Source organism: Cibotium barometz, chromosome 7, assembly GCF_041138505.1.
Source record: "Cibotium barometz isolate CiBa-2024 chromosome 7, ASM4113850v1, whole genome shotgun sequence".
Classification (NCBI taxonomy): domain Eukaryota; kingdom Viridiplantae; phylum Streptophyta; class Polypodiopsida; order Cyatheales; family Cibotiaceae; genus Cibotium; species Cibotium barometz.
The window spans coordinates 46,100,706-46,244,884 of NC_141052.1; the positions used below are offsets into that span (position 1 = coordinate 46,100,706).

At 43.0% G+C, this 144,179-nt stretch overlaps 2 protein-coding genes and 1 pseudogene across 3 annotated transcripts; all 3 read left to right on the forward strand.

Moving 5' to 3' along the window:
• The first annotated feature begins 27,575 nt into the window (after positions 1-27,575).
• LOC147637083 (uncharacterized) lies at positions 27,576-31,756 on the forward strand. 2 transcript variants are annotated; one of them, XR_015266323.1, is made up of 3 exons: positions 27,576-29,313; positions 30,097-30,297; positions 31,252-31,756. XR_015266323.1 is itself a non-coding variant. In XM_086800699.1 (2 exons), the coding sequence occupies exon 1, from the start codon at positions 28,370-28,372 to the stop codon at positions 29,309-29,311; it is 942 nt and encodes a 313-aa protein (XP_086656825.1). In that variant the 5' UTR covers positions 27,599-28,369; the 3' UTR covers positions 29,312-29,313; positions 31,252-31,756. The 2 variants fall into 2 exon arrangements, 1 of the variants encoding a protein (XP_086656825.1); XM_086800699.1 differs by lacking the exon at positions 30,097-30,297 and having other exon boundaries at positions 27,599-29,313.
• Positions 31,757-54,345: 22,589 nt separating this feature from the next.
• Positions 54,346-112,235, forward strand: NAR1 (ferredoxin hydrogenase). The gene is made up of 12 exons (XM_086800704.1): positions 54,346-54,582; positions 55,667-55,758; positions 91,315-91,471; positions 91,578-91,764; positions 91,971-92,097; positions 92,694-92,874; positions 93,030-93,079; positions 110,360-110,531; positions 110,614-110,740; positions 110,864-110,955; positions 111,032-111,301; positions 111,909-112,235. The coding sequence occupies exons 1-11, from the start codon at positions 54,469-54,471 to the stop codon at positions 111,182-111,184; spliced, it is 1,452 nt and encodes a 483-aa protein (XP_086656830.1). The 5' UTR covers positions 54,346-54,468; the 3' UTR covers positions 111,185-111,301; positions 111,909-112,235.
• A 17,422-nt stretch (positions 112,236-129,657) lies between these two features.
• On the forward strand, positions 129,658-131,682 carry LOC147637085 (uncharacterized; annotated as a pseudogene).
• Positions 131,683-144,179: the final 12,497 nt, after the last annotated feature.

A 144,179-nucleotide genomic window follows, 5' to 3' on the forward strand; every position in this document is an offset into this window, starting at 1 on the left:
ACAATTTTGTGATGAAAATAGTAGAGACATAATTTCAGCCCCATGACGGTGATGCCAATGCTTCCAAAATGAGAAACCAATTTTGCCAAGGAAGGAGGAATCAAAAATGGAAAAAAAAGTCTTCCAAAGAGCTGAAAATGGTACCAATCAAGGGCTTAAGTGCAAGTTTTACACTAAGCAGCTCTCAGATAGCGAAGACGATGAAGGAGAAATGTCACCGGAAGACCAAAGACCAAGCCCTTCTCAGAGAATTCTTTGAAAAGAGAGAAGCTCTACTCAAAAGAGCTAAGAAACCAGAAAAGATTAGAGCCAGAGACCCGCTAAGCCTCAAGAGGGAAGAACAATACTTATAATATGTGGAAGCCTTAAAGGTAACGGAGGAGTTCTGCTCTAGCTGGAAGGATCTAATGAAAAGACCTAGTGTAAATACCATGAAAATAGATCTTGAAATAGTTGAAGTGCTAGCCCATGACTACCCCTATGATACAGTTTTCGTGGACTCCAAAAAGACTTCCAAGTGTAGACGGAGAAGACAAAATAAGGCCATAAAGGAAGGGAGAGTTAAGAAGGAGGCTGAGCCTTCAGCCCAATAACCAGTGACTCTAAATAAGTCCCTTCTTGATTCAAGAATTACAAAGTAGAAAATTAAAAGGTGTGTGCCCCCCACCTTTAAAAAGGGAGAAACCCAAGGAACTAGGAGTGTCCTATGACTAGAAGATGCAAAATAAGTGGATTTAGCATTACCTGGGGAGGAGCCCAAATTCGTGTGGATCATCACAGTTTATGCAATTACAAAGTTTCACCATTATCTTTTGGCAAATAAATTTATATTTTTGGTGGACCACCATCAGGCTTTACTTTACCTTGTGAACAAACCATGCACATCACATGTTGAATTACTCGGTGATTACTACTTCTTCTTGAGTTTAATTTTTTGGTGTCAGTTTGTAAAGGAACTTCTCATTTCAGAGTTGATCATGTGTTTAGAATTTTCAATAGGGAGGGACCAACATCGATTGAGGATAATCTTCTAGATGCATCCCTATTTCAAATAAGATTAGTGCTAAGGTGGAGTTATGAGATTGCAAAATATTTGAGCAATGGACTTCCCTTAGATGAGACCATATCCCTAAGAAGGAAATGCCAGTTAGTGAAGGTGGCAGCCCCGTATACTCTCATATTTGGACAACTCTATAGAAGAGAGAAAGATGATGTCTTAAGAATATATGTATACAAGGATGAGTATGTTAATATTCTAGAATAAGCTGATGCAGGAGTTTCTAGAGGGTACGAGACATCAAGGATGATGTCATAAGACTCTATGTATACAAGGATGAGTATGTTGATATTCTAGAATAAGCCAATGCATAAGTTGCTAGAGGGTACTTCTAGAATAAGCTCATGAGTATGTTGATATTCTAGAATAGCTGATGCAGGATTTGCTAGAGGGTACTTCGGCGGATGAGACATCAAAGCAAGAAAATTCTTGTATATAGGACTATGGTGTGCCCAACACTCTTCGATGATGCAACAAAATATGTTAAACATTGTGAGTGTGCTAGCATTCCCCAAGAAAAAGATAAAATGCCTTTATAGCACAATACATCATCGTGGCTATTGACTATGTGACCAAGTGGGCCGAGGCTAATACCATAGTAAAAGAAAATACAGGAATGACCAAGTGGGCTAAGGCTAATGCCATAGTAAAAGCAAATGCAAGAACGACTGCCATTGGGCATTGACTTTGTAGGACCCATTAGCCCTACGCTAGAAGCACACCAACATGATACATCATCGTGGCTATATTGACTATGTGACCAAGTGGGTTGAGGCTAGGGCCATAATAAAAGTAGATGCAGGAATGACTGCTTCCAAGTTCATTTATGAGAACATCATCAATAGAGTCGGATGTCTTCTAGAGCTAATTAGTAACCAAGGGACCAACAAATGAATAGGCTGAGAGCAGTAACAAGATCCTATACACTATGCTTACAAAGATAGTCAAAGCATCAAGGATAGATTGGGAGCAGAAGGTCTCATCCACATTATGGGCTTATAGAACCTCATATACAAATTCAACTGGGATTACTCTTAATAACCTAGTCCTTGAAATGGATGCTCTACCCCTAGTACAATTCATGATCCCAACTTTGAGGGTAGCAAAGCCAATGGAATGGATGGGCAGTAAAACAAGTTGTCTGAACGACTTATAGAGCTTGAGAAACTTGATGAAGTGAGGTTAAACACATCAGTGGTGGGCATGTATGCCAAAAAGAGAGAGACGAAAAGGTGGTTCGATGCTAGCATTAAAACCAAGAGGTTCAAGGAAGGGACTTGGTCCTACTTTATAACCTTTAAAAAAAAAAATGAAGTTGAGAGGGGCATGTTCTTTCAGGATCTACGAACTCACAATAGGAGGGGCAACATGCCTAGAGACCCTTCAAATGGAACAATTCCTTAATGGGAGTAAACTTAGAAAGTACTATGGGCCGCTATCCTATGAACAACTTTGAGCCATTCAAGAGGCTGAAGAAAGAAGGAAACATGAGGCCGAGATGAAGAGATGAGCCCAACAGGAAGCTAAAGCATGTGCAAAAAAAGAAAAGAAAAGTAGCGGTATTATACATGTCCACATGGCTAAAATGCATAATGATCACAAGAAGGAAGAGGTAAAACCTACAAGGCTTTGCCTAGACATCCCCATTAACACACAAACAATAGCCAAACTTGTTTTATTGGATATAGGAGTAGGAAGAAACTAAATGTCATGTGAGACTTGGGTCTCTTTAGAAAAACCTACCCTTGATGCTACTCAAGCTCTTGTACAAAGTGTCTTAGGCCTATACAATGTAAGGGAATGGTAAAGCTTTAGTTCCACATTAACTCTTACCCTATGGAAGGTAGTTTCTATGTTATGACTGTAGGTAAAATGCCAAAAGAGATCATCCTTGGAAGGGGATGGATAGCCAAGCGTGACTATAGTATAGATTGGACAATGAGGCTCGCACAAAGGACTGTAAGTGTTCTTCTTGTCACAAAAGGAGAGTTAGGACATACCTCTACTGAGATCCATAAATTCCTAACACTGGTAAAAGCAGGTCCCATTGAGTTGGTACGTGTAATTCTCTATAAAATCAAGGCCTCATCCACTCAACCCTCTCCATGTCCCGTAAAAACAAAAGCCAAGAAGGAAAAATCCCAACTAAGAAAGGAAAAGCTTTGCCAACAACTGAGGAGGCACAATAAGAGAAACCAAAGGCCAGTAATTAATACTTCCAATACTACTACCTTAGTCTCTCATAAGGTCCTAGAGCCAAACAAAGAAAGTGTGGGTAGTGAAGATGCCAAGGAAACCAACTTATGTGCCCACCACTAAACAACCAAAGCCCAAGAACAAAAAGCCTAGACAGGTGTGGCTTCTAAAGGAAAGTATCTCCAAAATGTTGATCAAAGTCAATGATGACAAGCTGATATGGATCCCTAAGTCGAGAACAAGCCAAAAGCTAGATAGTGATCCAACCACATAGGGATAGGGATGGGTGACCACAAAAAGATCACTAATAGATGCAACCCTCCTAGAGTGAAAAGAAAAGAGAACAAAATCATCTCATCATGCTCAAGGACCGTACATCCACATGTCACACAAGCCGGTATGGGTGTCCAAAATGGGTGTCCAAAATACAAGGGGGAAGAAAAGATATAGCACACATAGACTGTCAAAAAGTAGGAACAACTTCAAAAGAGAATCCAAGAAGTACCCTCTTCTTTAGCCCTATAGGAAATCCCAACATCCTTGCTTGTCAAAACCTCTAAAGAACACACATAGTGCAAAAGGACAAAACCTTGTCAAGAGTTCACTTGCAAAAGACCAAAATGAGCCTCATCCCAACATCCCTACGTGTCAATATCTCTGAAGAACACAGTGCAAGCATAAAGACCATTAAAGCCTCATTATTAACCTAGGCAAAATCCAAGCTCATTAAGATGATGCAGACACCCTTAACTCGGATATAACAAAGCTAAAGACATCATTGCTTAAAGCATAGCAATGCCATTAAGATGGTGCAAACACCCTTAACTCGGATATAACAAAGCTAAAGATGCCATTGCTTAAAGCATAGCAATGCCATCAGCATCCAACTCTAAGTCAAGTTGTTGAAGGCTAAAAAGCACCAATGGCATAAGATTTCAAAAAGTCAAGTTGCCAACAATGGCCACAAAATGAAGCTCATCCCAACATCCATACTTGTCAAAAACTTTGACAGTTCAAGGACTGTCCCTACACAAGAAGGCTCAAAGGCCAGCAAAGCCTCATTCTTAACCTGGGCAAAAGCCAAGCTTGTTAAGATGATTCAGACACCCTTAACTTGGATATAACAAAGCTAAAGATTCCATCGCTTAAAGCATAGCAATGCCATCAAGTTAGCATCCGACTCTAAGTGAAGTTGGGGAGGCTAAAATACGCCAATGGCATAAGAGTTCAAAAAGTCAAGTTGCCAACAACCAAAATGAGCCAAGGGAGGTTGTAAAAGGCAAAAATGAGCCCAAGTATAATTCTGTGTTGGGAGTCATATCACTAGTACATCATTGCAAAATTCCATTTTTCACAAGTCGAGTCGCTTGTACTAGAGAGACAAGAAAAAAGGTTTAATTACGTCACCTATACGAGATGTGGTAAGCATCAAAATCAAGCCCAAATGAGTTAGGAGGAGTCCTTAAGATACGCAAAGGACCAATAGAAACAATTTTAATGAACCTCGCCATTAGAAACCCTAGATCCTCTATTCACAATAGTACTTGTACCGCATGCTTGGTTAGGATGTTATTTCAAAATCAGCTAGGTGTCATACTTAACTGGCATAGGAATTAGGCACTCTTTTATTCATTGGTCTCCCAAGAACTTAAAAAATGCCACATCACTTATGCATTTAATGCATAGGCTATAAAAACCTTGATAGTGAAAGGCCATAGATCCTCACTAAGTGTCTTGCACAGCATGAGAGAATTGCATTGAGTATGACTAGGGTAGTAACACTACATGGTGTGACATTAAGCACAAAAACTTGTTGAGACCTAGGCACCAACACTTGAAAATTTCAAAAACAAAATTCTTGGATCCAACTTTGAAACGATCCTACTTCATGAATTGCCGATCTGACTTTAGGATCACTTGCTTCTTGGATTGCCATAGACATCTGACTTCATCACGGATTGACGATTCTACCACTACAATTGCCACTATCCAACTTCTAGAGAATTGCTCAAATTCTTAAATTGCTTGCTTCTTAAATCGGCCAACTCAATTTTTGTAATCGCTTGATCTAACTTAAAGGATCTTCGATGAAAGATTATGCCACATCATCAAGTAGGTATATAAGACAACTTGCACTGATTTGACCCTATTTCGAGTTTTAGTTAGCAGAGATGATCTGACTATCTCAACTCGTGTGTGTAGACAAGACCTTCGTCCCCCCTACCTGTAGTTTTTCTCTCCAAGGTAGGCAACATATATCACTGATTTGAATGTTGGTTAAAGTGTGTCATTGAGCAGAGATCTTGTGCAAAGGCACACACCCTTGGTTGGGTGTGGGAACACATAGACTTTGGCAGGTTCAGTGTGTAAAAAGCAAAGCATTGTGGTGGAAAGAGTTAATGCATTCACAAATTAGTGAGACCCTAGTGGGGAAAAACAATAGGATAGATTCCCCTTGTGGCCATACAAAAGTACACAACTACCACAATCAGATTGCTCAACTCATGAATCAATAGAGAATAGGATTACAGGAGGATACAAAATTGATCTAACTCACGGATCGCCTACACAAAGGAATCACCTACAAGGTTGGGTCGTTTAGCCCAATTGGATTGCTAAGCTAGTTGGATTGTAACAATCCTCAGGAGCAGCAAACAATTGATTAAATGATCCTAGAAAATAGAAAGTCAATTACAGTCTAGCATGCATGCCCCCCATTGATGCAAGGATTGACACAGTAAGTTGTGAATGCATATGCCTTTGCATTTAAACATTAGTAAAGCTCTGTAGATCTAGGTACAATGTGTATGCCCCCCATTGATGCAAGGATTGACACATTAAGTTGTGAATGTGTATGCCTTTGCATTTAGACATTAGTAAAGCTCTGCAGAGCCAGGTACAATGCTAGTACCACTTGGAAAAATGACTATCACCCCTATAAAAGATAAAGGAAAGAAGATGGTGAAGGAGAGCTAAGGGCTCCCACCTGAGCCCTACATGCTCGTGGAGCTCTGTGAAGCTATGGAGGCTACAAGATTCAAAGTCATGGGCGACATGATCCTACAATTCCAATTTTGGGATCCACTAGCCTTCATGTGCTATTCAGTGGTAGTAGTCTCAACACCAAAATGTCGTAGAATAGAATTAGAGGATGTGTCCGACAAGGTAACTTTTACAAAAGATTGGGCTGTTGGGGCCTCGGGGGATGGACCTGGCTAGATGCTACCAATCCAGTCACTCATTTAACAATAAAACATAAACCTTGTCATATAGCCACTAGGCCTACAGAGAGCAATGAAGCTCACACATGAACTAGTGAGGCATTCGTTCAATTTTCTCGTGGTCAACCAAGGAGTGGGACTTTAAAAGGATAAATAAGATAGTAGAGAATGCTGTGTTTTCAAAACAGACAAGCACATACCACACTAGAAGATGTTATACTACCCCCTCTGGTCATGCCATGTAAGCTATACTACACATACTTGTCCTTTTGCAAGCTAGTAGAGAAATCTACACATGTTTCAAAGTGGATAAGCACATGCCACACTGGGGAGATAATAATGCCATGTAGATTATACTACATATACTTGTCCTTTTACAAGCCACATCGCATAATGCAGGTGGATGTTAGGCTACTCACTAGATTTAATAGAGCTCACTTGTGCCTTAATTTTCTTTAAGAGAAAACTGGGTAAAGCTAATCTATACAAAGAGTGTTGGCATTAAAGAACCCCAATGACACTTACTTGGGAATAGCACCCCTAATCACAAGCGCTATCTACCAAGCCATAGATGCATTGAATGAGCTTTTTCCACCCTTACTATAGCTGGTGCTAGTTGCTATAGCAGAAGCTACCCTTGCATTAGGGCATTCTATTTTCAACTATTGGTAGGGAAAAACCCTGATGTTTTGAATTTTGCATGAAACAGGATTTCAAAAGTCAACTTGCTGCACAAAATAGAAATACAAAGGTATAAAACTTTCATCTACACAATGGCCCACCACAATGAGTGTGCAGTCTCTAGCAATGCCAATGGAGCTGCCTCTACTAAAGGAATATTTGGAATCTAGATGGAGGTAATGGAGCATATATCACATAGAACATGAAAGGGCTAGTTGCCATAGGTTACTGATGAAGGAAAATTTCTTCACGAAGAATAGTATGGAAAACCAACCAGCGTGGAGGCTCATATGGTTTGCAAGAGGCCCACAATACATGAACACATACCGCAGCACGAATAGATCCACAATACATGCCAATCAAAAGGGTATATTCATTGAGAACATACTTTGAGTGACAAGCCACCAAACTCCTTTTTGATCAATTTTTTAAAGCTACCCTCTCCACTTCCAAGCAAAGCCATCACTAAGTAGTGGATGCTCGAAGTCATGAGAGTATATTCATGAGAAAACACAAGAATTCTGAGGATCTACATGTCCAAGCCACTTGCAAAATATTCCACACATTGTCCATTTACCTCACACGGTTCAATGAAGTAAAAAGAACCCGAGGGTGACATGTATACCACAAAACTAAAGTGTAGCAGTTAGCCTTTAACTTTGCCATTGGCCTGACTCTCTCCCGCAGATTTATGAATATTATGAGCGAGTTCACTCCCTCCTATCTCATCACAAAGAACTTTTGAGGAATGATTTTTGATAGATTTTTTCTATTGCGGCATGTCAAGAATCTTCCAACCTTTTTCTATCAATCCTCTTCTTCGACATGACACCATCCACAACGTCTCACTCATGTTGCTCTCGTCCTACAATAATGCTTTCAAGGATGGAAGAAGCTAGCCTAGGGAGGGGGTTGTTACTCCTTTTTCCATACACTCCTTGTAATCTCTACCCTAGATTTCACATTTCACATTGTACATGGCAAAGGCCTACCATTGTAACAAAAGCTGGCCCATATAAGGCTTGAGTTTATAATGAGAACATGTTTTAGGCACCCCATAAGTGTTGATAGTGGTAGTCGAGCAAAGCCCACCTATATATAACTTATGGGAGTGTATAAAGGAACTTTTGATAATGCAATCTACATGTGAGCTCAAGACTAGGAGCTCCCTCATTCTTGCTTGTCTTAATCTCTTCTTAATTCTTGCATGCTTTCATGTTTATGTTAGTCATTGGCTATGGAATCTTGTTGAGTTACTTGCTTGCATGAGTGTGTGTGTTTGTTTGTTTGTTTGTGTGTGTGTGTGTGTGTGTGTGTGTGTGTGTGTGTGTTTAGGGTAAGCTTGCTTGATTCGTACTTGTGATTAGCTAGGTGTGGAATGTGATTATGAGAGAGAGAGAGAGAGAGAGAGAGAGAGAGAGAGAAAGCTTGTTAGCTTCTCCCTCATGAGTGATTAGATTAAGGAGGTCCAAACATTGGATTGGTAGAGATTAAGGGCTTGGCGCCCCTTGAGTTTTGTCCATTCCCATGGTTTATGTTAGTCCCATGGCATGAAAAAGCTCCCCAGAGATTAAAGTTAGGATAAAATAGGCATATATATATGTATTTCTAGTAGACAAGAATATTTTGACGTGGTTTGGTTATTACAAACAAATTAATAGAAAGAGAACCACTGATATTATTTGTATGCTAAACATTTGTATTACAAACAAATTAATAGAAAGAGAACCACTGATATTATTTGTATGCTAAACATTTCCAAAAACCTAGATAAACATGACATAAGTTGTGAACTTACAAAGGAGGGGGAGAAAACAAACCCTAGTTGATCAAGTCATGCATATATAATATGTAAAATTATGCTTTAATAATTCTTAAGATAATTTGTGTGTATTTTTTCAGACAAAAGTTCACCTTGGTTACAGATCATAAGAGTTTAAAAAGGATTTTCACCTAGAATAATCTTAACATGAGGCAAAGAAGATGGATGATGTAGACACTTCAAAAGTTTGATTTGGAGATCAAGTTCAGATGAAGCAAAGAGAATGTAGTTTGCAGATGCATTTAGCAAGAAGGATTCCTTACTTGTGGGGTTATAATAATTTCTAACCCGTTACTTGCTGAGATTAAGGAGAAGATTGGATCGGATAAAATTTTCACCCCCCCTAATATCGCATTACTTAAGCATGAGATTAAGATTGCTCAAGACGTTAAGAAAGTTCAACAATTCAAATTGGAAGACGAATGTTTTTACTTCAATAAATCAGTTTTGTGTTTCTGAAGATAAGGATCTTAAGATAATAATTTAATATAAAGCTCATGATAGCCTTATAGCAGACCACCCTAGCTATGTAAAGAATTTCATGGCCATAATAAAGAAGAGTTTCTTTTGGTCTTTTAGCTCTGAATTAAGAGAGATGTATTGCAACATGTTTGTTAATGCTTAGTCTGCCAAAAGATAAAGGCAAAAATGATAAAAATTCCAGGAAAGTTGCATCCCTTAGATATTCTACACATGAAGTGGGAGTGCATAAGCATTATTGGATTGGTTTCAGTTTAATGTTGGATATGATTCCATCTTAGTTGTGTTAGATCGATTGAAAAAGGTCACTCATCTGATTCCAGTAAAGAATACATAAATAGATCTTGATGTTGCTAAAGTATTTTTAAAGGAAATATCCAGGCTCCATAGATTGCCTAGAAGCATTGATAGTGACCGAGATGCAAAGTTCACATCCCATTTTTGCACTGCATTCTTTGAAGCTGTGGGAACCTCTCTAAAACTTAGTACTACTTATCATATCCGAAAACTAATATTTGGAGATTGATGGCTAAACCGAGAGCCTATGAACTAGGTGATCAAAGATATCCTTCAAAGCATTTTACAGATGTGTACCCAAAAGATGGATGAATGTTAACCCAATTCTAGGGATAGCAAGATCTACCGCCATTATCTTACATCAAGGAGTCATGATAGATACACCAAAGGGTTATACATTCAAGATATGAAGCAATAGTGTCTAAAGCTACAACTTGGATGGGCGCCCGTAATGGTGAGACGGAGTATTTATGCGATTCCCACTTCAAGAGCGTGGTAGCAAGTTAGGATGAAGTCCTAAGTGATATACTTCATGGATATATTATGCTAGAGTAGTCATTATAATAGCATTAGGCCTCTTATGAACCTAAAGTGCCCGGCCGACCACAGTTTAAGTGAGTGTAAACACTTATGGCCATGTATATAAGTGAATGCTCTCATAATACAACATACTCTCCCATTGTGCAATTGAGTCTTGATCTTGCTAATACTCCTGCTAATCTCTCTCCCTAATGCATGCTAGTGATGTGTGTGAGTGAAGTGAGGTGAGAGGAGGGACGAGCAACTGTAGTGCAACGCGGCGGTGTGAGAACGCTCGCGGGTCGGGGAGGTGTAGTGGAATTTCTTCTCAAGGAGTTGTAGAGCTTGGAGACCTCAAGGGTTACGAGCTTGGCCATTGGAAAGATCCTCACACGACAGTTGCGGTTCACCAGGTAATCTCTTGTTTGATGTGTTACAAGGGGGTTAGGGTGAGCCTTAACATTTTTGGCACCGCTGCTGTCGGGGAGCCATCCCTTGGCTTTTTCCATCGTTTTCCCTCTAATCTATGCATTATCCATTGCCCATTATCTTGATTAATGGTTTTCCATGAAAAAGATGCGGATTTGATGGTGATTAGTGTGTGATTTAGTGTAGAATAGTTCTCTTTTTTATTTTTGAAAAGAATGCCTTTTGCTTAATTTTTAGTTTAATATTATTTTTGTTGTTGTTATTGTGGTTTTTCATGTTCTTAGGGCTTGCACATAGTTTGTATTAGGCTTAGTTTGCATCCATTACATCAAACAATGCAATAAATTATAATTTTTAGTGAATGTTAGCTCTCTTTAGTGTTAAACATAGAACTAAAATCATTAATTTTAGCTTAATTGTGTATTTGTTGTTGAAATTGTTTGCATTAGAGTATTAGCAAGCATTAGGAGTAGCTTAATCTTTCAAAAAAATTTCTTGAAACCATAAAAAAACCCTTGAATTTGACCAATTTCTCTTAATGGACTGGTTTTTGTCATTAAGGGTGATTAATCTTGTTCAAGAGGTAAAAAAATTAGAAAATATATTAATTAGGGTTTAAATTAATCATATGAGTAGTCAAAATTGGTATTTTTGAGTGTTTTAAGAGCATCTAGATGCATCAAAACACCTAATTACATTAATTTTTTCATTAATTGGAGAAATTTGACTCTCTTTGCTTAATTTTACCCTAAAAGAGCAGACCACAATTAAGAGTATAATTAATCCCCTATTTTAGATTAATTTACACAATTGTTGATGCACAAAGATTAGCATTCCCTTGCTCTATCTAATGATGTGCTCAATTGTGTGAATTAATTAGAGATTAGTGGTTAATTAGAGTCCTTGATTAGTGTAAAAGAGAGAAAGATTAGTGAAAGGATTAATTTTTAATCACTTTTTTTAACATAACTCATTAAGGCTAATGAGCATTCAATGAGTAGATGCTAATAAGTTATCAAATTGTCCATTTTGGGGGTCATTTATGAAGGGTGTAAACGGTGTCATAAAAAGGTTGACTTTTTTATTCCCACTTATCTTTTTGGGAAAATGCCCATATCTTTTTAATTTTAAATTAAAAAAATATCCCCCCCAAAAAGGCAAATTTGTATTTCCCACTAGACTCCAAAATATTTTTTTTTGAAAAATGGTTCATGTTGTGAACCATTTCTGCAACTTCACAGAGCCTAAGGATTCACGCTCTGCGCGCCGGATTTTTTTATTTCTTATTTTTTCAAAAAATGGTTCATGCCGTGAACCATTTCTACAACTTCACGGCTTAAGGGTCCATACTATATTCGATGAAGGTGCTCTAGGGATCATCGGAAAGCTGACATCGAGCTCTTCAACTTTGGATTGCCATCCGAAGTCAAAATTGATCATTTTGGTCTTTGACCAACAACCTCAAAATTTAACTCAGAATTCGAGGTAAAAAAACAACCCAAAAACCATTAAAAATCACAAAAAACAACGCGAAAACGATAACGAGTCATATTCGGGCTACTTTTTGAGGGTCTAAACGACAAAATCCCGAACAACTCAAGGAAACAAACTTGTAGTACTCCAAAAATACTACAACTCTCTCATACAGAGTTTTTAAAAATTCCATTTGAAACACCCTAAAAAACGTGCTACGAAACAGGAAAAAAATTTCCAAAAAAAATTTCATCTTGAGAGTGATTTTTAGGACCTCCTCTTCCATCCGGGAAGTTATGAGCATACACTTTTTTTAGAAAATTATCTCTAAGAGGTCATTCACGTGCATATAGCGTCTAAGCTAATTAGGGTGAACAGACACCCGTTTGACCCAACGAAGAGAACTCCAGGCCTCGAGGCTATATAACGGGCTGCAGGAGAATATAAAAAGTTAAAAAAAATTTGTGATTGCTCATTAAGGAGCATTTATGCAATCAGACATGGCAATGATAGAGGGATTGCCAGGGATCACACAAGGACTGAACCCAATGGCTGACATCTTCGAGCCATTGAGATCTATGCCGCAAATGCACCTCCCAATACCATTAGCCATGCCTATAACAAGTGTGTCATCAGGTTTTACACCCCCTGTCACTTCGATCCCACCGGGCTTTGGTCCCTTACCTAACATTCTCACAAATCCTATAGGTACCAACCCTTTCCTGGATATCCACACCTTGGACATACTGACTAGTCTAGGAAGGGGGTAGCCCAAGGACTCAGTGAGTCTCTCCCAAAGAACACTCACATACGGCTTAGTGACTCATACAGAAATACGGCCGTACAAATTTCTAAAATTATGGGTAAACATGACGGAACAACAGATCCTGTTCAATTCATTCAAATGTTTGAATAGAAATGTGAGGCCTTTGGAAATCCCAATTGTCCCACCAAGGTACATGCCTTGAACCTATATACTTAGAGGGAAAAACTAGTCAATGGTTCATCACATTGATGCCCGCAATCAAGACCAACTTCAAAACCTTGAAATTAGCCTTTATACATGGCTTTTCCAGACAAGGTGATCGGTGGAGTGCAGCAACAGAACTCTATTCAATTGAGCGTCAACCAAATGAATCCATTAGAGACTTTATCCTTTGGATAAAACTCTTGGACTCACGATATGAGTCATGGAAAAAATTAAACGATATTCAATTGAAGAGATGTTTCATAATGGGCTTAAAGAATAACAGCTTACACAAGTTGATCATTGTATCTAATCCGAAAACATTCGATCAATGTTGTAAACAAAGCAATACGTTTAGATAACAACATGTTGGAAGATGATTATGCTATGAGGTGCTCCTCATCTAAACCAAGTGAAGCAATGGCAATATAAAGATTGATCTCAAAATTGTCATTCCCTAAATTCTATGCAGCCTTGCTTAAAAGCTTACAACCAAGATCTCTAAGAGAGGATGAGATCCTTCAAAACCAAACTTCCTTAATGCCTCTACAAGTGAGGAACAAAATGCCTTGTATTGAGTGCAATCACTACGACCATTCCAATCCCCATTGTGCAAACAAGGCACATGTTTTTCTATATTGCATATATTGTAAAACCTTTGACCATGATACTAAAAAGTGTCCCACTTCATCCACCACAATTGACTCAAAACCTCCATCTCCCATGCACCAAACAAAAACACTCCAAAGGGTAGAAACCTATAAAGAAGCAGTTAATCAAACACTTCAATGTTTCTATTATCGTGCACCTCACAAGGTGGCAGACTACAGAGTTTGGAATACTTCTATCACTGACACCTTACGACCCATGTGTGAACAAAGTGGCATTGATCACATGTTCCAAGATTGCCCAAGACGAGTTGCTTCAATGCAACTTGTCTCACAAAATACAACTCTTAACATCTTAAGTGTACAAAGCCAGCAATTGTCCACGGTACCCTTGAATGTGCTTACATGCTTACAAGCTAAGGCATGAGGAACAGTGAAAAAGAACGCAAAAGATAATACCTCGACATGGGTAGAAAAACATGCTTTAAAGCAAAACCCAAAATAGAAAACAAAACCTTCTAAACCCAAGAAAGACAAGGGACTACAAATTATCGAAAACAAGGTTGAATTAAAAGACAGGGAAAAGGAGCCTATAGAGGACATAAACCCAAAAGGGGACATAGACCCAAAAGAGCCAAAAGCTATACATGATGCAGAAGCATCCACCTTATACCATCACACAAACCTCAAAACCCATATGTGCGACAAATGCTACAAAAGCCCAAAAGAAAATTCGATCTCGTCACATGGGCAAACATAATGAAAAACTGACAATCGAAAGAAAGTCAGAAAATGAAACAAGTTCTAGTACGTCACTAAGTGAGGATGAAATAAGTTCTAACTCTTCACTCAGTGCACCACATAGACCAATCAAGAAACTAGAACCCACCCAACCACCCAAAATTGATAATAATGATCACATGACATATGCCAAAATGAGGATGAAAGTGAATTGGAATATGAAACAGAAACGAGATCTGAAGCTGAAACAAAAACTGAAACATCCATGGTTCCTTTGGAAGATTATATCATGGTATGGTTGGATTTCCCTTCAGGCAATGATGTTAAGTGCAAACGTGCATTGATTAGTCCTCGAGCTAGTCATAACATCATGACAATAGACACTTGGGTGTCATTGGGACAACCTAAACTCATCCCTACAGACAATAGTCTTGCAAGAGGAGCCAATGGACAAAACATTGAAGTTCCAGGTTACTTTAGCTACACTACTCAAACACTCGATGGAGATATGGAATTTACATTCCATGTTACCCTAGATTCCCTTGAGTATGATGTCATCCTTGGTGAAACTTAGATAGGTGAATCGTTGTATTCAATAGATGAATCCATGCAAACAGACTTCTTGAACACTCCTCCAAGCAATGTACAATTGCTTAGAGGAGCTGTAACTTCCAACATATCTTACTGAAAAGATCCCTAGGATTCTAGTTGGATTGGAAATTTCAAATAAAATCACCACAGCTCAAGCATAGCTTTATCCAACACGAGAAAACAATCTCATGACCCTCGAGCTATGGGATTTCTTAGGTCAATCAACACTCATAGCACATCCTGAAAGAATTCCCTTTACACAAGACTTGAATATGCCATGTTTGGGGTACTTTGAACATACAATGTATATTGAAACTAACCCCCTTACTTGTAAGTTTTTTGTGGTTGAGTATGTGTTGGAAGTAGATTTGATCTTGGGGCATAACTGGACTATTGCTGCCCAAGCACCACTGTGCTTTACTACTAGTAGCGATAGAGTCATCATGGTGGTCAATGATAAAAAGTAGACAATACCATACTGAAAGGAAGAGGATCCAACTTTAATGGATTTCTATGATGTAGAACGCAAAAAGTTATAAGCCTCTTCCATAAACGCCCCTCTACACAATGACATACCATTTGTGTCTCTACAACCGACTCTGTTAGAGCATCTACTCCTTCAACCCCATCCTCACCTATGAAGTTCGATGCCAAAACCTTGTAAATCAATAGCTATTCCTGAAAAAGTTCCCATAGCTCAACCATCTATCTCTAACAAGGAACTCAAAGGAAAAGCCTCGGAGCCTATGCATCTTCATCTCGACAAACCTCACCAAAGGAGACAACTACATGCTCGAAAGCCTCGTCTCATCGACAGCCACTCCACAAGAGACTCTAGTCTCATCATCATCAACAATGCCCATGAGTCTCAAACTTACAGCCTCAGCGCCAACCAAAGTCCATGAGGGCCCCAAACATTCCACATCAACCCAAAAGAAAACTCCACTAAGATGACCACAATCAAGGTATCTTAATAGTATCAAGATGTGGGTGGCAAAGCAGCTACTTGTAGCTCAAGGCTACTATGAAGGTGCTAATCAAATTTGGGTGCCTTGATAGTCAAAGCCTCTTCCTCAACGCAGTACTCAGAGGCCAAGGAAAAAGAAAAGTACTCCAGAACATTGTACACAAAAGCATATGTGAGTTTCTCAAAGAACACCAAGTCAACAAGTGTGGGTACCAAAAAGATTACTGCAAGCACAAGGGTACTACCAAAATACCAAAGCTTGGATCCCCAAGCGCATCACAAAGTCCCCTAAGCTTGTACAAAGAAGGAAGCCATGCACCAAGCACATCCGCCACCTGTTTATAATGTTTATCAAAGATGGGTGCATGTCTAAGAAGTAGTCCTTGAACTTAGAGAGGAAATCTTATTGTGAGGGATTAATAGGTGTAGCCTCCATGGCTATAAGCTTGTTAACCAACACCATGTAAGTTTTCTCCCTCTTACACAAAGCTTGGGTGTGGCTAAGTAATGGGCTAAGGTCTTCTTTCATTTGATCTCCTAGACATAAACCCTCAGTGTCTTTGCTAATCCACATAGTATTTGTATCATAGTCAATTTGAGGGTTATATTTATCTCTTGTAGATCAATGTGTGATGCATTTTAGCTTCATGTGGTCTAGTGTGATTTTTCATTCTAGGCTCTTGTGAGCTAATGTGCTTATCAAGCGTAAGAGCACGTTAAAATTATTAGTGCTCTTGAGAGCTTCTACTAGTCTAGTAACCTCTATCTTTAAAATAGAGTCTACAATACTATCAGTGAAACATCTACGATTGGGCGAGGATTGGGCTTAGATAGATCTCACTCTTTTCTCTTCTCTCCAGTGTGTGCCATGATCACTAAAACAAGTTTAAAAGTTTGATAAATTATAAATATTTATTTCTAAAATAGATGTGAATAGTCAATTTGAGAAGTGAATATCTAGTAGGATGTGTCTAAAAATAAATTAAAGTGGAAGAAATTGAACTTGATAAACTAGATTATGCAACACATATAAACATACATTGAAATTCCAAAGAATAACATTGTAATTTATAAATGTCAATCTAAGCTAGAAGTGCAACCACCAATAAACATACATGTATATCTTTAAAATATTTTCATGATAAAAAAATACACATAGTTTGAAAATGCTTTTTCTAGCAATCATGGAGGATAAGGGTAGCACACAATGATTCCATGAAATCATAATACACATACATAATGATCCATAAGAGATCAAAATGTATAGAATTAAACAATTCACATTTATTTGAAGCACATTAGCTCACGTGAACCTAGAATGCAAAAGCACACTAGGTTAAATGAAGCTAAAATGCATCGATGATCCACCAAAGGATCACAACGTGATTTAATATTATATTATTTTTAGTTAATGGGTTCATTTGCACAACAAGGGCTTTGCATTCATGAAATCCAAGTATCTAAGACACTTAGAAAAGCCTGGGTTAGTGTTTGAATGGGGAGAGTTGAAGGATCCTAGGACAACTAGATGTTGTAAATTATCAAACATGATCATTGATACCTTGCAAGCTAAGGCATCAAAGGTGAGAAATCAATGCCAATAACAAGTAGCCTCCAACGTATTTAATCCAACATGTGTTTTTTTGTAATGTGCTCAAAAGAAAGGTTGACTGGAATGATAAGCCAATCAACCTTGGCATAAGAAAAGGCTGAGCATAGAGAGGCATATCGAAGTGTTCCCATCACTTTGACATCCGACCCCCATCAAAGCATGGCACAATTGGCGAACGTCTCAAGGGGAGCACATGTAAAACATGGATACAAGTGTAGAGGAGATGTAGATGAGGATCATTACAATGGAGGCTAAAAATGCACAACTTTGAGAAGAGAATCAATAATACATATTGCACTTTGAAGAGTTGAAGGGGCACAAAAATCAACAAGGTTTTGAATTTCTTTAAGGGGCAAATTTGGAAGCTTTGTTGGGAGGGAACTTGGATTTCACTCCGCAAGAAGATGTGGGCCCCTATTAGCTTCCTATTGAACCTTTGCAAGCCAACCAATTGATTAAAGGTGCAATCCAAGCCACAGAAGAAGCATCGCTTTCTTTTTGTTAAACTTCAGGCTTGTGAATGAGTTGTAAACCATTTTGTTGATGGAATTAAGCATGGATCCTTTTTGTAAATAAGATTTATATGATTGTGATTTAAGGGTATGTTTGATTGACGTTTTTACATTGTTTGCATTACCTGCATGAAATGCCACTGCCTGAGCACAAATTCTCCAAGATATGCATATTAGAGAAAATAATCACAAGGTCTACATTTCTTAATGGATTAATTTTGTTTTTGTGACGTTTTGAATGAATGAGGCCAAACAGTGTCAGTTCCATTCACAACTTCCTGTAGATGCATCCACCATTGCTAACACACATGTTGCATTGAAGTTTGATGACTTCACTTCCAAAATCTTACCACTACAGGGGAAGGCACACATCTTATCTATAGCTTGAGGATGCCATGGATCTCTTGGCGGCCAACCAGCCCATTTGGTTGTCACCCTGGCTGACTCATTGTGCAACAAACTATTATGGTTTGAGCGTTCTTGTTTTGTACCAAACTTGTAATGGTTTCTTGGAAACAGGTAGTACCCATATGGATGTAAGCAGCAAAGGGGGAATTACTCAGATATTTATGGATTAAAGGATGAGCAATTGAGGGGATAGTTAAGTACATTGTGGATGAGTTGAGCCTTTGCCATTATACTACATTGTATTGTTCAAGCTAATACTGAAGAATGTTGTTGCGGTTGGTCTCTAACTTGTCTATGCTCTGCTTTGCATAGTTATGTCTATTCTGCATCTTTTCATGTTAAGTGTATTCCTGTTTGGACATGAAATCTTGTCCGAAATCATGATGGGCCTAGGAACTAACCTGCATGCAGACATGATTAACTCCCCTAGTGTACAATGGTTACATAGCCAAGTAGCAGTTACACAGTTTGACATTTCAAATGACACTCTATCTGACAATTGAGATAATCAGAATTTACACAGAACTTCATTCACACATCACAGATATTTCTCTGTCTACATCACTGCATATCTATTGCACTCAAGTATGAATTACACATAAGATCTGAAAACACAGAATAAGACAAAAGAAATTGACAAACTGCATCTGATATTCCGAAATCCACCCATAGCTACATATAAAATCCGCCAAGAACCATATTCGTGTCTAACCGCCAAGAACTACCCCATACATAAAGACTCCCACAACTTCTAACTTCCAAGATCCCAAAAGTCATCAAAATAGACAAACGTCAAAAATAGACTAAAGACCATACATATGATAAAAGTAATTCCTCCTAAGGTCTAGCCTAAACACCTGGCACAGCTCGGAGGCTTGAGCCAAAGGCTGCTGACCTCGGACCCACAGTCCCTTGATCCGTAATCTAGACAAGCAAAGAATCTTACAAAGATAAAACAAAATCAGCATAAACGCCATCAGAACATCCTCCTCTTTGAAATTTTGCATATATGATGACTTTCCATTTGAAACATAATGCTCTACTGATTTCTAACTAATCTGCTGCACTATTGACTTTTTGCTGATCTGACTTTCCATTTGAAACATAATGCACTACTGATTTCTGACTAATCTGCTGCACTACTGACTTTTTGCTGATCTGACTTCCTATCTGTTCATTGAAATATTGCTTCCTCTGTATTTTGAAAATCGGACCATACTCCCTTGTCAAGCTGAATGAAAGAAACTTGATTGGCAAATTAGACAACACTTCTGGAACACTTGAAAATTTCACCACATAATCCTGCCTTGAATCCGATCTAATCTTCCACACCTGTTGTGACATAGTCAGATTTGTAAAACTTGCTTCACATCCATCAAATATCTGCACTTGACATCCTCCAAGTTTAATGCTATCAAAACAAACTTTGTCAAATAAATCTGAACCCAAATTTGCCAAATAGTCAATTTGATCACCAACTTTCTTCACAATGAAAACATATTTAAGATTAGATTGAACCTTTGACAGCAAAATCAGAGATTGAGACACTTCAAACCAAAACTTTGACCCTCAAAAACTTTTGCAACTTCCCATTGATGAATTTGGCATTCCACTTGAATCCTCCAACCATCAAAATTAGCCTCAATCAGCTCCTGTAGGTTTATTTCGCCATCTGCTATATGAAAATGTGACATCCATATGCAAGAAACCTACTAAGATGTCTACAAACCAAGTTTGCTCTGAAATCTGATAAAAATCAGGAAAATAATCCACATATAAGCCTCTGGAATCCTCTAAACCTGTTTAGATGTGATCTGATCCACAAACCATAAAAACTGATCACTATGCATTCTATAATGCATTCTTCGTTGCCCAATCAGCAACTTCAAAGTTTGCAACACATAAAAATCTGAATTCAGAATCCTCCTCCCTACACTTCTCAGTCTTTGATCTGAATCTCCTTGAAAAGAAGAAGTTTCTAAATACTTCGTATTGAAGGGCCACTGCATCGTCCAAGAAGAATTCCAGAAGAACCTCAGAATTAGATTCTAGTCAAAGTCGGATGCCAAAGAGCGAAAGCCCTAGAAGAAGAAAGGCAGGAAGCCAATAGAAGTGGATGTTCAAGAAGAACTAAAGGCCTCCCTAGCCAAGCTTGTCGGAGGACACGTAGGATCCAAACTAAGATTGGACGTGTGGTGCACGAAGTATAACAATAAGGGTCATTTGAAGGAAGAGTGCCAATTGGAAAGCACACAACAACCATGCGCTATCTACGGGACGAGAAACCACGCCACTAACATGTGTTTTTACAACACTTAAAACAGGAATCCAAGATTGGTGGAAAGGCAGCAACATCGGCCGCCAACAACAAGTCCCAGCCTGTTAACCAAGTCACCACCAGAGGACCTCAAAACAACAGACCATATGGAAGAGGAAGTGGAAGATTTGGGTAGAGGGGAGTTGGGTTGATATTCTTCTACTACAATGCTCTAGGGCATAGAAAAAATGACTACCCATATTACAGTGCCATCAACAGGATTTGCAAGAGGTAAGGCCACAAAGGGAGGCAAACCCAGTAGGAATTGATGTAGCAATGAATATGGTAAAAGTAGAGCAATGGAAAAGAAAACAACAAGAAAAGCCACGAGTGGCGATGGCTATCACAACTTGTCAAGATGGTGACATGTAAGAATTCCGAGCCGAAACAAAAGTAGAAGCCATAATAGTGGGTAGGGCAACAAAGAGTCCTTAAGAAAATCACCATGTTGGTGTAGAGTGCACAAGGGATGGTGTGGACAATGCAGGAAAGCCCGCTCCTGGGAGAGCATGCTGATGTGGATCCAGACAGGAAAAGCCCCATCAAAGAAGAGGGAAGAAGTTATAGCATGCAAGAAGCCACTATGCAATGATAGAAAGATTTAAGAAAGGATGCTAAAGTGCTAACTAGGGTCCATTACAACCCAAACCAACAGAAGTGTCCCAAAAAAGGAAATGGAAAAAAATTCAGAGGAAGTCCGGATAGGAAAATTGGCATGGGAAGGTTAGGAAAAAGAAAGAGAAGCAAAGGAGGGAGAAGGAAGAGTGTACACAGGCTAGAGTATGCCCATTGCAAGGATAAAAGCAGCAACCCCATGAAGGAATACGACCTATGGGAGGATCTCAACAAGATGAAGCTGAACATTACATACGACCTATGGGAGGATCTCAGCAAGATGAAGCTGAATATCACATTGGACCAAATCCTGAATCTGGTTCCTAATTACAGGTAAAAGCTACTCTGGGCCATAATGCCAAATGAAATATTGGTGTAGATGCCTGTGTAGGAAATGAAAAATCCAAATCCAAAGTGTACGAATGTGGAAACAATCCAGGACTGTGACACATATGTTCCGGAGGTGACCATAAAGATCAGAGGGGAGATAGTGTCAAGGGTCATTCTGGATGGAGGATCAAGAGTAAATATAATATCAGATAGCGTAGCCAAAAAGCTAGGAATCATAGATATACAATCTACTTCATTCCAGATATGGATGGCTAACTAGAGAAGAGTCCGACCAGCTAGAATCACTAGGGGAGAACAGATAGAAGTAGCAGGATATATGTTCACTACCTTGTTCATAGTCCTAAAAATGACTGAGATAGCAGGTGCATATCCCATGATGTTGGGAAGATCGTGACTCAAAAATGGAGGAATCAAGCACAACTAGGATATAAATAGGATCACAATCTAGAGGGGGGAAAAGAAGGTATGCAGCTTGGTCAGAAAAGACAAGTTAAATCTAGCCAGTCGACCGTTGCATGCAAAAGGCCTAAATTACCTGGAAGGGGTCGAAGATGACAAGGAAGAGCAGATCCTGAAAGAAAATCCAGATATGCTATCACTCTTTGAGATGGACATTGAGCAGATTGTTTAGAGATACGATCCAGAAATCCTGGTCACTCATCACATGAGGTGCTCATGAATGAAGAAAGTACAAAGGACGATGAGGAGGCCACTCACAACAATATAGCAGAAATACAGGCCAAACATGACAAGACCATGGTTTCTCTTAAGCAGGAGGAAGACCAACTGAGGAGGGGAAACATTAGGGTCGAGGAAGATGAGCTTGAGGAAGTAAACCTGGAAGATGATAATGAGCATAGAACAATTAGAGTCAGTGCAAAACTGAATCAAGAATTCAGAGTTAGACTCCTGGAGCTATTGAGATCCTACAAGGATGTGTTCGCATGGAACTACTCTGACACTACACCAAGCAGGTCAAAGAGGAGATTGATAAGCTGTTAAGAGTGGAGTTCGTCTATCCAGTAGACAAAGCAGAATGGCTATCACCCATAGTCATTGTCCTGAAGAAGAACAGGAAGCTCAGAGTTTGCATAGACTACCGCAAACTGAATGCATCCACCATATCGGATCCATTCCCGCTACCATTCATAGATTCTCTACTAGATAAGATAGCTAGACATGAGATATACTCCTTTTTGGATGGGTTCAGTGGGTACAACAAGGTGCAGATGGTTCCCAAGGATAAGGAAAAAAAAACCTTCGTGATAGCTCCAATGTAATGATTTTTGGAATGAAGAATACCCTAGCCACATTCCAGAGGATCATTCAAGAAATATTTCCAGAAGTCAAATGTCATCACGCTACCATCAGGTGAGAAGAAAGTGTTCGACCCTCTATATTGTGTGCCGAAGTGTTCAACTTGCCGGTTGAGGGAGAGGTGGAGATTAAGGCAGTGGAGAACGATGACTTGATCAAGGAATTCGGCCCACTGGAGGGAACGGCCAAGGAATTTAAAATAATAGGCACAACAGATAAAGACAAGTAGAAGAGGATGCGCTTTTTGTGGTGGAGATGATCAATCTCACCCACAAACCGTATTGCATGTCTAGAAAGACCTTCGAAATGGTAAAGGCCACTGAAAGCTAGAATGAGAGTGGCTTGGGCTGAAGTCCTATATCACAATTTGAAGGAACAAATAGATAAGCTCACCCAGGCCAATAGAAAAAAGAAGATTGGCCCATATCTGATGGCTCTGTTTAACGGGAAGGCACAAGTAGGAGCAGAAAACGATAAGGAGGAAGACCCCATGAGAATGCAATAGAAAAGCCTTAGGGCCATGCAACTTCTGGACAGAGTAAAAAGCCTCAGGAAAAGGCATCTTCGGGATTGGGGAACATTTGAATTTGGAGGGAAAAATCTAGCACCAAAAAGGGAAAGATTGCCAAGGAGGGGGCCACTGCGGCAATAGAAGCGGTAAGCAACCAACAGCAACTAAAGGAGGACTTGGCCGATATAGGCAACTCAGAATTATCCCAAAGGTTGGAACATCAATAGCAGGAGGCTAGCTCCAGTGCCAACTTGCAACTACATACACAGCCAGGTCTCTCTGCACCCATGTCTGCCCAAACTTTGTAGGCATAGGCAAGCTTTTCGGATACCATTGAGACAGAGTGGGTGCGGGGAGCCCTTTATTACCTTCAACACTGCATGAATGATGGGCTGAAGGACATGACAAAGCTACAATTAATCATCAAGGAGAAGGAAACTGCCCTTGAAATGGTGAGGAGCCAATGGGAACCCTTGCAAGAGGAGCTGTGTGGGAGAAGAATGGAAGTGGAAGGTTGGATGAAATGTAGAGAGAAATCTAGGAACTCAAGCCAATAAAGAGATGAAGATGGAAATGGAGAAAATGAAGGAGATCATGGCTAGGAAAGAACAATAACAATGGTGCATCTATATGATGGTACATAGTCAAACACTTGACGTTTCAAAGTATTCTTTACCTAATCTCTGACTTTGTCTAAATATTTGGTTCTCATTTTATTATATCAAGGAAGTGTGAACCCTGGTCTAGCTATGGATATTAAGGCATCTTGGAAGATGGGATTACGTATCACCTTAAAAGGAATTTCACATGCTACAAATGCTTGTGTCCACTTTAAATGCAATTGTAAATTATTTTCTTTGTTAAAGCTAGCTTTCAAATTGCTTTGTCCTGCAAATCTATTGGTATCATATGGGATATCACCTTCTCTTTCCCGTGTTAGATTGAGACTGAGAACTTTCACTTGTATTTCCTACATTCTCTTCAATCACAAATAGTCTTAATGCATCGTTGTTCTAAGAAGATGAAACAAGCAACTTTCTTTTTTTAAAGAGCCGACCTTCATGCTCCTTAATGAACTTAAAAACTATTATATGATGGATTTGGACATTTATCCATATTTACACCAATGACACAAAATGTTCATGTTGCACCACTAGTAGACTCGCGATTACAAGATTTATAACGCAACGTAGAAGTTGTAGTATTTTTTTGTAATTTGATTTTAATTCGATAACATAATTCCACTCCACTTCTCTACACATGGTTTTACTACATGGGAAAACACATCTATTATTCATAACATAAAATATAAATTACTTCAAAAATCTAAAATTATATTTAAATTCATATTTTTTTAAGTTATCACAATATTATAAAGATTAAAACTAATACTAAGAAAATATTGTTATCATTTTTTAAATCATAATTTTTTAAATAAATATTCACAATAAAATAAAAAATAATAGATATATTTTTATAATTATTCTTTTCAAGTTTTATGTCACTTATCACTTTCTTTCATAAATATGTTTTTATGAATGAAAAATGAACAAAAGAATGAGAATAATTAGATTGACAAAATTATATATTATCTTCTTTCCCTTTATGATATATAATCTAATTTTCTTTTTGAAATAAAAAATGTACTTACTTTATTAATTATTATAATTTATTTTTATCTTCTTTAATTAATTAAGTATCTAGGTAATAATTGATGAAAATTGTCCAACTAATTTGAATTGCAAATTCAAATAAATGCAACCTAGAAGTCATGTATGCACATCATCATTAGGAATTCAAATAAATGCAACCTAGAAGTCATGTGTGCACATCATCATGCAGAATAGTAACATATTTACCATTAATATTTCCTTTCATTCTCAAAAGACAACCAGGTTTGCTTTTACATTCATAATCGGAATACTCATAATCATCGTTACCCTCTTGCTTGAGTGAACTACCATCCTCATCCTCGATCATATGCAGCTTTGCCATGTTGCTTTTCTTCTTCTTTCAACAATCCATTGCAATATGGCCCTCTTTGTTGCACTTGTAACACCGAATGACACAAGGTTTGGGGTCCCCTTTGTTAGGCTTGCTAAAAGTATAAACCCTCTTGGCATCATTGTCATTTTTGTGCCCTTGGGTTTATCAAATTTCTTTAGAAAGAATCCTGTTTTCTAAGGTTTTATCACTTGATGTTCGGAATTCTTCGCCTCTTTTGTAAATCCATTTTCCCCCTCACAATTCATGGTTAAAGAAATAACAAAGCTAAGGGGGAACATATTTACTTCAGCTCTAATAGTGGTCTAAGTCATGCTCAAATTTCTCTTTGTTCCTTGTGGCTTATCTATGGCTTGCAATTGAAGAAGGTTCTACCAAAATCTATCAACATAGGTGGACATAGACTCTTTCTCCAATTGGTGTAAGATGTCCCAATGTTGCCTAGCCCTAGCCTTGTATTATGGTGGAAGAAATTTCTTTTTGATCAACTTCTTTAAAGATTTCCAAGTTTTGGGTTTGTGGTTATTATTCTTGGTGACATTCCACCATAAAAAGCAGCGCTCTCCACGTACTTGATTTTATCCTATTTAGATAATTTCTCCCCTAAATAGTCATCATTACGCAAGCTAAGCCAAGAAACTACAACAGGTGCATCTTTCTTACCATCATAATTTTTGAAAAGTAAAAGCTTTACAGCTAATCTCTTACTACTCTTCCTAGAATCCTGAGCATGTAATGTGGCCTCAACAATCTACGGATTTTAGAGTCCTCAGAATTGATGAATCTTTGCCTCTACTCCTCTTTCTTCATTAAAAAATCTTTTTTCTAGCTCCCTCATCATCTCCCTCTCATTAGTTATTTGATTATGCAAAGTGTTAATTTGCTCTTCACTAGATGGAAGAAGTGGATTTTCCCCATGATAGAGAAAATAGAAGATCAAGATAATTTTTTCCATTGTTCTTTTGCAAAGTACGATGGGTGTCAGTAACTCCAAGAATGAGATCCGAGGGAGGTACCACTGCCTGTTCCGTGAAGGCTTTGGACCTTTGCGTGTCAGATCATGGACTTTGAGGACCAAAGGTGCTTAGGGCTCTTCATACTTGAGCTTAGACGCCACAGAGAGAGCCTATTGAGGGACAGGAGGGCAGTGGGACCAAAGCCACCTAGATAGAGGGCCCTCACAGATTTTTTCAGAGCCAGCACTATAACCCCACCAGCCTCTACTACCCCATCTACAGGCCTACCCGGCAAACCATCCTCCAGAGGAGTCACCCTGGACAAAGCCATTGCCATCTGTAGAGCGAGATGCCTACGCCCACGACCACGAGGATCGCGTCCACAACTCCCTCACTATTGGCAGATTCGAGCCATCATTGCCCGCCCCACCGGAGGAGTTTACCGACGATTCAGTGGTTTAGCTTTCAGCTCTTAGCTCTCTTAGGATGTTACTATTTTCATTCTTTCTTTCAGATTTGTTATGATGAGACATCATCATCATCAGTTGTACCTTGTTTTGGTCTCATGGGCCATTTCGGCCTTTAGGAGACGTTAATATATCTTTTTCTCTCTCTCTCTCTCGATGCACATATATGTTGTTGGAGGCCCATTGCTACCAAGTTTCCACCTTGAAGTGAAGGAATCTTTGATGTATCTCTAACCTCGTCGCATCAAAATACTTGCAGCCAATGACACTCGGCCTAATTGACTGGCAGATACTAGTGGTTGTTGGAATTTCGGGCTTTCTGCTCAGGAGAAATTGTTTCCACTAAATTATCACACTTGCAAAATGGACCATGGAGCTTGAGCCTAGCAAGGGCTTCTGGCGAGGTTGGATTGTGATTATCAAGGCTGTGATCGTTGCCTAGCATGTGAACAGGCTCTCTCTTTCTCTCCCTCTCTACACGCACGATTATGGGGAGAGTTCACATTGCGGTCGTCGGAGGGAATCGACGTGTTCATGTACAACCGATTTCAAACGCTGCAGTGGGTTCCGGCCGGCGGTAGGTCGGACGGAGCCCCCAGCTGTAAGCGCCGTAGTGAGCGTCGGATTCTGCGTTGTCGGTCTCTGGTGATACTAGAGAACGGCAGAGACACCCACTCCCTTTTGTCATCTCGCATGTGGGAGTTCAAAGAGCGGCGCCAGCACAACGGTGCATTTTCGTTTCGATTGGAGTGCCGGAAAGCAACGGAGAAGGTTCCGGCGATCCTTTTTCCATTCGCGAAGGGTCCCCCGTCTGCAGAGAGGAGATGTTGAAATGAAGAGGAAAATTAGGGTTAGGGTGAACCCCAAAGCTCTGTCCAAGGTTTAGACGTAAAATCTAGAGAGGGGGAGCTAGGGTTAGGGTTTAGTCTAAGACGAAGGCAAGTTTTGTCGAGGATCTGGGATTTAATCAGAGATGCCCGAATGAAGTCAGCGAGAGAATTTAGGATTAGAGACGGCAAGCTCCGTGCTATGTTCAGGCGTTCAGCTTTCCGTCTGCCAGGGCAACGGGAAATTAGGGTTAGGGTTAGGCCAAATTAGGGTTAAAGAACGGCACGAAAATTAGGGTTATTCTAGAAGAAGGGCCAGAAAGTGAATATTAAGGTTATTCTAGGGTTTGAACTGTCAGCTTCTCATCTTCAACGCTGGCAAGAACTGTGTGCTCGTCTTTCTCTCCATCGCAGAAGCCCGCCATGGCTTCGACGAAGAAGTCCGGACCTCTTCTTCTCTCTACAGGGAGTGATGAAGATAGCAGGAAACCTCCAAAGAATGCCGCCTCTTCCGAATGGCCGCTCAAGGCAGTTGCCATCCTGCTGGACATCTATGTGCAGAAGTTCTCTGCTGGCCGTGGGTACCTGAGAGGCAAGGACTGGGAGGAGGTCATGACCAAGGTGAACACGGAGTGCGAGGGCTTGAAAACCCTAAAAACTATTAAGCAGTGCAGAGACAAGGTGGACAGCTTGAAGAGAAGGTACAAGATGGAGAAGCGTAAGGCCGTCAATGGCAATGATGTCACCTGGCCCTTCTTCAGCAAGCTTGATGACATGATGGGATCTGTCTTCAAGCAGGCCAGAGGTTTTGAACCCCTTGACAGACAGCAGAAATCTTCTATGTATTACAGCCATGGAGATGATGAAGATGATGATGATGACGATGATGATAAGCAGTGCTTCTCTGGCTCCCCCGAAGAGTGCCGTGGTGTCGATAGCAGACGCTACAACAGGCACTTCTACATGGATCACATCGAGAATGGCAAAGCCAGAGCAGAGGAAAGAGATGCCATGTCTGAAGAGGGTTTGAACCTCCATCACTCAAATCAAGCACCACTGAAGCTTTTGAGCCTGACAGGAGCACAGCTCTCTACTGATAACTCCTCTGGGCAGGGTAGGCACTCCCGGCCTCCACTGCCAGGTGCCACGAGCAAGAGCCATGCTAGGAAGCGTGAGCCCAATGATCCAATGCAGGCATTGGCAGATGCTTTCACAGGGTTTTCTGAGGTCTATGCTCGGGTGGAGTTAGCCAAAATGGAAATCTTCACAACAATGAAGCTGGAGTTGGCCAAACTTGGGAGGAAGAGGCGCAAAAAGCACAACAGAAAGGATCATCCAAGTCCAAGCTCCAACAGTTCTGGATAAAGGTAACCTGCTAAGTGACATGGTCTGACTTTGATGATTGCTAGAGTCTCTCCTCCCCAGACTGATCTAGGCCTTGCTTTTTTTCTGAGAGAGATTAATTATATTTAGTTGCCAGGGCCCGAACCTTGGACCTGCTCACCCCCAAGCCAAGGCATTATCACTTGAACTACAGCCCGCTGGCATGACTAAAAAAAAAGCTGGTGTCTTTTGGCTTGTGTTTCAGGTCTTGAACAAAGTCCACTGCAAACACAAACATACCTTGGCTTTCGCCACTGGCAGCCTGCCCATGATAGTCCTTAGGCAAGAAACCAAGTGTTTGCTCTGCTTGCTTCTAATTTTGCCCACTATTCTACTTTGTGTACATACACATGGGACAACTTCTTATTTTACAGCTTGTTTATCTCAATACTGCCAAGAAGAGGATTGGGTAAGATTCTTGGAAGGAAAAAGAAGATTGGGCAAGATTTCCGTTACCTTTGAGTAATGAAGATGCCCAAGTCTTTTACCTCTTTTGGCTGAACACCTGGGCAATAGAAACTTTTGTAGCCTGGTCAGCATTTCCTTAACACCTAGTAGCATGCTGCTCTTTTGATCCATCTCTTTTCCTTTTCTTGGTTAATGCCCTTTGCTTGCAGCATTTTGTAGGCCATCATGCAGGCTCTGTTTAATTTGAAAAGAGTGCGGTTTGTCAAACAAAAGAATTCTGGAAGTTTAGAATCTGACAGATAAAACCAGGACCAAGGAACCTAACATCAGTCGTTCTCTCTGTCTTCTGTGCATGACAGTTGGGAACAGCCAGCAGCTAGTTGCTTCGGGACTTGGATTGGTCTTGGCTCCTGCTTACCCATTTTGTGTGTCTTGGAGTTGGAGTGGAACTAAGGCAGGAGCCCTGGAGGAATTGTACTCTTGTTGTGTGCGTGCATGCATGTGATCTGATTTTGCAGTCTAATGTCTGTGGATAAGCTACATTGGCAAATCACAAACTGGTAGGTACTGACAGAGTGATGCTTTGGTGCGAATCTGCTGGTATCTTGTGGTCTACTGCCTGTGGCTGCATCTGTCAGGGTTCACTGCTTAAGATCTTCTGCTGAAAGTTGATATCCAACAGGGTGGAAACTATAATTTCCTATGTCTTCCTGCACTGATACCAATTTCACATAACTGCAGCAGAAGCATGGCAAAACTAGCTACCTCATAGACCAAGCGAACAGCAAGCATGCAGAGAGTGTAAGGGTTGAGAAAATGTACACAACACCTTGGCAGCTTTCCTGCAACACCTTGTCCCAATGCGGCAATTCTGGCTGGTGGAATTGGCCCTTCTTTTGCTGGCTGCAGCAGACTTTGTAGCTGAGCTAGGCTAGCTTGACCTTGTAAAGGTCTTTACTCTGGCTTGCATCTTTTTCTGATCCTCTCCTAGCCCTGCTCTCGTCTCCTATCCCTGCTTATGCTATTGCTTTAAGCTGTTACATCTGCTTCATAAGCATGGGCAATTCTTGTTCATTTTTTGGCCATCTTTTAGGTATAATGATCACTTTGGGGTTTGTTGATGCATGTGACAGAATTTGTCAGGAGTATTTCTTTGTCTGATTAAAGAAGATTCTGTAGTCTTTAAGTGTCCTTTTTAGATGGATGTCTTTCAATTCACAGTGGACATGAATGTAAGCTGTGTGTGCGCATGGGGGGTGTGTGTGTGGGAGCATATATTGATACCAAGTTCTACACCCACTATTGGGCACTGATGACACTGATGACGTTAGTGGGGATGTCATAGTATCTAGTCCATACTATGCATGATGGACTTGATGGTTCACTGTCTTGTGGATGACTACCATGAGGTTATAAATTGCACTTTCTTATAAGGTGAATTGGGGCATGTTCCTGGATTCATCTAGGTATATATATTTGTTTTGAGCTCACCTCTACATTGTGTTATTTGGCAGCTTTCTGGAGACAAACACTGAGATGAAAAGTAACAGCAACCCAGTGTACAGTATACTGGTGGACAGGCTTTCTCTTGGTTTTGGGCTTTGAGGAGAACATACACTAAAGCAATGATGTATAGTGGGCAATAGTTAGTTGCAGTCTGCCTTTTATAAGAAAAGGAAGTTCGTGAGCATTAAGTCTTGCTGGGTCTGATGCTATTTAGGAGAGAAGAGGGCATTTGAAAAGACATGGACCATGATGCAAAGTAGCTTGCGTGACCTCTGCAATTTCAAGCTATCTTCCCTTACTTCTTTGTATGGAATTTATTTTAGGTGACCCGTGTGGTGTTACCTTCCATTTTCTCTCTACGGTGTTGACAAGTCAGTCGCATGATGGCATCTTAACGCAATAGCATGGCCATGCCAACTTTGAGAAAGGAAGTTGTAATATTTTTTGGGTCTTGTATACTACTCTCTTCAGTTTGCAAATTTTGTCCAACCTGGAGTTTGGGTCTTTACTTATGTTTTTGTATTTCTTGCCCTTCCTCTTTCCCTCTCCTTTCATATGTATATGATAATTGAGCACACAATGTTACAGATATTGCCTGCAGTCATCAACCTGGTAGTTGTGTGGTGATGTTGGGACATCTAATCTCTCTAAAGACAAAATTCCATTTGCATTATTATTACTTAGAGAAAAAGTCCAATTGCGTTACTATTACCATGTCTCTGCTGGTCCTTTGCCACCATTCATTGAAACCAGAATTGTCAATGCAGATCCTTAACCATAGTTTGTTAATAAACAAGTTGGAACATGATAAATGTACCTACCCATGAGTGGTGTTGCCACTTCCAAGAAATTGTTCAACTATTGACCATGAAGGATGGTATCATACCCATCCTTTGGAACCATATGAGACTCTTATAAGCTTCTTTATGACAAAAGTTATATTCTTCTGGATGTACCTAATTGAACAGCTTGTTGTGGACTCTTGACCTGCATGATGGTGATGTTTTGAGGGCATAACCATAGGTGACCTCATAGTGGCAGCTGCAGTGGATTTTTCCAGTTTCATGTAGTAATGATATGCTTTCTTTGGCTTATTGTGTAGCTGCAACTACTAGCTGCTGTTATATATCTGTGTGCTGCACCCCCTGATTATATTAAGTTATCTGTTTGGATGGTATCATGGGCAACCATCACATGTGCATTCCAACACACCGATGTGGTACATGCCATCAACGCTGATGTTTGCTTTATCCCAAGTGTTACAACTTTTTTGTTAAATTTTGGTACTAGAAGCTTGTAACCCACCGTGCATAATTGTCCAATGCAGGAGTGTAAGCGTTTGTATAAATGGGGTCTAGGCCATATAGTTCTTTTTGCTGCAGTTGAATAGCAGAGTGTAAACATTGGAATAACAATTGGATCGGAGTTAGTATGCACACTCTAGGACCTTTACAAGTTGTGCATACGAACAAGCCCTTAGTAGGTAGGTAATATTTACGCTCTAGTGCATGGGGCTAGCTAGTTAACTGCCCCTGCCACCAGCAACCGAACTTAGTTTATCCTATGCAAGACTCGTTCTTCTACCAAGGAGACCTATTTAAAGGAGCACTTGCACATATTCCAAGTTTGATAGAATGAGGCCTCGTTACTCTATTCAATTGAGTTCTCCAATCGAACGTCAGCTTCTTTTGTCGGCGGGCACTTGCGTGAGTGGCCTAGCTCATCACAACCCACCCTAACCAAGAGGTTGTGGGTTCAAGCCTCGACATCGTAGGGTTGTGTGTGTGAGTGGTGTAGCTTCTAGCTTTGCTACATCCCCTCAAAAGAGGGCTTTCCAAAAAACTTCTTTTTGTTCCTTCCAAACATGTTTCTTTTATTCTTCTTCTTTTATTTTTTAAATAAAAAGGGCAAGGCCTTTGCCCAATTAGTTACTAGGTAGGGACCCGTCGCCCAACTACCAAGGGGGGAATTGGCCCCACTACCAAAGACCATGACCATCAAACATATGCACGTCAATGCAAGGTGTTGCACGCCCTTAAGCCAACCGATGGAACTCTCCATGCCACCACCATTGTGAAAGAGTGCACAGAGCGGAAGCAGAGTGGCACTAGAATGTGCTGAACAGAGAGTGCAAGAGAGAGAGAGAGAGATGGAGAAAACTATGCTGAATATACTGAAGCAAAACAGTCCCAAGCAAGAGACACTACAAGTCTCATAAGTGAGGGACCAAAATATGTACAAGACTGAAATGGGAAAAGAGAGGCCAGCACCCACTATTTATAGTAAGGGAAGGCTGGCCGACTGGAGCTGCAAAACAGGCCGACTAGAGCTACTGGACATGGCCGACTGGTAAATTCCAGAAAGGCTGGGAACAATCCAGAAAAATAGTAGAAAAAGGGGTGGCCAGCCCACAAGCAAGGGCCATGCAAAAGGGACCAAAAGGACACTAGAAATGGGCAGAAATTGGGAATGAATGTGCTAACACCCCCTCTCAGCACCAGATGCTGAACATAACTCCGAGAAGCCGAAGAAGTCATCCTCTGTCAAAGACAAAAGAAAGCAACAACAACAGGTACCAGGAAAGAGCAATCTCCACAGCAACTCAGCTACTACTGCCAGGTACACTGTTCTTCTAGAAGAAATCAACCATGAAGGTTGCATCGTGCTGCTCCAAATATCGGTGCCAAACCCAAGTATAAACATAGTGTCACAAGAATCCCTAAAAGCCCGTAGCTCCAAGAAGCTGATACCCTCAAAAGAAATGGAGTCCATCTGCTCCAACTCTGTACCAAGAGTAGCCAAATGATGTATAATAGCACCCTCCTCGAAGGTCGGCATCGTCAGATGTAAGAACTCAACTTCCCCCTCTGAAAACTAATGTCGGGAGTCCACAGGCCCAACCAAATCCAAATCCCAATCCCTGGAAGTACCACTGTGCCCCAGGCACGGTCACGGACACACCTGACCACAATCCAGAATCCTCACACAGAGTAAGGAGAAGAGGAACATTCACTGTAGTGGTACCACTGTGCCCCAGGGAACGGTCACACGGGGACACACCTAACCACAATCCAGAATCCTCACACAGAGTAAGGAGAAGAGGAACATTCACTGTAGTGGTAACTGAAGTAGTAGTAGCCTCCTCAATAGCATCACACAGCGTAGAAGCAGGCTCCTCCATAGAAGGCAAAGGGACCAGCAACACATCCTGGTTACTGTGGTAGACGAAGAAAGAATCGGAGGCGAAGCAATAGGAGACAAATCCCCCTCAGAAGTTGTGAGCAAAGATAGCCCATTGTCTTCCTCAAAAAGATTACCAGATATATCATCTTGGTGGCAACAAGGAGAGGTATGTACAGAAACTGAAGGCAGGGCAACAGGAGAAACAAACTCCTCAGATGCAGTGAGAAAAACTGGCTCACTATCCTTCGCTGGAGGAACATCTCCAAAAGAAGTATCCATAAGATCACTGGCTGCAGAGCACCCAGAAGCAGAAAGCATTTGCTGATCATTGGCATCACCATACAGGTCACAAAGCAACTGCCACACATAGAAGGTAGAAGCATCATCAGGAGCATAGACGAAGTGTCGAAGAATCCTGACAATTCAGGAGAAGAAAGCTATAGATCTGTCCGTCAGTCTTCCTCCACTGACACACATCCTCCGCAAAGGCAAGGTCCGGCAAGCATCGGTTCTTGTACGAGAAAAACTCCATCAAACCATACTCCCTGAGAATAGAAGTAACCTGCATTTTCCATGACTGAAAGTTACCACCATCCAACTTGTCTGCCTCATCAAGGAAATAACAAGAGAGTGGTACGGGAGCCAAGTCTGAAGTTGTCATCATTGATCCAATCAAGAGAACCAACCCTCATAAGATAAAACTGTCCAAATCAGAAAATGCTGATATAGGGTCTTTCCTCCCACCAAAACGCAGCCCTAAGAGGCTGGACAGCACCCGAGAATATGCTATAAGAGGGTGCAAGAGGGAAAGGCAACAACAAGGACAGTAGCTTGGGCTCTCCTCAAGAAAAAACGCACAATCTCTGAAGAAGAAGTGTCCTCCACAAGTACCAAGAGTGCCACCAAAGCCTGCAACACCAAAGACCCCCTCTGCAAAGGAGAAAACCCACGGGAGAGGAAAAACACAGCAAAGGAAGCTACTGTCCTGAAGAAAACAGGCCACCTATGTCTCAAACTCCACGTGAAATAGAAGAAAACTGGTCAAACAATACCAGAAGATAGTGTTGATGAAGCCAAACAACTAAAGGGCGCAGTAACCAACAGGCTCACTCTAGAAAACACAGCAAAGGAACCGATCTGAGAGAAAAATGCAGAGGCAAAGTGACCAGGCTCAGTCCAAAAAACGTAGCATGAAAGAGCTGGAGATATGAAGGAAAACGCAGAGAAGGAGGTGCTGAAAACAGTGCTAAATCTAGGCAGCAAAGAGGTTGCTAAACCGGGAGCGATGATACCATGAAAGAGTGCACAGAGCGGAAGCAGAGTGGCACTAGAATGTGCTGAACAGAGAGTGCAAGAGAGAGAGAGAGATATGGAGAAAACTATGCTGAATATACTGAAGCAAAACAGTCCCAAGCAAGAGACACTACAAGTATCATAAGTGAGGGAGCAAAATATCATAAGTGAGGGAGCAAAATATGTACAAGACTGAAATGGGAAAAGAGAGGTTAGCACCCACTATTTATAGTAAGGGAAGGCTGGCCGACTAGAGCTGCAAAACAGGCCGACTTGAGCTACTAGACATGGCCGACTGGTAAATGCTAGAAAGGCTGGGAAAAATCCCAGAAAAATAGTAGAAAAAGGGGTGGCCAGCCCACAAGCAAGGGCCATGCAAAAGGGACCAAAAGGACACCAGAAATGGGCAGAAACTGGGGATGAATGTGCTAACACATTGTAGACATGGACAAAGACAAAGAGGTATACAAAGACAAGGAAGAACCTTCAAAGGAGCAAGAGGATCTACCCCGCTTCCTCCACCACATCAACTGAGCACCACCTCCTCCTCCTACATCTTCTTTTATGCCTTCCAAAGGCCACACCCATTCCAACTCACTAATGCCCCCCCATTTGATTCTTCCCAATTTTCTTTTGCTGCCTCCATCTCTTCATGGCATCCATCCTCCACCACCCTACTGACCTATGGGATGCAATGGGCTTTGAGTCCACATTCTTGGGATTACTACATGAAGTAAATATGCTAATCAACCAATCTATGGTCTCAAAGGAGCTGGGTGATGCTCCGAACCTATATAAAAAGCCACCAATTGCCAAAGAGGAATAGCCACCCACCTACCATGGACTCAAGTTCATATCTCCCCAAGCATGAGAAACAACTCACGTATCCCCATTGTATATCCTTGGGAGGTGATATCACAAGGCAATTATCTGTGGTGGATTTCTTACAAGCCCTTCCTCTATTCTTTCCACGACACAACATCTTCAACATCTCTAGTTAGTAACACGAGGACATGGTCACCTCTAGGAAGAGGGGTATATTAACCACTCTGATTGACATGGCCTCACCTCATCCTATTTTTTAAGGCATTGCACCATCTTTTTGTGATCAAAGCTTATCGTTTGTAAAGTGGTCTTACTTGAGATTAATAGTTTAATTGGGGAAGTCTAAAGATTTTACGTATACTTGTTGGAAGCCAGAATATGGAACCAAGGACTATTTTTAGTCTTGGTCAGTTAAGTGTGAACATTAGCTTCATGTATATAAGCAATTTTTACATTAAGCAATAGAACAAATCATTCCCCTTGACAATAAATGGTGTGTTCTCCTCCCTCCCTCACTCTTTTGCATGCCTTGTGTTGAATCTTGCATAACTTGATGGATGCTTGCATGATTGGGTTTAATTGGGCATGTGAGCTCTTTTCTCCTCACTTACTCACTCTCTTGCATGCCTTGTCTTGAATCTTGCTTAGCTTGATGGATGCTTGCATGAATATTGCATTACACAATAGAACAAATTATTCCCTTTTTGACAATACATGGTGTGTAAGCTCGCTTCTCCTCCCTCGCTCTCTTGCATGCCTTGTGTTGAATCTTACCTAGCTTGATGAACGCAAGCATGATTAGGTTTGATTTGGGCTTTCTTCTTGCTTAGAGCTTCTCTTTTCTTCCTCTTGCGTGATTAGAGCCAACCGTAGGAATCTCCTCTTGCTTCCATCAGCCAAGGAATCTCTCCTCCCACACCCCTCCATACAAGAAAAGGCGATCCTCCTTGTATGGTTCATGCCAACCATACAAAGAGTATAGGATATTATGATTGAAGCCTTCAGTCCCCCTCTTCCAAAGTCAGAAATTGAGTATGCACAAGAAAAGGTGGGACTTTGCAGTGGCACATTTGGCAAGGCCAATTGAGGCTGCGAGGAGATCAGCATGACAAGGGGGAACGCTACAAGCATTGCAGATGGACGTGCAAATGGATTTCATCAAGATGACTGTTTCATACAACCTCTTGTCTTACAGTCCGACTTAAGGTTCTAAAAGGTAAAACATAGAGTATGGAGGAAGCCTTGTGACTTTGACTAAGTATAAGGAATATGGTATCAAATTGAAGGCATGTGATAGTTAGATTCCCTTTCAATGATCTCATCAACATGCTTTGCATGCCATGAAGAGGGACATTCTTGAAAAAATTTCCAAGGAATAAAAAGGCTAAATCCCCATTTGAGAATCCTTTTGTGAATTGGAGAATTTGGCTTGGACAAGGTATGCCAGAGTCGAAGGAGGATGCCAAGACAAGGAAGATGGAGTAGAGACTAGCACATGAAGACCAATTCCAGAGTCAAATTTGAGGGAGGAGGATCACATGGGAATTCATGTAAGGATGTGGATGTGGTTGATGAGGGTACTCATGCATGAGGCCCTTGTGAGGAAACGGACCAAGATTCTTTTATAGAGGTATGAGTTAGTGCTAATTTGAGTGAATTTCATTCCATAGGTTATTGTGTGTGTAATTGGATCCAAAGACATATATGTTGACTATTAACTTCTTTGACTGATAATGCTAACGTTCATGATGCTCCATGCCTCTTGGGTACATGTGTAGATAAGATTGCATACCGTGCTCCATGATCAGAGGAAGAAACATTTACATGTGTGTGTGTTTGATGTTTGTATATATATTTTTTATGAGAGAGAAAGAGAAAGCGAAAAATGTGTTTGTGTGTGTGACTGGTTTTATATATGTTGTGGACCACTCCTCGGAGTTGGATCTCATTGGTTCTCAAGAATGTTTAAAGAGGAAAATAGCAGTGCATGTGTCATTGATAAGGAGTACCATAGAGGGTGCCTTCTTAAGTCAGTGTCAAGGGGGATAAACCCAAAGGTGGAAAAAAGCGGTGCATGTGTCATTGATAACAAGTACCATAGATGACTAGGGTAGAGGGTGCCTTCTTAAGTCAATGTCAAGGGGGATAAACCCAAAGGTGGATATGTGGCTGTTTAGAGAGCTTCCTTAAATGTTTTGGTTAGTGAGACATGCTTGGAGGTGGCAAATTTAGGTTTTTTCTTTGAGGTAGACATGGATGCACAAAAATGGATATTGATGAGCTAGAAGAGGGACTCATAATGATGGATGAGGGTCTACCTTTTGACCTATTACACACGTGTTACTGTAAGGATGTTATGTATACTCATGGAGACATCTGGATTTCTTTGATTTCTCCATTGGCTTGTTGGGACTTTCTCACATGGAAATTGATCAAGTTGGTAACCAAGTTAATGAAAGTCTAGTGATGAGTCTTGTGATGTGGCAAATCCCTTGCTACTAAAGCTCAAGGGCCACAATTAATGATACACAAGATATAAGGGATTAAATCATGGTTAATAATGATTTACTAGATATAAGGGATCAAATCATGGTTAATAATGATTTACTAGATCATAAAAATCATTTTGATGATGATTTTAAAACTTATTGGGATGAATGTACATATTAACTAGATCATAAAAGTAAATATAATGATGATTTTTAAACTTGTTGGGATGAATGTGCATATTACAATTGCAACAGTAGACTCTGATGAAGACTATACGACCCCTACCCCACTATTCTATTTAATAGTGGAAGACCTATTCTTTGTTGGGATGAATGTGCATATTACAATTGCACAATAGTATGCATGGACGAAGACTGTAAGACTCCCATCCCACCATTCTATTCTATTTAATAGTGGAAGACCTATCCTTTGAGGGGTAGAGTGACTTACTCAGGGCCTCCCCTATATTATGTCATTGAATGGCTATCCCAGCGGCTCCTCGAGGTTCAACTAGAAAAAGTCCCCTCATTGAGGGAAATGTAGGTGATTCCTCATCTAAGAACCTAAAATTTTTATCCCATGTTTCCCTTCCCTAGAGCTCCGAGATCCACTCTTAAATAATATATGCAACTATACACTTTATGAGGAAAAAGCAAGCCTTTGTGAAGCTTCATTCACCAAAGAGAGAGTCTTAATCTTATGGATGAAGCAAAGACTCACTTAAAACCTTAATCTTTCACAAGAAAAGATCTTAATCACACATGCCAACTCTTAATCATACATGCCAAGCCTTAATCTTTCACGAAAAATCTTAACCACACATCTCAATCCTTAAATATGCATGCCAAGCCTTAATCTTTCACCAAAGGACCTTAATGACATCCTTAATCATGCATGCTAAGCCTTAATCTTTCACCAAAAAACCTTAATCATGCATGGTTCCCATTACTTTTCCTCGTCTCACTTTAGTCCTTTTCGAAGGCTTGCTTGAGAGCATAGCTTCATCCCTTCTGCTTGGAACACTCACCAGCTAGAGTTTCTCTAGTTCACTAGATCTCATTTCCTAAAATACATCACCCTTAGAGTTTTCTTTATTGTTTCCTTGAAACCCTTTTTCCTTTCAAGTGGGTCAAGTTCTAATCCAAGATCAGGGATAAAGGATCTAATTTAATCATTTGTCTCTAACACTTTTATCCACAACTTGATTTTTTTCCCATTCAATCCAACCCCATAAACATACTAAGGAGGTCTCAATCTTTCCAATATTGTGCTTCAATTAACGTATGTTTATGTAAACATAAGCATCGTCAAGCTGGTGTTCCCATAATTCTAACATTTAAAGTCATACTTCATCACCCAACAAACTAATCACCTCATAACATCATCACCCTTATCAATCATACTTTTCAACATACCTCTCAATATACTCTTAAAATGACACATAACATTTTACGTAGTGTTCTTTGGCTTCTTTAACTTAGTAATATACCTCTTAATAACTCTTAACATTACATGCAGCATACCTCTCAATATACTCTTAACATTATATGCAACATACCTCTCAATATACTCTTAAAATGACTCATAACATTTTAGATAGTCTTCTTTAACTTCTTAACTTAGCAACATACCTCTCATTATCCTCTTAACATTATATGCAACCATACACTTTATGAGGAAAAAGCAAGCCTCTTTGTGAAGCTTCATTCACCGAAGAGAGAGCCTTGAACTTATTGATAAAGCAAAGACTCACTTAAAATCCTTAATCTTTCACGAAAAGATCTTAATCACACATGCCAACTCTTAATCATACATGTCAAGCCTTAATCTTTCACTAAAAATCTTAATCACACATGCCAACTCTTAATCATACATACCAAGCCTTAATCTTTCACTAAAAATCTTAATCACACATGTAAATCCTTAATCATGCATGCCAAGCCTTAATCTTTCACCAAAAGACCTTCACTCATGGCATCCCTTAATCATACATGTCAAGCCTTAATCTTTTACTAAAAAACCTTAATCATCACACATGTCAATCCTTAATCATACATGTTAAGCCTTAATCTTTCACAAAAAAGCTTTAATAACACATGTCAACTTTGAATCTTGCATGTGAATATTACACCTTACAAAAAACCTTAATCATCACACATGCCAATCCTTAATCATGCATGTTAAGCCTTAATCTTTCATAGAAGAGCTTTAATAACACATGTCAACTCTAAATCTTGCATGTGAAGTTTTAATCTTTCACAAAAAAACCCCCTTAATCATGGACGTTAATCATGTATACTAGGCCTTAATCTTTCACTAAAAAGCCTTAATAATTTAAAAGAATGAGAAAAAATGCTAATATAAGCATTAATCGACAAGCTTAAGTCTTAATCTTTCAAAAGAATGAGAAAAAATACTAATATAAGCATTAATCAACAAGCTTAAGTCTTAATCTTTCAAAAGAATGAGAAAAAATGCTAATATAAGCATTAATCAACAAGCTTAAGTCTTAATCTTTCAAAAGAATGAGAATAAAATGCTAATATAAGATTAATCAACAAGCTTAAGTCTTAATCTTTCAAAAGAATGAGAAAAGGTGCTAATGTAAGTATTAATCAACAAGCATAAGCTTTAATCTTACCTTAGTGGAGGCATTTTGTCCCACGCAAGGAGCAAGAGAAAGGAGGGATAAGTAGGCACCACGATCTTAAAAAAATGCATTCCATCTATTTGCAACACCCACCTTATAGAGTTAGATTCAAAGATCGCATAATACGTGGCATCTTGCAAAGTTTGAGCTCTTTGAGCTTTCACATCATCCCCAAGTGATGATTACAATCCATGTATGTATTTCACCATTTTGTTGTACTCATTCATTCCTCAACAAACATGGAAAGCTTTCTAAATTGGTTCTTATACTCCTTGATGAAATTTCCCTTTTGTTCCAAATCATACCATTGTCCCACCAATTGAGCTCGTTCTAATGGAGATGTGAAGTTTTGAAACATGGCATCCTTGAATGCCTCCCAAGTATCAAAATGCATACCCTCACATTGAGTAAACCGCCACCATGAATGGGCATAATCTTCCAAATGCAACACGGCAAATTGTACTTTGTCCTCCTCCTCACGGGATATAATGCAAAGTACATCTCCATCTTGCTAATCCATTCCTCCAATTCTTCGGTGGTTGTGTTCACCCATTTGAACTTGGGAAGTGTAATCTTGTCCTTCACATCTTTGACCCTTGGTGGTGAATCCAATGTAGTACGTCCATGGGTAATGTGTGGTGTGTCCCATCTCCCACTCACATTATACACACCCCTTGAAGATCCCTCCATGGCATCCAAAGATGCAGGCTTCTTTCCAAGCCTAGAAACCAAAACAACATGACCACCTTGATGGTCTCTTGAAGGCACATTTGACTTTCCTTGCATACCACCAAGATTCCCATGTGGATTTGGTGTATGGTCAAATCTATTCACACCCCTTTGCACACCCAAAATCCGATCTTTAAGAGTTGCAAACCTTTCATGCATCTTGTCCATCATTTGATGCATCAACTTAGCATTCTCATTGCCTTGACGCACAAGCTCACTCTACTACTAATGTAGAGCACCTCCTTTTGACATCTCTTTGTGCATCCTTGATTGCATCAGTGAGATCAATCCTTAACATATCCAAAGTGATGTTCCCCCCACCAATGAGATTTGATCATGTCCACTAGTGTTGTGCAACGGTATTCCTTCATTCACTATTTGCCCACTAATGTCATGTAGATACCCTTTCTTGTTGCATTGCCCTTGAGTTTTTCCCATGTTCAAAAATGGAATGTGGTGCCACATTTTGACCATGTGGATCATCACCCAATGGAGTGTCAACCACATGTACCATTCCATCACTAACCATCTCATCGCGGTAACATCTTGAACTTGGTTCCCTTTCATGAGTACTTGTGCTTGAGCTTTTGCCTTCCATGGTTTCCCATGCTACCAAGTGGTTAGTAGAGCAAACGATAACCAAATTGGGAGTTCCTTAGTTTTCCGTGTTCGTCTTGATGAGAGGAACACTCCTACCACCCTGAATTACCACTTTGAGCACCCCTATATCTCTATGTTTAGCTGAAAGTCAACTATGTTAGCTTGACCACCCAAATGGTAACGGAATCAAATTTTTTTTGGCTCATTTGGAATCTCTTAGGTAGTTCTCTTAAGCTATGTAAACACCTTGAATTTAGTCCACATTGTTTTGGACTGAATTGGAACTTTCAATCTGACCAAACTAGTCCCTTTGCACCCTGAAACGGTGTCCAAATCAACCACTTGACGGCTTGTTAGATTTCCCTTAAGATGCCCTTTCAAGGATTCTCAATGCCTTTGAGAGATCTTGAATGGTTTGGGAGGACTGAATTGCACTTTTGTATTCACTGCAGAATGTAAGAAAACCATAAAATTTTGGCCATAATATCCCCGCAATACGGACCAAATCTCAATAATAATCCATTAGCATTTGCCCAATATCCATTCATGACATAATGTCCCAAGTATTCACAACCATAAGCATTCACTTGCCAATGCAACTCTCATGCTTTGATCACCACCAAACGAGTGTCCATGGCATGCTCAATCAAGTATCATTTGGCTTCCATAGCCTCGGCATTCTTGCAACGTAGGCAAGTTGTGTGTCAGAGGAGCGCTTTATGCTTGTCGATCTCCCGGCCAAGCCTTTCCACCCTCGTACCTAGTCTGAATCTAGGCACAAGTTGGGGCCAAGTCTTCACATCCAATGTACCTAATACCCCTCCTTGTTGTTGCTGCTTTTCCAAAAGCACTCACGAGACAAGGAGAGTTCATACCATGCTTCTCAGGGCCTCTCCTCCAATGCCCGAGGTATCCTCACAAGCATACTAGTAGATGCTAGGAAATTGAAGTGAGAGTACAAACGAGGTGTATGTGGATGTAATTTCAAAAGAGAAGGTAGGAGCACTTACAATGTGTTTAGCATGACTCATGCTACTTTCATTTTATCAATTACAATGAGCATGTACTCATGCTTTCCTTCAATCATCGTAGTAGCTCCAATGTACCAAATCACATCAAAACAACATCCAAGTAGCATCCAACACCATGTGAATCAAAAGGAAAATGATTTACAAGAAATAGCCCCAAGTAAGGGTTCCAAAAGTTCAATGCAATCATAGGATCATGTAGGCACATGTATGTGCTTGTTTTAGGCCAAGATTTGGCACTAACATAAAGCCACAATTCACTGTTTTCATGGACAACACTTCAGCCCTTTGCCTTCACTTCATAGCCATCATTATTTTCCAATAAAATCATCCAAATGACAAATAGAAGCTTCAATAGACCAATGGCAACATAAGATGTGATGCTTGCTTAATGCCAACAAGCAAGGGCACATGAGAAGGCCAAAAAATTTCAAAAATTTCAGCCCAGCTATACCATACTCTTGCATCCCCAAATTTCCTCAATAGTAGGCACATTGACCATGCAAAAGCCTTTCAACCTCATAGGCAATGTATACCATCATTGCATGTGGCATTCAAAGAAGTGAAGCAATGGCATTCAAAGCTAAAACGTAGCCTTACACATTCCAAAAAAAATGCGCACAGTCGAAATGCATGAAGAAGGCTCACGTTGATCGCGCTGTCGTTTCGTCGTGTCACGTTGAAGAAAGTGTTGAAGATGTTGTTGAGGTGGTTGAAGGTGTTTAATAGCTGCGATTGCTAGTCGAAGTCTCGCCTTTAATAGATCTTCTTCACAGCCACACTACACCAAAAAAAAAACGTAGCAACCGAACCTAGGCAAGCCAAATCAAGCCCTTGGATCTTAAGCAAGCCATGATAGATTAATAGTGATTGAAGGCAATTAAGGGCAAGTTTCTTTGCAAAAAATGTGTTGTAGAAAATCATGAATGTCCATGAAATCGGAGGTGAAGCACAGATTTCTTGTTATATGCACATTATGTGTACATATACTAAGAGGCTAACCCACATTAGGCTTGTGGTGAGCATGGGAGCGAAGCTCTAGTGGAGCATGGATTCGGACTAACCTTAAGGGTTAAGGTTAGGGTCAGGCATCCAAGGGTCACACATGGGAAATGGAGAGTCAAGAGTCACTTGAGGGCCCTCCTATATAATAGGGGCATGGGACACACTCAAGGGAGGCTAAGGCTATGTTATCTTGAGGCTAGGTTATGATATGATGTTCTCTTGTATAGAGGATTATATCTACTCACCTACCATCACACTATAGCTACATGTTACTGGATTGGAGTTATACCTCTTGATGGTATGGGACATCAAGGTAAAGGTATGTACTTCATTATAATTCATGTGTGCATTCCTTGGGCTCGAGAGTGGTCGGGTGGATGAGTTTATGCCTGATTTATGCATAACAATTATCTAGAGAGATCTTAGGGTTTCAACATTTCTTATGATAATTGTTATGCATGTTTATGCATAACAATTATCCAGAGAGATCTTAGGGTTTCAACATTTCTTGTGAGATCAAGTTAAAGAGGAGGTTGATTTATAACCAAAACCCTAAGGTAATGTTTGCAAATCTCTCAGATTGAAGCCTTAATTTCTCCCACATCAAGCAAGAAGAAGAGGGAAAAGTAAAATGTTTTAGATTAACTCCCTAATCAAGATTAACAGTTTTCTCCCAATTTTGGTCCCAAGATTAAAAATTAGGGGCAGCTCCCTTAGAATCTAGTCCTCTGCCATTCATGGCCCAAAAAGCTTAGAAAAAGATCAATCAAAAGATTAATACCACTCAAGAAAGATCAATTCCCTTCAACAAGATCACTCATGTCCCATTTATTGATTAAGAAAATAAAGAAATTTAAGAAGATCAAGAATTCCTCAATTTTTCTTGAAACTAAGATGAAAATGGATCAAAGACATGGCTCTGATACCACTATAAAGATGGGAGAGAGAGAGAGAAAAAAATGCACTCATAATGGAGTACCACATGCACTCAAGGGAGTACCACCATAGCCATGGAAGCTTGAAGCTCCAAGAAAGTATGTTTTGATTAGTAAAATGATCAGTTTTTCCTAATTACAATTTGTTTACTTATATACTTTCCCACCTTTTCACACTTATTAATGTTGGTTTCCCATACTTGCCCAGCCATATCCATGCCTATGAGCTTCCCTTATGTCCAAAACTAAGCCCCCTTAATTATATTAACAAAGGAGGGGCATAAACCTTAGGCTACTCAAAAAGCCCAATCTACTTTAGCATAGTTGGCCTCCTCCTAGACCTCTTCTTGATGCTCTTCCTCTTCTTGAGTTGCAAGGTATGCCTTTTGTACCTTTTTCTTAGGGAAACAATTCTCCTCAATATGATTATCTTTACCACAGAATCCACGAGACTTCTTTGCCTTTGAGTCGATGAAGCTCTTCTTGTTGAAGTTCTTGTTAGTGGAGAACTTGTTCTTAGTGCATTATGTTCCTTCATAGACATCGGTCTTCTCTTGCTTCTTCTTGTACTCCTCAAGGAGTGCAGCTTCAATGTCCTCTAAAGAAGGTTCTAAAAGATGTTTTATAGTAGAGACCAAATGTCCACTCTTCATTGGGCATACTTTTTAATAAAACAACAACTCTGCTAGTTGAGACATTAAAGTCTTAATGTGATTTAGATGAGTTGGAAATGAGTCAGAAGCTTTTATTTCAAGTTTGAATTTTAAGGCTAATTTTTGAATGCTTCCCTTTTGCCCCAAATAGTTTTTCCATAATCTCCCATGCCTGAGATGTGATGAATATAATTATCACTAAGGCCTAATGTAATGATGGCAAAGCCTTCTCATCCTTAGCTTCCCATGCAATATCTGATTCCCTTGTCCTAGGTTTGTCTTCTTTTCCATTTGTAATAGCCCATAGAACTTTCTTCACGAGGATGAACTTCACCCTTACTTGCCATGTGTTGGTTCCTACCCTATGAAACTTATCAATGTGCATTGAATTGGGCATGATGATAAATAGCAAGGTCTTACCTCTAGGAGAATCTCCCAAGCAGTGTCTAATGCTTTTACAAAGAATTTGATTAGTGCTAAATGTAAAGATTAAGCAATGATTAATTGTAACACTTCCAAAAATAGTGAATAGGGTGATTTGGAGTGAGCAATTGATTCACCACATCATGGGGAAAATATAATGTGAGCTGATAGGAGCTTGTAGCAACTTCCTAATGGCAATAATGAACCACCAATTGCATCAAAACATTGATATTAGGGCTGATTAAGCCTTGATTAGTGAGGCTAAGTCATTATTCATAGTGTTAAAAATGACCCCACTTGCAGGATGTGAATGATGACCTTGCACTCGTCCAATGTCAAAATGCTTCAAAGGTTATGTAGAGCTATGTGTTTAATTGTGTTCGAACCCATAAAACATGTCATTAAGCATAATGAGCATGGATTAAACACCATATTACCAAAGAGACTTTCTATGAACTCCAATCAACACGATGGAGCCTTCCAATAGAACCAATGGAAAAATTGAGATACGAGTTATTATAGAGCACCCTAAAAAACCCTCAGGGCTCTTGGAACTAGAGAAATTCAACTGGATTCGCTCGTAGATCTAGATTTCTCCCAAAAAAATGGCATCTATTTTTCGTGCTTCTGATTTGCTGTGCTTTTCTTCAATTTCGTCGGGCTATACTACTGCGCCTATGAGCTCGGATCAAGGCCTAAGCATTGCTTTGAGAAATCCTATTGAGTGTGGGGAGAAATCTTGCCTCCATTGCAGCTAGGTAAGGCAGAAAGAGAAAAGAATGACAAAAAGGTGATTAAGCCAATGAAAATGATTAACCATGGGATTAATAAGGCTAATTAGTATTAATGCAAGCATTAGGATTATGACCCAAGCTCTGATACCAATTATTGGAGATCATGGAGGCTCAATCATATCAAAATAAGCCATGGCTAAGAAAAATTAAGAGTGATTCAGACTTAAACACAAGTGATTAACTTAAGCAATACTATTAGCATAATGACCACACAATGTAGGAGAAATGGAGAGTGTGTTTCATTCCTGAGAGTGATTCAGACTTAAACACAAGTGATTAACTTAAGCAATACTATTAGCATAATGACCACACAATGTAGGAGAAATGGAGAGTGTGTTTCATTCTCGAGAGTGATTCAGACTTAAACACAAGTGATTAACTTAAGCAATACTATTAGCATAATGACCACACAATGTAGGAGAAATGGAGAGTGTGTTTCATTCTTGAGTGTGTGCCTCTTCAATAGGCTGAATACAAGGCATAGTATGTGTCATGGTGGATGATGTCAAGCATCTTCTCGATCAACTCCTACATTATCTCTAGATGCTCTCCTACAATCTCTCATCAAAACTCAACATTGGTGGGTTCATAAGTGCAGAATTAGTGCATTTTTTACAAGAGTAAAGCCAAGGTTGTGAATGCCCCAGATAGCCTTAGATATTAGTCATGGATATTTGGTGTATTTCCCAGAAATCCCCCCTCAACCAGATTCCATGACAATGCTACATCCCCCCTAGCCATGATGGAATTCATAGTGCTCATTAGACTTAGTAGCTATGTTTACAATGCCAAGCCCATAGATCTTACTCGTTATAATGACAATGCTAGATAGTCATGTGAGAAATATAATAATGGTTATAAAGCTTTATGGTTGAGTAGTTATGTTTTGAAATGTTACCTTTTAACAAAGGAGGGGCATAAACCTTAGGCTACTCAAAAAGCCCAATCTACTTCAGCATAGGTGGCCTCCTCGGAGACCTCTTCTTGATGCTCTTTCTCTTCTTGAGTTACAAGGTACGGCTTTTGTACCTTTTTCTTAAAGAAACAATTCTCCTCAATATGATTATCTTTACCACAGAATCCACAAGACTTGTTTACCCCTAAGTCGATGAAGCTCTCCTTGTTGATGAAGTTCTTATTGGTGGAGAAGTTGCTCTTGGTGCAGTTTGATCCTTCATAGAGATCGGTCTTCTCTTGCTTCTTCTTGTACTCCTCAAGGAGTGCAGCTTCAATGTCCTCTAAAGAAGGTTATGTAGGATTTTTTAGAGTACAGACCAAATGTCCATACTCTTCATCAGGCATACTTTTTAATAAGACAGCCAATTCCATCTTCATTGTCTATTAACTCTGCTAAATGGGACATTAAACTCTTCATGTGATTTAGACGAGTTGGAAATGAGCCAAAAGCTTTTATTTCAAGTTTGAATTGTAAGGCTAATTTTTGAATGCTTCCCTTTTGCCCCAAATAGTTTTTCAATAATCTCCCATGCCTTAGAGGTTTGTGCATCTGAGATGTGATGAATATAATTATCACTAAGGCTTAATGCAATGATGGAAAAAGCCTTCTCATCCTTAGCTTCCCATGCAATATTTGATTCCCTTGTCCTATGTTTTTCTTTTTTTTCCATTTGTAATAGCCCATAGACCTTTCTTCATGAGGATGAACTTCACCCTTACTTTCCATGTGTGGGATCCTACCCCATTAAACCTATCAATCTGCATTGAAGTGGCCACACAATGATAAATAGAAAGGTCTTACTTAGGAGACTCTCCCAAGCAGTGTCTAATACTTTTACAAAGAATTTGATTAGTGCTAAATGTAAAGATTAAGCAATGATTAATTGTAACACTCCCAAAAATAGTGAATTGGGTGATTTGGAGTGAGGAATTGATGCACCACATCAAGGGGCAAATACAATGTGAGTTGATAGGAGCTTGTAGCAACTTCCTAATGGTAATATTGAACCACCAATTGCGTCAGAACAATTAGATTAGGGTTGAATAAGCCTTGATTAGTGAGGTTAAGTCACTATTCATAGTGTAAAAAAATGACCCCACTTACAAGATGTGAATGATGACCTTGCACTTGTCCAATGTCAAAATGCTTCAAAAGTAATGTAGAACTATGTGTTTATTTGTGTTCAAAACCATAAAATATGCCATTAAGCATAATGAGCATGGATTAAACACCATATCTTTAAAGAGACTTTCTATGAATTGCGATCAACACAATGGAGCCTTTTTCGATAGAACCAATGGAAAAATTGAGATACCTGTTGTAGACCACCCTAAAAAACCCTCAGGGCTCCTTGAAATTAGAGAAATTTGACTAGAGTCACCAGTAGATCTGTATTTATCCCAAAAAATGGCATCTATTTTTCGTGCTTCTGCCAGCGATCTGCTGTGTCTTTCTTCAACTCCGTTGGGCTATGCTATTGTGCCTATGAGCCGGGATCAAGGCCTAAGCATTGTTTGAGAAATGGTGTTGAGTGTGGGGAGAAATCTAGCCTGCACTACAGCTAGGTATGGCAAAGAGAGAAAAGAATGCTAAAAAGGTTATTAAGCTAATGATAATAATTAACCATGGGATTAATAAGGTTAATTAGGATTAATGCAAGCATTAGGGTTATGACCCAAGCTCTGATACCATTATTGGAGATTATGGAGGATCAATCATATTAATATAAGACATGGCTAAGCACAATTAAGAGTGAGTAAGGCTTAAACACAAGTGATTAACTTAAGCAAATGCCTAATGATGACACAATGTAGGAGAAATGGAGAGTGTGTTTAATTCGTGAGAGTGTGCCTCTTAAATAGACTGAATACAAGGCATAATATGTGTCATGGATGATGTTAAGCATGTTCTTGGTCAACTACTACATTCTCTCTAGATGCTCTCCTAGAATCTCTCATCGAACTCAGCATTGGTGGGTTCATAAATCCATGAGAATAGGCGCCTTCTTCTAGGTAGAATTAGTGCCTTTTTTACAAGAGTAAAGCCAAGGTTGTGAACGCCTCAAATAACCTTAGATATTAGTCATGGATATCGGGTGTATTTCCCACTTTTATCACCTTGCTCACTATATTATTCAAAACCTTAGCCAAGGCCATTGCTATCAAGCTAACCCTCTTATTACAAACATGTATCGCTAAAAGACAACATGGCTTCATCAAGGGTCGATTAATTTATAATATCTACCTAGTCTTATTCGGGAAAGAGAGGGCGATTCAATCATGGCAAAAATTGACCATGCTACAATTGGATCTAGAAAAAAGATATGATAGAATACATTGGTCCTTCATTAGCAAAGTGCTAGAGAAACTATGTTTTGATAAAATACGTTGGTCCTTTATTAGTAAAGTGATGGAGAAAACGCATATGTTGGAATACATTACTGCTTTATCTTAGTAAAGTGTTGGAGTAAAGGCATATGATGGAATACATCAGTCCTTCATCTCAGTAAAGTGACAGAGAAAAAGGATATGATGGAATACATCGGTCATTCATCAAGGGTAGATCAATTTATCACTTTATTTGTAAAGTGATCACTTTATTTGTAAAGTGATGGGGAAAAATCATATGATGGAATACATTGGTCCTTCAGCAAGGGTAGATCAATCTACAATATCTAGCTAGTCTTGATTGGGAAGGAGGGCGATTCAAGCATGGCAAAATGTGCCATGCTACAATTGGATCTAGAAAAAACATATAATAGTATACATTGGTCCTTCATTAGTAAAGTGTTAAAGAAACTATGTTTTTGATAGAATACATTGGCTCTTTATCATTAAAGTGATGGAGAAAAAGCATATGATGGAAAACATTGGTCATTCATCTTAGTAAAGTGCTGGAGAAACTAGGTTTTGGTAAACTAGTTGCTTTAGTGATGTTTGTGCTAAAAAAAGGAGCTTATCCTTACTTTCTCCTCAACGGGGTATTGGTTGGGAGTTTCCTTATTCTTAGATCTATCAGGTCGGGCTACCCTTTGGCCTCTCCCCCCCCCATGGTTGCATTCTTTGTGGTCACTTGATTGAAGCCGTGGAGTTCGCTACCCTAAATGCTCAGATTGAGGGGTTAACACTCTGAGAAGGCTGCCAACTATTTTGTAGATGATTCCATGTTGCTCCTAAAAGATGATAATGAATATTCCCTATTCTTAGATCTATCAAGTTGGGCTACCCTTTAGCCTCTCTCCCCCCCTCACGGTTGCATTCTTTGTGGTCACTTGATTGAAGCCGTGGAGTTCGCTACCCTAAATGCTTAGATTGAGGGGTTAACACTTTGAGAAGGCTGCTAACAATTGTTTTGTAGATGATTCCATGTTGCTCCTAAATGATGATAATGAAGTTGTTAGGAGAGCTATACAGTGCTTAGTAGATGCTTATGGCTCAAGGTGCAATATTTCCAAATCTAGGATGACAAGCCACCTCATCACCGAGGATGAGGCATTTGACTTGAACAGGTGGGGTTGTCAAGTCATTAACAAAGGGAGCAGCTTCAGACACCTTGGTTTCCCCCATAGTATGATGGGGTGGGTTCTACAGAAAGTGAGCCAGTAGATGGGACAATATTATGCTCTCCTTTCATGTTAGAGTACATGTTATCAATTCCATCTTGATGGCATATTTGCATTTCTTCTATCGTGTATTAGATTTTAAAAAATATCACTAGATCAAGCTTTTATCCCCTTTTAAAATAATTATTATGGGTGAAATAGAAAGATAATCATTTGTCGGCTTGGGATAATATTTATCTCCCCAAGAAGCTTGGTGGTCTAGGGATTATACACATTTAGATTCGTGCTAAGGCTAGAAGGGCCACCCTTTTTACAAAGTGTATACAACAAGAGCCCCAAGATTTTGCTGTTTTGTAAAACATGGTAAGTGGAATGGGCTCCGTACAAGCACTTCTCCTTGGTCCTAATCACATGTAACACTCTATTATCAAACCATATCTGCTGGTCCCATGTATTCATCCCCCCCCTTCCCCTTGCTTACACTCTAGATCTTGAGTAAGGTTGCATGTACTCCCCAACAAGTGATGCTATTGTCATGGTTCCATTGTGCATAAGGTGAAGCATCCAATGCAGGGTTGTCAGAAGAAGTAATTTACCAAAGATCAAGACAATGACCCACGAGTATGGCATACATGAGGATACATTATCTAGCGGTATTCAAGAAGGGGCTTTCCAGCATACATAGCTAGGGTATAGAGTGCCTTTTTCACATGGCTTCACTGAGATGGGATTTTGGGTGCAATTACCTAATAAAACAAGACTGGGTACCTCTGGTGGAGGAGAGAAGAGTTGCTTTTTCTTCTCTATATGTAGTGTGTGCTCGAGTATAGTTGGGAAGAAGATTGATATGTCTGGTCTTGTTTGTTTGGTCCATTATATAACTCACTCCAGTAGGACGTGACAACTTATATAACTTGTCCTTTTTGCTATCATGCACATATATATATCCAAAGAAGAAGAAGAAGAAGAGATAATTACAAATTGTATCATGAGAAGGGAGGCCTTAAGCTTGGATTGGGTTCTCAATGTAATAAGAAAACATTTCAAGTTTAATCTATCATGGATAACATGGATTGAGGTTACTTAACCTCTCTTTGCACTCTTTGCAAAATTCTATTTTGATCTTCTTTGATCAATTTGTATAGGTCATTTGAATTATAATACTATTATTTCGAAACATCAAACTATGTGTTGGCATGCTTTTGGGCCATGGTCATCTATGCATGCATTTTGTGAAGGTGCATTAAGGGGGTTTACACACATGGCTTGAAATATGCTTTTGGGCTATGGTCATCGTTGAGTGCATTTTGTGAAGGTGGATTAAGGGGGCTTACACACATGGCTTCAAATATGCTTTTGGGCTATGGTCACTGTTGAGTGCATTTTGTGAAGGTGGATTAAGGGGTTTTCACACATGGCTTGATATATGCAACCCTTTTTTGAAATTTATGGATGTCGACGGGGTGGTGGAGCACGATGGAGATCTCCTGCAAAAATTTCGCATCCTCTCATAGTGTATAAACTCCCTAATTTTGAGGCAAATCATCAAAATGTACGGTGGAAGGACAAGAAGCTAATGGCAAAAGCATTTCTCTCTTCGAGTCTAAGGGCGGCACTTGGAACCTGTGTTAGACCCCCACCTAAAAAATAAAAAAGTATACCTACTTTGTGGCTTGAGCCCATGGTCTAGAGTTGGGGAAATACTTTTTATTGAGCCAGATTTAAAACCTTCTCATTGTAAGTTGAAGAAGAAATTGACGAATTTGAGAAGGCCTTAAAAAAAAAAGTGGATATAGTTTTTATATTCTAATCTATTATTATTATTTAGGGAGTTTAGGGAAGAAGGGTTAGGAGTGCCACCACAACCCACGCACCCAATTTCAGAAGGCCTTTTTAAAATAATTTTTGCAAAATATAACTAAAACTTGATTTTTTTGAAGAGAATTCTAAGTTGAATCTATCTTTTCCATGGCCCTGAGCCCACCCATATAGTGGATCGCACGTGCCCTCGTGTGAATCGACACCGCTTATTTAAGGCGGCGCGGAAAAGCAGAAATTGAAATTTTGCGCTTCACTGCATCAGCAGACAGAGAAGAAATGAGTGGGAAATTCTCAGCAGCTCTAAAGCTTGGAGATTTGAACGATTTCATCTCTCCCTCGCAATCTTGCGTTGTCTCGTTGAATGGCATCAAGAAGAAGGACACATCTCAGGTTTGCACTCTCTCATCATTTCAAAGGTTTTGGGCTTTGCGTCCCCTCCACATCTCTCTCCTTAAATTTTTTTAATTTTTAACTTTATTTATTTTTGGGTATAATTGGATGAGATTAACGAACTGTTGTTTGCCTGATTGGATCGTCTTGTACGTGATAAACAGATCGCTTTAAGAAGGTCTTTGGTACTGAAGAGATTAAATTTTGGAATTTTCTTTTTGATTTTTCAAAATCATTTTTGATATGAATTGTGATTCACTATTTCCACCTTGGGATGAACTCTACATGAAAAGAAATGATAGGCATACATACATGGCGTATGTATGTACATACATGCTTATATTTTATGTAGTTTATACATTATACATACATACATACATACATTTATACATCACACACACACTTTTGGTATTATGTATGATACTTTCGTTCTTATGTATGTGTATGCGTGGTGTATGGAAAATGATTGAGCTTGCAGGGTTTTTGTTTAATTGGCTTTTTCTGATGGTGGGAGGGTGATTATGCCATGGGTGGGAACGGTAAGTTAAAAAGAACATGAGTTGTGGAGATGGTGCCAAGTTTTTTCTATTTTTTTTGGTGTGTTGTGTGTGTGTGTGTGTGTTATAACCTTGTGGATGCCATCATAGGGTCAAGTTCATATTGTATTTAGTCATGGTTGTGGATCGTACAATCTCAGCCATCCAGCATCATTCCTAGCAAGGATCAGGCGATTTGTACATATCAGCAGTTGTGACATGAATTCCCAGAGAGCTAAGTTGGCAAAACTCTATTTCACATACGTCTGTTGAAAACTGAGATGTCATCATTCTGTCAGTCTCCATGTTGCTGTCAAGCCCATACTTGCCAGGAAGACACTGCTGATTGGCTACCCATTTTCCTGAGGAAAGGGCCTCCCTATGGCCATTTCCTAGTTCTTCATAGTTTTGGCATAATAAGGACCAAGTCAGAAATTCTGTTATGAGGAATATTTGGGGTCATGTCTCAGGGGAAGGTTCATGGTATGGTTTTTAATACTTGATCTTTATATCATTTCTCTAAATTCTTGTATGCGTATTGTATTCAGGAGGGGTTGGTGCAGATACAAGAGAGAGCAAAAGCCAAAACAATTGATACGGATCCTGTTAAAGTAACACTCCATGATTGCTTAGCATGCAGGTATACACTTGTTCTCTTTCTTTTTTGTGGCTGCTTCAAACCTCTCTCCCTTTCCCCCCGCACCCTCCATTTAAAATATATCTGATAACTGCACTATGCAATGGCTTTGATATTTTGTCTCACACCCAAGTAGAACAAAGGGTGTAAGGCCTGTCTGGCTAATCTAAAGCGAACAACACACATATTGAAGCTATGAAAGACTCACGAGCACACACAGGCTCAAGCTGTATTGCTTCTTAGAGCAAAAGCACTGTGTACAAGTCTGGCAGACAGTGGCTGAATGGTGAAAACTAAAATTGAAGCTAAAAGAACCTACAACCTAAGCCTCTGAGAACCTGTCTTCAGATGAACACTGAGATTTTCTGTTGAAATGTGCTTGAATTGATGAAGAACCACAGGATCCGGAATAAAAAATCCTGAAGATTTCTATCTACCAGTGCATGTTCATCCTTATTTGTCAGAGAATTTAGACCTGACTCATGAGTGAAGCCAAGACTCCTTGGACCTGACTGGTTTGTGAAGTCAATTTGTACTCCCTATTGCAGACCACCCTTTATGATCAAACAACCATGTATGACCCAATATGCTCTCTACGCCAGATCTTTGAGGCAGCAGACCAGCGCATACTGGGGAGATTCATTCTAGACATACAACGTCACAGAGAGACATCATTACAGGCTCAGACAGCTCCAGAGGGGGGACGACAGACACAGATTACTACATTTTTTTAGAGAGCCATCCCACTCCCAACCCCTACACGGCAGGGAATTACTCTCCAGAGAGCAGAGACACTAGGAGCCCGCAGGAGACAGAGGACACCTGGCTTTCGGACACCACGCCTATACCAGAGAGAGATGACAGAGATCAGAGCTCAGTTTCACAGAGAGGGTGCGGAGCGATTGGCTCGCTTCAGAGCACACCCAGGCATGTTCTTCAGGGAGTTGTGGACACCCCCTTCATTGATGTATACCATTTTATACCCCCAGTATGGTACAAGATGGAGCTAGCTAGGTTGCATATCATGATTGTATACTCCATGCATTTAGCTTTGCATTCTCCTAGTAGTAGAGCTCCATCCCCTCCCCCACTCATTGTACTTATTGCACACCCAGATTTAGCTTTTTAGTTCAGTACTTTTTCATTTTGTCGGGATGACAGAGGATACCCCATACGGGTACACCGATTTGTCTCATAGGCCGAGTTCGGTCTTTTGGAAGACGTTAATAAAATCTTTCTTTCTTTCTTTCTTTCTATGTGATTCAAGGTTGCCAACTTGAATGCCCTGGCTTTTGGAATACCTCTTTAAAGCCAAAGGGGTGTCTTGGAACATCTTGGTAACCCAAAATTGGTTGGCTTTAACTATGGCCTACGCAAGTCCAACTCCATTGGTGTCCACCACTGTGACACACCTTCAAATAGTCAGAAGGCAGGTGCAGCCAACATACATGAAGTTGGCCAGGCGTATGGGCAGGTCGGGCAGCAGTCTGAGGACTAGGAGCAGGGTGGGTAGGCCAGATAAAGGTTGGGCAGAGCAGGTCGGTTGGGCCTAGATGCAGTCGGGTGGGCAGCATTTTCAAGTGTGAACACAACACCTCTTTTGCAAGTTGTGGGCAGGCCGACCAGCTCCCTTCTATATAAGCATGTGTGGGATATTCAGCCAAATATTTCACATTTTGGAAGCGTTTGAGCCAAGGAGCAATTCTCTACAGCAGGACAAAGAGCTGGAATCTGGGATCTACATTTTCAGTATCATTTTGTACTTGGTAAACAGTTGTAAACCTTTCTTTTGTACATCAATATACAGTAGGAACTAGGTTATATGTGTTGTGCTTGTGTTTTCTATTCCGCTGCACTTCTCTTCTTCTCTGGTAAACACTTACACTAGCGTACAAGTAGTCTACAGTTGGTATGAGAGCCTAACCTTGCTTAAGCTAGATCTGTGCGCAAGTGTTTCTCGACTGGCAGGATACGTGGAGTCTGGACACTCGATAGTTGGGTACCACTGCTAGTTTAGATTGACAGCCTACGGCTAGCCTATGGATTTGGCACTTGCGTGCGTTGATTCCCTGTATAGGGTAGGGCCTCTAGAATCAAAAGTGGAAAAGGTTGGGTTGGGGAAAGTTTTATTTGGGTTCTCTTACTGATCAGTGGCTCCTAGTTGTTCGTCATGGACATAGATGCGTAAGGTAAGCAAATATGCTTGCCACCATGGAAGCTCGTATGCACACCAACAACCAAGCTCGTATGCTCGCCAACAACCAAGCTGGGTTGCAGACTCATGCGTTTGTCTTGGTGGCCGTGGCCAACCATGTCATCAAATTGGATTCACAAATCCGCTCTGGATTTGGTCTCTACAATGGCGGACAATGACTCCGAGCACGAGGTGGAGCAACCAGCCCTCTCTGGGGTGATTCATCCATCTCCCTCCATACTACTCGTAGAATGAATGGATGAGCATCACTCCTATTTTGGTGGTCATCACTTGGAGCGTTTTGTTAGCTGGCAAGAGACGCCGTTCTTGTCATCGAATATCTTCCTGGAGTCCCTCTTCTCTAAGTACTTTGCATAGTTCCTGCTCACCTTCATTGGCTTGCCATTGTTGGACTATTAGACTCCTGAGTTCTTCCTCGATGCCTCGGGGGGGGAAAATGACTCAGCTCTTGAAGCTTCTAAAGCCTCCCTAGTTGGAGGATGGACGATGAAGTTGGACCTGAGATGGTTGCTACACTGCTTGCTGTAGCAGGTGGTTCCATTTCATTTTGTACGTACTCCATTGATTGGTGCCTCTCTCGAGGATTGGCGAAAGGCCATTTTGAAGCATTTTGTTTCTGTGGACTATCATTGTGAGTTAAAGCGGCAATGGGAATGCTTTGCCCAGAAGCAAGGTGAGCAGGTAGACTCTACTTGTCCCGTTTCTAGAAGCTTCTGCACATGCTCTCGAGGACCGTCTGTTGGTCGGAGTGGGTCGAGTGTTTTGTGGATGGTTTGAAAGTGTTCTTGCATGCGGATGTGCATGTACTTTGTCCTTGTGATATCTTGGATGCAATACTTGTCACATGCACCCATGCACTGACGTGCTATGTGGCTCATCTAAAAATAAAGCTAACTAAAAATATTAATCCCACATAGTCTTGAGCTTGTTCATACGCTCTTTTGAGCTTGCTTTTTAACATCATCATCAATGCTACATTTGTACATCAGTAGAACCTTTTTAGAGATTTATTTGTTGTATGCCATGATCCCATTGTGAGCCCTAGTCATAGTTGTCACGGTATGAAAATACGATACCGTACGGGAATTTTTGGTACGATATGAAATTTTCGGATACCGTACAATAAAATCCGTTGTTGTTGTTGTTGTTGTTGTTTTTTTGGGCACTTACAACCTATGGAGCTTCGAGCTTGAATGTGAGGGAAGGCTGGTGGGGGGGGGGGGGGGGGGGGGGGGGGGGGGGGAGGGGGGGAGGAGTCTACAGTGCTTGAGGAACCAGAACATGGATATGTGTCTCTCCTAGTTGGATCTCCCGATTGTCTCCAAAAAAGAACCTGGATGGGTAATGTAATACCAAAGGTCTCCCAGTGTAGCATTTATGACTAAGGGACCGTCCTTGCACAAATACGAGCAGTGCATCTAGGGTGATAGGTTTAGGGACTCCTCTCTAGATCAAAATGGCCATGTTCTCCCTCGTACATAACTTGAGAATCTCACTGTCTAGCCTACCTATACTAGGGATCTCCAAGTGATGTAGCAAGATTCTCTCATCCTACCAATCAAGTGTACACTACCAGTCTACCTTGCCAGATTTTTTAGGTCTCTCAACAACCCCATATGGAATACTGAGTGGACACGAAAGTTGCGAAGTATTGCGGGCATTTGGGATCTTCGTTAAGCAGGGTTTCTATATGTTTTTAAAAGCATTTGGAATTTTTTTTTCAAAGTGGGGGGGGACTCGTACCGTACCGCACGAACCGCACCGTACGAACCGTACGGTACGAATGGGTTCGTACCGGTACGAGAAACAACTATGGCCCTAGTCTAGGAACATATCAAGCATGAGCTATGTCGGTCACACTTGAAGCCTTAGGTGTCAGTATGTGTCACTCAACCCACTTGGAGAACAACCGCATGTAGGTCATCCTAGTTTAGGAGTTTATAACAAGCATTAGGTATCATAGGTTTAGGCTAGCCTGTGGCCAAGGTGGGCTCCCACACGAGCCACATAGGGCCAACCATAGGCCTTAGACCCAGTGGCCAGCCCTTAGGGTAGTCTGCCTCAATAGGGGGGCCAGTTGGCTAGCAGAGAGAGGCTAGTCGGCCAACATATAAGGACCCACACAGTCACATGTGTGAAAGAACCACCAGGAGCCACAAATGGCCAGCCATGGGCCTTAGACCCAGTCAGCCAGCCCTTAGGCCAGTCAGCCAGTGGAGAGGCCAGTCAAACCCGCAGCCATGTGAGAATGCACTTGCATAAATAGCATTTTCAGCATGTCGTGTGCAATAATAAACAGGCCAACAACATGTAGGAAAGTGTGCATATTGGCTTCCAAAGTGGCTTCCAAGTTGTCTCCAGACCGTATGATGGTTCAACTGACGTTTGGTCCATCTTGTCCTTGCGTTTGGCATTCCACAGTCAACCGTCGCTAGTAAGTTCTTCGTAAAGTCTGCATTGTTAAAGAAGTTCTCCAAAGTAATAAAAGCAAACTCTTGCTTGTGGGAGGGGGTCCTTAAGTGGGTAGTTGAAACACAATTAGGTGTCGACTCTCCATCTTCTATCTCTATAGCTCTTATCTCCTTGATCAAGAATTAAAGTGGGTTGCTTAAACTCACTCGAACATAAAAGTATAAAGAAGGCCTTGCTGTGTGCTACATGATCATACCGGTTGCATACTACATTGTATCAGAGCTTCTGGTTGTGATCCAGCTTGGCTACCTAAAGTGAGCATCTCAGATGGTAAAATTGAGGTGAGGAAAAACCACCTTGCTGTCCACCATGTCACGAGAAGAAAAAGAAGGCTTCCAAGAAGACACCACCAAAGAAAGTGTCCAAGAAGACACCACTAAAGAAGAAACACTGCTTCCGCTAAGCAACAAAGATTTCATCCAAGAGCTGATGGAGCAAAACAGATTGGTAAAGCTACAACTTCAACAAGCAAAGGAGGTAGAAAATCCTAAAGAGCAGGGTCCCATGAAATTCAAGCGCACACTTCTCTTGACGGAGCAACAAAGATGTTGAGAACTTGTTAAGGAACAGAAGGTTGAGGAAGCCAAATGGAGGGTTGAAGAAGATCGACATTGTGGAGAACTCGTGGCTTTGGAGCATCAACACAAGCTAGATTGAGAAGCCATGCACTCTTGCATCATTAGGAGACACTAGCAACTTTATAGGCTAGTTTGATAGCTGCACTTCCCCAAATGGCACTTGATCCTAGTTTCTCCACCATCCCATCCACGATTGTCATCCGTGCTCAACCGAACTTTAATAAGTATGATGGTAATGCCAGTTGGCTTTGGTGGGATGTGATGTTGGAGCTAGACACGGGCCTATGGGATTGCGTAGGAAGCCCTAGCCTTTGGCTTGAGGGAGATCGGTGGATGCCGGTCGCGGTTGGGAGGTGAGCTAGCCTGCTACCTCATGATTTGGTTTAGGATTAACCGTGGTTTTCAGCTATGTTTAGGGTAGATTCAGGATAGGATTTTACAACAACACATAGTAGGCAGCCATATACAACACAACAAAACGGAGGAGAAGGGGTCTTTTTTCACACTTGGACCCATGCTAGAGCCTTGATCTAGATGTTTATTTGATGCCTATCAGAATGAGCCTTGGATTAGGTGTGTCCATGTGCATGCACGTGACATCCTCTCATGACGATGTGCTTGTTGGTGTTTCTTCAGCAGAGATGCTACCATAGTGTTCTAGGAGGTTGTGCCAAAGCATGAGGGGTCAGTGGACACAACTTTGTCAGTAGCTGATCAAATAGAGGCTATGGTGTTATCTTCGGTGTATTGCAGGGTGTACTTTATTGAGTATGCTCGACACGGAGGTGTCCATAGGGAGGACCATTGTGATAAGAGCACGGGGCTTACACACTTAGCTATTAATGCAATTACAAACTTTAAAGAGTGGCCACAATCAAAATTCCACACAACACTTCAAGAAATATTACGCAAGGACACGAGACTGGCCCGACCCTCCCATAGTAACATGAAACGCTTCGTCCGTTTCGTCGTTTCTAAGGTTTCGTTTCATTTCGTTTTGTCTGTTTTGGACGAAACACAAAGGTTTCGAAATGACACTTCTTATATACACATACCAAATTTATAACATAGCCAACAGAAAGATGAAGATGCATTTTTTGGGACTAGTGGGTATGAAATTTATGATTTTGGGAGTAGGTTTTTTGGTATTTTCAAAATTTGGGCAAGAAAAGGAGAGAGAGAGGAGGAAAGAAACAAGTTGGAAGGGAAGAGAGAGGTGAGAAGAAAAGGGAAGGAGGTGAGAAGAAAAGGAGAGAAAGTTGGAAGACAAGAAAAGGAGAGAAATGTCATGTGCACAGTGTGTATCTATCGTGTGCTACACGCACGCAAGACTAGCTTCGAGGTGGTTTGGGGAAGCTTGGAGCTAGGCAGGCTGATTGGCGAGCTGAGTTAGGGATAGACTAACGGGTAGGCACCCAAGTATGGACAGGCAGGCGCCCAAGTGTGGACGCTTGATGACCGGCCAAGAGCCTATAAAAGGGTGGCCAAGGTTAGTCATTAGTCATATAGAGTCTCGCATGTTTTGTGAGAGCTCTATGGTCTGGAGCCTGGATCTAGTAAAGACATGCACCTGCTTCATGCAGCCGAGGCCGGCGGCAGTCTCGAGGCCCGTGAGGGTAGCTTCGTGGCGGTATGGGACGTCACGAGGTAGAGATTGGTCGGTACATCCATCTAGTTAGCTCAGCTCGTGGCTCGGTGGGGACAGCCAAGTCTGTGGGTTCGCCCAGCCCCACGGCTGTCATGGTTGGGAGGTGAGTCAAGATTGCACCCCCTTCTTGTTTGTTTGTTTGATTGCAGGTTTCGAGTCTCGTACCAGGAGCGTTCTACGAGGAGATCCTTTGGGGATTTGACAGTGGTATCAGAGCATGCCTCGTGAACGAGCAAGTCGGTAGGTAGAGAAGATGAGGTCAAAGAAAAGTATGTGTTCAAGAAGCTTGCTGTTTTGTTATGCATACTGCTGTTTTTTCAGATTAGTATGTTGCTTTTGCATCAAAGAAATCCGTGATGATGGAGAAAGTGGTCTAGTAGGGTTGTTTGCTTAGCAAGAAGTAGAGCTGTATGTTCTTCAACTATATGAACAGCTTGAAGAGAGAGAAATAAGAAAAAGCATGTCGATTGTTTTTTTCTTTTTAGAGAGAGAGAGAGAGAGAGAGAGAGAGAGAGAGAGAGAGAGAGAGAAGTTCGCTGTTGTATGCGTAGTCGGGTGTTGGCCGGGTGCTGCTGGTCGCGTGCGGCAGGCGCAGGCGTATAGGCTGAAGGCGCAGGCATAGGCAGGCGACCATGCCTACGCAGGCAGGCGCCCATACCTACGCAGGCAGGCGCCCAGGCCAGGCTGGCAGCCGCCTAGGCCTACGCAGGTAGGCGGCCAAGCCTAGGCGTAGGCCGGCGCAACGAAGGCGGCACCGGCAGAAAGTCAGGTAACGGCACCCAGTCAGGCGACGGGAGCATACAGGCCGGTGGCACTAAATCCAGGGGGGGTAAAAAAAAAACTAGTAAAAGCATTGACACGCCAAATTCACTGCTTTCGTTTTTTTTTAAAAGATTAACCTAAAAAAAAAAAGTTTAAAGGCTCTTTAAGGTTTTAAGGTGTTTTTTTAAAGAAAACAGAATACATACATACATACATACATACATACATACATACATACATATAAAACATAAAAGCAAAAGCTCAAGTTGCTTTTGGGGAAGATTATATAAACTCCTTAAGTGGGCTTCTTGCCACACATCTCTTAAGTTTTCAAGCTCTCAAGCTCTCAAGTTCTCTAGCACTTTTTTGTGCAAGATTGAATTTTCTCTCCCCTTGTCCTCTTCAAGATGTCGACCCAAGAATCAGAGTTGGAGCCCCTTGTCGAACGCGAAGGCTTGCTGGCTACGGAAGATACCGATGCCGATCTTTTTGACGATTATGTGTCCAAATCTGATTTCCAAGAGTTCAAAGTAGCTCTCGAATCTTTTTCTTCGGAAGGTCAGGCACAAATCGCCGCGCAGATGCAAGCTTTACAGAACTCCATCTCTCTTTTGACCACTACCCTATCTACTCTTTCAGGTATGGATACCTTGGCCTCTGCTTTAGGCCCCAACATTACTCGGGAACAGTTCGGGGGCGAGTAAAAGCAGCGTACCAAGGAGATCGTGGACACTTGGCTACATAAGTGGCAAGTCCATTTTCAGTTTCATCCATATGATGATGGAAAAAAGATCCAGTTAGCAGCAGGTTTCCTCTCAGTCAAAGCTTTGCTTTGGTGGAAGGAACTCAACCCTAAGCCAATGACTTGGGCACAATTTGAAGATGTCTTCAAGAAGGAATTCCTCAAGAAAGAGGATGATTATGATGTTGTTGCCCGGTTTATAGCTTTGACCATGACCTCGGAGCACCTCACTTATGAGATCTACCTCCATAAGTTTAGGGACTTGCAGATGAAAGCTACAAAGATGAATCCCACTACTCTTTTGGGGTTCTTCGTAGCCGGTTTACCAGACTCATACTGTTTACAGGTTAAGAATAACAAATGCAAAACTTTGGATGAAGCCATTCATTCAGCTCGTATTCATGATGATACAATGGTCTCTTCCAAGTCTAAACCCGTTTATCGAGCAGGGGAACAAGCATAAAAGAAAGTTCTCCGCACCAATGGCTAACACGACTGAGGGATAGTCTTCGGACCAACCTTCAAAGAATTCAGCTCTCAAGTGTCAAGTTTGTCAAGCAAATAAAGCTGAAGGCTTTAGACAGGCTGGGTTGTTGCATCATTTGTAAATCCCAGGTAATAAATGGGAAAGTATTTCCATGGATTTTATTACCGGATTGTCAAGAACACATCAAGGCCACGATTCTATTTGGGTTGTGGTAGATCGCTTGACAAAAATGACTAGATTTTTATCGACCCGGAAGACTATTACAGCTACACAATTAGCACGGCAGTTTATCGAGCAATTGTTTAGATTGTACGGGTTACGGCAGGACATAGTTAGTGATAGGGACTCTAAGTTTACGAGTGATTTTTGGAAACTTGTTTTTGAGAAGTTGGAAACAACTTTGAATTTGAGTTTCTCAGATCATCCTCAATCTGATGGCCAGACTGAAAGAGTGAATCAAATTTTGGAGGATATGCTTCGAGCATATGTATACAAAAGACAGAGTTCATGGGAGGATTATCTTCCTATGTTAGAATTTGCATATAACAGTACTAAGCATACGAGTACAGGTTTTAGTCCTTTCATGCTTATGTATGGTTTTTAACCTAGATCACTTGTCACAGTGGGATTCTCGGGACTTCAGCATAATGCAGCATGTAATTTTTTGCAAGATATGCAAGAAATGTTACAAGTTGCGAAGGAATCTATTAGAAGTGCTCAAGACCGAGACATATTTTATTCTAATAGACATCGTTTACCCAGAGAGTTCTCTAAAGGAACGATGGTGTATTTGCGAGTTCCGAAAGATTCCGAGACTTCACTATGGATAGGTCAATCTTCGAAATTATCCCCTAGATACTTTGGACCATTTCGGATTACCGGATTGGTTTAGTTGCATATGAACTGGATTTGCCTTCTCATGTGAAAGTTCATCCCATATTTCATGTCAGTAGACTTAAGGAAGTACTGGGTGGAATAGACCAATTAGTTACTCCTCAAGAAATCATAGATGACGAGGATACGAGGATATGACATTTGTTCCACACGAACCTGAAAAGATTCTTGGATTTCGTGAAAGAAGATTGCGTAATATGCTTATCACGGAATACAAGATCAAGTGGAAGGATCGTGTTGAGGAGGACGCTGCTACATGGGAGACATTGACTACTCTTCAGAGAGATTACCCTGGCTTTTTAGTGAGCTCTTAGAGGAAGGGGAGTATGTCATGTGCACAATGTGTATCTACTGTGTGCTACACGCACGCAAGACTAGCTTCGAGGTTTGGGGAAGCTTGGAGCTAGGCAGGCTGATTGGTAAGCTGAGTTAGGGATAGACTAACGGGCGGGTACCCAAGTATGGACTGGCGGGCGCCCAAGTGTGGATGCTCGATGACCGGCCAAGAGCCTATAAAAGGGTGGCTAAGGTTAGTCATTAGTCATATAGAGTTTCGCATGTTTTGTGAGAGCTGTATGGTCTAGAGCCTAGATCTAGTGCAGACGTGCACCTGCTTCATGCAGCTGAGGTAGGCAGTAGTCTCGAGGCCCGCGAGGATAGCTTCGTGGCGGTATGGGACGTCACGAGGTAGAGATTGGTCGGTACGTTCATCTAGTTAGCTCAGCTCGTGGCTCGGTGGGGACAGCCAAGTCTGTGGGTTCGCCCACGGCTGTCATGGTTGGGAGGTGAGTTAGGCTTGCACCCCCTTCTTGTTTGTTTGTTTGATTGCAGGTTTCGAGTCTCGTACCAGGAGCGTTCTACGAGGAGATCCTTTGGGATTTGACGAGAAAGAGGAGGGAAGAGGAGGGGTGGACCGTGGAGGAGAAGAGAGAAAGAGGAAAAGGGAAGAGGAAGAGGAAGAGGAGGCGTAGAGGAGAAGAAGTGGAGGAGCGAAAAGGAGGAGTGGACAAGGAGAAGAGGCGGAGCAATAAGTTGCGGCCGAGAAGAAGCGTCGGATGCGTGAAGTGGCAAATGGGCAGCAAACAAGGACGGAAACGATGTCAAAAATCGCATTTGCAAAAAAAAAAACCTTCCGCCCGTTTTTTTGACCTCACTTTACATTTGGGCGAAACACTGATTCGATGGGCAGGTTTCGTTTTGTTTCGAAACGTTCCGTGCCGTTTCAAGAGGGCAAAACGGGTTTTTATGTTACTATGGACCCACCCCTTGGAAATATGTAGTACCAAGGAATATTTTACTGGTGCAAGCTTTGTGGGCCAATCTTCTTCGTTTATTGGAGATGGCCGGGTCTATCCAAGTACATCTTTCATGTATATATACAAGACAACTTCTAAAGTTTTGTCCAAAACACATGAATGAGAATGAAGAATATACAGCCTTTTAGGCTAAATTATACAATTGGCTTTTGCTAAGCTGAACTTCAAAAGACATGGCACATGCTACAATTGGTACAGAGGGTGTGGTAGGTACAGTAACCCCTAAAACAGGTGGTACAACAGATACATATGATGATGTCACTTGCAGTATAGCAGGCATAGTGTTGTACACACAGAAATGTGATAGTACGGAGCAAGGTCACTACGAAATGCGTTTTGTTATTGCTGAAACATGAAATGTGTTTCGCTATTGAAACGTTTCAGTCATGGACGTTTCGTCCAACATCTCAGGATAGCTGAAAAGTTGAGATAGAAGAAATAAAAACATTCAATATTCAACATTATTGCAATTGTGCTTGCGGCTCCACTAATTACGAGGCATGTTTTTTGTTTTGTTTATGTAAAATGTATACAGAATGACTCAAAATGAGAAAATCACTCAGAATTGTCCATGGATGCAATCAACAATGCACACGTAGTTTTAAACTTTGTTTGGTTATTCGCTATTGGATTTTGGTACTTTTGTTTTCTTGATTGTAAGTATTAAAGTAAAATTGTAAATAAGTTTGAAGGCCCAAATTTGAAATTTCAGATTCGGGCCCCCAAATTGGAGGGGGAAATTGCACTTTCACTCTCCGATTGAAGGCCCAAATCTGAAATTTCACATTTTGGTAGACCCAAAGCCTTCAGATTTTATGCATGTAATCGTTTTGGTCTATTGTTTCTTTGTCCACCTGCTCGATGTTGAAACATTTCGTTCCAAAATAAATCGTTTCAGCAGGGAAATGTTTCGTGGTGACCTTGGTACGGAGGCGAGTACAGCTTGTACAAACATGTATGGAGTGTACAGAAAATTGTATGGATGCATGCAGAATTCAATGCATAGGGGTTTAGGGTGGCGAAAACAGAAAAACAAGGTTTATGGGTGAAGCGATGAAGAAAAAACGGGTCTTTTGAATGTTTTAAATCTCTTGTATTGTGATCAATCCTTACTATGAACATATCCTCTTGTAAAGGTTTTTAGACCTTAGTGTGTGAATGGGTATTAGGATAAGGAGACAAAAATAGAAACCACGTTCAAAGTTAGAAGCATGCAAGGTGTCTTGCATGTCAAAGGGAGAAAGAGACCTTTATATATATATATATATTCATGTATACATCCTTCATTCAATAATCAAATGTACACTTTTCTTTTTTGGTGCTCTCCCTAAGGTTTCAAGCCATTAAGTACTAAGTGTAATTAGAAGTAGGATTAGGATAATTGGTATCAGAACGAGATAGAATTGACTTAGCTTCAAATAGTTCCATTAACAATAGGTTTAGTTTCAATGAGACTTGGTTAGCCTCTCAATTTGAGCTACAATCTTTGAAGAAGAGCTTTGAATCCGTGCAATCTTTGAAGGCGTATTTTTTATGTGACATAGTTGAAGTAGCTTGCCCTCATTTGTAAATTAAGCAAAGAGCTTGGGCAAAGCTTTCAACGGGCAATATTCAAAAGTTTGCTTCAATCACTTCTTTCTTCTAGTAGTGAAAATCAAGTAGCAACTAAATCAAGCTTGATCATAATTATAATTTCTTTGGCTTAATTATAAATATTTAGGCTGCCAAAGTAGCTGCAAGCGAGGCTTTTGGAGGATGCTCGAGTACAGCTTATAGATTTGGGCTATATAGTTGTGATCGATTTTTGCAAAAAACAATTGACGAAGCCTTAAAAACACCCCACTGGCAAGCATGTTCCTGATTGTGATGTAGTGATCGGTTTTTTTTTCCATTGCAATTTTTTAGCATGTTGCCTCGGGTGGCAAACTTATGCTTCGGAAACCCGTCATTTTATTATCCTATGAGCACACCTCATTTGTGGGAGAATTATTACTTTTTCCGAGCTTTGGTAATACAACATAAAAAAAAGAACCTACATTAGACGACAACTAGTTCTAGTGTCACTGTTTGATGTAGGTTCTTTTAAAGAGTTTTTGAAGCCTCAATATTACCAACATCAAAATTCTCACCGATCGTCTTCTCCAAATCAAAAACAAGATCGTTGACATTCTCAGTTTGGTAACAGTGACGAGTGATTGTTTTCTCAATCACAACAGTAGTCATCAATGGTGATACCTCCAAGCGAACTGACAACTTTCAACATCGGACATCTGGTTTAGCCAACTCAAAAGATGCTTTGACACGTGGTCTCTGTACCATTTTTTCCGGTAACCATAGATGGTTCGAGTGTCCGAAGCGCCCCAATGCTTGTTAGAATGCTAATGTGGAACCTTCAACTTCAGAAGATAAGTTGCAAGTTCAGTGCTCGAATAATTTTAAAGGCAAGCATGCAGTAGCTCATGGAATTCATGTTCATACTAGCCTTGCTTGGCGAGCATGTGTGCACATGTTTGGCTTATGACATATAACGGGTGCATGTTGATCTTGATAGGAAGAGGATCATGCTCAGAAACTCTTGCCTAAGGGTGACTCTAGAAGTGCAAGGGATGGGAGTATCTCCTAGAGGGGTCAAACCCAAGGTCACTCTATGTGAAGGGTGAAAATTGTGAGAGAGAGATGCTCCCCAAAGCCAAGCACAAGAGAAGAGGACATTTCGCATGAAGAACCATGTCTCAAGAGCCCGAGAGAGAAGAGCTAAGCCCATGAAAAAAGCAGAGAAAAGCAAGACCTAACAGTTGAGGACAATTGTTAATAAGTTGGGGGGATGTCTGTCAGAATATGCAGCGGAAATGATAGCCAAACTTGGGTAGACAAGAGCAAGTAGACTGCAGAAAATAAACAGCACAAGAAACACAGAGAGATAGGTGTGTAAACTCTTCTCTATACACAAGATCCCGAGAAAACTGAATGAATGAGTGGTGGGGGCAAGGGGCCTATATATATGCCCCTGGGAGAGCAGTCGGCCAGCATAAGAAGTGCCCACGACTGCTGAAAAGGTGTCCACGATTACATAAATGCAGTCGGCCAGCAGAGAAGTGCCCACGTTTGAGAAATTGCAGTCGTCCAGCAGTCCAGTAGCCCACGACTGAGAAAATGCAGTCGGCCAGCACTGGAGTGCTCCTGCCATCCTCTGGCAACCCTCCCCACCACTGGAAAAAATGGGAAAAAATAGGAAAAATACGGGGAGTGTGGAAAAATGATAAAACACCTTATACAGGGCGGGCACACCCACAACTGAGGCCCTGGTGTATAAATATAGACAGGAGATGACTTCTAACACCCCCTCTCAGCTCTTGGCTGTGAAACCAACCCAAGGGAGCTGGAGTGCCGCTTGAGCGTAGCCTGAGGTAGAGACTTCGTGAAGAGGTCCGCCGCATTGTCCTTCGTCGAACAATAAAGTAGCAAGATGTCACTAGCCAAGATCTTCTCACGTACAAAGTGATATTGTATCTCTATATGCTTGGTCCGGGCATGGAAAACCGGGTTCCGAGCAATAGCTATACAACTCTGGTTATCGCACTGGATGACTGTGGGCTCCCTCTGTGGAAACCCAATCTCGCCTAGCAGCCTCCGCAGCCATACAACCTCACAAGCAGCACCACAAGCAGCCCGATACTCTGCCTATGTCGAAGAAAAGGCAATAGTTGGCTGCCTCTTGCTGCTCCAAGAAACTGCTCCTGAGCCGAGGGTAAAACTGAGTCACTCCAACCTTGGAGCTGGACTCCATTCCCTCTTGTGTAAAAGAGTCCCAGATCCTTCGTACTCTGCAGATACCGCAAGATCCGCAATCCTGCGTCCCAATGAGACTTCAATGGCGTCTGCATAAAAGAGCTCAACAGCCCCACGGAGAAGCTCAAGTCCAATCTGGTGTTCAGCAACCAGATCAATGAACCAACCAACTTCCGGTACTGCGAGGCATCAACTGGCTCACAAGGATCTGTAACGGTTAACTTTGTGTTCGGGTCTATCGGCAAAGTAATAGGCTTGCAGTTCTCCATCCCAAAGGCCTCAAGCAACTCATGAACATACCGCTGCTGAGAGACGAAAAACCCCCTCTGGGTCTGCCAGATCTCCAATCCCAAAAAGAAGTGGAGTAAGCTAAGTCGGTCATCTCAAACTCCTTTGACAAGGCAGCCTTCGTCACTCCAATGTGCTCCACATGACCGCCGGTGAGGATGAGATCATCCACATAAAGGATGAGAAGTGTGACCATACCGCGTTCCCGAAAGAGATACATGTTCGGATCTGCAACCGATCTCTGAAATCCAGTCCGAATAAAGAAGGAATCAATCTTCTGATTCCAAGCCCTGGGAGCCTGCTTAAGACCATACAAGGCCTTACGTAACCTGTAAACCATCCCTTCCGATCCTGGAACAATAAAGCCTGGAGGCTGCTCAACGTACACCTCCTCCGACAGGTCACCATTAAGGAACGCAGATTTTACATCCATTTGATACACGGGCCACCTCTGAGAAGAAGCAAGGGCAAGAATGGTCCGAATCGTGGACATCCGTGCTGTCGGTGCAAAGGTATCCTCGTAGTCGATGCCTGGCCGCTGAGCATAACCTTTAGCCACAAGCCTGGCTTTGTGTTTGTCCACCGACCCATCAGACGCGTATTTGGTCTTAAAGACCCATTTGACACCAATGACTGACCGCTTCGACGGCCTCGGTACCAACTCCCAAGTGTTGTTCTTCTCGATGGCATCAAGGTCCACCTGCATGGCTTTTCTCCAAGTATCCTGTGAAAGGGCTTCCTTTACGGAAGTGGGCTCTTTATCCCGCATGATACGAGACATCAAAGCATAGTTCACCTGAAGAAGCTCCATCATGTTGCTTTTATCTCGGACTCGATGTGATCTTCGAGGGCCGTCCTCTGTGGTCCACTCGGAGGGTAGCTCCGTGACACCTGACTCCCGAAGGGTGTCTAACAACCACCTAGGTACTCGAACAGATCGTGGAGCTTGCTGTGGTCGCGGGGGCTCTACTCCAGCTGCGAGCTCAACCTCCTGTGATGACTGAGGTGGATCAACTGGAATGATAGACTGGGAATCATCATCAGACTCCTCTGGATCTCCAAGAAGTGGCGGCTCCTCGACAGTGGATGCTGGAACACGCTCGTCAAAGACCACATCCCGGCTGACAACAATCTCATTCCTATCTGGATCATACAACCTGTATCCCTTGGAAAGAGAGTTATACCCCACAAATACCAGCTTGCGGGACTTGGAGTCAAGCTTCCCCCTCTGCTTCTTCGGAATATGTACATACGCGTCACTCCCAAAGACACGGAAGTGCGAGACATCGGGTTTCCTGCCAAAATATGCCTCAAATGGAGTCATATGGGGTACTGAAGTCGTCGGAGATCGGTTAATGGTATGGACAGCCGTTGCCATAGCCTCACCCCAAAGTGAACGAGGAAGATCACGATGCTCCAGCATGGTCCTCGCCATCTCCACCACAGTCCTGTTCTTGCGTTCAACAACTCCATTCTCCGAAGGCGATCCGGTATTGGCCAGTTCCCTTTTGATGCCATGATCTGCACAAAACCTGAGAAATACAGTCGAGGAGAATTCACCTCCTTTGTCAGCCCTGAGAGTCTTAACCTGATATCCAAACTCTTTCTCCACCATCACGTGCCAATCCTTGAACCGAGCAAAAGCCTGGTCCTTCTAGGAAAGAAAGTAGACCCACGTGAATCTGGTACAATCATCAACAAGCAGCATAAAGTAGAGAGATCCTCCCAAAGATGGTATCTGCTGAGGTCCACACAAGTCAGTGTGAATCAACTCCAATGGTTTCGAAGCCCGCCTGGAGCAAATGCCAGAGTCTTTGCAGCTGAGGCTGAGGAATCAGCACTCTTCCCTGTCCGCTTAGGGCACTTCCTCCAGTAGTGGCCTTTCTCGCCACAATCATTACAAGATCTTTCGGCCATCAGCTTCTCTTGTTCTGAATCAGGCTTCTTCTCAGAAGACTTCTCCGGTGAAGCCTTCCCTTTGCCCTTGTTGTTATTCCGGCCTTTTGACCGTTGGCCAGTTAAGGCCTCCGAACCTCCGCTGTGAGGAGGGTTCGTGAAACGTTCCTCCTGGTCCAAGACCATTGGCACAAGCTCCTCCCAAGTAATGGTGCTGAGCCTGCCACTCATAATCAACGAGGAATAGAAAGCAGAATACTGACTAGGCAAGTGGGACAGCAAAGTGATGGCCATGTCTTCAGATGATATCTCTTTCCCAGCTTGTAAGACTTCCTGCTGAAGGGCCTGCAGCTTGTTAATGTGTTCCCGCATCGTCGAGGACTTTGCAGGGTTCGTAACCCGCATCTGCACTTCCAAGGAGATCCGTTTCATGGGTGATACCCTGTTATACAAAGCAGCCAAGTGCTCCCATATGCCTCTCGCCAGCGTCATGTGCTTCACATGATTGATCACTTGTGGTGTGCAATCGAGGAAAATAAACGACCGGACCCTGGCGTTGACACGATCCCACATGTGTGCCTGTGCCTCTTGGTCCTTCCTCATCGATAGTAACTCCCCTTCCTCAGCTTCCGGCCGTGGAACCCCGATGATGATAAAATCAGCAAGGTCATATGACTCCAACACCGACTCCATCATGACCTTCCAGATGCCGTAATTGGACCCGTCCAGCTGACGATCCATTGGGAACGTGGGGAGAGTCGGAATCTTCACGTGCTTCTCAACCATCTCTAGTAAATCTGCCATCGCGGAGAGTAACCTGAAAGGGTGGGTGGGTGGGGAAAAAAAAAATCTGTAAACCTGCAAGTGGCTGTCCAGCACCTTAGCCTGCCTTCCTCTTGCACCTTCTCTTCCCGTTCAGCCCAAAACAGTCCACCAATCAGCAGCCTAACGCTCCCCCTCTTGCTCCGAAAAACTCCCAAGATCTATCTCGAGCCTAGGGCTCTGATACCATGTCAGAATATGCAGCAAAAATGATAACCAAACTTGGGTAGACAAGGCAAGTAGACTGCAGAAAATAAACAGCACAAGAAACACAGAGAGATAGGCGTGTAAACTCTTCTCTATACACAAGATCCCAAGAAAACTGAATGAATGAGTGGTGGGGGCAAGGGGCCTATATATATGCCCTTGGGAGAGCAGTCGGCCAGCATAAGAAGTGCCCACGACTGTTGAAAAGGTGTCCACGATTGCATAAATGCAGTCGGCCAGCAGAGAAGTGCCCACGACTGAGAAAATGCAGTCGGCCAGCAGTCCAGTAGCCCACGACTGAGAAAATGCAGTCGGCCAGCACTGGAGTGCTCCTGCCACCCTCTGGCAACCCTCCCCACCACTGGAAAAAATGGAAAAAAATAGGAAAAATACGGGGAGTGTGGAAAAATGATAAAACACCTTATACAGGGTGGGCACACCCACAACAGAGGCCCTGGTGTATAAATATAGACAGGAGATGACTTCTAACAATGTCACCAAAGCATCAAAATACAGGTTGTTGATATGTAAAAACCAATGCGCGCATACCAAAAAAAAAGTTTGGGGAAAAAAGGTGGCGCGGTGATGGTGACGTGGCAGGATAGCAGCACAAGGTCACCTAATAGGCTTGGAATGATGCGACTAGCTTTTGGAAAGCAAAAGAGTAAAAGCTTTTTAAATACTAAAAAGAGAGGAGCTTTTATTATTAAATAGATGCTTTTTGGACTACAAAGTGAGTTTTAAAGCGCTTTTCTCAAGTGCTTTTGGGCAAGAACTATAAATTCAGCTATTCTCTCATTGTTGAGACATGTAAAAAGATAAGAGAGCTCTCTAGCTCTAAGAACTTGTACTCAAGACTCCTCCAAGGAGTTTTATCGACACTTTGAGGGAAAGTTAAATAGAAATATTAACGGAAACAAAAATAGAAATGGCACTTTGAGGGAGTCGAAATGGGGAAATGCTATATCGGCAAGGATAACACAAGCAAGAGGAATGAAAGTAGGAGAAGAGAGAATGGAGAGGAAAGAAAATGCGAGAAGTAAAGAACACGTGGAGTTGAGAGTGAAGATATCAACATGTTAACAAGCTACTTGACTTAAATTGAACAAAAAGTGTTCTTTGGAAAACAAACAATGAAGGGAAAATGGACGAAACATGGCCTTTTTAAAATGTGAAAGGCAAAAACAACTAAGACACTCCTCCATTTCGGGGTGTTTCTTGTAACTATGGCTTGATGTAGTGACTAGTCCTTCAGAAAAGAAGTATTGCTCCCACCAGACAAGAATTTGGTAACACTTGCAATGGCTAAGGTGGATGATATCTCCCGAGTCCAATGGGTGACTATCTCACCATCCATCTTCTCTGTTGAACTTGGGCTACTTCAACAACTCCAACATCTTGGACCATGTTATGTACCTAGACACTAATCTATGTATTAGGGACCTAATCTAGTGGGGTTAGGGAGCCTCAAGATTAGGGATTAGTAGACATGCAGATACTTGTGTCACTATTTGGGCATTCTCTGCGCTTCAGGCCTATGGACGAGTTCTGTAGGATGGACTGGCATCTTATGGTTGGGGACTTATGTCTACACCGAGAGCCAGTAGGCTGGATATATGGGTTGGGATTGTGTATCTGCGCCCAAATCCAGAGTGTGGTACCACGGACTACAAGCTAAATGAATAGGGAGACTGTTCAATGCATCCTTGCATAACATGTTTGCAAGTTAAAAAATCCTGTCTTTGCATGAACTATTTGATTGCATGCAAGATTTGTTTGTGTAGTTCACATGTAGGGGACGCCCTCTTGTGAACCGTGCGAGTGAAACTGTATTCTGACCTCGTTTGTGGGCTGTAGACAGGTGGTAAGTACACCACTTTACTTTTTTATGAGTTAAAGCAATGTATTCTTTGTTTTGCAGGTCCACACTTTAATAAGTGTGTCCGCCCAAGTTATAAGTGAGATTGGGCGTCCACACTTCATTAAAGCTCGGGCGGACAAACTATAAGTAAGAATAGACTAGAATTCCCTTCCGGTCGGCTAGGCGAGTGTCCAGGCACCCTTCCCACTAAATTTGTGTGGAAAAGGGATGGTTATGGACTGGGTGGCAGTATGAGGACCTGCCACCATGCTATTACTCATTTTGAAAATTACCTCTCTCTACACTCTCTCTCTAGAAATAGGCGCCCCCCTTCAAGAGAGCCTATTTTTGTTATTCTCTCTAACTTTTTGCTTGGTGAGAGTGCTGATTTTCATTCCCTCTTGCTCCCAACTCCAATGGAAAGCTTGAAGATTCTTCCTTTCACAGTTAAGCCTCCAGTTGCTCACCTTTTCACTCTATCTCTCTCTTCTAAATGAATATGGAGTCTCCTAACCATTCTACCGCCCCCAAATTCTGCTGAAACCCTAATTTTCAGAAACCCTAATTCTGCAGAAACCCTAATTTCAGAAACCCTAATTTTGGAGGAAACCATACCAAGCTGTGCCCCTTACTCATAGGCATCTAAAGAGCCCAAAATGCCCAATTTTGGACTCATATAACTTGCTTAAAACCCTAAAAATCAGAAACCCTAATTTCAACCGGAAGTGGAAAACGGTCACATTCAAGCTGTAGTTCGTCCGCACGGAGGTGGAGCTCGACATTGATCGTCCAATACTTGGTAAGAGCATTTTGCAAGCAATTTTCAATTTGAGATTCGTATGCTTTGTCAATATGGTCTCCTATGTCTCGGTCCTGGCACACACATGTGTATGTGTATGGATGCCAGTGGAGCATAGCTGCGTTTGACAAGCTTCAAGGAATCAAGGAACGAAGCTACTCTCAAGTGAAGCTATGGATTCCATCGTCTACGACAAATTTGTTTGCAATGCTGTTTTCATGATCATGGATGCACTTGAACAGTTTGGCATGTGAATGCCCGTGAGGCTTGTAACAGTTTTCCTTGATAATAAAATCTATTACAAGGGGGGGTCGGCCCTTTCCGGCCCTAGTGCAGTGTGCAAAAATAAAATTCAGCTTCTTACTCTATTGTGTTGCGCCATTTAAAATTGTTTAATTATGTTAATAGCTTAAGTGTTTGCCAAGATTGTGCTCAACCCCGACCGGGGGAATCTCATTGGTATCAGAGCCTAGGATCTTCCTCCTTTCTGTGTGGAAGACGGTCCTAATCTAGCTTACACTAGCTGTTAGCATTCTTAAGCATTATGGCGAGCCAAACAGGTACTTCACGGGATGTAAATCCAAGGAAGAGTACATATGTGAAGCCAAGAGGAGACAATGTGCATGATGATACTCAAATGCATGAACAATACACTGCTGAAAATGTTTTTCTTGGGTCACATGATGGTATTGCACATGCCGGACAGCCATCTTATGTTAGAAGGGAAGGAAATGCAACTCATGTATATATGGGACAGCCATCCCGAGGTAAGGAGAAGGCTATACAGAGTGATGCACATGATGCTATGCAGGCTGAAATTGCAGACCTCAAAAGGCGATTATGTATGATGCAAAAACAACTCAAGGATATGCATGAAGACTCACAGTCAAGGCATGTATCTCGTGTGTCAAAGCATTCTCCTTTTGTGAATGATGCATTGGAAAATGTTGCCATGGAATTGGGGGTTCAACCAAGAGATATGGCTGTCTCTTACCTCATGGGACAAGGTGATGTAGTTACTCGAAAGGAAGGAGGGCTTAGGTTTAAAAAGCCTCCTCTTATGAATCAACATGCAGCTGAAACATCAAAGCTTAAATCTATTGTGCGACAGGAAAGAGAAGAGGCGTCTGCTACCTCTCATCATGCCTCTACCGCACATGTTTCTCCTCCCCACAGGTCATCTATTAAAGCTCATGAAAGTCTTCTCAAGGAACCAACTCATAAATCAGCCCCTCCTCATGATGGAATTGAGCGATATGTTCCTACTAATGAAGCAAATAAGCAACCAATCGAGAGTGATGAAGAGGAAACGCATCAACATAAGAAGAAGAAGACTAAAGAGTTTACTGCAGGTGACAAAACAGTTAAGTTTGAGTATTTTCATGGAGAATATGATTCTACCAAAGCTCTATCTTTTATCTCCCAATTTGAAATTGCTTTTCATGAGGGAGAATTTTCAGAATCATCAAAACTCAGACATGTGGGCATGTACATGAAAGGCACTGCTGCTCATTGGTGGTTGGCCGAGAAGCTTTCCGGCAACACCATTTCTACATGGGCTGAATTCAAACAAAAGTTTTATGATCAATTTTTGCCTCCAAATTTTACTCAGGATATATGCAGGAAGTGGGACAGGTTGGAGCAAAAAGAAGGGCAATCCATTACCTCTTACGTCTCCAAATTTTGGGAGGTATTAATGGAAGTGTTACCCTTCATGACCGTTTCTGAAGAAGAAAAGAAGAGGAAATTTGAGTCAGGATTGCAACCCATCTTCCAAAGAGGACTACAAATCTATCCAAACCAAACTCTTCGTCAACTCATAAACTCGGTCTTGGCTTCCGAAGAGCTTAATGTCAAATGGGTGCAATCTAGAATTGACCAAAGCTTGGGCAAGGGTAAGGAGAAAGCTGGTTTTAATGTACAAAAGGGTGGACAGCCCTTTAGAAGAGATTTCAAAGCCATGCACAAAGCTGAAAATTCAGATTTGAAGGATGTAAAGCCCCCTCAAAGAGCTGAAAATGCAAAAGAAAAGAAACCGTGGCAGAAAAAGGGTGTTTATGGCTTGACTCCTCAACAAAGGGTACAATACATTCGTGAAGGCAAATGCTTTAAATGTGGTAGTAAAGATCACATCTCTCCACAATGCCCTAACAAGAATAAGAAGCCAGAAGAGCCTAAAGTGCATGTGAATATGGTATATGATGTACAGGGCAACACGGGACATGCAAACATGCATAGAATGGTATGCAAAGCATGGGGACAACTAAAAGACCAGCCAGCTTTATTCATGTTTGATGACTGCTCCACTGACAACTTCATCTCCACTGATATGGCTGCTGCCTTGGGGATTGAAGTAGGTGACATGGGACCCGAAATTCATGCATGTTCAGCTTTTCTGGAAAAAGATGTGAAGGTTACACCCCTTATTGGAAAGCTGCGAATGCATATCCAAGGATACCTCGACCACGAGAACTTTCTCGTTGCCCCTCTTAGTGGATGTGATGTATTACTGGGAAAACCTTGGCATGCACGCCTTGAGCCTACCAAGAATTACAAGACCAACAAAATCACTTTTATGTATAAAGGTAGAGAGCATCATTTAGATGCAGGTGTGTCGGGTGATACTATCCCCGTTGTATCTCATATACAAATCAATAAAGCAATGAAAAAGAGTGTTTCTTCGTACTTGGTTTTTGTACGTGATAATGTGGAACACAGTAATGTACATGTGGACACTCTTACTAAAGAGAGGCTGAAATTTTTAAGCGAATTCGGGGATTGTTTTGCTGACTCTTTACCTAATGTAATGCCTCCTTCACGGCCAGAAGATCACCGCATTGAATTAGTTCCAGGGAATTCACCTCCAAATAGGCCAGCATATCGTGTTAGTGCTTGCCAACAAGAAGAGATTATGAAACAAGTGGGTGAACTACTTGAGAAAGGCTTGGTGCGGCCTAGTTCTTCGCCATTTTGTTCACCCGTTCTTCTTGTACAAAAGAAAGACGGTTCATTCCGTATGTGTGTGGATTACAGGGCATTAAATAAGATTACCATCAAGAATCGGTTTCCCATACCGAGGATTGATGATATCTTGGACAAGCTGGATGGATCATCTTGTTTTAGTCGCATTGATCTTAAAAGCGGCTATCATCAAGTGCGAGTGATGCCACAGGATGTACATAAGACAGCATTTCGCACTTCTTTTGGTCTCTATGAGTATTTGGTTATGCCATTCGGTCTTACAAATGCCCCGGCTACTTTCAATCGCATGATGGACCGAATTTTCAGAAATCATAGAACTTTTACAGGTGTGTTCTTTGATGACATTCTTGTATTCTCCAAGAATGAGGAGGATCACAAAAAGCACTTAAGAGTGGTCTTTGAAGAACTAAGGCAGCATAAGCTTATGATCAACGCCAAAAAGAGTGAATTTTTCCTTTCAGAGATTCACTACTTGGGACACATAGTATCAAAGGATGGTGTACGAATGGATCCTGCAAAGATCCAAACCATCAAAGATTGGCCAGAACTTAAATCTATTCATGAAGTCCGAAGCTTTCTTGGTCTATGTTCATATTACAGGAGATTTATCTTTCACTTTGCAATGATTGCTTCACCATTGCATGAACTCACCAAGAAACGTCCTATGTTTAAATGGACAGAGGTTGAGATTAATGCTTTCAATAAGCTCAAAAATGCCATTATCACAGGGCCAGTCTTAATCATTCCAGACTTGCAAAAGCCATTTGTGGTAGAATGTGATGCTTGTGGCAATTGCATTGGAGCCGTCTTAAATCAAGAAGGACATGCCATTGCATTTGAAAGCAGGAGATTGCAAAATGCTGAACTTACTCTTGATGTTTATCAGAAGGAATTATTGGCCGTCATTCATGCTCTCACAGTATGGAAACATTACTTATTGGGAGCTGAATTTGTTGTCAAAACTGATCACCAAAGTTTGCGGTACTTTCTTACGCAAACTAAACTCTCTGAGAAACAAATGAGAATGGCCAATTTTCTCTCAATGTTTCATTTTCAGATTTTGCATACTCCTGGCAAGAAAAATGTGGTAGCAGATGCATTGTCCAGAAAACCATATGTGGCTGCAATTTCGGTTGCTTCTCATCAAGACTTGTCTACTATGCGAGAAATGTACCATTTGGATGCTGATTTTTCAGATTTATGGGCTGATTTAATGACTGGTCATACACATGCTTCTTATGTGGTCAAAGATGGTTATATCATGAAGGATAACTGCTTATGTGTGGTTTCAAACATGAGACAAAAAGTTTTGGATGAATGTCATGCACCACCTTATGGAGGGCATAGAGGGATACTCCCTACTACTCAAATGATTGAGAGATACTTCTTTTGGCCAGGTATGAGGAAAGATATAGAAGCCTATGTACGTGCATGTGTCACCTGCCAAAAGGTAAAATTTGATAGGCAAAAGACTCCTGGTTTGCTTCAGCCTTTGCCTATTCCGGACCAGCCATGGGAAAGCATTGCAATGGATTTTATTATGGATTTGCCCCGCACCCCAAATGGCAATGATGCAATATGGACAATTGTGGACAGGTTTAGTAAACAAGCACATTTTCTACCTGTCAAAAAGACCATAAAACCAGAACATATGGTCAAAATTTTTGTGTCACAGGTATTTAAACACCATGGTATGCCCAAATCAATTGTGGGAGACAGGGATCCCCGAACAACAAGCCTCTTTTGGAGAGCTCTTTTTGATAACATGGGCACAAAGCTGAATTTTTCTTCAGCTTATCATCCTCAAACGGATGGACAAAGTGAAGCTGCAAATTCAGCTGTGTTGGATTTGCTTAAATGCTATGTGACAGATCAGAAATCTTCTTGGGAAAAGTATCTACCGCTTGTAGAATTTGCATACAATAATACGGTACATGCTTCTACAGGCAAGGCCCCATTTGAGATCATTTATGGCAAAGTGGTATTGCCACCTATCTTACGCACAAAAGATGAGATATTTGCTGCTGATGACTTTGTCAGGGACCTTGATATTGCCTTTTCACAAGTTCGGACAGCCATTGCACGCTCTCAAGCAAAGCATAAGAAAGCTGCCGACAAGCATAGAAGGCAATTGGACATTAAAGAGAATGACTTGGTATTGCTAAAATTTGAGAAAGCTAGACTCAGGAAGAGGTCTGGCAAGGAGAGAGCATGCCCAAAACTCTCTACCAGGTATTATGGACCCTTCAAGGTGATCAAGAAGATCAATGATGTGGCTTTTCGACTTGCTTTACCGGATCATTGGAAGATTCATAATGCATTCCATGTGAGCCTCTTGCGCAAATATGTGGGACCGGAACCTTTGGAACCGGTTATGGAAGATCCACCAGAGGTGGAAGAGCTGGAAGAGGTATTGCAGCCAGAGCAAATTGTGTTTCATAAGGAGCGAAAGTTTGCAGGTGGCAAACTCCAGAGGCGCTACCTTGTGAAATTCAAGAACTATTCTCCTATGGATGCAAAATGGATGGATGAAACATACTTCCAGGAGTATCCGCAGCTCCTCCAAGCATATTTGGAAGCATTTCAGTTGCGGTCAACTGTTTAGAAGCAGGGGAGGATGTCACTATTTGGGCATTCTCTGCGCTTCAGGCCTATGGACGAGTTCTGTAGGATGGACTGGCATCTTATGGTTGGGGACTTATGTCTACACCGAGAGCCAGTAGGCTGGATATATGGGTTGGGATTGTGTATCTGCGCCCAAATCCAGAGTGTGGTACCACGGACTACAAGCTAAATGAATAGGGAGACTGTTCAATGCATCCTTGCATAACATGTTTGCAAGTTAAAAAATCCTGTCTTTGCATGAACTATTTGATTGCATGCAAGATTTGTTTGTGTAGTTCACATGTAGGGGACGCCCTCTTGTGAACCGTGCGAGTGAAACTGTATTCTGACCTCGTTTGTGGGCTGTAGACAGGTGGTAAGTACACCACTTTACTTTTTTATGAGTTAAAGCAATGTATTCTTTGTTTTGCAGGTCCACACTTTAATAAGTGTGTCCGCCCAAGTTATAAGTGAGATTGGGCGTCCACACTTCATTAAAGCTCGGGCGGACAAACTATAAGTAAGAATAGACTAGAATTCCCTTCCGGTCGGCTAGGCGAGTGTCCAGGCACCCTTCCCACTAAATTTGTGTGGAAAAGGGATGGTTATGGACTGGGTGGCAGTATGAGGACCTGCCACCATGCTATTACTCATTTTGAAAATTACCTCTCTCTACACTCTCTCTCTAGAAATAGGCGCCCCCCTTCAAGAGAGCCTATTTTTGTTATTCTCTCTAACTTTTTGCTTGGTGAGAGTGCTGATTTTCATTCCCTCTTGCTCCCAACTCCAATGGAAAGCTTGAAGATTCTTCCTTTCACAGTTAAGCCTCCAGTTGCTCACCTTTTCACTCTATCTCTCTCTTCTAAATGAATATGGAGTCTCCTAACCATTCTACCGCCCCCAAATTCTGCTGAAACCCTAATTTTCAGAAACCCTAATTCTGCAGAAACCCTAATTTCAGAAACCCTAATTTTGGAGGAAACCATACCAAGCTGTGCCCCTTACTCATAGGCATCTAAAGAGCCCAAAATGCCCAATTTTGGACTCATATAACTTGCTTAAAACCCTAAAAATCAGAAACCCTAATTTCAGCCGGAAGTGGAAAACGGTCACATTCAAGCTGTAGTTCGTCCGCACGGAGGTGGAGCTCGACATTGATCGTCCAATACTTGGTAAGAGCATTTTGCAAGCAATTTTCAATTTGAGATTCGTATGCTTTGTCAATATGGTCTCCTATGTCTCGGTCCTGGCACACACATGTGTATGTGTATGGATGCCAGTGGAGCATAGCTGCGTTTGACAAGCTTCAAGGAATCAAGGAACGAAGCTACTCTCAAGTGAAGCTATGGATTCCATCGTCTACGACAAATTTGTTTGCAATGCTGTTTTCATGATCATGGATGCACTTGAACAGTTTGGCATGTGAATGCCCGTGAGGCTTGTAACAGTTTTCCTTGATAATAAAATCTATTACAAGGGGGGGTCGGCCCTTTCCGGCCCTAGTGCAGTGTGCAAAAATAAAATTCAGCTTCTTACTCTATTGTGTTGCGCCATTTAAAATTGTTTAATTATGTTAATAGCTTAAGTGTTTGCCAAGATTGTGCTCAACCCCGACCGGGGGAATCTCACTTGGCTATGGTTCTTGGATTGATAAAACATGCTTAATGGCCGTTTATAGTAGGTTAGCTATTTATGGCGTAGAGGGTCTGGGTTATTATAAGACAGTTGTGAAGATGCACCACTTAAGGCTTGGCATGGACCAGGAGAGCAGACATGCTCAAGCTATGCACATGGCAAGTATGTAGGTTGATGTCGAAGGCCTTCGGGCAGGCTTTGGTGATTATATACCTGGACATTAATCTATGGATTAGGGACCTAATGTAGTGGGGTTAGGGAGCCCCGGGATTAGGGATTAGTAGACAGGCATATACTTGGCTAGGTTTCTTGTGAGCAGCCGGCGGCCAGCACCCAACGGCAGCTTGACCAACGAAAGGCAACCCGGCAGCCTGACTCGCGCAAAGAAACCCGACAGCAACCAGTGCTAAGAAAAAAAAAAGCAAGGAGAACCCCACGGCCAGCGACCAGTGCTAAGAAAAAACAAAAAGAAAGAAAAAAAAAAAGAGAACCCAACAGCCAGCCCGCATTAAAAAAAAAAAAAGTACACCAACCTGGCGTGTCGTTTTTGACCAGCATTCTGTTCGTTTCAGCCTGGTTCATGGTCCTTCATTACCTGCTGATCATCATGGCCTCTGCAATTCTCAATGGCAATATTCTCCACACAGTTCTCAGGTGTGATCTTTCCTTGTGCCTGTAAAAATTAATATGTGGCATTTTTCTACTTCAGAAACCAGCCACTTCATTATCTTTCGGGCACAAAATATATCCGGGGCCAATATCACTTGTTACGGGCTGAAAACACCAACTCATATTTGCTGGACACACTTCACCCTCTTCCAGTAAAATTTCCTACGGTGGTGGCTTATGGCCGAGGGACCATACGAGTTCAGCTATATTCAGGACGCACCCTCTCCCGTATGTGTAACCTCTCTTGCTCTAGTGCTAACTCCTGCTCCTCCAGCCTATTTCCGAATCCAAGTTGCCACACCCACATCCCGTGACCGGGACTTTGACGTGTGGATTTTTAGGATACATACCTTGCCCGAGACCTGCATCATTACAGTTTCCTCATCGAGTGGCACCCTTACCTTGGCCTTGCCATTCCGGAAGCATCTCTCGTCTACCACGAGATTAATACTTGGAATTCAGTGTTCGACCTTCCACACCCACATATACTCCTCGGACATCCACTCCTTCACCACCAGCTGCCACTCCTAGTCCTAGCCCTTTACTCTCTCCTCTTGATCGACCACGCTACACCGGGTGGTCTATTCCTGCTCCTCCATTGACAGCCTCGCCTCAGCCTTCCTCCATGGGACCCACTCGCTCTTTTGGCGATGGTTCTCACTAGGGCACAACAACGCTAGCAGGAGCTTTAGCAAAGTAATCCAGTTGCATCCCTTACCATGGCGGATGAACCAATCATTAAAGATGAACCTGCTCTCACCCAATGGTAACAAGAGATGCAGAACCAAATGGCAACTATGCAAAGTCAACTCTAGAAGACTTTGGAGACTCTTACGTCGCAGATGTAGCAGATGCAGTCCCGACACTCTCAACCTGCGAGTTCAACGGCCTCGATTGACATACCAATTCCAGACACCGACATTGTATCCCCAGAGGGAGAAGCTGATGACTTAAAAGTAATTTATCGCTTGTTACAAGCATCTAAAACTAAGAAGCTGGACATAAAACCTCCTGAACCCTTTTTTGGTCAACGCAATAAGCGTACACTTGACCAATGGTTGTACAAGCTCCGCTTGTACTTCGATTCCATGGACCTCACCGATGCATGAAAGATTACCTTCGCCGCGTCTTTGTCAAAAGACAATGCATCTTTATGGTGGTAACGGTGACTGTCTGATGGGAAGACCGTCAAGACGTGGGACAAATTCGAGCGTGTCATCCGTAAGCAGTTTGTACTTGCCAATGTGGATTTTCAAGCACGATCTCGCTTACGCCATTTGACCCAAACTATATCTCGTAGTTTACCAGCTTGGTACTGGAGATCTCCACATTGTCCCCAGAAGACAAGCTACATGCTTTTGTCGAGGGACTTACTCCCACGTTGCGCACCGATCTTCACAAACATGACCCAGTCGACCTTGCAGCTGCTATTCGCTATGCTGAACGCATAGCCGACATCCCGGCCACACAACGGGGATCTTCGTCACAAGGTCGCCTAGGATCTTCTACTTTCGGCAACGGCAACAAATTTGTTCGTGATGGTTCTAAATCCTGTGGCGGTTCTCAACCTCGCCCCAGTTCTTAGCAGCAGCAGCAGCAGCAGCAGCAACAGTCTTTCCAGAAGCCTCGACAACGAGAGGGGTCCTTTTCTAACCGACCATGGCGCCAACAATCTTATCAATCACGAGGATCAGACCGTGGTCGTAACTGTGGACGCGACCATTCACGAAACCCAAAGCAGTCTACTACCAGTCTCAACAGAAGACGGGTCTCTGCACCATTTGTTCTGGAGACCATTGATGGTTCGAATGCCCTAAACGATCTAGTAATCGACAGAACTCCAATGTAGAACCTTCCACCTCCGAAGACAATTCTCAGGTCCAGTTTGCAGAAACTTCCAAAAGCAAGCGTGTTATGGTTATATCCCAGCATGTGCAAGCTTGCATTATTACATAGTGGCTCAAACACATCTTGCCTCTTCAATCCCAGCCTCTGTGTCTATTTCTGGCTGTCCCATTACCATCCTAATTGACAGCGGATGTTCTCACAATTTTGTGGCCACAGCTATGGTGCAACGCTGGAAGATACGCACCACTCGTAGTACTCAGACTGATGAGATTGAGTTGGCAGATGGATCGGGTTTTAATTGCACTATGACGGCTCCTCGACTTTCCTTTTGTATTCACCAATACCGTGATAAGATGGATTTTGAGGTTATGCCTTTGTCCCAACACGATATGATCTTGGGTCAACAATGGCTATATCAGTATGATCCTATCATCAGTTTCCGCAGCCACACTTTACAGTTTGTCAAAGATGGTATGGACATCGATCTCCAAGGTGTTTGCGATTAACCCTCCACACCAACCTTCCCGCATTACAGGCAAGGTGGTGGGTTCGTAAGGCCGATTGCTCTTCAACACTCTTAATGGTTTTCTTTGCTACGGAGACGGTGCCTGACCAGAATTCCAAGGTGGCATATTTGGCACAACCCTTCTTTGCCCCGCATTTGGATTTGTTTCTTGCAGAGCTACCTCCAGTTTTGCCTTTTCGACGTCCTGTGGATCATCCGATTGATTCACTTCTTGGCAATTCGCCACCAACTCGTGCTCCGTATTTGGTCTCTTTTGTTGAATCCCAAGAAATCCAACGCTAGCTAATGGAACTCTTGGACAAGGGTCATATTCGTCCAAGTCAGAGTCCTTTTGGTGCACCAGTTTTGCTCGTGAAAAAGAAAGATAAGTCAATGTGACTTTGCATTGATTATCGTGCCCTTAATAAACTGACCATCAAAAATAAATATTCTCTTCCTCGGATTGATGAATTATTTAATTAGTTGCTTCATGCCAAAGTATTTTCCAAGATTGATCTCAAGTCCGGATATCATTAGATCCGTATTCGTGAAGGTGATGAGCACAAGACTGCCTTTTGCACGAAGTATGGACATTATGAGTATTTGGTCATGCCTTTCGGGTTAACCAATGCCCCGGTAACTTTTATGAGTCTCATGAATGACATCTTTCGACCATTTCTGAACAAGTTCGTGATTATTTATTTGGATGATATTCTGGTATTTAGTGCTTCAATCGATGAGCACAAAAAGCATCTATATGCAGTTTTCCAGATTTTACGAGATAATGCACTTTTTATCAACCCAAAAAAGAGTGTATTTTTCAAGGCATCACTAGAGTACCTTGGGCACATCATTTCAGTTGAAGGCATTTCTGTTGATCCTAAGAAGATACAAGGTATTTAGGATTGGCCGACAACACAAAATATCCATGATGTCATATCGTTCTTGGGTCTTGCCAATTTTTATCACACGAAATACTTTAAGTTTTCAAAAATTACAGCACCTTTGACAGAGGTTTTGAAATCAACACCTGCTTTCCGATGGACAGATGATGCTTCTCATGTCTCTGACAAGCTAAAGGTGGCATTGACAACAACTCCGGTAATGGCAATTGTAGATCCCAATCTTCCTTTCGAAGTTATGACAGATGCTTCTGATCTTGCAACTGGTGCAGTTCTCATGCAACAAGGCCTAGCCATCGCCTTTGACAGTCGTAAGCATTCAACAATTCAAAAGCATTATCAAGTGTATGATAAGGAATTCTTGGCAATTGTCATGCTTATCGAGCCTGGAAACATTATCTTTTGGGAGCAGATTCTGTTGTGAAGACAGATCATCATTCCTTAAAGTATATTTTCACCCAACCAGTTATGAATGCACGACAAGGCAGATGGGTGGAGTATTTGGCAAACTTCCATATGACTATTGAATATGTTCCTGGCCTTTCTAATGTGGTTGCTGATGCTCTTAGCCAAATGCCTCAAGCCTTAGCAAAGGCGATTTCTACAGAGTTCAAATTGACATTCCAGCAGCTTTTGTGGATCATTATGCACACGATCGAGATTTTGCAAATGCTTTTCGAGTGATTACAACTCCACACTCTAGTCCTTCTGATTTGAAGATTTATGTAGCTTATTCTCTTGTCCATGGCTTATTATATTATCAAGATTGCATTTGTGTCCCTTATAACACAAGTATGCGTAAACTCTTGGTAAAGGAACATCATGAGGTTCCTTATGCAGCTTATCTTGGTATTAACAAGACATATCGGTTGCTGACAGCTTCTTATTATTGGCCTCAAATGAAGCAAGATGTTATAAAGTTTGTTACAGCATGTTTTTCTTGTCAACAAACGAAAGCCAGTAGACAAGCTCCAGCTAGTCTTCTACAACCACTACCAGTACCAAATGAACGTTGGGAAAGTATTAGTATGGATTTCATTACATCTTTACCTCGTTCATCGAAAGGTAATACACAGATAATGGTGGTGGTCGACACATTGTCCAAGATGGCACATTTTATACCATGCAAGAAGACAACTCAAGCTTCGGCTATTGCTTCATTATTTCTTCAGTATGTTTTCAAGATACATGGGTTGCCAAAGTCCATTATTTCAGATCGAGATCCTAAGTTTATAGGACATTTTTGGACGTCACTTTTTAAGTCACTTGGCACAAATTTATTGTTCAGTTCAGCCTATCATCCACATACAGATGGCCAAACTGAAAGATTTAATCAAATTCTTGAAGAGATGCTTCGACATTATATTCAGTCTCGCTTAGCATCTTGGGAAGATTATCTACCATTGATGGAATTTGCTTACAATAATTCTCATCACACAGCAATAGGAATGAGTCCTTTTCAAGCCGCTTATGTTCATACACCAATTGTACCATCAAACTTTGTTCTTCAACACAAGGTGGCATTAGCAGATCAGTTAGTTCAAGAAATGTAAGATGTTCTTCTTCAAGTTCGAGATCAGATGATTCGAGTTTAAGAACAATATCAACAAGTAGCTAACCGACGACGCCGACATGATGAATTCAAAGAAGGTGACATGGTTCTTTTGTTCGTGGCTCCTCATCGATATAAAACAGTGAAATCAATGTTTCCAAAATTGCGATCACGTTACTATGGTTGTTTTTGGATTGTTAAGAAGAATTCTCTTTTGCGTTATAAGTTGGAGTTACCACTTTCATGGGGAAAGATTTATCCGACTTTTCACATATCATGGATTAAGAAGTTTGTACAAGGAGATTCTCCCATTCCAGATATTTCAGATTATGTTCCAGAGGTTGAAGATGAGCATATGATCTTAATTCCAGAAAAGATTCTTGATATACGACAGAAAGAAACTCGGCAGAAGTTTATTACAGAATTCTTAGTCCAATGGAAAGACTTGGATGATTTAGATTCAACTTGGCAAAGTGATGAAGATCTACAATAGTACCCAGAATTACTTCAAAAGTTCTTTCGCTAACAATAGTCACTTATATAACCATGGATCTTGTTTTAAGTGCGAGGGAATGTCACGATTGTGACTTACCCTTAATTGCTCTTAATCATTGAAAGGACACCAGTGAAGGGTCACACCTTGTCACATGGGTCATCATCAAGGGACACGTCTCTTCAAAGGGACACATCTATTGATTAAAGGACACACCTCTACGTCCAAAAGACATAACTATTCATTCAAGAGTCACACCCTTTCGTCAGGGATGTTCCCCTTCATTTGTACCTCTTCGGGCCTTTTTTAACAAGGCCTTGTGTCTCAATACAAACAACCTAGCTTTCCGCTCTCTAATTATCTTTAGTTCTTGTATTCAACTTTAATTATGTCGTAATAGACTAGGAAGTCCTCACAATCATCACTCTTCCTAGAAGAACCCCAAGGCTTTAAATATTCAATCATAGTTTTTCTCGAGAGTTCCCCTAGGGAAATTGTAAAATCGACCACTAAGGCCTTTGCCTTTGGCAGGCCAATAATAGAGAGATGCCACAGAAGACTTTAGAAGATTCAAAGCACATGCACAAAGAGATACCTAAACTCTATAAATTTTTCACTTTTGAGAGAAAAAGCTCTATGTACAAGAATGTGAAACTATGGCTGAATTTTGAAGGCTGAAGCCTGAAACTCAAGCCTTTTTAGGAAACTATGTTTGTCATTTGCTCCTGTTTTGCTGCCATTCTGGTCCCTGGGCCACTCATGTGCTGAGGGAGGAAGAGCTGAAGCTCACAGCTATGATGGTGAAGAATGGTGGTGGTTGAGGCTATTTCTAGCCCTCTCACCCCACCCACTCAAAACACTCCATAAACCCGCCTCCCTCTTTCCCTCGTGCCTGTTTGTTGGTCGAATGCTGGTCAACCAGTTTATGATCAGCCCTACCAGCTTTTGGGGTGCAGAGGTGTCTGTCCCTAGGCTGTCCCATGCCACTTTCCTGGCCTGCCTACGCTGCAGGCAGACTGCCCAGAAGGGTGTACGTGGGACCTAGATCAGTGTGAAAATGCTCCAACATGCACATGTGAGTGAGCATGCGGACTGCCTGGAAGGGTGTGATCCCTGCCTGGGGCCTGGACAAGCCTGCACATACATGAAGCCACTCCATGAGCAAGCCTGTCCCTGATGGAAGCTACCTGCCCACATCTAGACACCAGAAACCCGCTGGATCTGGACCATCTGAACACTAACTGGGGCAAAGTGTGTCACAAAGGGGGTATTGCCCTTAGGATCGGGGGCAAAGGGGGTCACAAGAGGGTATTGCCCTTAGGATCTGGGGCAAAGGGGGTATTGCCCTTAGGATATGGTTGTCAATGCAAAAATATAAAGTTTCCCTTGCAATAAGCAAGTCTTCAATGATAACTCAAGATGTTTCATGGGCTTAGTCAGCCCCAACCACATCGGCAAGTGTTGAGGATTCTCTCATACAGTCTTATTTATTTTTGGATAGTACTCCCATATAACTGGCTTGTGTAACCCCAATTCAGCATTCAGATACCAATATGGTCATTGATCTTTTATGGTTGCAACTTGCTTCTGCAGTGGCTGCATCACATCAGCAGAGACTGTGATGCTGGAGCAACAAAGCATTGATGAGTTTATGAATCAACTGTCGGGTCAGGAGAAAGCAGTGATTGTTTCAGTATCCCCTCAATCTAGGGCCAGTTTGGCTAGTTATTATGGGATAACACCACTTCAAGTAATGCCCGGGCATATGTCCATATGAACTTTTCTTTTTTTAAAACAGTGGAAAATGAAGAAAGGATACCTTGCAAGGTCAAAGCTAATTATTTGTTTCATTTTAGGCTCTGAAGAAGCTGACAACATTTTTTAAGAATCTGGGTGTGAAGGCGGTCTTCGACACCAGTTGTAGCCGGGATTTGTCTCTTGTAGAATCATGTGAAGAATTTATAAAAAGATATAAGTCGCATCGGGAAAGCCAAAATAATGCTCAGGGCAAGGACTTGCCCTTGTTGGCATCATCTTGTCCAGGTATTTTTTTCCATTTGCATGCCTGGACATCTGGGTCCTGCAACCATAGTACATGCTACTAACTGTTGAAACATAGAATAGTTTTGGTTATGCTTTCAACTAGGGTTTGGTAATTATTCACAACCTTTCCTTTTTCCTTTTTTGCAATATGGATAATTAAGTTGATATTATTTGCATCATATGACTAACTGACCCTTTTATTACAGGTTGGGTTTGCTATGCAGAGAAGACCCTGGACTCTTTCATACTTCCGCATATAAGCTCTGTGAAAAGCCCTCAGCAAGCCATGGGTGCTATCATCAAGCGCTATGCATGCTATAACCTGGGTCTAAAGTAAGTGAATGCACAGTTTTCAGCCATTTTTCTAAGATTCTTCTTTGCAACTCTTTGGTGGTATATTGTGTATGTATATGCATATGTACTTACATACACATATGCATGTATTTGCACACAAATTTTCACTTAACACACCACACGCATGCACGCACGCACATACATTTATAATTACATATACATACATACATTCGTATAATGTACTATGTACATACATACTGTTATGTGCATATAGATACACATACCCTTCACACACAGTTACATATATGTGTGTATGAACTTTCATGTACGTATATGTATACATAAACATGTTCACAAACACACACAGTTTGCATACACATGCATACGTATGTACTTTCATATATATGTACAAGTGCACATGTAAGTGCATATGCATTTGTGTGCTACACGTGCGCGTGCATTTGCATTTCATTTTAATTCTCATTTTCACTTTCATGTACATGACATGTATGTATGCATGTACACATACATAACCAAAGAGACACACATCATTTACAATGCATTAAATTTTGCACTGTGATTGATCTTTTCTAATGTGATGGAATTGCTGCTGTTGGGCCTAAATTATAAATCAGGCCCAATAAAATATATCACGTGACTGTGATGCCATGCTACGACAAGAAGTTGGAGGCTTCAAGAGACGATTTCTTGTTCTCCATTGATGATGGAAGTAAAAGTCACAGAGAAGCTGCAGCTGGAAGGTTGACCGAAGTAGATTGTGTACTTACATCTGGAGAAATGTTGGACCTCTTGCAAGTAAGTACCAGCTTGGAAAGTGTAGATGAAAATTGAGCTGTCTAGATTGGAAGCGGAGAGTCTTGAGATCAGTAGCGGTTTTGGAGAAGGCTTTGTCAAAATGTTCTTGGCTAAGTGTAACCTGCAACCATGCTGATCATGTTCCATGCTCACAGGCTAAATGCACTGACTTCATGGCATTGGAGGAGAACCCTCTTGACAGAATGTAAGTTCTATGGCAATGGATTTCCCCAGTTTTTTTTCTGTGAGTAATTATTAATTCAGTGATAGACAACATCAAGATTGGCAGTTGCAGTGAGTGTGGTTTCAACTTGGCACCGACCTTGAGAGTTGAATTTCTTATTAACTAGGCTGCTCGTCTGTGGATGGATTTTCCCAACTTAAAATGCGTTTTCTGCCAATGAAGTGCTTGACATGGTTTTGTTATTGCCTTGAGCTATCCAATCTAGGATATTGATGGAACAACTCAGGGTAGATAAGCATGGTTTATATTATGACCAATTGATTTGGGGACATGGAGATTTCTTTTGAAGTCTTTGTCCAAGTTGCAGCCAGGTGGTTTGTATTATTCCTTTCTATCCAAAGCGGTACAAATTGCCCAGCCAGTGCTAGCCTTCATCATGGGCCATGGCTGAGTCTGCAGGGACCCTCTCTCCCCAAATGCGCTGCTGGGCGTTTGGGTGTTGGATCCCAACATGCGACCTGTTTCAAGGTTTTGCATGGTATTAGAGCCGCATGAGAATTTTGGTGTGGGCGCTCCGTGCTTTGGTGTTGACATCAATCTGCTGCTGTGATGTCTTGTAGAGACCGTGTAACCTCAAAGCACCTAGGCGACACACAACCCAGCCATAGTAGCAATGAACGGTGAATACTCCACACAAAAGTCTGGCAAGAGCAGTAATGTTGGGAAGATGATGAATGCCTAGCTTAATACGAATGGGAATTTTTGCCATACGTGAAGCTGAGTATTGTGAGCAAAATGAAGAATGGATAGCCCAATACAAATTGCAACAAGAGCAAGGCTCTGGGCTAAGCAATACAGAGCGGAGATCACCGAGATGGTGACAGACTTCATGGCAGCATGAGATAGTGACAAGATGGAGTCACATGGAATTGATTAGCAACCCAAGACTCAGAGTATTGGTCCAAGTGTCGGAGAGCTTCTAAGGTAGGAGGGCTTCTTATCACAACTGGGGAGATTCTAGCAGGAGTTTCATTGGCTGAGTTGCCAACGCCTCAATTAGAACCTAAACCTAAATTAGAGAGCCAGTAGGTAGAAAGAAATAAAGATATATTAATGTCTACTAGAGACCCAATGGGCCTATGAGACAAAACCTGTGAATGCAATGTGTCTCTGAATCCGAAGCAGACTTCCAGCTCTTGGCATCTATAGTCTCCTCTCTTGAGGCTGCTTTACTGGTTTGCAAGATTGTTGGGAGAGCCGCCTAGCACGTGGTCAGATTGGGATTTGCCCAAGGCAGCCCCATTGGTGATCGTGAAAAAATCTCTCGTATTTTTTTTCTTGGGCATGACTACTCCCAAGTGGAGTTTGATTCACTTGCGCACGGCTGATCAATTGATGGAGTAGAGCCCCATCGCTATATGCAGTGCTTAGGCGCTCTTTGCTCTATGGCACTACGGCTTTGACCTCACATCTGACCCCCTTGCAGGTTTATCTGGTTTTCCCAGTACAGTTTGCTTCTGAAGCCTCCAAAAGGAGTATTAACCCCCCTCTCGGTCAATTGATGATCACTTTATCAGGTTTTGAAGTGCGCTGGTAACCAGGGCAGGAGGATTTCATCCATTCGAGTATGCATAGCCACTCTGGAGGCTCCTCCTTCGGTCGTTGCGCTCCCCAACCTCCATGAAGGCTAGCTTATGCAGTGGGTTGAGTATTCAGGTCTCCCCGGCCAGTGTTTTATTTGCAGCAGACGGGGAAGGTCTTGTTCTTAAATGCTAAAGGACCGCCCAATTGTTTTACTATGTTCTTGTTAGTAAGCTTGACCACGAGATGTGGTGCTTATAAGCGGTGGGCTTCCCCTAGCCTCCTGTAGTCCTTGTGGCGATTATGTTGATGACACCCTACCACCATTTAAGATTGTGGAGGGCTAGAACTTGCCTCGCCGTCAGGCCCGCAGAGGATGCCCCTCGGACCCGCCCGTGATCACTAGTAGGAGCGTAGGATGAAACCCGACGGGGACCCGGAGCAATATACAGACACTTCAGATGCCAAACAAAGATATGAAAACACAACGGAAAATAACCATAGACTGTCCATAGTAGTTAGGGGGTTGTTTGAAACGGGTTTCCTAAAAGTTTCAAACGCGTTTCAAACGGGTTTCGTAAAATCAGCCCAAAGTTTCCTACCTATAGGTTTTCGCATGTACAAAATTTCAAATATATACTGTATAAAATATGCAAAAATAACACTAAATGCATAGAATACATGGAAACATCAATTTGAAGCCTACAGTCTTTGAATCACAAATAACAAAAAATATATAATCATCCATGGATGATCATCAATGTCAAATGATCATGATTCAAAGACCATGGTCCACTGTCCATGATATATGATCCAATCATCCATCATTCCATGCCACACAAAAAAAAACCCATACAAGACACTACATAAGTTAAAACTTATAAGTTTAAAGTGTTAATGTCACATGAATCATGATGAATCAATAGTCATGGCCCAATGCCCATAAACAATACAAAATAAATCAGCCCTGATGAGGGAAAGTGGCACACGGAAACTAGAAAAAACTTTATCAAAAGAGTCAGATAGATTTCAACGTTAGATTTGTTTCCTAACTACTATTAGACAATATCAAAACAACATGACATTGAGCCGGAACGGCCAGACCCCCGTAGGAATTGCTTTATTCCAATGAATAAAAGGGTTACAACTTACAACCAAACCAAGGTGCGGGAGCAATATTGCCCCGGATTTTCCACAAAGCTTCCTCAGCAAACACCTGCACAGGAATCAAAGCACAAACCACTCCAAGAACCAATATGAATCAACAGCCCGGTGCGGTGTCAAACCCTGCGCCGAACTCTGTGCCAAAACAGCCCCAGAAGAACTCTCCAAACAGCCCTTGATGCCTCCAAAACAGCCCCTGAACCAATGCCCAAGAGGGAGTGGTAAAGAGAGGAGAAGAAGTTACCCAGCTGCTGTACCACTGCACAACCTGTGGAAAGGAGAAGAGAGAGAGAAGCTGCCTGCTGCCCACTGTACGGCTAGTGCAAGGGAAAGAGAGAGAGACTGCCTGCTGCCCACTGTACGGCCAGCAAACAGATCAGCGTGCTGCCCCCTTTTGTACGGCCAGCAAACTGACGAGAGAGAGGAAAAACTGCCGCCTGCTGTCCCCTTCTGTACGACCAGCAAACTGAGAAGAGAGAGGAAAAGCTGCTGGAGAGGGAAAGCTAGAACAAGTCAGTCTGTAGAGAGAGAAAAATGCTGACTGTTCCTATTAGACTGTACGGCCAGCCAAGAGATAGAACTGCTGTCCCCTTGCGCATCCCTCCTTCCCCCTTCTCTGTGACATGTGAGGGATTGACCATCGTAAACACAACCTTAGGCTAACTAACCTTCACTTAATGATGCTCAAGAGATAGACAGATTGTGTCAATGCAATGCAATGCAACTATATTAGATGAATGGGTTACAATGAGATCTAAATAGATCTATGATGCTGTCCTAGATGAAGATCCTTCTCGGGATGAGATGGATGGGCTGAATGCTGAAGATGAGGACTGTTCCTTGCTCCAATGCTGAGGTCCACCCTTCGATGCCGGCTTCCCTCTATGTAGGAGGTAGGAATGATGACTTATATGCTGAATATGCTGCCTATGATGCTGAATATGCTGATTTGAAGACTATATGCTGGATGAACTGCTGTCCCTCTGGCTTTCCCTTGTCTCCTGGGAAGGAAACGCTGAAGGGAATGCTTGGAACTGATGTATGCTGTCTATATGCTGAAAACGCTGATGCTCTCCTTGTTGCCTGGGAAGGAAACGCTGAGGAGATGGATGCTGAATGCGTTGCTGAACTGATATCTATGTGCTGCTGATCTGAGATAACGATGGACTGAATGGATGATGATGCTCTGAATTGAGATATGCTGGACTGAAATGATGCGCTTCTATTTATATGGGAACATGGCTGTTGGTTGGCCAGTTTGTTGCAGTCAGCCAGCCCCCCAGATGCTCACGACTTGTCATAAATGCCTAGAAGGCTGTCGGCTGCCCATACCATGCTGTCGGCTGGTCATACTGCTGTCGGCTGGTGCTAACAGTCCTAACCAGATGCAAATGAATGCCTTATATGCTCATGATGACTAAAGTACTGATGTTGGTGTTGAAACACCCGCATATACATGCTTATGCTAATACATGCTTGAATAATCCTTAAATGTCATGATTAATGCTCGATGATGCCATGGCACTTGTACACCTGATGGGTGTGCATGTAACATTCTCATAGAGTCGATTAGCCCAGAATAGTTTCCATGCTTTTCCCCTTTTTAGCCAAAAGTGGTCGATGTGCCAAAAATACCATTTTTATGCTTTTCACAAGCTTGATGGCCAAGTTTGCTTTAGGCGCCTCTTTCTGTCCACACATACATGCCCAAAATAATAGCAAGCCCAGTCACACTTAAATGATATGTGAACACACGGACTTATAATCCTTATAAGTTCTTCTAATTAAAGGTGCCAACATTCAATTTATTTGGGGCTTTTTGCAAAATCAGCAATCTACAACACATCATGGACATCTTTCATCCCCCTTAGTTGTGCAGGAAACCTAACCCTAATGTGTGTGCTCTCGTTGTTCTCGTATCTCTCGCCACTTGCTCTCTGTGCATCTCTGCACCAATCCCAGCTTGTGCACTCTCTGCACTGATTGCCACCCCTCCACCTTGTCATCAGCGTCAGCTTTGCTGCTGGCCTAAGCCCACATCATGTCTGTTCTGGCCTCCGTTGCTTCTTCATTCGCGGCCAGATTCACTGGTACTGGTTTCCCTACATGGCAAACCAAAATGCAGCTTCTCCTCATGCACGTGAAGGAGTTTGGGGATAGTTTCTAACGTTGATATGAAGCCTAAAGCTGATGAACTAGAGAAGCTGAAGTAAACCATCCTCTGTAAGTCTCATGAGAGTATTCATGTAGTATTGCTGTTTGTGTGAGTGGCTCATATGTTGTGATCTAGGTATCCTGTATGTATAGTCCCAATAAATCATATAAGATCACCTGGTTCCTGTCATCCTAACAGAGTGTGATGAATGGACAGAGAAAGAAAGAAAGAAAGATATAGTAAGCGTCTACTAAAGACCCAATGGGCATATGAGACCAAAGTGCTACAATAATGTCCATGGCATTATTGTATGATCGAATGGAAAATAAAATAGTAACAAAACATAGCTATCTCACAGGGGTGATACAATATTGTCCATGGAAACCCATCATGGAATACCAGGAACATGGAACATGAGAGGAGCATCAGCCCCCAATAGATGGTATACCACACTCCAAAATATCAAGCATGGGGCGAATGAGTATGGCCGAGAGGTCTCTCTCAACTATGTCATGTGGAAAGGTAGCTCGATGGCGGTGGAGCATGTCTTGGATCTGGAGCTGATAAGAGGATTGTGGCTGATGCCCGGGGGGCCGGGGGTGTTAGGCACGCTGGAATGCAGAGGCCTGGTCCGAGGTAACTCCCCTCGGGTGAGGTGGGTCCGGAGCTCTCGAGTGAGGTGGGCCCGGAGCAGCCTGAGGTGGGTCCACAAGATCCATTCTATGGGTGTCCTTCACCTCTTGGGTCTGGAAGAGACTGCTAATGGTTGGCTGGCGAGGGAGGGGTCGGGGTGGCTAGGGCCCAAGCTCTCTCAAGAAAGTGTCCATGTGTCTGCAAGATCTAACCAGATAACCCGGTTGGTGTCCTCACAAGAGAGCCGGAGAAAAGGGGAGTCTAGACTGTACTGAAGGGGTGGTAGGCGGTCCATGCAGAGCCCATATACTGAGAACCAAGTGGAAACTAAGGCAACCCATACTCCAGAATGGCCCTCGAGTGCTAGCTGTCTCGAGGACTTCAGGGCCCATCACATCAGTCACATGGATCCCCATAGGTAACCGAGGCTTAGGTATGTGACTGTTTGGAAGAGTGTATCCACTACAATTGGGGTTGTAGCACACTCTGCCTGGATAATCTGGTGTGGGACTGATGGTGGTTTGCTACGGAGCATGCGGGAGAACATCATGACCTGGGGCCTCTCAACTCGCTGCCAATCCTCATCGGATAAATCTGGCCCAAGTAAGACTCCTGGATGATACTGAGTAGAAAATACTGGAAAATGTATATCAAGTAGATCCATGTATGTTGATCAGTTGAAGTGCTGCCCTCTCCTTAGATCAAATATCTCCGCCATGGGGCTGTCTAGAATGAAGAGGTCGTAGAAGCAAGATAGGCACCTCCGATGTCGAGCAATAATGGCTCTAATTTGGCGATGGTGAGGATGCCGTGGTCGGGATCTTGGTGGGCGTGGCCGATGAGCACGACATAAGACGACTGCTCTATCAATGGTGACTCCCTGGAAGTGTGGTTGGTGTCCTGATGGCCTGATGGATGAGGTATCAGGAGGTGTGTGGGTTGGGCTGCTGGTGTTGGTGCTGATGTTGGTGCTGAAGAAATCTGTCTGGATCCTCTGTCTAGGTACATCATGGCTCGGTCTCCTGTCTGCCAAGAGGGTCTCTCTGTGTCTCCTGAGCTCAAGTAGGAACAATCCCATGCATCTTTGATCCTCAAACTCCATTACCCTGCATGACAGCCCAAAATCCTCTCGGAAGAGGCAGTGATATCTCCCTCGGATCTCATAATAGACTGTACATTGGCAAATGTAGTGCTCGTCTGACTCTGCCTCATGGTAGCATAGCTGACAAATGCGGTCATGCGAGATCTGATGCACATATCGCCTTGTCTCAATCCGCAGCTGGTGTGATGAGGTCCGGATCTGTCCAATGGCACAACGTATCCCATGTGATAGGTGTACATCCATGTACGCCAGCATTTGGTGAGAGGTGCAGAAAATGGCTCTTGCAATGAGCCATTTTCGTGCCTAAGGGCTTAAGGGGACTAGTCCATGTCCTCTTTGTGTCCACTCTGACGATATCCATCCTAATCATGCGGTTTTGCTTTGAGCGGGTGAGATCCAAAAGTGGACAATCCAAGCTGTACTGAAAGGGTGGGAGTGCCTCTATCCGCAAACCAGGTAGGTCAAACCATGATCTCATCTAAGCATACCGGCAATGAGTATCTCCATCCTCTGCCAACTGTATGGATGAGGTCAATGCCAATCGGGAGTACCTCTGTTGAGGGAGCTCCCATAGCCACTGTAAAAAGGTAACTCCCTGGAAAAGGGCCTCGGTCACTATTGGTGCGGCACCCAACTCCGCCCGAACAATCTCATGTGGTACCGATGATTTGCTCCGAATCATAAAGGCAATCAACATAATCAGTGGTCTCTCCATATGCCTTCATCCCTCATCCGTCCCTCTCTGAGATCTGTGATGTATGCTAGGCCCCCAAATTGGAGCTCTGTACAGGAGGGTCGGTGTGACAAGCGTATCAAATAGCCACAATTTGGTGCGCGGTTCTTGAAACTATATGTGTGCACACTGCCTCTCAAGTGTCCCCAAGGCTGCATGCCCTCGAGCTAATCTAGTTGTTGCTGCCTCCTTCAGGGAGAAACGCGGTCCTGTGAAAGTAACTCCCAAATAGACATATGATCTGACGTACTCAATCGGTTCCCCTCGGAAAGTGAACTGATGCTCTGATCTCGTCACCCATGCCCGTGTGGTGTTAAACACCATAACCTTGGTTTTCCCAAGGTTCACTGTCAGATCTCTACCTGCATAGAATGCTTGTAATGCATCCAAATGTCTCTGTAATCCCTCCGGAGAGTCTGAGATTAGAGCATTATCATCTGCATATAACAAGATGGGTATCAACACCCCTGCCAGGAATGCCCCTGGGCCTCCCAATCTGTCTACATAATCGGAGACCACATCCATGTACACAGTCCAAAGAGGGTGGGTGATAGCGGGCATCCCTGCTTCACCCCTATCGTGCTGGTCACCATATCAGATAGCCCGCTTGGAGCTCGGACTCTGCCTGTCACAGACTCATACAAAGCATATATCCCCCACTGCATATCCTTAGGTACCTCAATGTCATGCAATCTGTGCATAAGCCTGGCACGTGGTAGGTATCGAAAGCTTTGTGTAAGTCCACAAAGTAGCAGTATATCCTTCTCTTCTGTGCCCTGACCTCTTCAATAAGTGCCCGAAGTGTCAGTATGTGATCCAAGGTAGTAAATCTTCTCCTGAAGCCGGTCTATCCTTGTGCTCGATGACCATGCCTCTTTGCCCAGCAGCTCAGCTCCGACTCCAATATAGAGCCATATAGTTTGGCCAAGTAATGACCAATCATGATCTTCATGTAGTTGCCTAGTACCATGGGGTCCCCACTCTTAAAGAGTGGTACAATGGTATGCTCTGTCCAGCTTGCCGGGAAACCCTCACAAATGACACGATTAAACACATGTATAATCAGCGGAGCCAGAGTATTGCGTGCATATGAGAAGTGCACTCCAACTAGCCCATCATGATCGTGTGCCTTTCCATTCGTAACCTGTCTATCGCATCTAGCACCATCCACATAGTAAAAAAGGTGCGGCTAGCCGGTCTAGCTCCCAGTGGAGGGGGGGTGGGGGGCTGTCTTGGTGCATCATATAGCTCTCTAGCGTAAGCATGCCATGCCTCAGGTGCAGTAATCGGAGTACCGGGCTCTCTCCTGAAACATCTTCCATGCCCTCTTGCTGTCCTTTCCCAGGAAGAGTTGGTAGATCTCCTTCTCTAACTTAGCCAGTTAGGCTCGTTTCTTCCTCCACACAAGGCGTTGAAAGATCATCCTGGCCTGTCTATGTGTGTGAGTCCCAATGGCAATCTCACGTTGTAACTGTGCATGTGTCTCACGACACTCATCATCATACCAACTGTTCTGTGGGGCAGTGCTGTGGGGAGGGGTGGAAGGGATCATAGTGCAGGGAAACGCATATGAGGCGGAAACGCATATGAGGCGGATGCATGTAGCACACCTACCAATCCTCTCGTAATCTTGTCCAGAAGGCTATGCAGGTCTAAAGCAAACAAGCCATCAGATACTGCATCTCAGTAAACCCCAGCCGTCTCACGTGTAAACTGATATCTTGGGTACCTAGGTAGATGAGTGGTTGGTCCTTCTCTCGGGGATCTACCTACTAGTGTGAAACTCAAGTATGCATGATCGGCTGCAATGCCAATGGGCTAACTGGAAATTGTGACATCCCGCACATCAGGTAGTATCAATGAAGGAGATCCCATCAGGTAGTATCAATGAAGGAGATCCCATCAAGTAGTCCATTGTGCTCGCTCCCCCTTTAGAGTTCCAACATGTGAGAGCATTTGATCCTTGCCATCTTGATAGGCCATTGTATATGACCAACCCATATGCACTCCCAAGTGAGAAAATGCTTGCCATAATCTGTAATCTCCCCCTCATCTTGTTGATCTCTGCAACCCTACATTCTCTGCCGTGATCTCCCGTTACATAGCCTCATGAGTATCATACAGCTTTGTCTGCTTTGTGCCTATACGTGCATGGCTGGGGGAAAGTAGCATATCGCTACATATAGCTCGCAGAGCCCCTCTCTGCATACTCGGATCCACATGTATCTGGCATCTGCATCTCTATGTACCACATATATTCTGTCACGAAGCTCCTCCCTGAAGAGTACTGCCACTCCTCTAGATCCTCTAGTACCTCCCACTGTGCATGGCTGAGGGTGGAACACCGATTCCCACCTATAACCCCGCACGTCAAGGAGCCTCTTGTTTGTGCATTGATGGGTCTCTGTATACATAGCAATATCACTGTGTTTGAAAGTATCCTCAAAGTATCATGCAACTGTTCCAAGGGCTCCATTGCAATTCCACACCGCAAATCGCAAGGTCTCATAGGTTGTGCACCGTCAGGCTGCCTCCTCTCCGTAATGATGGCTCGGCCATCTCTGTATACCGCCTATTTCCCCTCTTTCCTTGCCTCAAGCATACGCGACATGTGTTCCTTCCGGTGTGCTATCTGTGCCGGCGTAAGGGTTTCCTCATCCAAATAAATCTTTTCCCCCTTAAGGGCCATCCTTTTGGAGAGGAAGGCCTTCTTCTTCTCCAAGTCACCAAACTTGATGATCAGTATCTTCGCCTTGGTTTCATCTCTGCCTACTCGACATGCTCCAGCAATGGATACGTCAGTGGCTCCAATTTTTGTTGCAAGAGCTTTTGCATCCTCTTGGGGATTCCCCTTATCTTCCCAACCAACTACGCGTATATTGTAAGGCACGTGCCCGTCTCTTGGCTTCCTCTTCCAATGTAGCATTCATCACCTCTACTTAATTGACTGGTGTATCCTTCTACTTCTTTACTACTCCAATCCATGGACTTGCTTCCTCAATTTGTTTCTTTGTGGAGCTGGCAATTTCACCCCATGAATGCATTTCCTTCTTACTCGCAACCACTTTTGCCTTAAATGATTCCAAAGTGTTTTGCATTTTTGTGATGTCTTTTTCGCGGTCAGCCATACATGTCTTCAAGGTGCCTTCGTACGATGCAACCGTTGTGCCGATCTCCCAGAGCATGTCATCCTTCCATTTCGCATCTCTTTTTTCATTTCCGTGTACATCAAAGCTTGGCCTAGTTCCACCGAGAGAGAGAGAGAGAGAGAGAGAGAGAGAGAGAGAGAGAGAGAGAGAGAGAGAGAGAGAGAGAGAGAGAGAGAGAGAGAGAGAGAGAGAGAGAGAGAGAGAGAGAAATGAAATGTTATATTAACGTCTTCAAAAGGCCATAATGACCTATGAGACCAAAAGTTACATCATGGTGGATCTGATACAATGTCTGGATAAAAAAACCCAGAAAATGAAAAATAAAGATGATACTACTGGCACCTAGAAAATGAAACTGGAACTGGAAGGTACACTATGGAGGTACCTCCATCTCATAATATGTGCCGCATCGGACACTGGCGGATCTCCTCAATATCCTCTGTGGTCAGCACCCTGACTGGGTGTCTCGCATGCCTCGCAAGAATAATCCGAATCTGCCGCTGCAACCTCCGTCTATGCTGGGATGCCCTCCTCCGTAGTCGTGGGTGTCTGGACCACCCAAGCTCAATCGCACGATCAATCAGTGTACCCCTGGTGTGGGCGGTATCCATGTCCTGCTGCTGCTGTGGTCCATCTGGCGCAGTGATGGCCGGACTAAAGAAGTCTGTAATGTGCCTCTGAGTCTGGCTCTCTGTGCGCCTAAGCAGGCTATCTCTATGTCTCCGCAGCTCAAGCAAGAACAATCCCAAACACCTCTGGTCCTGGTACCCCATGACTCTGGAAAGTGGTCCAAAACCCTCTCTGAATAAACAGTGGAAACGACCACGTATCTCATAGTATGCAGTACAATGGCATATATAATGCAGCTCTGTCTCTGGCTCCCCATGGCATACTCGGCATATCCTGGCCTCAGTTGGTATACCTCTATATCGGCCAATCTCAATCTCAAGCTGGTGTGAGGATGTGCGAATCTGACCAATAGCACATCGTACTGCATGAGACAAGTGTACATCCATGTAACTGGGTCTGATCACAAAACCATCTGCTGTGAGCTGAAGAAAATGCTCTCTGTAGAAAGCCATCTTCGTGCCCAGCTCCTCAGTCGGCTGTATCCATGTCCTCCTAATGTCCAGCTGAACTAAATCCTGACGGATGAGTCTGGTAATCTCTGTCCGTGTAAGAGTGAGAGAGGGTGCCTCCAGAGAATACTGGAAGGGAGGCAATCTGTCCATGCTAAAACCATGTGCCTGGAACCAAGATGTCATCTGTCCATACCAACAAGCCGTGTCTCCCTGTAAAGCTAACTGTCGGGAGGACTCCAGGGCGAGGCGTGCATATCTGTCTCGGGGGAGATCCCACAAGCCATGTATGTAGGAAACTGATCTCGTAAGAGCCTCAATCACCAGAGGGGCAGCCGCCAGCTCTGCTCGAATAATCTCATGAGGTACCACAGCCTTGGCTCTAATAAGCCTAGCAATCATAGATACCAAAGGCCTCTCCATACCTCTCCACCCGCCTGCGCTGTGATGGCCCACTGAAGGTCCCCATATCTGCACTCCATAAAGCATAGCTGATGTCACTAGAGTGTCAAAAAGCCAGAGTTTCGTTCGAGGTTCCTGAAACTGAACCTGCGAACACATCCTCTCCAAACCACCCAGGGCTGCATGTGCTCTAGTCAATCTAGTCTCTGCTGCTCTCCTCATCGAAAACACTGGCCCACTGAATACTACCCCAAGATATGTATATGCATCTGTATACTCCACAAATCTCCTGCCCATATGTAAATGTGGAAGCTGATCGCCTAACCCACTGTGGCGTGGTGTTAAACACCATAACCTTGGTTTTGCCAAGGTTGACAGACAATCCACTATCATGTGCAAACTCATGTAAAGCATCCAGATGACGCTGCATACCCTCAGGAGAGTCAGAGATCAACACAATATCATCAGCATATAACAATAGTGGGATCCATGTACCTGCTAGCTGGGCTCCTCTGTCCCCCAATCTCTCAATGTAGTCAGAAGCCTCATCCACATACATACCAAACAGTGAAGGAGATAACGGGCAACCTTGCTTCACTCCTATAGTGGAGTGAACCAAAGTAGAGACCCCCTCTGGGGTGCGTACCTGTCCTGCAACTGATCTGTATAAAGCCATAATTCCCCATATGAGCTCTGTGGGTACCCCCATCTCCTGTAATCGCCTCATCAATCTGGCTCTGGGCACTGTATCAAATGCTTTGTGGAAGTCCACAAAGCTACAATAAATCCGTCGCCCATGCGACCTGCCCTCCTCAATAATGGCCCGCAGAGTCAAGATCTGGTCAAGAGTAGAGAAACCTCTCCTGAACCCTGCCTGTCCCTCTGCTCGAATGCCAACTCTCTCTGCCCATCTACTCAACTGCTGCTCAAGAATGGATGCATACAATCGTGCTAGTGTGTGACCAATCATAATAGTGCGATAATTCCCTGGCTGCATAGGGTCCCTTGACTTGAAGATAGGCACGATGGTGGACCTACTCCAAGTCTCGGGTAAGCCTTCGCACATAGCACGATTGAACATCACTGCTAGAAGCTCTGCCAGCATGTCTCTCGCATGAATAAAGTGCTCAGCAACCAATCCATCGTGATCATATGCTCTCCCAGTCTTCATCCTATCAATGGCCTTCCTTACCATCTCTGCGGTAAAGAAAGTACATGTCTGTGGGCATGGTGCTGGCGGGTCAGGAAAAGGTGTCTGTCCAGGAACTGTATATAGAGATGTTGCATAACTACCCCAGACCTCTGTAGAAGTGATGGCCAAAGCAGGGGAGGACTCATGAAACAGACGCCAAGCCTCCCGAGAGAGAGAGAGAGAGAGAGAGTAGAGTAGTTTATTATCGCCCACAGAAGGCCAAATTATGACCCATGGGACCTTTCCAGATATACAATGAGTCTCCTCCCCCATGGTAGGAAAGGGTAGCTACGGTGAAAGAACGATCTATGCAGAGTGGTTCTCCCGAAAGCGTAACATGCGGGTGATGAGAGCCCCTAACCTCGATATAGGAGTAGTGGTCAGAAACTGGTGAAGTGGCCCCTGTAAAGAGATATCAAAGTCAGCCCGTATGTGTGCATATGCTGGGCATGTCATAATCATGTGCTCCTCTGATTCTACACTCTGTAGTCCACACAGCTTGCATAACCTCGTCGCTCGTGCGTGTCCACTCCATGCACCTGTCTCGATCAATAAAGTGTGTGATCGAGTTCGAAGTCGTGCAATACTCCGTCTAAATACCACTGAGAGCGGGTTGGCTATGTATGGCTGCGTGTGTGCCTCTGCCTGCATGTAGGATTCCCAACATGAAGGATAGATATGCATACTGTAATAAGCAAGTTTGCCATTTGCTCCCTTGCTTTGATGTTTTGCTTGATACGCTCGTAAGAGGTCTGATTGAAATGTGTCCATGCATATATCTTCTGGTGCCGTATCTAGATATCTATCCACTCCCCACCCTTTAAACCATTTTCGCATATCCAGCACCCATCCTGTTGAAAGCACTTTACTTTTTCACGTTTTCTGTAGGCGTGTACTAGCATCCCATGCCCGTTTGGGGAGCCTACTGTCATCCATTTGACGTACTCGGGTGGTATATCTTAGTACTCGGATCATAGCATGTACCTCAATTGGCCGACGGCCAGTTTCCAAAAGCATGAGGACATATGGTGTGGTGCTTTTGATGCCCAAATGTCTACGAATAAAAGCTTTTTGCAGCTTCTCAATGTTGTTCCATGCAGATGAGGAGATGCTCCCCTCCCACACTTCCACTCCATATAATACCGTCTGTAGAACATATGCATCAAAAATCATACAGCGTATTTTCCAGCATTTAGTATCTGTACGGCTGCAGTTGTTTTCAAAGTGATAATACTTGCTTTTCCCTGCCGCTAATCGCCGCTCCACACATGTATGCCATCTGTGGTCTGCAGGTACCTCAATCCCCAAGTATTTGAAAGTAGATACTACCTCTTTAGACTGTCCTGCATAATGTACTTTTGGTGGGGTCTTTGATTATTTGGTGCGCACAGCCATTAGCTTTGTTTTTGATACATTCACCGTCAAACCACTATCTTGACAAAACCGTTCAAGAATCCCCATGAACTGCTGCATACATTCCCCAGTATATGTAAAGAAGACCACATCATCTGCATAAAGCAGGAGCAAGATGACAAACATACCAATATGCGGGCTTTTGGCTTCCTCTTCATTCATAGCCGTGAGAAGCCAAAAGGTTACATCATATCCATGAGGTACATCATCTTGGGTACAAAATAGTAAGAAAGATAACAAAAATCTAGAACTATAAAATCTGATCTAGGTACATGAGCAGAGAGCTCTCATATCACCCTAATACATTCATCATGGGCTGTTGTGACATGGTGCTCAAGGTGGTAAAACTGAGCTAGCGCGAGAAGGTCCTACGTTGATGGGAGATGATGGGCCGGATCCTCCTGTGGTGGCGTGGCCGTGGACGAGGGCCATGGGGTCTGGGGCGTCAAGCTCTGCATAACTCAGTGGCTCTGTTGAGTGTCACACCTCTCGGCTGAGCTTTTGTACTAGCTTGTGGTTTGGGTATGATGGGTGGACGGCCCTCAGAGTGCTGGTATGGAAGAAGTCGGTGAGAACTCTTTGTGCTCGTCCTCGAGCAAGTACAGTTGATCTGGATCTCACTAAGGACTCCTTGTGTCTATGGAGCTCTAGAAGAAAAAGTCCCAGGCATCTCTGATCCGAGAAGTCCATGATCCTGGAAAGTGGTCCAAACCCAGCAATTGAACCTCCCCCGAATCTCATAGTATACAGGGCATCAGCATATGTAATGATCCTCTGTCTCGGGCTTTGTGTGACAGAGCTGGCATATCTTGTCCTCTGGTGCGGCCGCCCTAGGCCCGTATTTGGTAGTCTCCACTCTCAGCTAGTGGGATGAGGTGCGGATCTGGCCGATCACACATCTCACACCAAAGGATAGGTGTGTGTCCATGTAGCGTGGGCGGATGGTGAACCCATCCTCTGTAAGGCATAGGAGGTGATCTCTGTAGAAGGCCATCTTCGTCCACATCGGAGTGGATGACTAGGTGAACTCCATGCCCTCTGAGTATCCAGTCTGACAATGTCCTAACCCTGTTCCGCTCTGTGCGGTTGAGAGCAAAATGACGGAGCCTCTATGCTGTACTGGAACGGGGGGAGTGCCGCCATCTGCATACTGTGCATGCCAAACCAAGTGCCTACCTGTGCATACCAGTAGTCTGTATCTCCCTCAAGTGTCAAATGTCTCGAGGACTCCAGGGCTAGCCGGGGGTATCTATCAAGTGGAAGCTCCCATAGCTTGTGCCAGTATGTCACTGTCTGGAATAGAGCCTCTATCACTATCGGTGCAGCCCCCATATCTGCCCGCACAATCTCATGTGGCACTGATGGTTTTGGTTTACTCCTAATCATGTGTGAGATCGCCTCTAGGGGCCTCTCCATCGGCTTCCACCCATCATATACCTCCTCTGTATCTGTCTCGGCCGGCTCTCTCCTCTGTCTCCTCCTGTGGTATAAGCTAGGACCCCAGATGGGGGCACCATACAGTAGTGCAGGTGTAACTAGAGTATCAAATAGCCAAAGCTTCGTCCTCGGCTCCTGAAACTGTATCTATGAACATTGCCTCTCTAGCGAGTCAAGGGCTGCATATCCCCTCATCAATCTAGCTTCGGCCGCCTTCCGCATCAAGAACTGAGGTCCAGCAAAAGTGATCCCAAGGTATACATATGAGGTAACATACTCCACAGGCTCTCCACTGTATGTAAACAGCACTGCAAATCTACTTATCCATTGTGAGGAGGTGTTAAAGATCATGACCTTGGTCTTTCCAAGGTCCACATTGAGGTCCCGGTCCTCGCAAAAGGCCCGTAATGCATCCAGATGCCTCTGCAGCCCCTCTGGTGAATCAAAAATAAGAACAATGTCATCTGCATACAAGAGGATCGGTATCAGGACTCCTGCCAAATGTGCTCCTGGTCCTCCCTGTCTGTCTACGTAATCCGAGATCTCGTCAATGTATAGACCAAATAGAGTAGGCGACAAGGGGCAGCCCTGCTTCACCCCACTAGTGCTGTGTGTATGATCTCTGAGTCACCTCTTGGAGCCCATACTCTGCCTGTGACCGACTCAGAGACTGTAATGATCCCCCAAAGCATCTCTGTTGGCACTCCCATATCTTGCAGTCTCCTCATCAGTCTGGCCCGTGGGACGGTATCAAAAGCTTTCCGGAAATCCACAAAGCAGCAGTATATCCGATGCCCGTGAGCTTTCCCCTCCTCAATGATCCCCCGTAGTGTAAAGATATGATCTAGTGTGGAGTGCCCTCTCCTGAAGCCTGCCTGCCCCAGTGCTCTGAGTCTCTGCTCCTTGGATCATCTACTAAGCTCATGCTCCAAAATCGAACCATGAATCTTGGCCAAGGTGTGACAATTCATGATAGTCCTGTAGTTGGGGTCCATGGGGTCGCCTGCTCTTTCAAGATAGGTACAATAGTATTCGATGACCAGCCGACGGGGAAGCATTCACATAAAGCCCTATTAAACATGTGAACCAGTAAAGGGGCTAGTGTGTCCCTAGCATGGGAGAAATGCTCGGTGAGGAGTCCATCATGATCCTGTGCCTCCCAGTCTGCATCCTGTCAATAGCATCTCTCACCATGCTGAGAGAGAGAGAGAGAGAGAGAGAGAGAGAGAGAGATGTGAAGCCTTTTATATATGCATTGTAGGTTGACCAATGTAGATGAGGATGGACACTTGTATGGCTCTAGAGGAGGATCAGGTGGCTTTGCAGAATGTATCTTTCGGTATGCCGCTCGTGTACTTTTTGGCAAGGAGCTGCCCAGCGCTTTGGACTTCAAGACATTGAGGAACTCTGACTTCAAAGAACTGACGTTGGAGGTAAATAAGGGGGTGTGACTCCAGATTTGGGTGCTGCAAATGAGGAGTTCACTGTCTGACACTTAGTGACTTGCTTTATCAGGTTGAAGGAGAGGTGGTCTTACGCTTTGCGTGTTGCTATGGTTTTCGTAATATTCAAAACTTGGTTCGTAAGGTGAAGGCTGGGAGGTGTGAGTACCAGTTTGTAGAAGTTATGGCTTGCCCATCAGGTTAGAACCTTTGCTTTCACATTTTAACTGCATCTCATGCACATGCAGTCTCAAAAACTGTTGTTTAGGCTACGATGCTGCTATGTTGAGGCAAAGTGCGAAGCTCAAAGATGGTTGTCATAGGTTGTTTGAATGGAGGAGGTCAAATCAAACCCAGAAAAGGGCAGTCAGGCAAAGACCTGATACAGAATCTTGAGAGTGCCTATTTGAAAGAGGTAACGAAAGGGCATCTTTGCTCTGTATCAATAATTTAATGCCTGGAGCAGGGCTAATTTTTCAAGTGTGATGCAGGTTGATATTTCAGATCCCTTTGACAACCCAATTATCAAAGGGCTGTACAGTTCATGGCTAAACCACCCTGGTTCAGAAAAAAGCTTGGAAATTATGCATACTGGCTACCATTCTCGTGAAAAAAGTATCACTTCTCAGCTAAGCAATTGGTGAATGGGCCCCTTTCGGTAAGCCTGTGAGATGTTGCAGGTTCAGGCAAACCAAATGTCTGGACATGGCAAAAGTTCCATCAGCTTCAAAATGTCCTTAAGTCGTCATCAATGCCTCACGGTAATCACCTCCAAATTTGGTCTGTTTTTGATGGCTTAAATGCATTCGATTCTTTTTGTACTCGTGTACTTAAGAGGTGGATTTCAAAACAGTGGCTTAGGGCCTTTTCTTTAAACCAGAAAGAGACTTGTATTAAGTATAGATTATAGATTATAGCTTAAGGCCTTTTGTATAGATTATAGGGCACTTTAGAACTAGGTCCAATATTGTCACAGTTGTTGGGGGTTGGCAGAAAAGATATCTGGACGGTAGAAGTGGCCTTCAAGTTAAACACTGGCTTGTCATCATTGTTAATGTTCTGCCCGCCATCATCATTGTTAATGTTCTGCTGATGTATCACGATCTCCTTTGCACCTGTCAACTTCTGCACAGAATGCTGATGTGTCTGTTGCATATTGTCTTGCCTACCTTCCATCTGAGCTGCCTCCTCAAAACTGCTGACATTTAGGACTGTACATATTCTTGTTTGGGCTGTATGGTGGGTGTTATAATGGTAGCATGGAAGGACAAATTTTGCAATCAGAAAGTGATAAGAGCATGCATGGAATTTCATTATCATGGACTTCCTGTTTAAAGGATTGGCCTGTTTTGGTGCTTCACTTTGTAGGCATATTGATGTGGAATTTGCAGTCGGTGGAGCATTAGAGTTCAGGAGATAAATATCATTAAGAGGGTACCTGGCCCAGGTACAGAACATACGGACTGCAATAATTTGCAGGTCATGTTACGAACGTATATATGACAGCCTGTAATAATTAAAGGTTTATGGACATTCCATGCCAGCTTGACATGTGTAATGGTATGTCAAGTTGACTATTTTCAATGTAATGATTCTTGCCTTGATCATGCAGCATTGTATAGGGAGCATTTATGATTATGACAAGGCTGCAAGGGTTCTACCAAGGCTAGTTATTGATTTTGAGAAAGAAAGAAAGATATATTAACGTTTGTGAAAGGCCAAAGTGGCCTATGAGACCAAAACATAGTACACAGCTGATGGTGTCTCATCAAAAGTAAGACAAGAAGGACTAAAACAGTCCTAAACAGCTATGAAAGGAAAATACGCCTACTGAGGTACAACAAAAGTGTATAATATCTACAGCTGAGAGAGAGAGAAAGAAAGAAAGAAAGAAAGAAAGATATATTAAGCGTCTACTAAAGACCCAATGGGCATATGAGACCAAAGTGATACAATGATGTCCATGGCATATCTCATCCTGGAATGGAAAATAAAACAGAAAGAAAACATAAATATAGCTATCTCACTGGGGTGTTACAAAACTGTCCATGGAAACTCGTCATGGAATACTAAGAACATAAAAACATGGGAGCAACATCAGCTCTGAGTAGATGGTATACCACTCTCCAAAATGTCAAGCATGGGGCTGACGAGTATGGCCGAAAGGTCTCCCTCAGCTATGCCACGTGGAAAGGTAGCTTGATGGCGGCGGAGCATGTCTTGGATCTGGAGCTGATGAGGTCATCGTGGCCGACGGGGGGGTCGAGGGCGTCAGGCACGCTGGAGTGCAGAGGCTCGGTCCAAGGTAACTCCTCTCGGGCGAGGTAGGTCCAGAGCAGCTCGTGGAGGGTCCACAAGATCCACTATGTCGGTATCCTCCACCTCCTGGGTCCGGAAGAAACTGGTGATGGTTGGTTGCCGAGGGAGGGGGCGGGGTGGTTGGGGCCTGTGTCTCAAGAAGGTGTCCCTGTGTCTGCGAAGCTCAAGCAGGAAGAGGCCTAGGCAACGTTGGTCCTGGAAGTCAATGATCCTGGAGAGTGGACCGAATCCCTCACGAAATAGACAGTGAAACCTCCCGCGGATCTCATAGTATATAGGGCAGCGGCATATGTAATGCTCCTCCGTCTCAACCTCTGTGTGGCATAGTCAGCAGATCCTCTCCTCTCTGGGTGTTCGTACGAGCTTCCCGGCTCTGAAGATGCGCTCAGCTCTACTTGTCTCCATTCTGAGGCGGTGGGAAGAAACCTGTACCTGGCCAGTCGCAATCCGCATGGCATGGGACATGTGAACATTCAAGTAGCCCGGCTGCTGGATGAATCCATCCTTAGTGAGTGTGAGGAAGTGGTCTCTGTAAAAGTGCATCTTTGTGGGGAGCTCCGAGGGTGTGATCCATGTGCAATGTGTGTAGAGGCTAAGAAGATATGACCGGATAACCCGGTTGGTATCCTCGTGAGACAGCCGGAAAAAAGGGGAGTCCAAATTGTACTGAAGGGGGGGTAGGCGGTCCATGTAGAGCCCATATACTGAGAACCAAGTGGAAACTAGTGCATACCATACTCCAGAGTGCCCCTCAAGTGCTAGCTGTCTGGAGGACTCCAGGGGAAGCCTCGGGTACCTGTGGGGATCCATGTGAGTGATGCGATGGAGGTATGTGACTGTCTGGAAGAGTGCCTCCACTACCATCGGGGCTGCAGCAAACTCTGCCTGGATAATCTGGTGTGGGACTAATGGTTTGCTGCAGATCATACGGGAGAACATCATGAACCTGGGGCCTCTCAACTCGTTGCCAATCCTCATCGGATAAATCTGGCCCCCAGAAAGCTACTCCATACATCAAGGCTGGTGTGACGAGGGTGTCAAAAAGCCAGCCCTTCGTCCTGGGCTCCTGGAAATGTGCCTGGAAGCACTGCCGCCGCTCAAGTAAGCTCAAGGCTGCATATCCCCGCGTCACTCTGGCATGTGCTGCGGGAAGCATGGTAAAGCGTGGGCCACTGAAAGTGACACCAAGGTAGACATAGGACGAGACAATCTTCACAGGATCCCCTCTATATGTGAAGCTCAATCTGGATGTGACGGGGCGAGAGGTATTGAAGACCATTACCTTGATTTTACCAAGGTTAACAAAGAGGTCCCGTTGAGTGCAGAAGTCATGTAAGGCATCCAACTGTCTCTGAAGCCCTTCGGCTGAGTTTGAGAGGAGGACGATGTCATCTGCATAAAGTAGGTTGTATTAACGTCCTTAAAAGGCCAAAATGACCTATGAGACGAAAAGGTTACATCATATCCAAGGTACATCATCCTGGGTACAAAATAATAATAAAGAAAGATAACAAAAATCTAGAACTATAAAATCTGATCTAGGTACATGAGTAGAGGGCTCTCATATCACCCTAATACATCCCTCATGGGCCATTGTGACATGGTGCTCAAGGTGGTAAAACCGAGCCGTTGCGAGAAGGTCCTGCGATGATGGGAGATGATGGCTCGGATCCTCATGTGGTGGCATGGCCGTGGGCAAGGGCCATGGGGTTTTGGGCGTCGAGCTCTGCATAACTCAGTGGCTTTGTCGAGTGTCACACCTCTAGGCCGAGCTCCTGCACTAGCCTGTGGTCCGGGTATGAGGTCCAGCAAAAGTGATCCCAAGGCATACATATGAGGTAACATACTCCACAGGCTCTCCACTGTATGTAAACTATACTGCAGATCTACTTATCCACTGTGGGGAGGTGTTAAAGATCACGACCTTGGTCTTTCCAAGGTTCACAGTGAGGTCCCAGTCCTCGCAAAAGGCCCATAATGCATCCAAATGCCTTTGCAGTTCCTCTGGTGAATTAGAAATAAGAACAGTATCATTTGCATACAAGAGCATCGGTATCAGGACTCCTGCTAAATGTGCTCCTGGCCCTCCCTGTTTGTCTATGTAATCCGAGATCTCGTCAATGTATAGACCAAACAGAGTAGGAGACAAGGTGGTCATGTGAGGAGATGGCACCGCCATACTCGTTGTTCTTGCTCCCAAAGTGAAGCACTTGTGGCCGCGGGCCCTTCCACTCTAGCTTGTGGAAAATTTAGGAGCTCGTCCAATCCCTCCACAGTTTCTTGAAAGAATCTTTAATAATCCAAATTGTGGAGGAAGGATGTTTCTGGTATCACCTCCTTGTCCTCTAGACATCTCCTTTTTCTTGGACTCTATGTATCTTCAGCATGTGGTCGTTTCCATGTATCCAGTGGCTCTTTTGTGAGTTGCACTGGGAGCGATGTAGCTTCTTCAAGTCCTTGGGGTTCCACTGTTGGAAATGCTTCTGGTTTAGGCTTTGTCTGCAACCCCGCAGGTGTGTCTCACATTGTGGAATTCTTTAGGGGAGACATATTTTTGAAGATTAATTGTGCCGAGATTTGAGGAGTCGTCATGTGATGTTTGATGTGCTGTTTGGCTGATACTGGCTTCCTACTACCCTAGTACTTGTTGGTATGACTTTATTTCTTGAGCGAGTTTGGCCTCAATTATCTGCATTCCTTCAGCGACATCTGGTATGAATCCCCTCATCTTTCTTTCAGTCTTCTTTTTCCTTCCTCTCTTAATCTCCTTCATTATTTCTTTAGTCTCCATGAGCACAGCTTGTCCTTCTTGCATTTCTACAGGAGTGAGTGCTAGTTGCTCTGTTTGGAGTGCCAATTGCATTCTTTCTTCTAGTTCTAGATCTAGGAGAGGCCTTCGAGCCACTTGATTTAGTACCTATGTCATTAGGTACGGGTTACATATCTTTGACTGATGGGCCTTAAGATGATCTCTGAGTCACCTCTTGGAGCCCGTACTTTGCCTATGACTGACTCATAGAGTGTAATGATCCCCCAAAGCATCTCTGCTGGCACTCCCATATCCTTGTTGGTCATGACCGTCCGGCCACTCCCGGCTAGTTTAGGTGTGAACCCAGCTTACTCACGGGCACTTTTTCCCTGTGGTTGGACATAGGTTTTTCCCCGTGTGAACACACTTAAGTGTTGGGCACCTTGCCCTAGGCTTTTAAATGTACTCATTGTCCTTTTGTACCTTATCAAAATAGAGTACTTTTCCAGCTGCTCTCTCTCTCTCTCACGTTTCTTGTTCAAGCTCATTGTGTGTGCGCGTTGGTGTACAGGCAAGCTCTCCCCAACCCCAACATTGGTATGAGAGCTGATTATCTTCAGGTGGTGCTACATCTTCTGCACCTTTGCCACCCACTCCAGAACAACTAAGATGGGATACCAAGGATGCTCAGGCACATGCTTTGATTGCCCTTTCATGCAAAAGGCAGGTTATACCGCACATTTGTTCATGCACTTTTGCTAAGGGTGCATGGGATGTACTTGCTTCTTTGTATCAGGTTCACAATGAGGCTTGTGTTGCCTATCCTCGCAAGAAGATTGAGTCTGGGCATATGGATGAGGGTGTTTCAATGGACAAGTTCCTTACCCGCATTAAGGATTTGCGAGAGCAGCTTATCAACATTGATGAGGACATTCCAGATGGTTCACTTGTATCTACAGTGCTTCAGGGTTTGCCAGAATCCTATTAGGGTTTTGCTACTACTCTTCGTCTACTCATGAAGGGTAATCCAAACTTGTATACCTTTGATGAGTTGGTGACTCTCTTATTGCCGGAAGAGCAGTCTCGTTCTAACAGGGCTACTATGCTTTCTGTTGATGAGGCATTTGGTGCCTTTGATCGAAACAAAGGTAAATATGGGGCTTCATCTAGTGGTAAGCCTAAGGGCAAACCACCTGCCCATTCAGATTCTACCTCGTCTAAAGAGAGTGAAACCAAGAAAAAGAAGAGATGCAACTATTGCAGAAAACCTAGCCGTCTCATTGAGGAATGCAGGATGCGCATTGAGAGTGAAAAGAAAAAGAAGCAGCAAGGTTTGGTTGCTACAGTGGACACTAACTTTGCTCATGAGGGCTATGCATTAGTAGTTACATGCAGTTTGCCTGCTTCTTGTATGTCTATCTCAGCTGGAGATTGGTACTTTGATAGTGGTGCTTCTAAGCACATCACTTCTTGCATGGATCTATTTGCCACTTTGCAAGATTCACCTCCAGGTGGCATAGTTATGTGTGCCAATGATGCCTCTTACTCCATTAAAGGCATTGGCAATGTGGAGCTAATAGCATGTAATGGGGACAGTTTTACTCTTAGTGAGACTTTATATGTACCAGGCATTAAGAATCTCATTTTTGTTTCAGCCCTTGCATTATCTGGGGTTTAAGGTTCAGTTTTCTGACCATTGTTTCTCAGTGTATGACAACAGAGACTCAGCTTCTCTTATGATTTTTGGGACATTATGCAGTGGCTTGTATAAGCTTGACATGTATGACAAAAGTACTCATTCTCATGATGCTATGGTTGCATCCACCTCCCGTGTATTGAGTGACACTGAGTTATGGCATGCTCGTTTTGGTCACTTGAATTTCCCATCTCTTTTATGAGCTTCCTCCTATGCAGGTTCCATTCAAGCATGTATGTGAGGGATGCATTCTTGGAAAGATGCACAGGAATTCTTTTCCTAAAGATGGTACTATAAGGGCTGTCCGTCCATTATAGCTCATTCATAGTGATCTTTGTGGTCCCATGAGGACTCCATCTTTTGGAGGACACTTGTACTTCATTACGTTCATTGATGACTACACTCGGTTTTGTTGGGTGTATGGTTTGAAAGTGAAGTCAGGTGCCTTTGCAGCTTTCAAAGACTTCCATTCCATGGCTAATAATGCTTGTGGACACAAGCTTGTCACATTGCGTACAGATCGAGGGGAGGAATATCTGTCAAATGAGTTCACATCTTACATGCAGTTACATGGTATTTTCCATCAGTGTACTACCCCCTATACTCCTCAGCAGAATGGAGTTGCAGAGACGTAATCGTACACTTATGGAGATGGCACGTTGCATGCTCAAGAGCAAGGATCTGCCAAGTAAGTGTTGGTTTGAGGCGGTTATGTGTGCCAGTTTTGTGCTTAATCGTTGTCCCATTAAAGCCTCGAAATCTATGACTACCTATGAGGCATGGAATGGCAGGATTCCAATGGTGACTCATATGTGAGTCTTTGGGTGTTTGGCATATGTGCATGTGCCCACACATCAAAGACACAAGCTTGATGCAAAGGCAATCAAATGCATTTTCATTGGTTATAGTGCTAAGAGTAAGGGATACAAACACCTTTTCACGGCCATACACACACCTTTCACAGCCACACCTTTTCACGGCCATACACCTTTCACAGCCATACCTTTTCACGGCCAGACCTTTTCATAAACACACCTTTTCACGGCCATACATGATCCTATGCTCTTCCAGTCTGCATCCTATCAATAGCATCTCTCACCATGCATGCTCAGGTGAAAGAAGGAAGAGTGTGGGGGACGGGGTTCAGGTGGATGGGGGAGAGGTGGCTACTCGGGGGAGTTTTCGATGCGGAAGGTAGTCGAAGCTAGATTGATGAGGGGATATGCAACCCTTGGCTCACTAGAGAGGCAACGCTCACAGATACAGTTTCAGGAGCCGAGGACGAAGCTTTGGCTATTTGATACTCTAGTTACACTTGCACTATTGTACGGTGTCCCCATCTGGGGTCCAAGCTTATACCACAGGGGGAGACAGAGGAGAGAGCCGGCCGAGACAGATACAGAGGAGGTATATGATGGGTGGAAGCCAATGGAGGCCCCTAGTGGTGATGATCTTGCGCATGATTAGGAGTAAGCCATCAGTGCCACATGAGATTGTGCGGGCAGAGATGGGGGTTGCATCGATAGTGACAGAGGCTCTATTCGAGACAGTGACATTGGCACAAGCTATGGGAGCTTCCACTAGATAGATACCCCCAGCTAGCCCTGGAGTCCGTGAGATAGGGAGCTTCCACTAGATACATACCCTTGGCTAGCCCTGGAGTCCTTGAGACAGCTGACACTCGAGGGAGATACATAGCGTTGGGATTAGGCTTAGTTTCGTACGTCGTACGGATCAGATCGTACGCTCGATTCATTCCGTACGGTAAGTACGGTCGGGTACGATTTTGCCCTGTTTCTGCGCGTTGGAAATAGCCGTTTTTTTGCTCGTTTTTTCTGACCGTTTTTTGCCCCTTTTTTTGCCTGTTTTCCTTTCAAAATGGGCATCTCTCTTGAGTCCTATAATAAAAGCCTCAAGGACCAAGCCTCTCCTCCATCTACTCCAAGCCTCTCCTCCACCACTCTCCATCTACTCCAAGCCTCAAGGACCAAGCCTCTACTCCAAGCCTCTCCCCCACCCTCCTCCACCCTCCTCCAAGCTCCTTCCATCCCACTTGAGCCTGTACTCCAAGTTCTCTTCCTCCAAGCACTTCCCATACTTCATCTTCTCTACGCTCTCTCCTCTACTCCACGCTTTAGCCCTTCTCTTATCCATCATGCCTCGGGAGAAGCATGAGGCTTTTGATTTGCATTGCCTCAATGTGGAGAAGGACACCAAGAAGTCCAACTCCCATCATTGGACATGCCGATATTGCGGCAAGTCATACACCAGTGGTGCAACAAGGCTTCTCCAACACCTTTCAAAGATTGGGGGACAAGTTGCCCCATGCAAGGAGATTCTGCAAAGCATTGCCGATGACATTTTGTGGAAGATGAGCGGCGGCTCAAATTCAAGTAGAGGAGCATCATCAATACACGCACCGGCACCACCACTAGCACCACCATCGACACATGATGAAGCGGCCACTGGCTCTTTCATTGGTGTATCCTCCACTGCCACTTCCACGGATTCATGGTCCGCCTCCGCACCGGGCAAAAGACAAAGGGTGGTGGAGCGTGAAGGGGTGCAACCCTCTCACGGGTAGTGTGAGAGGTTCGGTTGCATTCCTTACGGAGCGGCAACGCCTTGCGGAGATAGAGATTACTCGCACCATTATTGAATGCAATCTTGCCTTCAATGTACTCTAAAAGGAGCAATGGAAGAAGATGGTGACGGCGATTGCGAATGTGGGCCCATGTGAGAGGTGGACGGGGGTCTCTTACACGGCTATGCGCACGAGGAAGATTGATGAAGAGAAGGAGAGAATTGATCGAGCCCTTGACCCAATTCGAGCCGCATGGACGAAGTATGGATGTTCTATTCTCACAGATGGATGGAGTGATCAAAGGAAGCGTGGCATTATCAACATCCTTGTGTCTTGCCCGCTTGGCACATACTTCTTGCGTGCGGTTGACAGCGGGAGAAGGGGGAGAAAGACTACCGGGAGTTTCATCTACCGCCATATTAGGCAAGCGATCATAGAGGTAAGCATTATTTTACTTAAGTGTGGCTGATTTTGTCATTTGTGCAAAGCCCTCAACTCATATGATTTATCTACCATGTAGGTTGGGGCTCAAAACGTGGTGCAAGTCATCACCGACAATGCATCAAATTGTCGACGCATGGGCCGCTTGCTTGAGGCGGAATTCCCCACCATTGTGTGGACTCCATGTGTGAGTCATTGCGTTGACTTACTCATGGAGGATGTGGCGAAGCTCAGGTGGGTGAAGAGGATTGTGCAACAAGCTACATCTATTATCAACTTCTTCATGCTAAAGGTGAAGGTGCTTGCTATGTTTCGTGAGCATAGCAGGCTTGACTTGAAGAAGCCGTCGGCCACCCGCTTTGCCTACATGTGGCTGGTTTTGGAGCGTCTATACAATGTGAGGCCCGCCCTTCGCCAGAGAGTTGTTTCCACCATGTGGAACGAATGGGATGAGCACGTCACTGAAGAGGCCAAAGCCATGCAACGCTTTTGCCTAGAGGAGAGATTTTGGACTAGAGTCCGAGCAATTGTCATTGCTATGACTCCATTCTATAGGCTCTTGCGGATGACAGATTGCGAGGGGTCCACCATGGGCCTTCTTGTCCACTTCTTTAGAGCTGCCCTTGTGGAGTTGGAGACTTGCACAGACATTACATTTGACGAGCGAGCACAAATCATGGAGATTGCACAGAAGAGATGGACGTGGATGCACAAACCAATCCACGGGTTTGCAGCATTGGTACATCCAGCCTACAAGTCTCCAGTAGTTTGCACCGATAGGGAGCTTCGACAAGATCGGGATGCATATATGCTTCGAGCTGTGCCAGTTGATGAGCACAATGCCTTTCTAGAGGAGTTGGGCTGCTATGTTGATCAGAGAGGACAAACCTCCTTTTCGTCTCCCACTTGCTGGAGGAGGGAGTCACTTGTGAAGCCCCTTTTTTGGTGGGACAATTTTGGGTATGGACTTCCAACCCATAGCCTTAAGGGTTCTAGCCCAGGATTGTTCTACGGGTGCATGTGAGAGGAACTGGAGTTCCTATTCTCTCATACACACGAGGATACACAATCGACTGAGCACACGACAGTTGGAGCGGTTGGTCTACTGCCGCACTAACTTGCGCATGCAGGGCATTCTTAGTATGGGTAGTCCCAAGCAGGTAAGTGACAAGTCTAGACTCTAACTTGTCATGACTCATAACTTTTAAGTTTTGTGTACAGACTCTAACTTTTGTGCCTTAATGTGTAGGTCAATGTTGACACTTTCACGTTGACGAGTGAAAACTTTGCAAGTGTCAATCAACGACCTCATGAGGAGGAGGAGGCAATCTTCATGGAGCTCTATAGTGAGCTTGTGGCACCAGGAGTCAGCATGGACGGGACCGAGCAGTTGGAGTTCATAGGCCTCTGCCTTCGACATCGGCAGAGGGTGGCCTTCGCACATATGTGAGGCGGGGATCCTCGAGCTCCAATCCCCGCCTTCATGATGATATTCCATTGCCCCCTCATGATGATACCCCACTGCCTAGAGCCCTTGTTTGATGATGACGGCAACCCACTTAGCAAGAATGATCCCCAGAGTGTCTCGTCCACCTTCGAAGAGTCCTCTTCAGAGAACTCTCTTGATGGACACTCTAGTAGTGATCATGTTGATGATCATGTAGATGTTGGTGATGATGTAGACTTTTGATATGTTATAGCTCTCTAGGCATTGGGCATCTATCTTCTTCTAGCCCATTGATGATGTATTGTAGTATGTAGTATCATGTATGTACGCATGTTGGCGGTCGCCCATGCCATGAGTTTTTGGCCTATCCTTTTGTAGCAATTTTGTACTCTAATGGCATGATGACATTATGTTCATGGTTCTACTATTTTGTAACATCTTGTCTACAATTTTTAAGTTTAGGAAGTATTTTAAAAAAAAAAAACGTACTAATATCGTACCGTACCTCAAAAAATTTCAAGGTACCAATTAGTACCGTATTTTATCGTACCGTACTGTATCGTACCTTTCGTACGAACTAAGCTTGGCTGGGATGCACAGGTAGGCACTTTTGGCATGCACTGCTTGCAAATGGAGGCACTCCCCTTGTTCTAGTACATCATAGGGTCCCATCTTTTGCTCTCAGCTGCACAGAGCGGAACAGGGTTACGAGGAAGGACATTGTTAGACTCGATACTCAGAGGACATGGAGTTCCTATAGTCGTCGACTGGGGACCAAGACGGCCTTCTACAGAGATCACCTCCTATGCTTGACAGAGGATGGCTTCATCATCTGCCCACGCTACATGGACACACACCTATCTTTTGGGGTGAGATGTGCGATCGGCCAGGTCTGTACCTCGTCCCACTAGCTGAGAGTGGAGACTGCCAGATATGGGCACAGGGTGGCCTGTTACACAGAGCCCGAGATAGAGGATCATTACATATGCCGATGCCCTGTATACTATGAGATTCGGGGGAGGTTCCATTGCCTCTTTCGAGATGGGTTCAGATCACTTTCGAGGATCATGGACTTCCCGGATTAGAGATGCTTGGTACTTTTTCTTCTAGAGCTCCGTAGACACGGGGAGTCCTTAGTGAGATCGAGATCAGTTGTACTTGCTCGAGGACCAACATTTTTCTTTCGCTCTCAATACGCCGGTGCATATGGCCGTCGAACCTTTGGTTCGAGATGGATTCGGCCTTCCCTTACGTCATGTTCATGGCCTTGCATTCCAATGATCGCTGCGCTTCTCTTGGCTCTAGAGAGCAAGAAGGCCTAGCAGAGCTCTCACCGACTTCTTTCATACCAACACTCGGAGGGCTGATCCACCCACCTATGCCAGGTGCCGGGTGAAGTAATCGGAGTCGGTAGGCGATGATCTTGGAAGATCCTCCAGGCCTCCTTGCAGTCCCTCCCAAGAAATAGCTGGTATAGCTCGTGCTCAAACCAGGCTAGGTAGGCTCTCTTCTTCCTCCGTGTGAGACGTCGGAAGATCACTCGCGCCTGCTGGTGAGTGTTGGATCCTAGCATCACCTCCTGATGTAGACGGGCTCGGGTACCACGACATTCCTCGTCGTACCAGCTATTCTGTGGGATAGTCCCTCCTGGTGATATAGGGGTGGCTCTCAAGTGCGGGAAGGCGGCTACAACGGATGTATGGAGGGTGGCTGCGAGTTGTGTGGTAAGCTCATCAAGTGGGATGTGGGGGTCAAGGTCGGAGAGGATGCGGTAGACGTGATCAGAATAGATGGAAGAGATCTCTGGTGAAGTGGTATCTCGAGTGGTAGTGATGGGTCAAAGCAGGTGGTTGGGTGTTGTATCAGCATGTGAGGGAGAAGGCCAAGTATGCATGGTCGGCTGCAACACCGATGGGGTGAGGCGAGATGGTAAACTCCTGAATGAGTGGGATCAGAGAGAGGGATCCCACTAGATAGTCCACTGTACTGGCTTCGTGCACGAAGAGGTAGGAGGTAAAGGAGTTGGATCCAGGCCATCTGGCTAGGCCATTATAAATGGCTAGCCTATGAGCCTCGCCGAGGGCTAAGAGATGCTCTCCATAGTCTATGCAGGCTGCTGTATCTTGTGATGTCCGCTTCAGATCCGTACCCACCGTGTCAATCTCTTGGTACATGGGATCATGTCTCTCAAACAAGGGTACCTGTGCACATGCGGTGCGAGCATTGAAGTCTCCAGCCAGGAGGATGTTCCCTAGACTAGAAAACTTCATAATGTCATCATAAAGGGGTAGGTATAGGGATTCTCCATGGGTGGCATATTTAGAAGTGGAGGGTTCAAAGTAGCACACTGCAAGGTAGATGTCCCGGGCCCTCTTTGTCTAGATCCTCACCCACAAAAACCGTGCAGCCTCATCCCGCCCGACCACCTATATCACATGCGAAAGCTCCTCCATGTATAGTAGAGCCACCTTTCCTGACCCTTGGGTACCCCCTGCTATGCGTGGCTGTGGGTGATGAACACACTTCCATCTATATCCTCTCACCCCTGGAAGCCAACTCTCTTGGCACTGATGTGTCTTTGTGTATAAGACCAAGTCTCTCCCTCTAAATGTCTCCTCGAATAGACCTGCATCTGTCTGTTCTCAAGGTGCCATTGCAGTTCCAAACCGCAATCTCTAGCTTGGTCTCATAGGTCTCGCACCGTCATTGGGCACATTTCGCTCGGTGATGATCACCTTCCCATCTATGTGCACTGCCCATTTCCTTGCCTTATGTGCATCCAAGATGCGTGGCATGCACTCCCTCCTATGTGCCACCTGTGCTAGTGTGAGATCGTCTTCGAGGTAAGTCTCTTCTCGTTTTAGTGCCCGGCTTTGGGTAAGGAATGCTTGCCTCGCCTCCAACCCCGCAAACTTGAGGATGAGTGCGTGTTTCTTGGTGGTGTCTTTGCCCACCCTCCATGCCTTGATGAAGGGGGTATCAGGGATTTCCATCTTTCTGCATAGTGCTATGACGTCTTCTTTCGGCAAGGCTTCTTCCTTCCATCCCACCACTCTCACATTCAATGCCGTAATCTTCCGTCTTTTCTCCTCTTCGAGTGTGTCATTGATGATGTTTGGGGATGATGGTGGGTTCCGTTCCTTCTTGGCAACCTCAATCTAGCTGCCTACTTCTTCCACTTGTTTTTGTGTCTTCCTAATCATCTCGGCCCATGTGGTTGCCTCGTTTGCCTTCTTCTCCTCTTATTCCTGGAGGGTCTTCATTTTCTCTCTAAGTGTATTCAGCTCATCATTGAGGGATGGCTGAATTTCTCCTTCTTCGAATTGAGTACGTGCCCTCAAGGTCTCATTTTCCACTTTAAGGGTGGCAACTTGGGCCTCTAGCTCCGTGATTAGTGAGGCATGGTGGTTGGTTTTTGCATTCAACGTTTGGACCATTTCCTCTTGCATCTTGCTTAGCTAAGTTGCCATGTGTATCTGCATGTCTGCCTTCCACCTATCCATCTCCTCTTGCACGGAGGCACACAACCCACGCATAAGGTCATCACTATCCTTGTTCTCCCCGAGCTTCTTTTGCAGGTGCTCAATGTCCGTATCCTGCATTTTGCATACTTCTCTCATGGTGATTGGGCATGTTTTGATATGGGGGTCGTTGATCTTCTATGTGCTCGTCCAAATCGGGCTGTATTTCCTCTCCTCCTCACCTCTAGTCCTTGAAAAGACCTAGTGGGTCTATGCGACCAAAAGTGATACAATAGTGTCCATGTAATCTCATGATGGTACAAAGGAAAAAAAAAAGACGAGCTATCAAAACTTTGAAATGAGTGATGCTAGAGTGCCAAGTCACCTAATCAAGTTCTTCCACATGAGCTATCAAAGCTTTGTTGTACTCTTCTCATATAAAAGGAGCCATTTCAAGTAATGAAAACAAGCAAGCACTCAAACCTCTATATGAGTACAAGTGTAATCTTGTAACCTAATTGTGTTCGAGTCTAAAGCTTTATTAGTTTAAGATATTCATTATATTTGTGTTTAGGTATCATCTTTCCTAGTTTAGATTAGTACTAATTATATTATTAGTTAGTATAGAATTAAGTCTTTCTTATCATCTCCATCTCCATGGGAGCTTGGTTTCACAAGCCTTAACATGGTATTAGAGCAAGGTTCTTGCTCCCCATATCTTAGCATTCATTTCATACCCATCAAATTTTATCATTTCTGTAAAGTTCAGGAAACTAGTATCTAGCTTTGGTGAACGGTGTTGTTTTTCTACAAGCGTGGAGTGCCAAGCAGAAGAAGACTTCATAGCACCATAGCAACTCCTTGGTGAGTCTATGCTGGAAATTTGGAGCCCTTGGATTTATCTTTAATTTTCAAAGAACGTCAAAAGCGCAATCGTCAGAGGAGCTTCCTTCTCCTAGCCAGTAGCATTGTTCTCGTCTCTGCTCTCAACCATCCAACAGCGCAACTGCCACTCAGTCTGTCTGTCGTCGACTACTTCTATCGATTACTTGGTTGCTGCTGCCGTCAACCATGTTGCTACCACCATCAACTACTGCCGGCGATTACCTTGTTGCAGTTGCCATTGACTGTCCTACTGTCATGTGCCATCGAATGGTGATACGGTGAAACCTATAGCTGCGCAGCCACGTCGCAGCTATCCACGTTCACTCTTTTTTCTTTTTTTCCCATTATCTTCTCATTATAAAAAATCCAACTTTGAAAAGCCTGTTCATACGCATGTGTCCAAAATAACCTTCAAATCTTAATATCTTGCGTTATCACTCATTTTTTTGAGTCAATGAGACAGTTGTTTGCCATAATATTCTGGATTGTCAAAGTACTTCAATTAGTGTTTTTTTCACTTTGACTTTGTATAAGTATGCAATCACTTCTAAAAGGGTTAGACATTGCTTGAGCACTAAAATCAAGGCTCAAGGTAAAACCCCTTTCTCATCATGGAGCATGTATAAGTCGTCTCAAGATTTAATGGTGATGGAAAAGATGGTATTACTGTGAAAACTAGGTCATACCGAGAATGAATGTCGCAATAAAGATAAACCAAAGCTTGTTTGTGACTATTGTGGAAACATTGATAAGCTAGAAGAAGATTGATATCACAAAAAGAAGCAAGCAAACTACGTCGAGGTCAAAGATGTCCCAATAGAAGTACTCTTCTCTAGAGAAAGAACCATTGTATTTCTTCATCTCTTGTCTCTACAAAAAGTGTATGTAATCAGCCTCTGAGGCCATATGATGCACTCAAGCTGAACTTCATAATGTCAAAGTAACATAAGGATCAAATTAACCTAGCACAAGAAGAGAGAGAGAGTGAAAGCTTAAAAATTGTATCCGATCTAGTATCAAGGGAGGAGTGTTGAAATGAGCGAAGCTAGAGTGCCAAGTCATCTAGTCAAGTTATCTTACATGAGCTATCAAAGCTTTGTTGTACTCATATGAAATGAGGCCATTTCAAGCAATGAAAACAAGCAAGCTTTCAAGTCTCTATATGAGTACAAGTTTTAATCTTGTAATCTAATTATACTCAAGTCTAAAGCTTGATTAGTTTAGAGTATTCATTATGTTTGTGTTTAGGTATCATCCTTCTCAATTTAGATTAGTACTAATTATATTTTTAATAGAGAATTAAGTCTTTCTTATCATCTCCATCTCCATGGAAGCTTGGATTCTCTTGACATTGAGGTGATACTCAACAGTTATCTTTTAATGTTAGCGAATCGAGCATAAGAGCTATTTTAATGCAAGATAACCACACCGTAGCTTTTGAAAGTAGAAAGTTAAAAGTTACTGAGCTTAATTATAGCACTTATGATAGCTTCAGGCAATCGTGTATACACTTCGCATTTAGAAGCACTACCTCATGGGTTTTGAATTTTTGATCAAGATAGACCAAAAAGCATTAAGCACTTGCTTAGTCACCCTTTGATCTCACACCATCATATAAAATGGGCTTTCTTTATTCAAAGCTTCCACCCTATGATCCAGTACTAGCTTGGCCGCATGCTAATGTTGTTGTCGATGCTTTAAGTCAAACTACTTGTTAATAATATTTCTATTGTTCAAATCACTTCTTTTTATAAGATGCGTGATACTTAGCATGATAATCTTGATTTTTTCACTTCTTAGATTGCTTTGCTATATCATGACACTTAATAATGCAATCATTTAGGCAAATAGCTTTACAAGAAATGCATATACTTGTATACATGGGACATCACGACATTGTATCCACATTAGTTGCTCGTCAAGAGGACTTCTTTTGGCCCATACTTCGAAAGAATGTTACATACTTTGTTTCCATTTGCATTGTATGTCAACGCATTAAGCGTCAGCATAGTAAAGCACAAGGTTTATTGATGCCCTTGCCAATTTCAAATGGCCCGTAGGAGGGTATCTCAATGGATTTCATTACGGGATTGTCCACTATCTCATCACATAATGACATGATTTGGACAATTGTGGATAGATTTAGCAAATAAGCATACTTTGTTGCATGTAAGAAAACCGTGAATGCTCCTTTGGTTGCCAAATTGTTTATAAAAACTATTTTCACTCACCATGGCTTACCAAAAGTTATCATTTTTGATAGACTCTTGCTTTTGTAAACACTTTTGGGTAGCATTATTTTCAAATCTTGGTGGTAAAACGGTCTTTCATTCTGCATTTTCCCCTAAGACCAATGGCCAAATAGAGGCTACCAATAGCACTAGCATGGACCTTTTACGATCTTACACCATATACAAACCTTTAAATTGGGATGAGCATTTACATATTTTACAATTTGCTTACAAAAACACTCATTCGGCCACAAACAAGGCTCCATTTGAGATTGCCTATGTTAAGAACTTTCCTATCCATACCTCTAGAATTGGTGGCTCAAAACCACACACAAATACTTAATGAAGTAACTATTGGTTTTCAAAGAGATCAAGAAAGATACACAAAGTAAGCCAATAAAAAACATCAACCAATGCAATTTAAGAAGAATGATTTTTTCTATCGGTTTTGAAAGGGATCAAGAAAGATACACAAAGCAAGCCAATAAAACACATCAACCAATGCAATTTAAGAAGAATGATTTTTTCCTATTTAAGAGTTGAAAAACATAGCCTAAAGAATGTTAAATAACACGCCAAAGTCAAGCTTGCTACATGCTTTTATGGGCTTTTCAAGATAGTACATAAGATCAATGATAATGCCTTTAGATTAGACCTACCCTTCCATTGGTGCACACACAATTCCTTCCACTTTAGTTTATTGTGTGTCCCGAATACCTCTCCTACTTCACCTATTATAGATGATCCTCCTCTTCTTGAGAAAGACTCCAAACTTTTAATTCCAAAAACAATCACTGACCATGATTAGACCAGCACTTAAGACATGTTTGCCCCATCAATATTTTGTCAAAGTACAAGAATCACTCAGTTGTTGAACAATCACAATGGATGCATGAGTCAGTGTTAGTTATCTAAGGCATCACTAGCTGTTTACCCTACCCTGATTGCTGCATATCCTAATCACTTGTATTGATTTTATTCATAGTTGTTTACTCCATGAGGTGATATATGGTGTGTAGATTCATCGCATGAGGCAACACACAATCCTGACTATGGTGTAGATTCAGTGCTTGAGGTAACACTTGAACAGTTTGTGCAAATCACCGCTTGAGGCAACATACTTCTACTTCATATCAATTTGTCGCTTGAGGCAACATAATTTCTCATATCATTAGTATATGCGGATCGTCGCTTGAGTTGAAACTTGAAAGTTTCAAGTTTCAAATTTGTGTCACGTGTGCCTTCCCCTGAGCCCTCTTCATACTTCAAGACTCGTCACTCAAGTTTGTTCAATTTTGTGCCCAATGTCGGTCTCTTCAATCTCTGACGAAGTTCTGTCTAAATTGCCCTTTTTACAGATGGGCCGATCCAAGCGTCTCGAGTGGCAATATGTGACCCAAGTGAGGGTCCTTGGGAAAGGGCAATTTACTTGTAAATGTAATTATTGCCCTCATCAATGGGATGGAGGCCCGCTACGCATTCGGGCACACATGTTAGGCTTGGTTGGCCATGGTGTGGGACCTTGCGCAAATGTATCAGAAGAGGTTGAAGATGTTTGCAGGAGGTCGCATGCAGATAGTCGTAGCAGTGTTCATGGTCGAGAGGCTTTGTTGATGCTTTGGTGGATGATTTGGGTGGAGATGTCTCTCAAGGTGTAGGGTTTGCATCAATGGGCACATAGGGAAGTACACAAGTCAGGGGTAGTGCAAATGTTGGGTCATCATGTAAGAAGAGAAAGATGTCTAAAGGGAAGAGGGATTTGGCAAATGCGTGGAATGTACAAGCACGAAAGCAAGCAACCATTGCAGTGCACATATTCTTTTATATGGAGGACATTCCCCATTGGAAAGTGAGGAGACCTTACTTTTTGGAGATGGTGAAGGCAATTGAACGTGCTGGTCCTTCTTATGTGCCTCCATCGTACCATTGCTTGCGCACCACTGAGTTAGTGGATGAGGTCAAATGCATTGATCATGAGTTAATGGGTTTGCAGGAGAAATTGAACGTGCTGGTCCTTCTTATGTGTCTCCATCTCACCATTGCTTGTGCACCACTGAGTTAGTGGATGAGGTCAAATGCATTGATCATGAGTTAATGGGTTTGCAGGAGAAATTGAAAAAATATGGATGCACCATTGTTTCTAATGGATGGTCAGACAATAGGCGTAGGCCTATCATAAATTTTCTTGCATGCTCCATTCATGGCATTGTATTCTTGAAATCTGTGGACACATAGCGAGTTCAAGTCAGGGGAGTTTAGTTTCTAGCATTTAAAGCAGATTATCATTGAGGTTGGCCCAACAAATGTTGTGCAAGTATACATGGATAATGCATTAAATTACGTTCGAGCTAGGGAATTGGTTGAACAGGAGTGGCCGACCATTTTCTACACTAGATGTGCATGCCATTGGTTGGATCTCTTGTTTGAGGAAATTGGCAAATTTCTTGGGTTGCAAAAGTGCTAAACCAAGCAACTCAAGTTGTCACATTTGTCACAAGGAAGTCCACATTGTTGCCATCGTTTAGAAAACTCAGCAAGAAGGACTTGGTGAAGCCTTCTGCAACTCAGTTTGCATACTTTTTTATTATGCTAGTTACTCTCTTGGATGAGAGATGTATGCAGGGTGTGCGCAAGTTGATGATTGATGATAAATTTGTAAAAATGAAGGCATCAAAGACCCCTCAAGCAATTGAGGTGTCAGACATTGTGTTCTCTATATCTTTTTGGCAAAAGAGGCAAGAACCATCGTCAAGATATGCGCTCCCATTTTGAAGATTCTCCGCTTGGTTGATAGGGAAGGAGCCACCATGGGCCTCATGTATGAGCTTATAGATCGTATGGTAGAGCAAGTGCAAAACATGCAAGGCATTGAGGCCAATAAGATAAAAGAGATCGAAGACCTATGCATTGGTAGATGGAAAATGATGCACACACCATTGCATGTTGTGGGCTATATCTTGCACCCTGTATGGAAAGGAAAAGAGCAAGATAGTGACTGAGAGGTGCATGATGGATGGATGACATTGTTGGAGAAATACACTAAGGGTGATTTGGCCTTGCAAGAAGATCTCATTGATGAGATGGACAAGTATAAGCGAGAAAGTGGCACATTTGCTCGTCCCATTGCAAAAGATGAGAAAAGAATGCAAAAGGGTGTGAAATGGTGAGAGATATTTGGGGCTTGCACACCCAAATTACAAGCTCTTGCACTTAGGGTGCTTTCTCAAGGCACATGTGCCTTCCCATGTGAAAGAAATTGGAGCACATTTTCTCTCATTCATACTAAGAGAAGAAACATGTTTCTCCCTTCTCATAGGGAGAAGCTTGTTTTCATACACACAAACTTGAGGCTCATCTCTAAGATCAAAGAAAGTGGCTATGAGAGAATGGAGATCACGCTTAACAAAGAAAGAGAAGCGCTTGATTGCCTTGCAAGATTTGCAAGAGGCTATTGCAGAGGCAGATGAGGCTTTGGAGCCTCTTTCGATTGCTCCACCCTCTACAAATGGCTAGCCATCCTCTAGCCTTGTTGGGACATCATGCTCAGTTGCTACCGAGGCTTATGAGTTTGATGATGAGGAGGAGGAGGAGTTTGCAGATGATGAGGATGAGGAGCCCATTGATCATGCTGCTTGCTTCCGCTCATGTTATATTTAGTTTCTTGAGGCTTGGACCTCCTCGTGTTTGTCCATAACCTATAGGTGACAGATTTTGGCATTTATTTGCCCACTCCACGCTCCCTACTTATGTAACATGTTACACCATTGATCATACATGTAATATAAAGTCCGCAGTCTAGATTATGACTCTACATCATTTATGTTTTTTCTTATCCCAAAATCTTTGCAGTTTCAAGTTTCTTTGGTTTTTTGTCATATGTAGCATGTTTTTCCTTAACTTTAGAATGCCGTATGGAATTTCTTGGGGGTCTCTACCTGTTGGAAGAGTTGTCATCACCAGTTGGCACGTGAAAATGGTTTATCCCATATACCTAAGCTAAGGGTCCTTGACCATAGAATAAAGGGGCAATTAGCGCTTGGCCCCTTCCATCCCTCCACAAACCTTTGTGGTTCACACGGGATTTGAGGAAGGGGGGGGGGGCCGGCAGTGGCCATCTCTATCTATTCTACACCTGGGATCTCCTTTACAACATGGTATCAGAGCTGGTGCTCTTTCTTGCCTTGCCTTGCTCTCGCCTGTGTGTGCCCTGATTTGCCTTGCTCCCGCTCGTGTGTACACGCTGCTAGGCTAAGCCAAGCCAAACTCATAGTAAAAAGCCTCTGCGCCCAAGCTCGCCACCATGGCCTCTGAGCCAAGCATCTGCAGCCATGATGACCAAGCCTCCATCGCCTCTCTCAGCCTAAGCTGCTGTTGTGCCTCTGAGCCAAGCCATCAATCTGTTGTAGCCTCTGTTCATGATTGTTGTGGAGCCGAGTTTGACATCAGGGGGGTGTTGGAAGAGTCATCATCACTAGCTGCCACGTGGAAATGGTTTATCCCATATACCTAAGCTAAGAGTCCTTGACTATAGAATAAAGGGGCAATTAGCCCTTGGCCCCTTCCATCCCTCCACAAAGCTTTGTGGTTCATATGGGATTGGAGGAAGGGGAGACCTGGCCGGTAGTGGCCATCCGTGTCTGTTCTATGCCTGGGATCTCCTTTACAACAATACCGTACCTTTTCCATACTTCCATAACCGTATGCGTTTGTTGTATGGTTGCCGTATGGAAAAACTATGACTGTATGCATAAAGGTGCAAGGTGCCCCCGGGATACAACAAGCAAAGATCTAGGGTACCTTGTAAATACAAAAATGCGTTTCACACAGCTTACCAATGCTTTGTGCCATGTATAAATTTTCTGAACAAAGATAGGCACATCCCAAAAACTATGTCAGGTCTCGTCTTACACAAGTAAATGAGGCATTCCACTGTCTGGTTTTGTAAATGTCAGCTTCAAAAGGTTCACCAATGTCGTGCATGCTGAGCCATAAACCTGGTTCTATTGGAGTAGAAAGCGGCTTGTCCTCTTCCATGTGAAACCTTTTTAACACTCTTTATGTACTTAGTTTGCCGCATAACAATGCCATCATCTCTATACAAGAGTGGGCAGCAGTAGCAATGGGCGACGAGCGCCAGGCACAGACAACGGACGGTGATGGTGGTGTGGGCTCTGGAAGAAGTGTGGATGGTGAGGACGGATGACGTGGGCCGGAAATGTAACCGCTCCCTATGAGAGGCCTACAAATTGGAAGATAAAATACACATTATTAGATCACCTAACCAATACAAACAATGGAACAATACTGGCAACATTAAAACTGGAATCGACAAAGAACACTTTACACCATCACTGGAGCCGGAAAGGACCGGCCCCCCCTTAATACAGTTTGTATTTCTTCGAGTATTTATTTGTACAAGTGTTCAAGGGCCCCAAGGCTAGATTTCTCCATAACATGAAGTGAATACAACTGAAAAATAGTAAGATTTTTGTCAATGAAGAATCAGTTGTTGGACTAGACCGTATCACAGGCAATCTCCCACCTTCATTGGGTGAACACCCGTCCCTCACCGGTCTTCCGACCCCTAGGACCGTGCACCAATAGGCAAGGCGGTACTAACACTTGGCAGGGTGAAACACCGCAGAGGGAGTGATACATGGTGCTCCCAAGTAAGCGTTGCTCCCAGTTTTCCTCAAACCCCATTGACCTTCACTGGCTCCTCTGAATGTGAGGACGCGGTCAGGGTACTCACGGAGAACGATTACCATCCCAGTGGCCTTCCATGGTGAAGGCAACCGGTGGTGATGATTACCTACACAAGACTTGGAAAAACAACATTTAAATTTAATATTATCTAAATTTGAAATACAGAAACAAGTACCTGATTTAGATTCAATTTAAGATTTAAGGTGAGGAGATTGTCCCTCCTTTGATGTGGTCCTGGTTGGTGCAGACAGCCATAGTCGACGTGTACTGATGGCGAGCACAAGGGCAGCAGCAACTAATACTGATGATAAGTACAAGAGCAACAGAAAGCCTGGTGCTGGAGGCGTGTACACTGCAGCAACAACTGGGTGCTGGAGGTGGGTACAGGGTAGCAGCAAGGCGGGTGTTGGAGGCGGGTACAGGGCAGCAACAACCTGGTGCTGGAGACAAGTACAGGGCAGCAGCAACCGGGTGTTGGAGGCGAGTACAACAGCAGGCAGGTACAAAGGACAGCACCAGGCGGGTATCCCAACAGACAACAGCTAGCGGGCGTGAGAAGGCAGGTTCAGGGCAACAGCCAGGTGGGTGTGAGAAGGCGAGTTCAAGGCAGCAGCCAAGCGGGTCTTCTTTCCATCAACCAGGTGGGTGTGAGAAGACGAGTTCAAGGCAGCAGCCAAGCGGGTCTTCTTTCTATCAACCACCCCTTGTCCACCATCCACATGCTGGAGGGTATTCTTCCCATGCAATCCTTAATCTTAGATACTATTAGGCCTTAATTAAGGGTTTATCCTTGGGTACCCACATTAAAAGGTGTTTAGCCATTATTTTAAATGTGTGAACACCCAACCTTATAAATATTCAAGTTTACACTACTTAATAGATTTTACATTTTTGAGAAAGACCTAAAAGGCAATACTTACCACCTGTTCATATGCAACACCAACTCGTCAGCAAGAAAACAACACACCCATGGTACATTCCCCGTCTAGTGTACTAGCACGTCATAGCAAGCAAACACACGAAAACAAGTCATGCGAAAACAAGTTTATGCATGCAAACATGAATGCATGTGCACATGTAATAGACGAAATCTCCCTTTCATGAAACTTGTACAAGAATTTCTTATCGGACACAAAACTCGCACGACAGAAATGTAAAATCCTGGTCTTCCTATGGAGTGACAATCCCATAGACAAAACACAAATCCTGACACGGGCCTTCCTATGGAGTGACAATCCCATAGAGAAAGCTCGGCACAAATATCAGTCCTAACATGGAGTGACAGTCCCATGGATAAGACGCAATCCTAGTCATACACGGGTGGCAGCAAACAGGCTCTTGTCCATATGGCACAATATTGGTCACACACGGGTGGCACAAAACTGGTTCCCGTCCATGTGACACAAGGTGACTGACCCTTTCACATGGGACACTGGCCTGGCCACATGTGAACATGGTACAAATGTGGTTGCTCTATGGAGTGACAGTCCCATAGAAGTGGCTCCAGATATGGAGATGGACCAAATGGTGACATCTTCCCCGGCTTCTAAACAGTTGACCTTAACTGAAAAGCCTTAAGATATGTTTGCAAAAGCTACAAGTGATCAGTAAAATAATCCTCATCTAGCCACTTTGCATCGATGGGCAAGTAGTTCTTAAATTTCACACAAGGTATTTCCTGGAAAGCTTCCCATGTGGTAGCTTTCTCTCCTTGTGAAATAGAATTTGCTTTGGTTGGAGGATCTCCTCAAGCTCATCAATCTCAGGCGGATCTTCTGTGGTGGTGACAGGCTCGTCCGGATTTGGCTCCATATACTTTGGCAAAAGGCTCACATGAAAAGCATTGTGAATCTTCCAATGACTGGGTAAAGCAAGCCTGTAGAACACTTCATTGATCTTTTCAATCACTTTTGAATTGTCCATAATATCGAGTAGAAAGCTTGGGATATCATCCCTCTTGTCTTGGCCTCTTCTGAAGCCTAGCTTTGTCAAATTTCAGCAATACCCAATCACCTTCCTTGACTTGCATATCCCTTCTATGCTTGTTGACAGTCCTCTTATGCTTGTCTTGAGAGCGTGCAGTGGCTGTCCGCACCTGAGCAAAGGCTACATCCAAGTCACGCACGTACTCATCGGCGTAGTCCTAGGATCTATATCCCCAACAAAGGACTTAGGCATACCATGATGCTTGAATATCTGAGCAAGGAAAAGCTTCACCATATGATCAGCTTTAATGGTTTTCTTGACAGGTAAGAAGTGAGCTTGCTTGCTGAACTTGTCATCAACTATCGTCCAAATAGCATCATTCCCATGCAGGGATCTAGGTGAGTCCATAATGAAGTCCATAGTAATGCTTTTCCATGGCTACGAGGAAATAGGCAAAGGTTGAAGCAAACCTGGAGGCTTTTGCCTATCAAATTTCACTTTTTGGCAACTAATGCATGCGCATACATAAACCTCAATGTCTTTACGCATGCTTGGCCAAAAGAAATATCTTCCTATCATGCGTGTCGTAGGTAAGATACCTCTATGACCAGCATAAGGTGGGGCATGACATTCCTCTATAACCTTTGGACGCATATCCTTCACCACACATAGACAGTTATCCTTCATATAAGATAACCCTCTTTGATCACATAAGAGACCTGCGAGTGACCAGCAGTCCATATATGGAAAAAATCAGCATCCAAATGATACAAATCACGCATGGCAGATAAGTCCCCATGAGAGGCCACTGAAACTGTAGCCATATATGGCCTCCTAGACAAGGCATTTGCCACTACAATCTTCTTTCCCAGAGTATGTATGATCTGAAAATGGAACATAGAAAGAAAGTTTGCCAAATTCAACCCTAAGAAGATAATGCTTCCATATTTTTAAGTCATGAATTACAACCAAGAGCTCTTTTTCATAAATGTCCATATGGATCTCGACATCATGCAATCGACGGCTCTCATAAGCAACTGCATGATCCTCTTGATTTAGGACAGTCCCTATATAATTCCCACATGCATCACATTTTACCGTGAATGGCTTTTGCAAGTCGAGAACAATTAACATGGACCCACAAATGATAGCATTTTTAAGTTGCAAGAAGGCATCTTGCTCATTCGAAGTCCATTTGAAGGCGGCTTTCTTCTTTGTAAGATCATGTAATGGCAAGGCAATCTTAGCAAAATGTCTTATGAATCGCCTATAGTATGAACATAACCTAAGAAAGCTTCGCACATCATGTACTTTTTGCAACTCTGGCCAATTCCGAATGGTTTCAATCTTAGCAAGATCCATTCTTACACCATCTTTGGATACAATGTGCCCCAAATAGTGTATCTCTGAGAGAAAGAACTTACTTTTCTTAGCATTTATGAAAAGTTTATGCTTTCGCAACTCTTCAAACACTGTAGCCAAATGAGTCTTATGCTACTCCTCATTCTTGGAGAAAACCAGGATATCATCAAAGAATACACCTGTAAATTTATGATGGGGTCAAAATATCCTATCCATCATACGGTTGAATGTTACTGGGGCATTGGTAAGGCCAAAAGGCATCACCAAGAACTCATACAATCCAAAAGCTGTCCTGAATGCGGTTTTATGGACATCTTGGGGTACCACATAAATCTGGTGATAGCCACTCTTTAAGTCTATACGGCTGAAACAAGCTGAGCCATCAAGCTTATCCAAGATGTCATCTATGCGTGGGATTGGAAACCGGTTCTTAATGGTGAGCTTGTTTAAAGCTCGATAATCCACACACATGCGGAATAATCCATCCTTCTTTTGCACAAGAAGCACAGGAAAACAAAGGGTGAGGAGCTTGGCTGAACCAAACCCTTCTCCAAAAGCTCATTAACCTGCTTCATGATCTTCTCTTGTTGTGTGGCACTCACACGATATGCGGGTTTGTTAGGTAGGAAGCTACCTGGCACAAGATCTATGCGATGATCCTTGGGCCTCTCAGGAGGTAGTTCTCCTGGCAATGCATCGACAAAACAATCTTTATATGCATTAAGAAAATTCAATCTATCTTGAGTCAATACATCCACATTCACATGACTTTATTCAATCTTGTCCACGAACAAAAACCAAATACACGGAACGACTCTTTTCCATTGCCTTATTAATTTGGATGTGAGATACACCTGGGATGGAATCCCCTTCTTTGCCAGTATGAATGACATGCATGTGACCTTTATGCATAAAAGTAATCTTGTTTGTCTTGTACTCTTTGCGGGGCTCAAGCCTATGATGTCAAGGCTTACTAAGCAATACATCACATCCATTCAAAGGAGCAATCAAGAAATGCTCATGATCCAAATAGCCCTGTATATGTATGTGCAACTTGCTACCAATAAGAGGAGTCACCTGCACCTCTTTGCCCAACAAAAGCGGCCTCTGCCTCAATCTAGGGTCCCATGTCCCTAATCTCTATGCCGAAGGCGGCTGCCATCTGAGTAGAGATGAAATTGTATGAATAAAGCGAACTGATCCTTGATTTGCTCCCAAGCTTTGCATACCACCCTCTCTTTGTCATCATACTCAGTATTACCTTGTACATCGGGAATGACATGCACATTAGCCTTGGGTGGCTTGTCCTCTTGATTTTTCTTGCGAGTAGGGCATTGCCTAAACATGTGCTATTTACTACCACAAGAAAGGCATTTCCCCTCTTTTGCATATTGCTCCCTTTGCTTGGGAGTCAAGCCAAACTTGTTCTTCTTTGGTCCAATGTCCTTGGATGGGGTATTTTCAGCTTTACCTCCCCTTTGGGCTTCCTGAAAGTTCTTTTTAGGTGGCCGTCCACCTTTTTGCAGGTTTGGAACAGCCCTCTCTTTGCCCTTAGAACCTCCATGATCCTGCTTAATTTTAAGCACCAATTGCTCCGTAGCAAGAGCCGATGCTATGAGCTGCTAAAGGGTGTGTTTCGGATGCAATTCGATGCCCGAACGGTAAGCTGGTTGCAACCAGGAGTGAAACTTCCTTTTCTTTTCATCTTCGCGAAGAGTTGTATAAAGGGAGTAACCTCAAGTAAGACTTTCCAAAATTTGTTTACATACTGTTGCACACTCTCATTGTCTTTTTGCTCAAGTGTATCCCACTTTTGTGTGAGAGTTTGCTCCGCATTTAGAGGCAAAATTTAGGCATAAAATCTGTCCTTGAACTCTTTCCAAGTACAGATGGGATCTTTGGTGGTCTTTTCAGTGATCCAACAATGAGCAGATGTCCTCTTCAAAAACATGCTTGAATGACGAACTTTAGACTTCTTAATGAAGTCTTCATCACTGAAAGCAATGTCAAACTGAGCCACGAAAGCAAGCACCTTGGAGGCATCATACTCTCCATGAAAGGCATCAAACTTCACGGACTTGTCTCCTGCCTTAAACTCCTTGAGCTTTTTGGCATGTGACTCATGTTCTTGCCTCTTTCTCTTCCCTTTATCCAACGGAGCAGCCCTCTCTAGTGGGGCTTCAAGAGCAACCAAAGATGTTTCACGAGGCACAGTGGCATGTGCATTATGAATCTGTGGCCCAGATGCATGTGACCTCCCTGAATGATGCAATGTCTTACCACGAGACAACTCAATGGGCAAAGTCTTTCGGCTTGCATGCTAACCACTCTCTCCATGATAAACATGCTTTGAATCCACAAGGCCATCATGTCGCCCACTAGGTCCAACATGCACATGTATGTTTCCTCCTGTCCCATGAGGAGTAGATGCATGGAGAGAAGTGACTGATACCTCTTCCTTGTGCACAAAAGATCTCAACCATTGAGATGTTGGGTCTCTATGCTTTAAATGAGGCGGGTTCTTGAACATTAACTCCCCATCCTCTCCTTCTTTGAGATCACCCTTTCCGATGAGATAGAAGAGTGCCAACTCCCTTGGCTTCTTACCCACTTCACAAGCCATAGACTCAAAGGTCATATCCACCAACGCATCAGCTTTCCTTGCTTCAATGACACTTTGTACATGGGGATCTTCATGCAAAATTTCAGCTCTTGCTCCTTTGCCTGCAAAAGCTTCTTCATGTGCTCCAATTCAGCCCTCAATGCATTGGACTCATCCTCATGCATACGCCCTTTTCCACGGGATGGTTGTCCCATCAAAGCACTATTATAAACTCTCTCAAGAGGCTTGTGCCTTCCATGCAATGCATCGGAATCACGAGAGGCACTTGATTGACCTCTCGAATTTGGCACTTCCAAAGGGTTGCCTTGGTTGTCCATTGAGTCAAGTGTCTATGTTTGCTTTCGATCTCAAAACACCGTGTCTCCTCTTGAGAAAGAAAGACGATTGGGCTCTGATACCAATGTAACCGCTCCCTACTATGAGAGGCCTACAAATCGGAAGATAAAATACACATTATTAGATCACTTAACCAAGACAAACAATGGAACAATATTGGCAACATTAAAACAGAAAATGACAAAGAACACTTGACACCATCACTGGGGCCGAAAAGGGCCGGCCCCCCCCTCAATACAGTTTGTATTTCTTGGAGTATTTATATGTACAGGGCTTAACCAAGGGCACTTTTTCCCATGTGGTTTTTCCCCTTGGACATCAAGTGTGAAAGGACACATAATATATTTTGTAGTTCTATATTATATGGATGTGGCACACATGCAAGGGTTGACTTGCATTTTGTGGATACCACACTTTTGGCTCTCTCACTCTCTCTCATTTCTGTGTGTGAGCTTCTATACCCTGCACCTAACCCTAATGTGCAGGTTTGTGTGTGTGAGTGTGTGAGTCCAACACCCAACGCTAATGATTGTTTAGTTAGCCTAAGAGTCTTAGATTTACATGGTATCACTAAGTGTCTAGGATTAGGCACGATTATCAAAAATACCTTGATTAATTAGCAATTTGTTGGTCTTCTTGTTGATCCAGACAACACAGCATGGCCCAAGCGCAACCTGCCTTACCCTCTAGCACTCGTACATGTCCTTGACAAATTAATTGGTCCTAATTACCAAGTTTGGCAAACACGCTTGCAACTTATCTTAGAACGGGATGAATTATGGGGAATTACCTCTGGCGCTGACCTTGAGCCCCCTGCTGCTCCAGTAGATGTGCACGAAGCTTGGAAGAAGAAGGATTTGGCTGCCTGTATGGAAATCCTCATGCATTTAGGGGACAGACAGGTCCAGGCTGTACGGACATTGACCACCTCTAAGGCCATATGGGATACTTTGAAAATCCCTATACGAACACAAAGATCTAGCAACCCAAGTGACATTGCTCAAGAAATCAATCAATCACACAATGTCAGAGCATAAACCTGTAAGCGAATTTCTAGATGAATGGCAAAGTACAAAGATCAGCATCTGGTGCTTACATATCCATAGCATGTGAAAAGCAAGGTCAACTTTACCCATTTCGTATAAGTACAGTCCCTGCTGTAGCCTTAACAGCATCCAGCACGGAGAGTGATCCTGTAGAGACCCTGAAATGGCATTACCAACTTGACCACTTGAACATCCAGTCAATGAAAGCCATGCAAAGTAGAGGGTTGGTTCACGGCTTCGGTCCACCACTCTCTCACATTGCCCTTTGTGAAGGTTGTTTATTAGGCAAAGCCACTCACTCCAAGTTTCCTCAATCAACTTCTAGAGCTGCTCGACCATTGCAATTAGTACATTCCGACCTTTGTGGTCCCTACCCGTTAGATCTCTGACATGCAATATATATACCTAGATGAATCCAAGAACATACCCAAATTCACCTTTTAGGAACGTGCATGTTATATACTCATGGTAGTCAACCCACAAGACTATATAACTATCAACTCCATTATGCATCGTATGGACTAGATACTACGACATCCCCACTAACGTCATTAGTGCCCAATACTGGGTGTAGAACTCTGTATCAAGATATGCTCTCACACACGCACTCCACACACACACACACACACATAAGAGCATATATTCCAACAAAGTCCTTCGTACTGAGTTTCTATCAAACCTCCGGAGATGCAAGGCAGACTCAACCATAATGAAGCCATAGTAACCTGGACCGGCAGAAACGATCGGTTCGGACCGGGTTGGAAACGGTGTTTCCGAGTTTCCGCGAGGTCGGAAACGGCAAGAAACGGAGTTTCTTTTCAATTTATTTTAGACATGTAAAAAACATGCATAGAGACATCCTATTAAATAAACTTATGTCAAGAGATGCAAAAAACATGCATAGAGAACTCAAACAAGACACATCAAAGACTCAAGTGGACATTAGAATCATAACACTTAACAGAATGTAGATAATGGACATGTATGATGTCGCGGCAAATTCATGTGAACCATAAAAAACTGAAGACTGAAGGCTGAAGGCTGAAGGCTGCAGGAAAGGAGGAGCCAAAAGAAAAAATCGCACGCCCCCCCCCCCCGGTTTAACCTGCCAAGAAAAAATGTACGGAAACGGCGTTTCCGCCGGTCTGCCGTTTCCGAAACGGCCGAACCGTTTCCAGAGGGCGGAAACGCCGTTTCTAGTTACTATGAATGAAGCCTAGCACTAAGGGAAGTAGCAAATAGAAAGAATTAGTACAGCAAATAAGTAGTTGATAGGGCAAATGCACCGCTAAAGATAGAAAGAATAAGCACAATATCAACTGGCCGCAACTCGGACATTTATATGAAATTCACATTTGTCTCCTTCCTTAAGAGTAAAGCTGATGTTTTAACTAATTTTAAAGCTTATCTTCCTTGAGAGTAAAGTTGATGTTTTAACTAATTTTAACGCTTATCATAGCTTCACCGAATGTCAGCTAGGTCACCCATTGCAAATACTTCAATCTGATAATGGCAGTGAATACATATCCAATGACTTTCGTCATTATTGCACCAGTCATAGCATAAAACATCTACTTACAGTTCCTTACACTCCTCAACAAAATGGGGTAGCTGAGAGAAAAAATCGAACTCTACTTGATTCAGCCCGCAGCATGCTCTTAGTTGTGAGCCTTCCCCATTCCTATTGGGAGGAAGCTGTGGCTATGGCTTGTTATCTTCAAAATCAAACTTATTCTCGGACCCTTTCCACTACACCTTATCATCAATGGTTTGGGAAGAAACCTGATTTATCTCATATCAGGGTATTTGGCTCTCCAGCTTATGCTTTCATTCCAGCTGAGTGCCGTTCGAAACTCAATCCTAGGGCCACAAAGGCACTCCTGGTTGGATACGGTGAGCCATATGGAGTGAAGGGTTACAGGTTGTATAACCCTGCAACTCATAGTTTTTTCTTCAGCCGTAGTGTCCAATTCCATGAAGAAGCCTTGTTGTCATCACACCACACCATCTCTTTCAGCCCCATCACTAAGTTCATCTCGTACGCCATCTGGTGCTGATCCTCTCCGCTCTGAAGATGCCGTACAAGTGCTCTGGGAGGAACAAGATGACAGTTTGCATGCTCTTCCTCTTGTGCAACATGGTGGACCAGCTCCTAGTGGGGCACCACCACCACTTAACCTGCCAGCCGCGGTACAACCTTTACCGCCCCCTCACAACAACATTCCTCTGATATCTCACTGCGTAGGAGGTCTCCGACTCAGTGGCAACCATCTGTTGAATGGGAGAAGATTAGGGTTAGAGTTCATGTGTGGGAGACATACACAGAGAAGCAAGGGGGAGAGAGAGAGAGAGAGAGAGAGTTGTGGGGATAAGTCAACTCATCAAGATGAGTGTGTGACTCCCCTATCACACATGTATATTGCACTAGTACACATAGTGCACTTAGTACATTAAAAGTACTAAGTGTACTATGTACTATAACTTATGGGCTTGTACACACTATAAGGGTGGGCATAATGCCTTTACCCCAACAACCTCCCACTTAAAGGCAAAGTGCCCTTAAGTAAAGGAAAAGAAAAATCAGCATGTACATGATAGTATACAAGGCCATATCAAGGCTGAAACTGGCCTCATCCAATGCCCATCAAGTGTCTGCAATGAGCAAACCGCTCCGGAGGCAAACTCTTTGTCAACAGATCAGCCGGGTTGTCATCCGTATGAATCTTAACAAGCTGAATTTGCTTGTTCCTATCACCTCTCTGATGAAGTGATACTTCACATCCACATGCTTCGTCTTTGCATGAAAGACAGGGTTCTTTGCCAACTG

Bases quoted from the DNA above. Each gene is read 5' to 3' on its own strand.
- LOC147637083 (XM_086800699.1), top strand. From the start codon at position 28,370: ATGGCTTCGACGAAGAAGTCCGGACCTCTTCTTCTCTCTACAGGGAGT.
- NAR1 (XM_086800704.1), top strand. From the start codon at position 54,469: ATGAGTGGGAAATTCTCAGCAGCTCTAAAGCTTGGAGATTTGAACGAT. The intron at 91,472-91,577 runs GTAATGCCCGGG...GTTTCATTTTAG, and splicing joins ATGGGATAACACCACTTCAA to GCTCTGAAGAAGCTGACAAC. The intron at 110,956-111,031 runs GTAACGAAAGGG...AGTGTGATGCAG, and splicing joins AGAGTGCCTATTTGAAAGAG to GTTGATATTTCAGATCCCTT.